Source organism: Prinia subflava, chromosome 10, assembly GCF_021018805.1.
Source record: "Prinia subflava isolate CZ2003 ecotype Zambia chromosome 10, Cam_Psub_1.2, whole genome shotgun sequence".
NCBI lineage: Eukaryota > Metazoa > Chordata > Aves > Passeriformes > Cisticolidae > Prinia > Prinia subflava.
In genome coordinates this window covers 24645337-24789515 of record NC_086256.1, presented here as the reverse complement: position 1 = coordinate 24789515, position 144179 = coordinate 24645337, and the positions used below count along the sequence as shown (strand labels likewise).

Here is a 144179-nt window from a genome sequence, read left to right as displayed (position 1 = left end):
GGGAGGAGGTTTACATTTTTCTTTCAAAAAGAGGCTCCTGCCTTCCTTAGCAAACACCTGTCTTTCAAACCAAGACATAAAGCTTTCCTTGTAGTCCTGAATGTGCTTTCTTCTCATTTCCAGGAACGGATTGAAACCAATTTACTAAAGTCTCAGTGGACCAGAATTGCTGGCTAATCTGGTAAATAGTTTCCTGTAACGGACAGTTATTAGGAAATGGGGTGTTAAGGTCAACAAATCTCCTAAATTTGCATTTTTTTTTAAAGCGGCAACATACTGCACATTTCATTCTTATTAACTTTTTATTCTAGAAGTTTCACATAAATCTCTTTGCCGTAACTGTCCCTTCAAGGCAGTAGTGAGTGTTAAAAACAATGGCCTAGAAATAATCTGCTGGAAATCAGGGTATGTCTTTATATCCAGGCAGATGTTCTAAGGTCCTGCTGTGTCACCTGCACTGCAGTTGAGGTGTCCTCTGTATTCCACAGAACACTATTAAAAACCACCAAGCAATTAATCATAGCAAACAAGATTTAATATGCATGGTGGCATTAAGTGTTGGAATAATGCTAACATCTGAGAACTTCCCTGAGTTTTAGTACTTTTCCTCTGAGAACTGTTTCCTTTCTATCTGTAACCTGGGATACTGCAGCCCTAAATTTCTGAGGAAAATGCATTTCACATACACATTTCTCAACCATGTTCCTGTCTTTGTTCACTAAAAATACATGTATGTAAGAATGATTCATGCTGAGTTTCTTCTCTCTACAAAGACAAATTCCTTTCTTAATTGTAACTCTTTGCTGATTTATTCAAACTGTTTCTTATCTATTCTTGTACCCCTGGATTAGATTTCAGCTTTACGGTCCATCAGTGTAGGCTCCCAAATATCATTTTATATTTTGACGTTTTGAAGGTATTAGAGAAGATACAGAATATATTCAAATTAATTCCATCTAATTGCTTTCTGATATGTGCTGGGATATTCATCTCGTTCACATCCTTAAGGTGTCTGTGAAGGATATTTGAACTGGGCTATCATTTGTGAATTACCAGACTTGGGAAGATTTTTTTTTCATGGCAGATGGTGGATATTGAAGAGGGGAAAAGTTTCCCAGCATTGTGGTTAAGCAGAATCCCAGAAAGGTTTGGAGTGAAAGGGACCTCAAAGCCCATCCAGTGACACCCCCTGCCATGGGCAGGGACACCTCCCACTGTCCAGGGTGTTCCAAGCCCCATCCAGCCTGGCCTTGGACACTGCCAGGATCATGATGTAGCCACTGCTTCTCTAAGCAACCTGTGCCACTGCCTAACCAACGTCACAGCCACGAATTCCTTCCCAGTATCTATTCAAAACCTCTCCTATTTTTAGTTTAAACTGTTCCCTCTTGTCCTCTATCTAGCCATGTCAAAAGTCACTTTCCCTCTTTTTTCGTAAGCTTCCCTGAGGTACTGGAAAGCCACAATGAGGTCTCCTTGGAGTTGTATCTTCTCCCAACTGAACAACCCAAATTCCATTAAGAATCTTTAATTCCAGAAGAAAATAAGCCAAGCTTCTCTGAGTTCTGCGCTGGAAAGGGTTTGTTGATCCTAGATGCTTTATTGAAGAAATTAAATGACATTTTAAGAAGAACTAAAAAATAAATACAATCCACTTCCCACTAGTGCAATATAAGCACTTTACTACCTAGAATTTTAGGCAGCTGAGCTCACTGTCTTGTAGAAATCATAGGACTAAAGTATGTGAAAAATGCATTTCCACACCTGTATGTGAATTTTAGGATAAATATAGGGAAGAAGGTAAATGCTAGCAGTCATAATGCCTTAAGTTTTAGCTTTCATATTTTTCAGATTCTGTACTGCCTCAGTGTATGATTTTGAACTTAATATAAAGTATTAGTAAAGTTCTCCTTGACAGTTTAACTAGTCAAAACCATCTTTTTCCAGCTTGAGAACCAAGGACAAGTGTTATAGCCACAGGCCCAAAAAGCATAAACAACAGTGAGAGAACAAACAAGCAGGATGGGGCTTCATAATCTGAAGCTGTAATTGGACAATTAACCCCAATATGTAAATGGACCAAAACTTATAAAAGTGTGAAGACTTGTGACCGGTCATCCATCTTGCATCCATCTTGGGACCATCTTGGGTGTAACCACGGCCAGGCTCTCATACTGCCCAAGGTGTATCCTTAAAGGCCTTTTAATAAATACCTACTTTATTTCTGTAATTCTGCCTAGCCTCGGTTCCAGATCAGACTCTCAAGGCATCAGTCATAGCATTAAAATGAACCATGGAGAAAAAAACCCTTTGCTATTTGTGTCTTCAGAGAACCCAGAGCTGTGTCCTCCTTTGTCTCACTGCCCAAATGAAGATGCCATCAGTCCTGAACTATGCCTGCAAATCTATTTTAGGGACAGAACTCTATTCACCATTTTTTGGGTGCAAATGGGAAAGTTAACCTGAGGGTTATATAAAGGCTAGATCCAAGCAAGCTCTTTACTTACCAAGCCCAATGCCAATTAGAATACATTTTAAAAAATCCAGATTATGCAGTAGGTAAACTGAAATTCAAATCTGAAAATGCAAATCTTATTATCTTCTAACGAATCACATTTCACTTGTTTTAACCTTATGGGTTCAAATTCAAAATTGGTGTGAGCTTTCTTCACTTTCTGGTATCTTTGCAGCCAGGTAAGTAAATGACCTCTGAGTCTGTCCCACACAAGTTTGCAAATGGATATTTTAACAGGTAAACACCGATTTTAACCTTGAGTTTGTAGAGAAAAAGGCAGTTCCCTTTATCAGCAGAATGGAGCCATCCCTCACCTCTGTATTTAGTGATGCTTGTACCCAAGTGTGTGACAAGAGCTGTTCAAGACTTTGTGCTGTAAATTGCCCACTTTGGGGGTGAGCTGCAAATATCTCTGATGATTTTAGCTGGGACATTAAGCTCATTAGCTCCTACAGCAGTTATGGGCTGACATCCTCTCTGTGGATGTCACTCTATGGAGTTAGCAAGCAGTTAGGAAAGAGGATTTTTATAATCCTTTGATTCTTGTCCCCCCATACCCCCCCTTTTAAGGAGATTCTGCTTTTAAATGGTTGATTTGAGAGCTATTTAGTCCCAAAATTTGATGAGCTGAATTATGGAGTTACTTTATCCTCCCTCAGCCCTGGTCCCCTCTAGTTTACAGAACCTTTCTCCTCCCTGTTTTAACCCCACAGAATTATACCTTCAGTTTCTAAACCTGGAAATAACTCCAGGCAGTGTAAAATTCCACCAGTCCTGGCTGTCTCTCCAGAGACGGATTGGAGCTTGGGAGAGCATCACCACTATAAAACCTGTTAAGCCACATCCTCAGGGACTGGTATGAACCAGGGCAGAAGTGAGGGGTCAGTGTTAGGCAGCACATTGATCCACCCTCGTTGGACTTAGACCTCTGAGGAAGAGAATATCCAGGGAGCTTTGGGCGCTGCATGGCATAGAGATTTTGGATCACTCCCTTCCTCCACCACAGTTCACTCCTTGCAAGCTCCAGACATTCATCCTTGATGTCCTAACTGACAGGGGTAATAATACAATGCTTTAGAGGTTTCCAAATCCTCTGCTGGCAAGAAATTTTGTTTGTTTGCTCATCTTTAATTAATATTTAATTGGGTGTGCAGACAAGGGGTTGTATCATCAATTGTGGTGAACTGGCTTAGCTATGTCAAAGCTAATGGTGCTGTATTGATTTATGCAGCACAAGAGGCTGACTTGGAGGTAAAGGAAAGGGCAGAAACTTTCTTCCTGGGAAGGAAATTAGAAGAGAAGGAGTCACGCTGTGATCTGTCGTATGGTAATCACGGTGTGCTGCCTGCAAGGGAAAGGTGACTCCTGCAAAAACCACTGGGAGCTTTTTTCCTTTCTTTTCTCCTTTTTTTTTTTTTTTTTTTAATAATCTTACTATCATCGTGCAAAGTTTATTGCCAATTAACTTTATGGGAAGGGATGATAGTGGTGGTAAGCAATTAAAGAATACAGTCTGTATTTATGGAGAGGTGAGCAGAAGTAATAGAACTTAACTTACTTTTTAAGCCGGGCCATAGCCTAATCCCTGGATATAAGACTGAGATAAACTGCTGGGGTAAGAACCTGCATTTTGTTAAAAATCAGAACATATTTTCTTTTATTTATTAGTGTTAGTCATAAAACTCCTATTGGAAATAGCACACAAATGAGCTCCTTATCCATAAAATCATTGAAACATAACATTACATTTATTACCTGTGGTACATAATTAGGATCTCATTCACTTGTATAACCTTTTCTTACAGCCATTGGTGATTTTGAGACAAGCTCGCTTTCTATTAAAACGTGAAAGCTTAAAATCTTTCTTATTCTCTCTGTGCCCCACTCCTCAGAAGATGCTATTTCAGACAAAGTAGGCAAATCTGCAAAAAAAAAAACCCACCCTAATTCTGTTTATCAACTGCATCACAATTATTGAACTTCTCCTCAGTTGTTTTCTCTTTGCATGGTGAAGTTATTTATGTAGTCTTTCACTATCACTCCCTAATAGTGATTGTAATTATAAATAAAATAATTACTCCATTAACCCATCTGCAGTTAATATACAACATTAAAGATGATCAAGATCAGGCACATAAAGTTATTCTTCACCACTTCCATTTGCAAAATGAAGTCCAGTTTCAAAGTGAGGTTGCAGTCTTGCTTTCAAGTTCACTTATTGAATATAAATCTTAATTTATTTAAATCCAATATTTAATTTTTTTTTCTTACAAAGTTTGAATTTCTCAAAGAGAAACTTGGTGTTGAGATTTAATCTTTCTCCAAGAAATCTCCAAGAAATTCTCCAAGATTCTCCAAGGCACATTATCCTATAATTTGTTTACTTTCTCAAGTGACTGCTGCCATCACCTTAAATCCCACTGGGCTCGATAAGGATACCATGTGAGGATGTTGTAACCATCCTGAAGCAGGCTGGGGAAAAGCTGATCCTTGCAGCAATCCAATTAATTTCTCCCTCTGAATACAGTGGTCAATCAGTTCTTACCTAGTGCAACTTCAGTTTCAGAAGCCTGAAGACTGGAGGAGAATCTGGATGTAGCTCATCCTCAGAAGGAAGAAGGTGGAATTCTCCATTGGCTTTTAATACAAAAAGGAAAACTGAGATTTGATGTCTTTGGGGTGGGTGAATTCATTGCATGAGCAACATTTAAGCCAATTGTAAATAATAGCACCACATGGAGGTGTTTTTAGCATTTATTAACCTGCAAAAACAGCTCTAAACACAGTTTTAGAAGCATGAGACACAAGCTGCTGGAGACTCAAGGCATAAGTCCGATGAGGAGCCACTGGGAAAGGGGCTCAGCCTGGAGAAAAGGAGGCTCAGGGGGGATCTTCTGGCTCTGCACAGCTCCTGACAGGAGGGGACAGCCAGGGGGGGTCGGGCTCTGCTCCCAGGAACAGGGACAGGAGGAGAGGGAATGGCCTCAGGCTGTGCCAGGGGAGGCTTAGATTGAATACTGGGGGGAAATTTCTTCATGGAAGGAGCTGTCCATCCCTGGCACAGCTGCCCAGGGCAGTGGTGGAATCCCCATCCAGGGATTTAGAAACCATGTGGATGTGGCACTTGGGGACGTGGGTTAGTCGTGGCCTTGGCAGTGCTGGTTGGACTTGATGTCCTTAGCGGTCTTTTCCAATTTAAACAATTCTGTGAAATTTTTAAAAACAAACCCAAACTAAGGTGCCCTTCAATTTATCAACAAGGTCTCTTTCTCCTTGTTGATAATGAAGAATTTGGTCTTTTGTAAGTCATGTTTTATTGCTGAAACTTGTTACCTTCTGTGGTGGAAGGACTGAATTCTGCCCTAATTCAGAAAAAAAAAATGTGGTTTTAGTCTTTCAGTTTCATCTGGGTTGTGCACATCTTAATAAAACTGTGCATAGGATGAATTTTGGTTCTCCTGTGTAATGGGATTTAATGCCCTGCACACAACTTCTTCCTTGCACTTTTTCTGCCACTTGCTTCAGAAAACCATTTGACTTTGGAGTGGATCCAGTCATTGGTGAGTTATTCCTGAGCTCTTTTAGATTTGAGAATTTCAGATGGAGTGGAGGGAAGGTTGTAGGCTGCAATGATTATAACACAGTCGTTAATTGGACCAAATTAATCACTGTGCTCAACACAACGACCAGGGACTCTCACTTGCTGTAGTGCTGAATAGGAAAATCTTAATAATCACCTTTCCTCTTACATGTGCAGGATTTGAGAGTATTTGTAAAATTTTCATGCCAAAAGGGATTTCAGATTAAATAACAATACCGGTGTGCTTGTTATAGCATTTATGCATTTTATTCTCTGCAAATACCTTTTAAACTGCTTTATGAGCCTTCCTCACAGCAGGTGCCTGGTTCAGAAAGCCTGAGCAAATGAGGAGTTGGAATTGCATTTCCAAACATGACAGAGGACAATATTCTACAAGTGCTTCCATGAATAACAATGCAAATTTAGAAAATCTTAACAGGTTCCTGCCCTCAAATCTCTCCATATCTTCACTTGGGTAAATGCCACTAAAAATGTGGTCTTTAGCTTTTGTCTTCTGAAGTGACTCTTTTCTAAAAACAAAATTTATTTTTAGAGGGTTTCCCAGGACTCAAAGCCTGAGTTTGAAATAGTTTATCTGAGATGTATATTCCAAATTTTGTATATGTATCTGTCATTAACTGTGAAGGACATCTCCTTAATGTAATCAAGAATAAATTACAACCCTAAATAGAAAATTAAAGCTAATTTTGCACACACAGAAATGCAGAGGAAATTGTCTGAGTAGGTTGTAACTAACATGCAAATATTCAATATATTGCTGACCTGCAAAAGTATTTTTATTTTCAATTTTCCCTTGAATCTTCCACTCACATTCCCAATGCTTTTTTTTTTTTTTTCCTTTTTGAGTTTGAGTTTCTTTTTGAAGGAATTTTTTTTTGCTTTTTTTTTTGAAGGGGGGGGTGGGGGGAGGGGGAGGAGGGGGGGTTGAGCTTATTTGAAAGGATTGTGGCACCTGTTGATATTGCTAGATCATATGCATGTGCTTAATATGGATTTTCTCCATGCTTGGAGCCAGAAGTGCATATACTGCTCACCATGCCCTACACTGTCCATCACCACATCCATCTGAACCCTTGTGGGAATGGCTACATAGAAATAACCCAAATCTGCAATTTTCAGGTTCTTTTCTAGGGAATTCAGCAAAGCCTGAGCTGGACATCCAACTTCCCTCACAATAAAATTGTGAAGAAAACAGTTCTGAAGATTTTAGTAACATTTAACTTGAGTTTATAGTCAAAATATGTCAATCCAAGCGTTGCAGAAACCTCTTAAATGGTTCACTTGTGAAATTGAGCTGTTCTGTCTTGTAGGTAAATAATTCAATATACACAGGGATGCAGGAGACCTGAGAACTGCTCACATGACTCCAAAACTCACTGAAGACTTCAGCAAACTTGGTAATGCTTCTTTAATTACTGAAACTCAAAATATTTTGGAGCAAACACATTCTGTGTGTTTTATGGTACCAGTTTGGTGGGTTTGCTACTCTTTGCCTTTCAGTGGGGTGGGCTCTGTTCAGAGGAATCGCTGGAGGTTTGGATGAGGTGCTTCATTCTGACTAAATATGAACCAGAGAGATTTGTGGGGAACTTTTGACTATAGTAAATGGACCAGATCTTTTGGTGCTACCAGGTAACATGGGAAAGGCAATAAAGGATGGAGACAGACAAAATATAAAGGTGGTGACACGGTATTTTAATTCCCTGTGTGAGATCTGTGTGGAGCCCTTAGGAACTGCAAGACTTTTCCAATGCACCAGTCCTCTCTAAAATGAAAAAAAAATTAAAAAATAATTTTTTAAAAAATTCTGTTTGAATGGGCTGTGATTTTTATATGTTTGTTTTAGGTGGCAAAACAGAAATGTCCCAGAGTTGTGTGGTACTTCGTGTCTGCACTGCAGCAGTGTTTTTCACTGACTGCTGCCTTGTTTACAGCTCCTTCCTGTAGTAAATCTCCACTATTGTTTTGTCTTTATTGGCTGTGCCAGAAGGCTATGGAGCTAAAGCACATCACAGCTCTCCTCCAATGCTTATGAACCCTTTCCCACTGCTCATCCATCATTTTAACTGGCAGTTATCTTGATGTAAAATATCTGGAAGTCTCCAATCACCTAGAATGCTCAGGATCAGGAAACAGTGGGGATTTTGGAAGCAACTGTTCATTAATAGAAATGATACAAAATTAGCATGAAAAAAAGAAAAAAGATTAACTGTCTTGCTTAATTTATTTCAGAAAACTTTTCCAGCCCAAAACAAAGTCAGCTTTCCAAATTCCTAACTCTGGCTGCCTGATTTTATGAAGCCTGCATCCTTTCTGCCAGTCATTTTTAACAGGGGAAGATCCTGAAAGGACACATATTTAAACATCCCTTGTTTTCAGGTTATGTCGCAATGAGGTGATTCTATAGAGCTGCAGGTTTTCCTGTCTGTTTATTTAGGGCATAAACCACATTTCCAAGCACTGTGCTCACAGGGTAAGGCACACATCGACCTTTCTCTCCGAGTTAACAGCTGGTTTAAGCAGGACATCTAAGCAATGCTTGGAATTAGATGATTTTTGAGTTCCCTTCCACCCCAGGCTGTTCTGTGATTCTGTGAGGAATGGTTTCCTTCTGAGTGAAGAGGAACAGGACAGTTCTGGATGTGTCCATTCAAGTGTCCACATAACTCAGCAGGGTGTGGTAAGACACTGGTTTGGAAAAGTACCACAAGCACTGCCACGCTCAGCAGCCAAGCCAAGAAAGTGTTGGAAAAGTGTTTTATCCTCAGAAGATTCAGCTGTTGCACAGGATTCAGAACAAGTGAAGGGCCAGTGAAGGTGTGCCTGCGTATAGGGGGGGTCAGAATGAGATGGATTTTAAGGTCCTTTCCCACCCAGATCATTCTGTGATTCTATATTTGCACACCCTAAGCTTCCAGAAGAGAAACTGAATTCCTCATTGCGCATTCACAGGGAACTCTGCCCTGAAGGAATATCAAAAACCCCCAGGGACTGGTCTGTCTTGGTGTGGTAGAGCCCAGCTGGGTGCCCAGTGCCTCACCAAAGCCCTTCCATCAGCCCCTTCTTCAGCTGGACAGGGGGAAGAAAATGTAATCGAAGGCTTGTGGATTGGAATAGGGACAGGGAGACATCACTCAGCAATTCCTGTCATGGGCAAAAAAGATCTGACTCAGTGAATTTATATCAAATCTGAGTAGGTGTAATCTTAACACCCTTTCCTCCCATCCCTCCTTTTTTCCTGGGCTCAGCTTTACTTCTGAATTCTCACCCTTGTGAGAATGGCCTTTGTTTTCTCAAGTGTCCCTGTACACTTATAGGAATTCTTCACTATTTTTATAGCCAGACTGTGCTAGCTGTCAATACCGTTTGAAGAATTGGCTGATTGCTCCTAATTAACAAGCTCTGTTCCATTTGGGAACTCGTTGATGACGCCTTTGGTTGTCTTAATTGTTCCTGGTAGAGGGGAGTCATAGAAGTCAAACATCCCACAGTATTGTCCATCATTAATGGAGAATAGGATGGAAAATGGGAACCCCAGGTTTGCCAGTGCTTTATACTTCTCAGGCTTTAGATAATGCTCTGCAGCAATTTATTTGATTTTAATGACAGAGAGGAGGAAACATGTCATTTTTCAGTCATTTCACACATGCCATTAGCAACATAATTTGAAAAGATAATGATTTACAAACCACCTGCTGTCTGGCAGATGCTTAAATATTGGCACGTGCTTGGAATGTGGTGTGGAAGATATCTGAGGGCTTTAATTGCCCACTAATGCAATAGCTTCTGTTCTGTGCAGGTTAATGAGGGAGAGTTGCTTTGCTTTCAAAGTGCATCTGCCAGGGATCCTGTTTATTAGAGAACCAGCAAGGATGATCTTCACAGGTTTAGTCACTTGTTTGCAACTGTTATTGTATTAGTTGCTTTCAAATGGCATGAAATGGGGAAGAACATCAGATTTGTAATAAAATGAGATTTTTGGAAAGCATTTTGAGAATGAAGCTCATGTCATGACCTAGTATGTAAAAAACAGTGATTGATACGTTATCTAAGATGCACTGAGGGTGTCTGATCTGCTCAAGAGTGAGTAGATAAAGTCATGTCCATCAGAAGCCACTTTTTATGGAAGGCCCATGGCATCCCAAATGCTGTGCTAAGCTCGAGGTTCCTCCTGGGTGACAATTCCAGCAGCTCAGGCTCACATCTTGCAGTGGCTGTTGTTTATTTATGGGTGCACACATTGCTTTAGTGCACTTAACAGCAAGGAGCTAAAGTAAATTGGCACCATTTTCCACTTAAATTCAAACCCTGATCAAAAGGAGACATTTGAGTGGGAAAGAGTACCCCAGGGAAATTTATATCTTGGTCCAAATTCAGTCCTGAAACTGCATTTGCTTACTCCTATTCTCTTTCAGTGAAAAGTAAGAAAATCCCCCCTCCCAAACCCAGAAAATCTCACACATCAATAAGACAAAAATCGCAGTCACTGTGACAGCACTGGAATTGCTTTGGGGTTCTTGGATAAGTGCCTGATGCAGAAGCAGCACCAAGAGCATTGATTCCACACGTGGACCCAAGCTGGGTGGAGATTGGGAGCCCAAGGTCAGTTTTTTATGGATATTGGTGGTGACTGTAAAATGTTGTAACAGCCTTGCAGACAACAGAGTAAAAAAAGTCACCACCAATGTATTTTTGAGGTTTGTTCAGGAAATATCAGAGAGTAGGAATTTGTTTTAGCCACTCCAAGGGATGTGATCTCAGGCACTAATCTGAGACAGATGGAAAAAGCTGGATGGTAGTTAAATGAGAAAATTATAACCCACTAGACCTGAGTGGTCAGAGAGGAGGAAGGAGTAGAGCTGGCACTTAAACCTAGTTGGGGATCTTTGCACGGACAAATCTGGCCAGGCTAGAGATGCCCAAGCTGGCTGGAGCCACAGCTTTGGCACAGAATTATCTTCTCCTGTCTCTCAATGACCTGTGCCAGATGAATCAGGTAACTATTATTTTTTATTCCAATTTTTTATTCCGACTTGCAGTGATACACTGGAAGGAATGACCACCCTGCTAGGTTTGTCAAGGTCTCTGAAAATGTAGCATCATTTGAAAAACTGGATTTTAAACATTCTTGTATTTATCCAGCTTACATAAGGATTAGAAGCCCTGCTAAATCCATCCACATATAAATTTTGAACAATGGCTTGGAGAAACATCTATGAAAATGGAAGCACTAACAGCCCCCAATGTTCCCCTTGATGCATGAGTGTTTTACTGAATTCTGGAGCTGCTTCAGCGACAGCCTGATTCCTTCTCCTGTGACTCTCAACTCTCTTAGCCATAATTTTGAGTGATTAATGATTAAAATGTTATTTAAATCATCGAGCCTTCCTCTGTCAGAATTCAGAACTAACTCGCTGATGGGGAGAAAACTCAAAAATCTGCTCATTGTTTCTTTCTCCTTCTTTTGAGAAGTGCTAAAATCTTTGCTATTTCTGTTCTCTACTACAAGGACACCATAAAGGGATGTCTCAGAAGGAATGATAATGTAAACATTTGCCCCTGACACATAAAGCAGTGAGGAATAAACTGGCTTTGACAGCATTAACAAATTCACAGTGCTGGGTTTGAAGGCATTAGCTGTGGAAAGGTTTGATAATGTTGTGGCTTTCAAACGATGGTCTCAGCAAAGTGCTTAACAGATTTGTCTACTGTTTCCCATCTGTAAATGACTACATAATTTACACTTTTAATGGGTTTTAGATTACCTGTCTGCCATTAGACACTCAGGCTGCAGTGAATGAAAAACAGAAAACACCACTTTCCCAGGACATAAATGATTAGTTACCATCACTGGCACTCATGTATCAACCTCCGTGTCACAGCAACATGGCTTTGGAAAATCCAGATAAAATGGATGGTTCTGCCCAGCCATTAATTATATTTAAGAATTTCTGTCTATTAGCCACAGAAAGATAGCTGGGGAAAGGTTGTTTTATAGTAGTGGCAGGTTAGAATGATGTTTAATCAAAACAGTGATGTTGAACATTGATAACCTGGGGAGATAATATCTGCCATATTAAAGGTGACCTTTAAAAAAATGTTACTTCATTGAAGTCTCTTTATTTTTTCCCTCTTGTCTTGCAATAAAGCAAGTAACAGAAAATAGTGGAGTATTTATTATGCCAGCATTTAAATTAGCAGCATTTAAAATCCTAAAATAAATATTGGAGTAGGTTGAGAACATACAGATAAAACATTTGAAAATATTTCAAGGTTTTGTAGACAGGTGGGAGTAAACAGGATTGGTGACCTAACTTGTTATTATCTTTTTCATAAGATTACTTGAAAAAATCCTACAAAGTGAATGGCTGCACAACTAATAAACTCTGTGAAAGATAAGCTATAACCTTTGAATAGTTTCCATGTCTAGCAGGGTATGATAGAATTTGGATAGAGATTTTTTTCATATTGTTTCAAAGTAACATGGAAATTAAAAGGAATATCATTCCTAGTATGCGAATTTTTTAGCAGCCCTTCTTTCCTTATTGGCATGCAGTGAGCTCTCCTCCATCTGTGTGCCATGCTGATCAATCCTCTAAATTATTTGCATTGATGCGTTTCTGGTACATCCTCACTCAGCTCCAAACCTTCAAGGCACTTGGGGAAATTGAATCCAGCCCTGCCCTAAGCTGTTCCTAAACCTTTCCATTTTGTGGGCTTAGACTTGTGCCAGACTTCCTCTCTCAGTCTGGCCAATTTCTATGACTTTAACACGCACATCCCCCACCCCAAATCTCTGTTTCAGTCTCAAATTGGGGTGCTTTGGTTCTCCCTGGGGATGTGTGGCCACCAGCACCAGGAGAGAGGGGTGAGCTGTTTTAAAGGAGAGTTTTGGTAGCTAAAACTGGCCTTGGCTTTTGATGGAAAATATTTGCTTTTGTACTGATGGCGCCAGCATTTCTGTCACAGAATTTGCTGGTTCATTTGTTTAAACAAGGCTGGTAAAGAGGGGATCTTTCCTTAAGTACACCCTGCCAGCTGAATTTTTTTGTCTTTTGTCCATTTCCCCAATATAGAAAATGATAATTTCCCTGATTCCAAGCCATTGCCTGGGCCTCTATTATCTAAAGGCTTTTTAGCACTAATGAGATTTTCAGTTTCTAATCTTATTTTAAATGATGATTTACCCCTGCATCAAACAGGCCTGCAGTTTGTGTCTAATTTACACCAGTATTTGAGGGTCTGATATAGTGCTTATTACATCTATTGCCAGTGTGATATGAACAGACCCTGCTGTAAATAAGAATTAAACCCTGTAACTCAGCCTACTAAAATAATCTTATTTAATGAAGCTTCATTTCTATCAGGAATCCTATTTCCCATTGTGTATAATTAAACTCAAAAAATAAACTAAACCAGCAACTAAATTGTGTAAGAACAAAGACAAGCTGCAGTCTTGAATTTATTAACAATCCACTATTTATTTGCAATGGTAATCTCCTATTTATATGTGAACAATAAAATTAAATTTAATTGTTCATCAAGGCATATTTTGTTATAGTGGCTACAGCTACAGCTTTTAGGACATTATGACATAAATCCAAATAATCCTAACTAGTTACATCCAAGATATGATCTGTAAAATTAATAAGAATGTGGAAAAATAATTAATATTAAGAAATTGATTGGCAGTCTCGGTGAAAATCTCATCTTTTTTCATTACAAGGTTGGTATAGATTGCTAGTACTCCATTTTTCCCTTGAATTATATTTCTCTGTCATAATTCTAGATAATCTCTCAATCCAGGCTTTTATTGGTGTCATTATTTCACAGAGGGAGGAAAGAAATACAAGAGGGTTGTGAAAATTTTAGCACTGCATAGAAGTGCCTGTCTGCCACACTGCCACCCAAGAGGGAGGGAGCCCCAAACTTCCTTTATTCCCTTAGAGCCATCCCAAGGCTGAGAGAGGCACCAATTCCTCCCAAAGAGTGAGGGAGAGCCTGTTCTGAGCTGAAATCCTCACTTTTAGGGTGTGAAGCAAAACACCCTAAAAGTTTTAACTTTTTAGAAGGTTTAACTTAGAACACAGCCTGTGCTTGTCATTGGAGAGAGAGGCTCATTTCAGGCAGCACTTCTGGTATGAATTCCAGAATTTCCAGGTGAATCAGAGGCATTTCATCTGGATTTGCAGTCTTTTTGTAAACTTTTTTTTCTTTGAAACAAGTACAAGATTTTAGCTAGTGTAACTCAGTCTCTCCCTCTTTCTCAGCCATTTTAAGGATCACTTAGCTGGCACAGTCAGTAATTATCCTGTTTCACCTCCAAGGGAGTGAACCCCCGTCCACAAGGACTGATATCCATCTCCTTCAGGGTATTTATTGATCCAACTGGAGCAAACTTTTGAGCATCACTGCCTTTGCTCTCTGGTTTGCCAAAGAAGCAGCAGCCCATAAGTGCTGAGGTGCTTTAACTCTCAGAAATTACATTGCTCAGGGAGAATAAATGCTCCCTTTTCTGCTGTTACAGACTATTGTTCTGAAAAACAGGTCAGGTTGCTGCTTGTTCATATAAATTTCTGTCTAAAAAGTAACCCAGTCCTGCTGCAGTCATTGCACAGGTATCTCCTCTGGTGCCTCTCTGTTGCTGTTACCCTCTCACTCCTCCTCTGGCTTGCTCGAGGTACATATGTCAAGTTTGACAGAGTCAAACTTCTGTGAAATTTTGTGATGTGACCAATTGATTTAGCTTGATAAAATAATTCCTCACGTAAACCTTTCTTGCTGTCCTTTATTCCCCTCCTGTACTGACTATTAACACAGTGTTAAAATCGATTGTGGATGCTCAGGTTTGTCTCCAGATGTGGAAGGTTTGTGGATCTTGGCAGTGTGTGCTCTGCTGCACACACAGAGCTGGTGACAAGAATTGATGATTCTTTACATGGCTCTTGATGAAACACAGGGAAAATGCAGGAAATTGCTGAGTTTCAAGAGCTGCAGGCTGCCAGAAGAGATCTCCCCAGACAGAGCTGCTCTTTGGCCAAATAATGGTGCATTTTGCTCTCAGCAGCACCCTGTAATTGTGTGTGAGCTCGTCATTCCTGCTGTCCAGCTTCTGTCCTTTACAAAACTGTCTCACTTTCCACACCGGTGTGTGGATTACTCACCTTCCCTACTACTGGTGTTCCCTATTGGTGCTGCTCAGCCCTGCCACTCCCTCTGCTGCCAGGGCTCTCCTCCTTCCTGCAGTGCTGCATTCCTCACTATTCCCTCAGCCTGGCAAAGCTAGCAGTCATTCCTGGGCATGCCCCAGTTGAGGATAAGCTGCCATGGAAATGAAATCTCTACAGCATCTTTACTGAGGTACCCACTCTCCCTACACCAGGTGCTGGCAAAGCATCCCTGAGCATCTGACTACCTTTGAAATCCAACAGCTGCTTTTCCTTTAAACCTCACACTTGTCCTTACTCAGGGAGAAAAAGCGAACTCCAAAACAGCCTGGATTTTGGGTTGTTCGTGATGTATTTTCAAAAGGTTATGAGTGAATTCAAAAATCTATTGAACCAAGGTAAAAATAACCAAGCCTGACTGAAGGGAAAAGGCCAGCAGAAATTTCAGGGACGTGTGAGAGCTCTCATACATCAAACTCCTTTCCAAATGTTCTTAGACACCTTGTCCTTTCCACGCAGGGCTGGAGAGCAGGCTCACTGCTGGAATGCTGTGGACACTGAGGGAAGAGTGGCCTGTGCTGATGTCAGGAGGAGCAGATGGCCCTCGCTGGAGGCCCAGGGAACATGGATTTGAACTGCCTGGGAAGGAAATGTAGAGATGAAGTGGCTGGGCTCAGAGTCTCCAGAGTCTTGTGCCACATCTGAGAGTCCCAGGAGTGCAGGGAAGCAGCTAAGGCAGCATCAAATGCTCAAGGCATCCTGTCCCACACATGGAGGCAAACATATTGCTCATCCCTGAATAAAGTAAAATTGCTCATCACCTTTACAAATAAGGGTAAAAATCCTGAGCAGAAAGCAGCACTGACCTGCCTGTCCCAAATACAACTGTGTGGATGGCTCTGCTCTCCTGGGGTTCCTGCTGGGAGGCTTTCACTGGTTGGTAAATCCCGTGGGAATGCCAGTGCTGTCCACTTAGCCAGAGTGATGGAAGGGACCTGGATGAGGAATGGAGTAGGAAAGCACCTGGAGAAGATCCTGTGTGAGGCACTGAAGCTGTACCTCCAACCCTTTAAAATATGAGCAGAAACTCAAACAGCACCAAGAAATTGTGAAGATTATTACTGGGAAGGAATTCTTGGCTGTGAGGGTGGGGAAGCCCTGGCACAGAGTGCCCAGAGGAGCTGTGGCTGCCCCTGGATCCCTGGCAGTGTCCAAGGCCAGGCTGGACAGGTCTTGGAGCACCCTGGGACAGCGGAAATGTCCCTGGCAGGGGGTGGGATGGGATGGGTTTCAAGGTCCCTTCCACCAAAACAATTCAAGGTCCCTTCCACCAAAACAATTCTGTGGTTCAATGACTGCTGAAAAATTTGAGAGTTGGAACCTGAAAGTGGCGAGGTTTTTTATACTAAATGTTCCTTGTAACCCCTTTGTCTGCAAAAATCAGATACTTGGTATGTGCTTATCAGCTCCAAAGGGTTGATGAAATTTCTATGTGATTCAAAAAGAAATAAGAATGTAATTTTGCATTCTGAATAGTGCTGCTAGTGACAGCAGTCAAATGGCAGATTTTCAAGGGCAGGAGCAGGGATAATCATCTTGGACAAATTACAGTTTTAATTTAAGAAAAACTTCTTTCCTTACTGAGAATATTACCATGCATATTTTCATTTTATTAGTTTATGTACACAACCACTAAGTTATTTGCATGTTATAGCATTTTATTTTGTACTTAGCAAATGAATGACATCCAAGCAATTTTAGATTTAATTTGATCAATATTTAATGAATTATAATTATCATTACAACTCAGAGTTTTGCACTGCTGTATATTGCTGCATAATGTTTAATCAAGGGGAGAGAGAGACTAAAATATAACGGGAAAACAGCTATAAAGTCTATGTTAAAGAAATGTAGTGGGATTATTAACTAAATTACAGTGGTCTGATTTAATAATTTTCCTAGTTACAGCTTTAAGATTGAATTTCAAGAGCATTTCCCTAATTTATATTTTTAAATGCCTGCAATATATACTTTTAAAAATACATACACACAGACCAAAATTATTCCATGGTATCAGAGTTTGAAATCTCTGCAGGACTGGAAAAAATTCCCAGGTGCTGTACCTAGGAAAATGGGAATACCAGATAAAAAGGATATCAGCTTATATGGATAGAATACTCAAAAGATTTGGTTTCTACATTGGTAAGGGCCAGGTATGTAAATATTGCAGAAATCAGCAAAACCATTTAAAGTTCATGTATTGGAAAACAGTGAAACACGTCAGGAAAATCCACGAAAAAATGTATTTTAAAAAAGTTTAAAAATTAAAACTTTTTTCACAAGTTAAAGATTTCTATTCCTCAGAAATGCAGGTCAGTGTTTAAATTTAGTCATATCAACATGATTCCTCAATTTTGATAATTAAGTAAAACTTGTGGACTCTGAGGCACCTTGTCTGATACTGCCAGTGAGATAGAAATGCATGTGTGGGCAAAACTCATTGTGAAGCCTGGAAAAAATCTAAAGCTTTCTGTTTTATAGAACCCCAGAATGGTTTGGATTGGAAAGAACCTTAAAGCTCCTTCAGTGCCACCCCTGTCACGGGCAGGGACACCTTCCACTGTCCCAGGTTGCTCCAAGACCCCTCCAGCCTGGCCTTGGACATTTCCAGGGACCCAGGGACAGCCACAGCTTCTCTAGGCACCCTGTGCCAGGGCCACTGTGAACAGGAGCTTCCTGAAGGTGAAAAACAATCAGAAAATGTTATTGCCCTTTGCATCACTCTCCCAGCTGAGCCATATCTATTAAACCTGCTGTTGGGGACTTCATTTACTCATAGGGAGTTCTCTCTTTCTTTTTGTCAGAGAACTCTCCAGTCTTGCTTCCACTGGATTACAAACCTCCCATCAGCTTCCCTGGGACCTGGAATTCTTTCTGCTTTTATGGGAACTGAAAGCAGTCATTTCCAAGCAGAACAGGATGGTGTTCTGAAGGAATTACAGTGGACACATTTGTTTTGATGGATGAAAAGGAAGTCTCACTTGAGGAGGGAAACAGTAATATATGCATAGCTTTAATGTAAAAACCAAGAGTTTTGGAGATAAATTTTGCAGGAAACAAATCTGGTCAGAAAGAGGAGCTAATTTTAATATTACCACAGGACCAAGCTGCAGAAATGTACCTGGAGAGACAAGAAGCAGGGCAGGCTGAGAAGACTGAATTCCTTAGGAAATGTTCTGTAATGTGCTGGAATTGGATATGAGACAGCAGCTGAAAGAAAGAATAAAAAATAACAGGTTTTAGCTTTGAAATAACTCTGGGGTTTGTGGCTGCAATAAAGAGTAAATACTTTTCAATTTCTTTTTTAATTACAGTCTAGGTAAGCTCATCTGAAGCAGTTGAGGCTGGTCAAGCTGTAGATTTTCACTTGGCTTCAATTCCAAACTCCAAACTCAAGGCAAGTCCCAAATTCAGGTTGAGTTTCACCCATTACAAAGTTAAAGAGTGTGCAAAAAATCCCCACATTTCATAATGAGCCGTGTGAAAACCACACGGCCTTTGATCAAAAACTGGTGAGGCTCAGAGGTGAAATCTCTATAGAGACAACTGAGAGAGAGAGAGATCTGTACAGTTCTATTCAGGATTTCTCTATGAAACTAAATCAAAGGAAATATAGAACAATAAATATGCCTGACACATCTATGTATGTGAAAATTATCCTGCCCCTGGGGTGGTTGGTTTTGGTTCAATAATTCAGGTTTATTCTTTAGCAGCATGTCCTCAGAAGAAAATCTGTGGTTTAATTTGTGTCTATGTCTGTGCAATTTGCAGAGGATTGTTGTTACATGGAGAGTTTAATTTTTAGGATTTTTTTCCTTTATTTTTCCCCTCATTATTCTCACTATCTACTCCCAGGCCCATAAGCCAAAATAACCCAAAACAAACAACACAATTAAGGAAAGAGCAGAAATACTCTTTAACATTTGTTCTTGCCCAAACAGGAGAAAGGTAAAATAAATTATAACATGTTTCTCTTTTTACTGAGAAAGTTTCTGCACTCCCAGTTTCTGCACTTGTTTGAAACTCTCCATATTTGCAAGAAATCCTTTGCTCTGCATCTCCTTGGAAGTGATTCTTCTCTCTCTTATTCTTTAGAAACACGTCCCCTTACACACTCTTTTATTTATTTTTAACTGTTATGTTAAAGGCTTTCATGAAATAGCATTTTTCAACTCCATGGAATTAATAATTTAATTTAAAGTACTGGTTGTTATTGAGCTACAACATAACTTGTACATTGATTTTCCTTTCAATACTACTCCAAAATTAAATCCTTGGGATTAGAGACACAAATGTTATTATCAAAGTTCTCAAGCAGAATAATAAGGTGATACCAATAACCATCTTGTCTACAATGTGGAAAGAATTTTGTGGAATTTCACATCTACATAAAACCACTTTGGATTAAATGTTGACTGCTTTACAAGTAAAATTTGCTCACTGGGATTGTGGAAAACAAGGCTCTTCATGGAAATTCTTAAGCATGCACACAGAGCAAAGCACACAAAAAAATCAGCTATGGCACTGCTATAGGAGTCCCCAGTGAAAAATTGTCCAGCCCACGTTGTCCAGACTGGAAAAAGTATTTAGGCATTTACTCTGTGCTTACACATCTTGAAGCCCCAGAAGGATTCTTAAATGCTTCAAGATCTCTTGCCCTCCCTGTCTGAAACAGATTATTTTCAGTAAATGGATCACATTAGAACCGGTGCCTTAGAAGTCAGAGGGTTTATGGTGCTCTATGAGCTGGCTCCCTGACTCCAAAATTGTTCTTCATTATCCCTCAACTCCAGCTGTACTGTGCTTCCCATAAAACTGACTGCATGCCCACACTCTGAGAAGTGCCCTGGAAATAGCACTGGAGACACTCTGAAATGCCTCCCATAAATGATCTGGAGTCACTGCAGAAGAGCTTGGGAAGGTTGCTGTCTTGGGTTGAAAATGTAACCAAAAATGTGTATTCTATTTTCATCTGTTGAGGTCAGTTGGGAGATATTGTTCTTTATCTCGTGTAAATCTAGGGGTGCAAAGAGGGTGGATGCCCTCTGTTAATGGGACTCCTGATAACACCAGATAAGGCAGGGCCTCCTTATCTCTTCCTCCACCCATCCTCCTCCGAGGGACATCCCCTGTGAATGGGCCATTGAAGGCTCTCCCAGGACTGACAACATCACCTCATCCCATTGGGAGATGCTCCACCCAGCGGGAGGAGCCAAAGCCTTTCCACGGGATAAAACAGCAACCCCAAATACCAAGGGAGCCTGTTTCCAGTGGATTCCCAGAGGATGCCTGGGCCCTTTCTTGAGGATCATCTCTACTCCAGTGGAGCCACACCTGTCACTCTGGGAGGACTCACTGCGGGCTGCTTCCAACACCCTGACCAACAGGGTGTCAGGTTTGCATTCTGACTCTGTCAGCGGTCCTTTGTAATGTTGCTTTTATTTTATTTTTTTTTCTTGTTGTTTGTTCTCCCTCTATTAAATGGTATTTCTGACTTGGAGTCTCCCTGGTTTTGCTTTCAAACCAGCACAGTTGCTCTCACCTCAGCTCCTCATGTCATCACCTTAATGGCAAACACAGCATAAGAATTAAGTGAGGAGAGGTTTTGCTCCCAGCATTGATGTGGGCAAGCTGGCTCCAGGCACAGCAGGATTTCCATTGCTTCTCCAGGAGGGATGTGAAACACAGCACTGAGGAAGGAATAAACAGTGGCCAGGAAAGGGCACTGTAATGCATGTGGGGAAATAATACCAGTGCTAAAAACAAGTGTGAATAACGGGGTTTTTTGTGATTCTGTAATTCTGAAGTTAAAAATATTCTGCTTGTGCTTGGAGCAATGATATACAAGATGCCAAACACAACTGAGCACTGGGGTGATTGTGGGGCCTTGGCTGATCCTCACTGTGACTGTGAAACACTACTGAAAATTCTGAGGGGATTAAACTCCCACCCCACCGAATAAAACCTCTAAACTTCTTTTATTGATTTAAAAAGTACTAAATTATTTTTCTCATTCCAGCTTTCCAAAGAAAACTCTTTCAAAGCCCAGAACAAAACAGGTGGATGGCTTAAGTTTGGAAATCATAGAACAACAGAGTGGTTTGGCCTGGAAGAGACCCCAAAGCCCATCCAGTGCTTCCGCCTGCCATGGGTGGGGACACCTTCCACTGTCCCAGGCTGCTCCAAGCCCTGTCCAACCTGGCCTTGGACACTGCCAGGGATCCAGGGGCAGCCACAGCTTCTCTGGGCACCCTGTGCCAGGGCCTGCCCACCCTCACAGGGAAAAAGTCCTTCCTAATATCTAACCTAAATTTCCCTTCTTTCAATCTGAACCCATTGCTCCTTGTCCTGTCACTAGAGTTCCTGATGACATTTTGTGGTCAACTAAAAGCTCAGTTCAGGTTTACAACACCTGCAAAAAGCCTTATTGAGCTACCAAAATTCCCTGTTCAGGAACCCCAAGAACCATTTTTTATTCTTTACCCAACTGATGACAACACCATGGTGAGTAGGTGGTTATTTGGTAGTTATTTGGGTGTTCACTGGAATCATTAAGGTGGAAAAAGACCTTTAAGATCAACAAATCCAAATCCTCATTCTAGAACCATCCTCATGTGCACCATTAAGCCAATTCCCCAAGTGCCAAGGACATCGAATCTGTCCCCATCCCCTGCAGAATGAGTTCAGTTTAATTTTGGAGGCTGTATAAGGAGTCAGGTCAAGTCATGATCATCCCATGCAGGTTTCCCCTTTGCCACCACCATTCCACTTGGAGTATTCCCACACCCAAGGATCACAAAAGAAATTAATTTCTTGATGGGTCCACCGTATAAAACAGCAGGAGTTTGACTTTGCATCATCCTTTTGTTTAAAAGGAAATCCAGCCCAGGGAGCAATGCAGCACAAAGGACACACTGTCTCACTTCCCCTAGAATTTACATGGAATATTAACCAGTGAAGAATTTTGATAATTTATGTTCTTGACAAAGGTTGTAACGAGAACAAGAAATGGGGGAAACTAATTCTTCATATGGAAAACAGTAAAATTATAATTCACTGTAATCGCTGCCTTAGATTTTAATTTTCTGGTTCCCTTGGGCTCCACAGTAGGAGAAACTGAAGGACCTCACAGAAGAATTAAAAAGGGATTTATATCAGTGAAAAAATTGACTCATAAATAGTTATAGATTATATTGCAAGTTCTCATCAGACCGGTTAAAACCAAAGCAGAGAGCCTAATTTAGCTTGTCAGGGGGTTTTAATAATGATCCTTTCAATTAAAAATCCAATAAATACATAATGGAAAACTTATATTGTCTTCAGTAAACACAACTGTGGAGAGAGCTGATGGAAAAACAATATGCCAGCCAAATCTCTTCTTCCCTCCCATGTGTTTTCTCTCCAATTTTACTCAGATTTGAGCTAAAAGGCCCGAACAAAAAGCATCACCGCCCCACCATTATCCTGGAGAGTCAGGGAAATCTGGCTCCTGCCTCCAGATAACAGGGACATGGGAATGTGTCCCTGCCAGTGCCCAGCAGCCACAGCACACAGGGCTCAGATACTCTGGGTTTTGTTTATAAATGGGTGAGGAATCTCTTGGAAACGAGACACCTCCTGGCAGGGCAGCATTTCTGTGCTCACACTGCACAGAAATCACTCTCAGTATCCATGGGTGTGGAAGAAGGGGAGGGAATGAAAAGAAATCAGTGAGATAACACTCAAAGTGAGACAACAGCTTGGAAATCCTGTGTCAGAAAGGCTCAGCTTTGTCACTCTTCCCCACAGCAAAAAAACCCCACAACTATTATCCAAAAGTTATTAGGGCTGCTCAAACCCCTTTCCCAAACACAGTCTGCAGTTTCCCAGTGGAATGAAGCACCACTGACCTCGAGGAGCACTCCTGTCACTTGTTTCCTCTTGAAGAGCATCTTGTCAGTACCCCAAAGAAATTCAAAGTAGACACATCTCGCTGTGGGGCATTTTCACAAGGGCTCTGCCATGAAATGCTGCTTTTCCCACATCTTAGGGAGCTTGGTTTCATCACACAGCAAAAGTAAAAAATAAAAATATAATAAGGAAGCGATAACTGAGAAAGGACACATTTCTATTTTAGTCTTATAAGGAACCAGATTCCTTGGCATTTTAAGCAAGAAAAAACTTTATTTTAGTGGAAGTTCATTCCATTTATCTGTTCTTCATCAAAAGGTGATCAGAGGGATGGAACACCTCTCCTGTGAGGAAAGGCTGAGACAACAGGAATTGTTCATTCTGGAGAAGAGAAGGGTCTGATATGAGACCTTATGAGAACTTTCAGTGCCTGAAGAGCTGGAGAGGGACTTGGGGAAGGGATGAAGGGACAGGACACAGGGAATGGATTCCCACTGACAAAGGGCAGGGTTAGATGGGATATTGGGAAGGAATTGTTCCCTGTAAGGGTGGGGGAGCCCTGGCACAGGGTGCACAGAGAAGCTGTGGCTGCCCCTGGATCCCTGGCAGTGTCCAAGGCCAGGCTGGATGGGGCTTGGAACAACCAAGTGCAAGGTGTCCCTGCCCATGGCAGGGGGTAGAACAAGAGATTTAAGGTTCCTTCCAACCCAGATCCCATTTTGGAATTCTGAAGATTACTTGGCTCTTTCCCTCCACTCAGTTTTGAACACTCATGGAAACAAAAAACAAAACAAAACAAACAAACAAACAAAAAACCCAACCCTTGGGAACAGCAAGGGCTTCACAACACAGGCTGGAAAACACCTCTGCCATCTCAGAGCTGGGCATTCTCAATGCCTTTAGGAACAGAGCAGCAGGAGAAGCTGACAGGAAAAATGCATCCTTAAAGGACGGAGGAGGCTTTCCTCTCCTGCCTGTCCTTTTCCTGACAGCCCATCAGAGTTTGTCCCTGGCTGGGGACAGACACCTCCTGCACCCGTGGTTCTGCCTGGTGGAAACAAACCCAGTCAGGAGCACTGGAGAAAATACAGAAAACTCTTATTTCTTGTACAAAAAGAATGAGGATTTTTTTGTGGGAAGGCAGATTTCTGGATAAAAACATGTTTTTCTCTCTCATGCTTGAGCTACCTGGGAAAACAGAAAAAAGAGAATCATTAAGTTCTGTCTTTACTAAACTTTCTTTTGTTTTTGCCTGAGGTTCCTGATGGTGCCTCTGCTTTTCCCATGTCTTTCTAATAAACCAGCAGAGTTTGAAATGTATTTTTTGTGTGGTGGATAAACCCACACTTTTTGAGGTTTCACATGGCCTCACACAGCTGAACCCATATTTCTGTACCTTATTACACAGCACATTATTTGCATAAAAAGCATGTTTCCCCACTTTTTTTCCCAGGCGTGGCCAGGCTAACCCAGAAGGGGTTTGGGCACAGCAGTTCCTTGCAGCTTTCTCTGTCTCCAGGAAAACACAGAGCTCATCTCCCTCTTCCTACCAAAATCTGCAGCAAATCTTAATTTTCAGCCCGACAGCCCAGCTGAAAAATGTGCTTTCTGCAACACTGTTGTGCTTAAATGATACCAAAAATCAACTGTAATTAAAATAGAAAAAAAGAAAGGCACCAATACAAAGCTAAAAAAGCAAATCTACACATTTTTCCAGAATACTGAGGTGTGTTTACCTCAATCTGAGCAGTGTCCCCAAATAGCCAGTTCCTCACTCAAAAAGTTGTCTACCCCCAGTGTAGTGTCAGTGGGTGTTATCTGAGGAGTTGTAGGCAATAATATTTAGTATTTATTTTTTATTGTAGACAGGATGGTTTGCCTTCAGCTGTGAACTTCTATACCCTTCATCCTCAAGGCTAAATATTACCAAAAAAAAGAATGAAACTGATGCACAAGACTTATAAGAATGAGCCTGATTAAGCCATTGTTTCTACAGCACCCAGGTAGATTGGAATTATTTTCTGTAATATTTAAAAAAAACCAGATCTTTTTTCATGTTTCAATTTGCACTGATATAAAAATACATTCTTTTTAAGAAAGAAAACCCACCTTATAACTATTTTCCTATTTCAAACAAATCCTTTTATCTAAGGGTGAGCCCAGGTTGTTACTTGAGATTGTTTGCATAAAATCTCATTAGCCTATTGATTCTCCTTCTAACACCTTAGGTAGTACTTCATTACCATGCAAATAAAGACAGGCTTTTTACATGTACCTTAATGCAGCACTGATTATTCTCCTTTCACAGCACCAGCAACAAAGCAATGTAATGAAAGTCATCAATAATTGTTCAACAGGTGAAAGAGATTAAAATCAAAGAGACAGTTTTTTATCAGCAAGAGCTTCCTTTTCCCCTCCAAAACACAAATTTGGCTGATTACCATTCGCAGGGATCTGCAAGGCTCCCAATTCCATCTTTTCCTCCCACAGGCAGGCACAATGCACTGCAGGGTGAAATATTTTTGGAATTCACTGTGAAATCCCAGACCCAAAGGAAGCAGTAGCACTTCTAGTGCTGCCTTCTTCGCCCAAATCCCAGCCCTGTCCTTCCAGCCAGTTCCAGTAATGGCTCTGAAGCACCACCTAACCTTTAGTTTGAGCACTTTTGATGTGGAAGGTCCCTGCTTTAATGTGGCAGGGCTTGTGAGAAAGAACAACAGAATCAGAAAGTCATGGAATGGTTTGTGTTGAAAAGGACCTTGAAGTGCCACCCCCTGCCCTGGGCAGGGTCACCTTCCACTGTCCCAGGTTGCTCCAAGCCCTGTCCAACCTGGCCTTGGACAATTGCAGGGATCCAGGGGCAGCCACAGCTGCTCTGGTCTGGAAGATCTTTGAGGACCCATCCAGCCCAAAGCATTCTGTGATTCTGGGAAGTCATACTGGCAATCCAGTGGCTACAAATCTACCTTAATTTTAACCCTGGTGCCCTCCAGGATGTCAGCAGAGCATCTCTGGGACTGCCCTTGGGACAGAGTTGCAAGTGCAGAAACTCCAGCAAGGAGTGTTTGTTGGCATACAGCCTCTGCTGGGATAGAATCACAGAACCCCAGAACACCCTGAGTGGGAAAGGACCCTGAGGATCATCCAGTCCAACCCCTGGCCCTTCACAGACACCCCAACAATCCCACCCTGTGCATCCCTGGGAGCGCTGTCCAAACGCTCCTGGAGCTCTGGCAGCCTTGGGGCTGTGCCCGTTCCCTGGGGAGCCTGGGCAGTGCCCACCACCCTCTGGGGAAGAACCTTTCCCTGATCTCCAGCCTGACCCTGCCCTGGCACAGCTCCAGCCATTCCCTGGGTGCTGTCCCTCTCACAGGGAGCAGAGACTGGAGCTGTCCCTGTGCTGCCCTAAAGGTGAGGATGCCAAAGGTGTCCCTGCAGAAAGCATAACCCAAAGGAGCCCATGCTCTTCACAAAGAGATCAGCAGAGACTTTGGGAAGAGGCAGGACAGAGAACAGAGGAGAGGGAAAATAATATCCAACAAAGCAGATTGGAAAGGCAGCAGAATGCAACTGGCTTCACAGGTGCAGAAATGTCTTGCCCAGCATGAAGCAGGTAACCCACTCAATCTGACTGAACAGTGATTTTATTGCTTCTTCTTTCGTGTGATCACACCCAGGAGCTGCCGTTTCAGACACCACAAATGATAGAGGCAAGAACTACCCATGGGGTAAAATCTGTGCAGAGCCAAAAATGAAAATCTCATCTCCTTCAGCTCAGTCTGCATGAGGAAGGGAGGGTAGCCATTTACAAACCTGCTGGGGTGATACCGCAAAACCTACGTGTGACCAAGGGACAGGCTGATCTTTGTTCCCTGGGACAGGGACAGCACCCAGGGAATGGCTGGGGCTGTGCCAGGGCAGGCTCAGGCTGGAGCTCAGGGAAAGGTTCTTCCCCAGAGGGTGCTGGGCACTGCCCAGGGAATGGGCACAGCCCCAAGGCTGCCAGAGCTCCAGGAGGGTTTGGACAGCGCTCTCAGGGATGCACAGGGTGGGATTGTTGGGGTGTCCTGAGCCAGGGGTTGGACTCAGTGGTGCTTGAGGGTCCCTTCCAGGTCTGGAGATCCTGTGATTCCAAGAACAGTAGCAGAGGTGTGCACAGAAGAAATATAAGGTTGCCATAGGAATGTTGAAAGCAGCCTCCAGCACTTTTCCTTAAGAAGCACAAATGCAGGCACAGAGCAGCAGAGCACCAGAAATGTGGCTGTGAGAGGCTGCAAAAGATACAGCTTTTGGAGCAGAGTGCTAAGTGAGAAAAAAAAAAAGTAAAATAAAAAACACCTGAGATTTTAAGTAAAGGAAACTCTTCCTACATCTTTCTCCCAAAGTTAAGGGCAACGGGGTCTCCCATGTAGGCAGACAGGACTTGGCTGGTAGATATTCCTTAAAAAAAAGAACCTGTAAGAAATAAAACATCAAGTAACCAGCCAAATAAAGGAAAGAAAATTTCACTTTTATGTGCCTGTAGTTTATAATGAATTGGGCCCAATTTCTGTAGCAATTTTGAGCTGAAAGCCAGAGCTTTGCTATAATTCAGTTTGATTACTATTGTTGACTTCCTTTTCAATAGTTTTCCCAAGAATCAATAAAAAGAAACAAGAATCTATTATCAAAAAGTCCAGCAAGGAGGGGAGGAGGAGGAGGAGGGAACACATGAAATAACAAAACTTTAGATGTTTTGGGCAGAACCTCCTATTAGAAGGAAAGGTTTTACTTCACAGGCAAATTTAACTCTATTGCCAAGAAATAACAAGCAAAGGAGCAAAAAAATAAATATGTAAGAAATTCTGTTCTGTCTTGTCAAAAGCAAAACAAATTAATTGTGTAAATATATATGTAATACTAATGATATTTTACAGCTCAAGCAAAACCAGCTAATGAATCCCACTGCCTACAAGAGGCTGCTTCTGTTCCCAGTATTCCAGTCACAACTGCCACAATTTCCACTTGTGCTGTCAGAACATAGAAGTGGCTTAAAAGAAAAGGCAAAAGCCCTAGAAATGCATGTATAATATTTCCTAATCACTACTAATTCAGAAAGATTTAAGCATTTGTATGCTTTCAGCTGCCAAATAACATCTGAAATGTTTTAATACTCTCCAAGACCCTTATTGCCCTTTCATTTGCAAATTTTAGACAGGATTACATTTTCTTGGTTGGTTTCTTTGCACAGAAATTGTGCTCTATGCAAGGAACCAGCATTATGTGATTATCACAGACGAGAAACAATACAAATAAACAGTTTAAAATGTGTTGGAGTGACAGGACAAGGGGGAATGGATTCCCACTGCCAGAGGGCAGGGTTAGAGGAGATGCTGGGGAGAAATCCTTCCCTGTGAGGGTGGGGAGGCCCTGGCACAGGGTGCCCAGAGAAGCTGTGGCTGCCCCTGCATCCCTGGAAGTGTCCAAGGCCAGGCTGGATGGGGCTTGGAGCAGCCTGGGACAGTGGAAGGTGTCCCTGCCCATGGCAGGGGGTGGCATTGGATGGGCTTTAGTGTCCCTCCCATCCCAAACCTTCCTGTGGTTCTGTGGATGGTGTTGGTGGCACCCAAACCAGTGTAGGATAGGAAAGAAATGCCATATTCCTGCCACTGTTAAGGAAACAATTCCAATACAATGATACTTATCATCCAAAATGTATCAGTCAGAAAATGTAACATCTTTAATGGAAAATATAACAATGCTTCCATCATGAACAGGTCCTGGCACAGGATCAACCCAATTTGCTATGCTGTTAATTCAGAGAGCTGCTGTTAATTAATCCCAGGCAATCTTCTCCATGTTCTCTTTCTTGATGCACTTCAGAAAACAGGAAAAATTAAGTAAGTTGATGAAAAACACAAACCCAGGGCTTACCCCATAAATCTGTGGGTCTTTGGGGTTTTGTTTGTTTGTTTTCCATTTTTTAAGCACTGCAACCCATATGTCAAAGCTTGTGTGTGATGGGCCAACCCCAAAGCAGTATTTTGTGAATACCACTAGCAAAGGGCTTTTCTGATGGGAAGAGAGGAAGAGGGAGCTGAAATGGTGCATTTCAGCACTTCTGAAATGGTCTTTACAGGACAGGGCCAGTGTTAATAAACAGAAATGCTACCTGGTACACACTGGATACCAAGGAAATAGATGAAAATACGCAGCTGGGCTGAGGGAGTTGTTCCTATTAGAATTCACTTTGAAAGCTATTAGATTAAACTGGACCGTGGCAAATTGTGAGACAATTTGCATTCCTGCTTAAAAAATCTATAGTCTGTGTAAATCGCCCTCAAAGCTTCTCTGTCAAACTAAAACATAACACTCAGTATTCAAGAGCAAAATTTACCTGTTGACAGCAGTGATGGACTGACTTTGGTCAAGAGACACTGCTTAATTAAAACCAAATGGGGTTAATGTGAATTAAAGCTACAAGCTCAAGTGCAATCAACAGTCAAGTCAATCTGAGAGTGGGGTGACCTTTACGGGAGAATGTTTTCACTCTTTAAACACATTGCTGACTTTTGGGAAAGAAATATAAAGTTTTAAAAGAAAAAAAGATAAGGGGTTGTTAATAGGCTGTGAGAAAAGGATCTAAAGAAAAACAACCTTACATCTTGCTCTTCTGTGGCAAGTGAGACAAGGACCTATATTTTTAATGAATATTTTCTGTGCACTTTCATTTATCTCCTCCATATTGTTCTCCCTAAGTGTCTACAGTTAAATCAAAAGAGACACTCACTAGGGAAAAATAACCCAATAGAGCCTAACAACAACAAAAGTGCTGTTATCCACAGGAATACCACAGCTTCTAAGGAAAAGAGAAAATCAGGGAACCATTAATTAGGAAATTAGTTCCAACCAAGCTGGCAAGGTTTATTTTCATGTGGAAAATGGGAATGTTGCTGTTTACATCTCTCAGAGGCCTTTAGAGATACCAACTGTGAAGAAAGTTAGAAATGCTCAAAAATAAAGGAATTTTTTCTACACTTCAAGGCACAGTGGCAGAAGAATCAACTAATTGCATCCCATCTTCTGCACCAGCACATGAATAATGGGATGTGTTGAGGAGTGGGGTGTGAGAGAGCGGCCAGCCAGGGCCACCCCAACCCACTTTTTATCCATAAAGGTTCTTGAAATATTAGGAGAAGATTTTTATGAAATTTCAGTGAAATAACAGTCTTTAGAGGATGCCATTCTGCCAGCAGAACCCCAGTCCTGCCCACTGGGGAATTTCCACTGGGACAGAAACAGTCCCGTGAGGAAGTTCCCAGGGAATGAATGAGATTATAATTTTATAGCACAGTTACCTGCACAAAACTTATTTCATCTTCACAACTCGCTTGATTGCTTTTCCCATTATTATTGGAAAGTCATTCCAGCAGCTCATTTCCTCTATCTGTGAGCAAACTTCTGAAGTCCAGCCGGAATTTATGAGCAGACTATTTGAAACCACTCATTCTTATGCTAACATTTCCCTGGAACTTTCTCCATTGATTACTTTTCTCTCTAAAGTGCCTCTCCAGACAAAGTCTATAGCCTGTCAACTTTAATTTCACAAGGTATCATCATATAAAATAGGTCTCTATTTCTTTAGTCAATCTAATAATTTTAGAAAAATATGGGACGCTTTGCAAGATAAATATTGGAGAGCTCGGATTTAACATGAGTAATAGGACTCGGAGCAAGGGAGTGCCTGGAGGCAGGAGGGCTTTCTGTTCTCCATCCCTCCTGCTCCCTTCTCAGAAGTGACACCTCCAAAAGGCGCTTTAATGAGCCTGAACCGGGCAATAAAACTTTACAGACACGTATCACCTACACACAAAATAAACCAGGAGCTGTCCTCTGTAATAAGCAATTTCCAAGGATTGAAGCACTCAATCCTTTCCTTTCTTTCCAAAGCAAGGGTATATTCACATCTTTTTCTCACTTAAAATACAATTTAAGACTCTCTACCAAGGAATAGAAAAGGTTACACAGACTAATTGTGTCACAATTCATTTTCTCAGGAAAGTTCCTAAAATCCCAGACTGAGGATTAAAGGATCTAGCTCAGGTTGGCCATGCACAGTTCCCAAAGCCAGGAGGAGAACTAGCAGAAGGAATGCTCTGTCTGCACACTGCAGGAAGATAATGAGTCCTCAACTTACTACAGGAAAATAATATGCAAAAAGAGTTTCCTGCTTTACAAAATATTCTGGGAACACCTGCAGGCTCCAGAATACCAGGTGGTTTGGGGCAAGGCACAGATTTTTATGCCTTCTGTGTTTTTTTTGTGTGTGGTTTCCATGGTCCGTGTTTGGAAAAAAAACCAAAAGGAACCAATTCCTCAGGTGTTTGCACTACCCTGGCTGTGCTGACCCTGCAGAGGGGATGAGACTCTGAGTGAGTGGGAATAGTAAGAAGGGCAATGCCACCCAATCTGATCTGCTCTAGAAAATCACAAACACTTCAGTTAAAGCTAAACCAGGAAAAAACCACACATTTAGTGAGTGGTTTGGGGCTGCTGTAAAAGAGGGGAAGACAAAAGATGGGCTCATTTAGTGTTTCATGAAATGTCCCATGAGAATTGTGACAAACCAGGAAATCCATTTCTTCCCCATCACCAACACAAGGCCATGCACTCCTTCTCCAGACCAAGGTTATTTGTCTATCCATGTCCTAATTTGCTGATAGACATCACACACTTCCATTCCTTTTCACTCAAAATTAGATAAAAGATAGGAAATGCGGCGGTACACCTTGTCCCCGCAGAGAGACACTCGGATATTCAATGTCATCTCAAGTCTCCCTGATGTGAGGAGCCCAGACTAATTTACTGCCTCTCCTAGTCTAGACAAAGTATAAACAACATCATTTACTGTGACCTGCGGTGTGCTGCTTTCCCTTCTGCTTTTCAGACATGTTGAATAAGTTTCAGAGAAGCACAAATGCAGAAGTCAGAGACCAAGTGACGGGAATAATTTACTGAAACCTGGAGATTCACATCCCTCTTGATTTTAACACAAATGGCAGCTTTCACTGCCTTTAAAAGGGAGACTGAGGAGCTGGGCATTCTGCACTAGCCAGGTTTAAAACTCTCTCCAGGCACTTTCATTTCCTCTGAAGTAGCAATGTAAGACTAAAACTCGAGTCAGGAGCTCCGCAGTCAGCACCAGGACAGGAGGATTTAGCACCATTGACCAAAAAGGATAAATGAGCCCCCAAAAACCCCTGTCTGCAGCCAGAGGTGGAAGAAGGAATTTAACAGAAGCACTCACAGTCAATGGGAGCCACAAACCTGCCAGGGCAGCTGCTCTGTGCCTGGAGCTCAGGGATAATTTAGGGAGCCAAGAAAAGCTCAAGCTTTTAAAGCCAAGGCGTCCATCTCCACCCAGAACCCTTCCTCCCTCAGGTGTTGTGAGAGCATCTCCTTGGAGCAGCCCTTCCCACAGCTCTGGGAGGTTTGGAGAGTGTTTCTGTGCTTAGCACAGGAGCTCAGTAACCTTCTCCCCGCCGGGAGAGGAGGAGGAGGGCGAGTCACCTGCCAGAGGATCTTAGTTCAGCTCCTCGTTAAACTCGTGTCTGGCAAGGCTGGAGAGGATGTCCCCCCCCTCACACAGGGAGGGTGGAAGGAGATCAGCCTTTGAATACACAGCAGAGATGTTGTGCAGAAATCTTGGTTTGGGAAGACAGGTGTCTGCTAAGGAAGGCAGGAGCCTCCCTTGGAATGGAGTATGTAAAACCCCTGCCTCCGAATTATTAGAATTTTGAAATGAAGGGGCTCTCAGGCAAAGATATGTGGAGGGCAATAACAGTTCTGTACTAGGAAAATTAAAATGAAAATGCAGTAGTACAAAAAAGCAAACAAAAAGAAAACACTGATAGAGTCAGAACATGACCTCACACCCTGTTGGTCAGGGTGTTGGGAACAGTCCAGTCCAGCCCTCCTGCAGTGACAGGTGTGGTTCTGTTGGAGCAGAGATGATCCTGTACAAGGGTGTAGTTTTCTCTGAAGGTCCAGTGGTGGTGAGGTGGGTCTGGTGTTCCTCTGGGAATGCAGTGCACACAGGCTGTGCTGTGTTCTGAATGCCAGGGTTTATCCAGGTGGGAATGCAGTGCACACAGGCTGTGCTGGGCTCTGAATGCCAGGGTTTATCCAGGTGGGAATGCAGTGCACACAGGCTGTGCTGGGCTCTGAATGCCAGGGTTTATCCAGGTGGGAATGCAGTGCACACAGGCTGTGCTGGGCTCTGAATGCCAGGGTTTATCCAGGTGGGAATGCAGTGCACACAGGCTGTGCTGGGCTCTGAATGCCAGGGTTTATCCAGGTGGGAATGCAGTGCACACAGGCTGTGCTGGGCTCTGAATGCCAGGGTTTATCCAGGTGGGAATGCAGTGCACACAGGCTGTGCTGGGCTCTGAATGCCAGGGTTTATCCAGGTGGGAATGCCGGGCTCCTCCCCTGGGTGCAGCATCTCCCATGGATGATGGAATTGTATCAGCCCTGCAGTGAGCCTCGATGGCTCCTGGACAGCAGAGATCCCCTGGAGGGAGGATGGGTCCTGGAAGGGATAAAGAACCCTGCCCCAGCTGGTTTTAACGGATGGTAATAGAGTACACACTGCTGGTTACATCCTGCACTGCAGCCTAAGACAGCAGGGCATAGCACTTCCAGCCTCCCTGGAACACCCCAGAGCAGAGGAAATGTTCTGTGATTTACTGGCATCATTGCTTTCACCCAGAGCACTGATAAAAATTTACCTTGGACAAAGTAGCAATACAATAGACACAAAAGAAAAAAAATTGGGTGGGTTATTATCATTGCTGCCCTCATTTGAGAAGAAAGCCAGAAGGGGGACTCCCCAAGAAACTCTGGTTGTCTTAAAGACTTCCTAATATCAGATTGAAACTACACCCAGCCATCCCCACTGTGGGACTACAAGGAAAGCAAAGGCTATGAGGAAATTGCAGCAGTTTAAAACTCTTTGGTTTTATCCCGGGACAGGAGGGAAATGCCTGATTTCCTGTAGCTGCTCTCTCTGATCCCAGTGCAGGAGAGACTCGCCCCACCCTGCTCAGCATCCCTTCTCATCCACTCCTTCCAGCAGATCCTCAGGGATTATTGATTGCTGGCTAATGCCAGGCTGGCTGCCCTGGCAACACTCAGATGCAAAGAAAAATCTGGAGCACTGATATCCAAGGTACTGGAACAAAAAAAAAGATGCGTTGGTGCATGTGCCTTGTGTGTCCTGGGGCATTACTTTCTCCTTTAGCAACTTTAAGTCCAGTAATTTGTTCTGATCCTGGAATACGAATCTGGAACCTCAAATCTGCCAATCTCTATGTATTTTGCTGGCTTAATTTATCAATAATACCAATAATATTGAATAAAATTTATTCAATAATACCAGTGAATCGGAGGAAAAAATGCACAAATGCTCCTTCCCTCCTGCTACTCAGTAACAAAGTGAATAAAATCCAATAAAGGGAGAAAGTGGACAGCTAAACACTCAAATCATTATCTCGTACACCAAGACATCCTGAAGCCTTGCCTAATATAAACCTCTTCCAAAATAGAGAAAAATACTGTAGAACATGAAATAAGAGAGGAATACAGAGTTGAAAGCACACTCATGCATTGGTATCAGGATACTGTGGGGTAGCCACAGCAAAATAATGCACTGGGGACTATAAAAAACCATGAAATCCCACACAGGTCTGGATAAAATCTGGCACTCTTTTACAAGAGTGGGCTGCCAAGGGGCTCTGAATTCACCCACTGAGGATTTCCCACCTGGAAAGCCCAAATACACAGATAGGTGTCCGCTCAAATACATGTTTTATTTCCAAGTTTAAATTCTCCAAGAATATTTTGATCTGATGGTTGCAACCATGCAGATATTAATTTAATCCCTGTAAATTAAAATTGATCTTGGCAGCCTGTGCATAGAGCAAGCATTACCTGTCCCACGTATGAGGCAAACTGTTGACCAGCTGCTTCCTATCTGTTTATCAGGGACAAAATGTTTATCAGGGTGGTCCCCAAATCAATACCGGGAAGCTGTAGCCAATCTAGAGGCCTCTGACACAAATTTACCACTCAGTATTTAACTAGAGTCCAGCTATAATTAATGTTAGCTTGCCTGGAATGCAGGAACAGGCAAACTAAACTGCCTGTGGGGTACGTAATTTTTGGAACAGCACGATGGCACAGCCAGGCACTGTGGAAGTGTGGAAGTATAGAAGGAATGTGACTCCCACAAGGTCAGAGACTGATGTGTGTAGCTGCTCATAGGAGGCACCCAATGAAACTATTAATTAAGATATTATACTGAGGAAACTTGAGTTCACTGTTGAAGCTGAACTCTCCAGAGTTTTCCTTGTCTCTCCATCCAGCCCTTCCTCCTTCCTCTACAACACAGGGAATGAAGAAGCCCCATTTTCCCTCTTCCTGCACACCTCAACCATGTGATTTAAACCATCCTTTACAAGCTGCTCAGGTCACCCTTTGTATCTCAAAACATGCAATGAACCAGGGGGTCCCACATGAACAGGACAGAAAACATTTTTCCAAGGGATGTGATGGAGTCACGGAGCTCTGCTCCTGTCTCCCAGCACATTGCTCCTGTGCACCCACAGTGCTCCCCAAACTGAACACTGAAAAGCCTCAGACCAGAAGGGCAGCCCAGGCTAATTTTGGATAGAGTTTGATAATTAGAGTTATCAGACAGTCGCATCGTTCCTCGGGCATCTTTGAAACCCTCAAAGGAAAGACAATGTGATATTGTGAATATATTTTCTCTTTGCAAATATAAAAGCTGGAGTCATGCTGTGGCCATCATAAAACCTCTCTCTCTCTTTTGGTTTCTGATGTTTTTCTGCACTTTCTGTAGATCCTGGTCTTCTGCTTCTTCCAGATGGATCTGCTTTAGACAAAATAATCTGAAAATCTGTAATAGCGTGATACTAGCTTACTACAGCAAGCTAGATCTAAAATCACTCACAGCTCACAAGTCCATCAATTAAATGCATGGTAATTTGCATAAAACAATATATAAATTCTAAAACCTGCAGAAAATAGCTATGATATTTGGAGGTCATGATGTCTTGCACCAAAACTGTGAAATTCTATCAGCTTTGGGAGTAAATTTATTTTGGCTGTAATGCCCCAGCGTCCAAATTCTCCCTGCATTGCCTGGTGGGAAACATCCTTCCTGTGCAAGCCATGGAAAACTCAAACTAACTCCTGTGTAGAAAGTTGTGCTTATAATCACCTTTTTCTAAGGAGCTGGAAGATTGGGGAGCAGATTGTGGTCAACAATGAACCTGCTTGACAAGGTCAGGTGGATTGTGAAGAGAAAATTGTTGCCTGTGTAAAAGTAATTAGGTTGCACTGAAGAGAAGCTGCCATAGTCCCAGCAGCCTCCGTTGGGGTAAAGCAGAGCAATTAAAGCAGTTTTAATGCCAATTCACACCAGCAAAGTCTGGCTCCAACACTGGCTGTCAAAAAAAAAAAAAAAAAAAAGGAAAGCAGAGGTGATGAAATTGCATCATTTCATTAAAAGCTACCGCTGAATAGTGAGGTGCTGGTGCTGAAATAGCCAATTATCCACTGGAATAACAAACACCTCTGTGCCCACAGGTGTCCAAGTGGGAAGCAGGGAATTTGGTGCAGGCACACGTTCCCTGAGCCTTTGCCAACACCTAAAGCCTTGAGCTGCTGCCAGCAGAGGAGCCCAATTTAATCTGCTCTGCAGCTCCAGCTCCTGTTCTGCTCTGCAAAACCCCCCAAAAGGGTCAGCCAAAGCTTTCTGCAGAAAAACAAACAGCATTGACAGAAAGCCTTTGGAGCAAGAGAAAAGCAGGAAGAGTTTTGAGAGCTTGAGCACAAATTGGATAACCCAAAATTCGAATGTTCCAGGCTGTGGAGGTGAGGATGCCCAGTCTCAGCTCAGCTCTCCAATACCCAGAATATAACAGTCTTGGATTTAAGCACTGTTTTTTTCCCCATATTTCCTTGTAAAGAATTTGCCATTAAGGTCTAAATTCCATCCACAGGAATCAAAGATTACCTTAACTGGTGAAGAGATAAGATCTAATCATTTCTTAACCACTACCAATGTTTCTGTAATTTCCATATGTTTTTGACATTTGAGGGGCAGGTGTGGCTTTGCATTTTTGTTTTGGTTTGATTTTAATTAAGCAAAGCAGACAGTTTCTACTAACTCTGTAATTTTCTCCTCGTCCACAGAAGAGCTTTGAACAACAACTTCTTCCAGTTCTTTCCATTTTACCTGCGAGCTCAAAGCCAACTTTCCTCTGCTGCTGACAAAGTGAACCTGAGCAGTGGGAAGCCAGTAAATCTCAAGCAGCAGTGATGCTTTATGTACCTTAAGTACTGCAAGATTAAAAATGTGGTTTTATCACAGTGTGATACCGACGTTAATAACTTGTCTGGAGCAGGAATTCAAAGCTTTCACTATTCTATAATTGAAAGTAGCCCAGTTGCACACGGATTCATGTAGCAACAGAGGAGTTCAGATCATCTTAGTCAGTGTTTCACTCCAACAGGAGCCTGAGAAGGGCAGTGAAGCATCACTCAGTCAGGCATTAGCCAACACTGGGGTTTGCATTAGCAAATGAAGCTACATGCAAGTCACAATCACACGCCAGCCGACTACAAAGCAGGTCAGGCATGCAGAAAAATTCATTCGTGGCACTTGCTGAAAGCAGAGAGAACATTTAAATTTCAGATTTTCAGCCCATCAGCAATAGCCTTACCTGCTGCTACATTTTCAGTTGTCCCAGCAACAAGCAATTCCTTTTCTTTCAGCATTTTCATTGTCGCTTCTCCTTTTCAGTAGGCTTTTGTGAGACAATCATTTCATAAATCTTAATTACTGTTTCATTTTGTTTTGACTGGGCTCAATACAACAACTGCAGGCTGTCACAGAAAGCAGCTGTCCCTCCCAGAGTGGCCGTGGCCACTGCAGCTCTGGCACTCACACATCCAAAGGAGGCAGAGCAGCAGGAGCAGGAGGGACTGGAGCGATTTCAGGGCAGGACAAAGGGACACACAGGTGGTCATAGCCTGGGGCAGGAGGTGTGGATGCTGACAGCCTGGTCAAAGAGAAATTTTTAGGCACAAGACAGCAGCAGAGCCTGTGGGAATGCAAGTCAGATAGACTTTCCCAGGCATTTCCTCTGGAGGAGCTGGGAGAAGAAATTCCAAACAATTTCTAATACGTGCACCTGCTGTTTCTCCAGCTTGTTTACTTACAAAGATGTTTATGAAAAGGTGTTGGTCTGAATGATCAATCGTGTTCAGTTGTGTCAGAACAGTGTATAAAATGGGTGTGCCTGTTAATAAACATTGCTATATGCCCTCCAAGAAGATTTGGAGTCATATTGTTATTTCTGCCATCCCAAACAGAATAAGGATAAGGAGGAACTGCAGCTGCACTGTGCTGAGCTGTGGCACCTCCACAGTCCCAGAGCCAGTGTGGGAGCCCAGCTGCAGGGAGGGGTGGCACAGGTCAGCAGGAAAGCAGGCAGGGACCACGGGGAGGGAGGCTGGACTGCCCTGCAGGGAGCACTCACAGTTCTGAGGAGGGTGGGGGGACCATGGGGTGAGGCAAAGGCACAAGAGAAGCCAGTCAGGGGCACTCTGGTGCACCAAGGAAAGGAAAGAAACCTTCCTCAATAATTTAAGGAAGCCTTTACCCTGCCTGGAAGCTCCTGAACATCCCTCTTTGCAGAGACCTCTCTTAGTGAAGTGGGGGAGGCAAGTCTTCTCAGCTTGCTAAGCAGAAGGAACATTTAAATTCCAATAATTCCTTTCAAATCTCTCCAACACACACAGTTCACTTCAGGAGGAGAAGCCAAACAACCACCAGCAAGAGCAATTGGAAACGTTCATCTGGATGGCAGTGCTATTTCACATCTCCTCTTTAGCCATTGCTGGCATCAAACTTAGCACAAAACCCAGAATCTGAAATGGTTTCCAGTAAAAGCAGCACTTCCATAGCTGCCCTGCAGCTCCTTAAACTGGGGCCACCTTCAGTGGTGGAGCTGCAAGTTAATTTTTTTATTTTCCTTACTTGATTGCAGCTAGCCTTGCTGTTCAGCACGCTGCTCCTAAACCTCACCTCAACACATGGTTCATGCACAGACTTTTCTGCTAAGGGAGCTGTTGCACATTTGGCACTCCCCTATTCTCTAGTCCTCAGACTGAATCAGGAGAAGTGGATCTTCTTTCAGTGCCAAGGATTAACTGCAGCACAAACCAGTCTGAGATGGGAACGCTGCCCTTGTGCAGCTGCACCCATCTGGAAGTGGTGGGTTCTGTCCATGGAGACAGCGTGTGAGGGGTGGTGGGGACACAGAGCAGCTCCCTGCCTCTCAGAGCAGCAGGGAGCTGGGGATACGATGGGGTTATAGACAAGGTGCTAATGCTCAGGGGATAGTGAATCCCAAATATGCTGAGCTGGAAGGCACCCACAGGAACCATCCACTCCAGCCCCAGGCCCTGCCCAGACACCCCAACAATCCCAGTCTGTGCATCCCTGAAAGCATTGTCCAAATGCTCCTGGAGCTCTGGCAGCCTTGACCACTGCCCTGACCTACTTGTGTCTAGTAGAAGTGTCAGAATGTCATTTTAACAGCTTTTGGTTACGATTTCACCCCCTTCTCTCCCAGGGCACACATTGCACCTGACTTTGAAAGATCATAACAATGTCAAGGATGCAGAAATGCTCTGTGTGTGTCCACAGCTCTGCAGTTACAGTCATCTCTGAAAACCAACAAAAGTCTCTGGGCACAAACTGTCACCGTTTGTTTATCCTAAATCAGCTTAACCACAGCCTAAAACACAGGGCTCAGTATTGCCTGTGAGCCTGTGCAAATGGCTCTCAGGGCAGATACATTGCTCATTTCCCACCTGGATTTCCTGCTATTCCATCTCATTTGTGCAAAGCAGGCCAGCTCATGTTTCTGTTCCAGATCAGGCTGCAGAGGAGCAGGAGGCAGCAAGGGGAGCTCCAGCACACGGGGAAAGAAAAACCAATTCACTCCTGCCTGATAAATCACAAAGAAACTAGGTAGGTAGAACACGAACTCAGGCAAATTTCTGCATTTCTGATGAAAGAAATCTAAAGGTAGCAACCAGAAACTTGCCAGACACCACAGGAAATAAACAAAAAAATCCACTTATGCAGACATTTACACATTTTTCAAAAGTAAGAATATTTAAATGAAGTGGGTGAATGTCCTAACGTGGAATTGAAGGAGCTTTAGTCAGCCATCATTTCATTTGAAAAGCCTCATAACACCCCTGGATTTAAATTCCATACATCATTCTGCTTTCGTTCTGCAGTTGTTGAAAATGCCATCACAAGAAAACAATGTACACCATTTCTAGTAGTGCATATTTATCGTTTTTGGCTCCTTTATTCCAAGAAATTGCCACGTACATAAAGAAAATCAATCTTTTCAATTTCCAAACTGTTTTAGAATTTATGTTCATTTTCTATTATAAGCATTTGACATGGTCTATGAGAAGTCAGATGGAAAAGTCTCTACCCTTTGCAGTCAGGAAAAATATGTTCATGAGTATTTTTAGACTCTGCAATGTACTAGTCTTAAAACCTGAGATATCCCTCCACATTTTATTTCCTGATGCTCAATATCTTTTCTGTTGCCCGTTTGTGATAACAATTCCTTTGGGGCATAATGAGGAAAAGCCAAAGTTTGTTCCACACAAATTCTTCCTTCCATTAATAACACTGACAGGGATAGAGATGCTGAGGTAGTTTCTGTGCATTCAACAAAAAAAATAATATGAAGCTGCAGAAGCATTTTTGGTCATATTTATCATCAGATGTTGCAATTAAAGACTGACAAGTTTGCAAAGCAAACAAAACAGAAATAACAATTGAGGCCACACCTCCAGGGGGAAGGTGAAAGTCAGGATGTAAAACTATCACCTCCTGAACCTGGTCAGCTTGGCTTAACACAGATCTGCAGGAAAACACAGGAGCATGAAGTAGATATATATGAATTTAGCTCGAATTTAGTGATTAGCCCTCTTGCCAAATACACAGAACTTCTGCTCTGAGGCCAGAAATCTCAAAAAGTTGTGATTCACTACCACAACTCGGTCTATGTGACCTCTTTTCATCTTTAAAGGCTCAGACAATTCAAGACAGTTTGTCTGCCCTTCTTCCCTGTCAAAAATGCAACTATTAACTAAAACGCAGAGTGGAAGCAATAACCGAGCAAAAACCAGACTGGTGCTGCCAAATTTTTGGAAAATGGCTCATCATTTTTTATTCCATGTAGCTGGTGACCAGCTCTGGGGGTTACATTCCTGCTGAGAGGAAGGCACCAGGAGATCTTGAAAGTGTTGGGTTTTCCCTCTTTTTGAATAAAAAAGTAGAGCAACCATGTCTGAGAAGATGCTGCCACTGCTTAGCAACCAAAGTGATGGGAAAAACAAGGTTGGGAAGTCACCTCCTTTGGCTTAAACCATTACCTTGAAAATTAAAGGTGAAACTCATCAATGCAAGGCACAACTTCTGAATGGTCTGCTGGGGACTGCCCACACAGGCAGGAAGGATTTCCCCCCAAAATGCCCCCAGAATGGATAAAAGGGTATGGAGGAATTGTTTTCCATAAAAGATTTCCCTGTTTTTCCTCTTAGCACTGAAACTCTGCATCAGTTCCTGGTCATCATAGGTAAGAACAAGGCAGAAAAATCTGGAACCTCAGTGCAGGGCATGAGAGGGGAGAATTTTCCCAGGATTATATTTTGCTTCAATTGTATTGTGCTCTGGTGAAACCAGAAGGTAAAATGTGCATGTGGAGGGGCATTGCGAGAGGCTGCAGGACCTTCTGTGTGACAGGAGGGGACACGGAGAAGTGGCACAGCAAACACCTTGTACCAGCATTCCTCCTCTAGGATCTGACAGCAGAATTCTTGGAGGACACAGCAAAAATTCAAACCCACAGTGAATCTGGAAGGCTGCAGCTCTCTGCCAACAAGTGACAGCGTTCTCCAGTATTATGGGGAAGTTTTGTCTTTTGGAAATGGGGAGATTCACGGGATTTCCAAAACTGTGTTGCATCTCAGGGATGAAGTGAGTCAAATCTAAACTAGTATAAATCAAGGTAAATGTGCAAATCTGGTTAGACAAAAAGTACAGTTTGCCTCTATCCTACTTACACATTTCTGGTACTTTCTGTGCAGTTCCAATCACTTTTATTTTTCTAATGAGAAGAGAGGCCAGTCTCAGGAATTGCAATATAATTGTGAAATTTAAAGGTTACGATCCAAGTATATTTTCATTTATCCTCTTTAGCCCTGAAATATCCCACCAAGCTGCTAATATCTAATAATCCATTTAAAGAAGCTGAATGTTATCTGTAAAAATTAAATTGTTTACATTCACCATGGCTTACCATAAATAAAAATGCTCATTCATAATTTAAAATGCAGCACAGCATGGTGAGTTTTGTGTTTTCCCTGCTCGGTTTTGGCTCTAACCAACTCCATAAATACATTAGCACCATCTTTTGGCTAAACTGGGTCCTGACCTATATCTGTTTCTTTTCCTTGCAAGAGAGGTTGTTGCATTTTCCTGGAATTTCCAACCTTTTGAACATGAGGAAGAGCCAAGCAGGGAAGTGAAGCTCAGGCTGTGGCTGACAACCCAACCAAGACAACATTTCCATGTCTACACTGAGGTGCCTTTATGTTGCTGCAGCCCTAAAACTGAATTTTCAAAATTATTTTCCTTCTCCTAGAATTGTACAAATGCAAATCACCTCCACTAATTATTAATCAGATGCTTGTTTGCATCATATCTTTTTCATAAAACACGGCATGTGGGCCTGCTTTAGGGATTTGCTGCTACTTTGCCATTCACTTGTTACCCAGTATAAAAGTCTCTAAATTCTGACTTAAGGTGGTTTGTAAAAATGAAAATGCAGCTTCAATTTAGGAAAAAATCTCCTCTCCCTTGTATATTCCCTTCAGCCTTCTGACATTCCATCAGGAAAATCATCTTACATCCTGGCTCTGCTAATTGTGGCTCAACAGGATCATATCAGAGCAAGGATGGAGGGAACATATGACAAATATGACAAATCCAGGACTTCAGGACATTGTACAAACTGGACTGCTGAAATTTCAGAAGTAATAGGTTGGAGTTTTGGGGTTTGGTGATTTTTTGTTTGGGGTGGTGGTTTTTTTTTGGTGTTTTGTTTCGGGGTTTTTTGTTTGGTTTTTTGTGGGGGGGAAGTTTTTATTTGGTTTGGTTTTTGTTGTTGTTTTCATCTTGGGGTGGTTTTTTTTGCCCTTTTTTTTTCTGGATTAGATTCTGGATAGCCGTTTCAAATATGAGCACCTGTGGAGCACAAAGGACCTTGGAAAAAGTGGAATTGTCTCGCTGTTTCAGATACAGAGCATCCTCTCAGCCCAGTTTCAGCCTCACCCCAGTGAGATGTCCCAATCTGCTTCCACAGAGCTCTCTGGAGTTTGGCCAAACTCCTGTGGGATTACCTGGACCTGCAAGGAAAGGGTGAGGAGGATCCTCAGCTCTTAGTCTGGCCTGGAGAGAACAAACACAACTCAGGGTCACTCAGGGGTTTCCCATCCCATTAAATCACCACACACACAAGGGCTGCAGAGGAAGGGGCATTTCAGAGCAGGACAAGAGCAAAGATAGTTGATTTGAGACAGAAAGGACAGAGTTTGGCACAACCTTCTGTCGAGTTTGCATCATCCACAGTCCTATTAATCCCATCAGAATCCTCTCTACCTCATTTGCAAAAAAAACATCTTCCCAGGGCAAACCAACATGAAGTATTGCGTATTTTTAGTGATATTATCTACATTATCTACTCCACTCCAGCTATGGAGAGGGATAATTTGGACACTGTGCTCTGCAAAGCTCTCACCATTCATCACCACCCTGATCCAGGAGTGCAGCTACATCAGGATTTGCCCCTGGCACTGAATGTTGCAGCTTTGTTAATCTAGAGCAGAAAAATAATTTACTGCATGAGAGCAGCAGATACCAGAGCAGAACCTCATGTGAGAGGCAGGCAATGAGAAATGTGTGCTGTGTATATTTATGTATTTAGTATGGGCATTTAGAAATACATCTGTGCCAGTTACAGCTACTGGAGTTCGGTCAGTGAGAGAAAGTCAAAGAAACTTGCCTAAAATTGGCTAAACCTGTCCAAACAGAAGGCACTTCTTTCTTCCTCTTCTTCCTTTGCACTTGTTTAGCTGCAATGAGAAAAAATGGTAATAATTGGCTACATTATGACTTATGGCTAAAGCCATGCAGTTCAAAAGTCTCCTGTCTAATATCATATTTATCTATATAATTTTAACCTATATAACACACAAACCCACACCAAAACATATGGGTTTTTTGTCCCTACTGATGTAATTTCCTCAGGACTGAGAAATCTGAAAAGGTTGCTTGGACTGGATGATCTGAGAGTTTTCCCACCTTAATAATTTTATTTTTCTGTGATTCTAAAAGAACATGTCTGTGAACAGGAATGTTTTAAGGTCACGTGGAACAACAGCTGGAAATAGGAGGCACATAATGATGTTTTAAAAGAATATTGACATATATCTGAAGAAAATGATGCTAAGATGGGGAGAAAAGCAAGGATATACAAGAGCTTGTCTCATGCCAGCTGTCAACAATCACATCAACCAGGAGATTTACAGGATGAAAAAAACATGACTTGGAATTTCAGGAAGGTAGGGGAGGGATTTTTCCATTATTTACCAAATGAGGGGGGAAAAGAAGTTCCAGGGCTCCATTGCCTGTATGATTGTCCTACACATATCTTCTCAGGCAGGGAAAATCTTCAAGGAGCTGGTGGGATTCTGTTCCCATCTGAAGAGGCAGATCATCATAACTTTGCATCGTTGACTGAAAGCACAGAGCTCAGGAAATGACTCTCGAGGGGCCCAGCCTGGCTCCAGCTCATTCCAGTTCCTTCCAACCACATCCAGTGGAGAACCTGCCCTGAAACACACACCAATGACAAAATCCATGCCAGCAAAATTTAATGTAGGAAAATGGAAGGGCAAAGAATGAAAGGAAAACTTTTATCATTATATTTGCAATGCAGAGGCAAAACCTGAAATCACCTGAAGCAAGGTAAAACTGCTTGAACTGAAAAATTAGAAATACAAGTTTCTCTTTTAATTCTGAAAGGCTAAAACGTCTCACCACATACCTATTTGCATGAGGAAGTTTGAGTTCAAGGTGTTTTGGATCATTAAAAAAAGAGTAAAACCTATGTGCTCCTTTAAAGGTACTACCCCAACTTGTTGCAATTAGTTTAAATCAATTCAGAAAGTGTTAGAAACACACTAAAATAGTTTCCAAATAGAAATATGCTGAATGTAGGGGAGGGAACGGTTTGAACTTGCAGGGAGGATTTTTTTCCTTTTTGCACTGGATTTACTGGTCCTTTCTTAGAACATCTTTAAGGCTTCTAAATCTATAGTTAACCCTTGTTAATTTTTTAAGAGTGAAAGCTTTGAAATTTCAACCAAGAAAACATACCGTTGGTTTTTTTCACCTTCTCAATTACTATTTGATAATGGGCTGTGAAACCTCTTATTTGAAGAGTGCCCAGCCAGTCTCAGTGACTTTGGGTACCTGCATTAAAGCAGTGCAGTTCTGCTCTTTACACATGGCAGTGTCCCCAAGCCAACCACGCATTGTTTGGAGTCCTCTGGCACAGGGTGTGTGTGCTGTACCATCATCGTGGGAAGTGTTTTGTTTATTGAAAAGCCACTCTCTGTGAGCCACTAAGCCAAGTAAAATTCAGTATTTAACAGCACTCTGCACGTTGGGCCCTGGGAAGGGACTGCTGCAGTCACGTACTTGAGCACTGTGTTGCAAACAGCAGAAAATCACCTCCTGCCAGGCACTTAAATACCCTCTTTTCAAACCACCTAAGAGCATCCTATGGAGACTGGCTTGGTTAGAGATTTGATGCCACTGTTAGAGGCACCTCTGGCTCTGCACAGCTCCTGACAGGAGGGGACAGCCGGGGGGGTCGGGCTCTGCTCCCAGGAACAGGGACAGGAGGAGAGGGAACAGCCTCAGGCTGGGCCAGGGGGGCTCAGGTTGGACATTAGCAGGAATTTCTTCCTGGAAAGGGTGCTCAGGAATCAAAAGAGGTTGCCCAGGGAGGTGTTGGAGTGCCCATCCGTGGAGGTGTCCCAGGAAGGGCTGGAGGTGGCACTCAGAGCTCTGGGCTGGGCAGAGCCATCTCTGGTGGGGATCAGGCACAGCTTGGATTCAGTGGCCTGGGAGGGCTTTTCCAACCCCAGGGACCCTGTGCTGAGGGGGCAGCAAGGAAGATAGAGAGCAAAGAGCCTGTCCTGGGGTGTCCCATCTTCCAAAGGACCCAGAGCTGAGATGGACTCAAACCCTGCCTCCTTCTGAGCCCCACCATCCTCCCCAGGAGCATCAGCAGGGCAGAAGGGTGGGAGAGGGAGCTGCCATGGATATGAGCTTTCTGAAGAAGGGGGAGAGACTAACCAGATTTTTCTGTGCATTGAGGGAGAGCTGGGAAAAACAGAACAACTGGTTTTATCTCTCCACTATATTGTCCCCCCTAAAAAGGAAGACACATAAAATAAAAAGTAAAAACTAAAGAAAAAGCCAAACAGGAATCATACCAGAGTACCTTAAAAAATCCCAGACAACAATCCATACATCATCTTGGATGATCCATTCCCTTCCATAAAGATAAACCTTAGCACTGATCCCTTTTCCAGGAAAGGACCCTTTTAAACAGCCCTAACAGACACTGCTCAACAGCTGGATTTTCTTACCATATAAAACCATCCTACCAAATACCAAGCAGGCCAAGTTTTCCCTGGCCCTGAAAAATCAGCATCAACATGGAAAAAAGATACCAGACTTCTCACCAACATTAATCAGCACTCCACAGGCTAAACCATAAATGTATTCAAGCAAGTCAGCCTTACAAACTTTTCATTTAGCTCTACAAAGACAACACTAGATCAGCATTTTCATTAAAAAGAAATGTCATGGCTCATTCCTTTCTGTGATTGAAGAGGAAGCAGAAACATCTTCCAAAACTCAGGAGAGAAGCATATGCTGCAATAAAAAATAAATAAAACTGTGGTTGTTGTTCCATTAAATATTTCAGTCTATGATTATAATTACTTCCTGATTGAGAAGAATTCTCATGTTAAAAGCCCCATGCAATGACAGCTCAAGTAGACCAAAAAGGGCCATGGCAGAACTCACAGGACAAGCCAGGTACAAGGTGCAGGGACAGAAACTCTACTGCTCTCCATTTGTCCTGGTTTTATTCTAATGGTGCAGTTGAAGAATATTTCACCCCCCACCACCTCTCTGTTACCTGTCCAACACCTGTAATTTAGCAAAGCCCTGGAACAAAACTACTGGAATACCTAAAGCTACAGCAGATTTTGGTGGTGGCAGAACAGCAAGCCCTTACCAGGCTTTTCTCTTTGATATCTGCAACAGCCAGAGTGGGATGGCCCAAAGACTGCATGGGAAGGAGTCCTTGTCCACAAAGGCAGGCACTGCCATGGAACAGGAGGCAGGGGCCCTGTGTGGGCAGGTACAGACCCCACAGGCTCTTGTGGTCTGTGCTGAAAGGCTCCTAAAACACAGACTGAGGAGTGAACGGAGAGCAGAGCAAATGGGGAGGGGTTTGCAAAACATCTGCCTTCCCTGCAGATCATTTGAGGTCTGAACTTTTCATGGGAGGAGGGATGAGTTTCAAGGAATGATTTGTCCAGAAGTCTTTCCTCAGGATGAAATACTGGTTGGAATGAAGGGCTGATGGAGAGAATGAGGGAGCAGGAAGGGGAGAGCCTCAAGAAGCAGGAGCTGAACTTCCCAACATTATGGGTGGCATATCTGGTTCAACCATGACCCAAAACTGTAAGAAATCTGTAATCTGAAAAGCAGGAGGTGCAGCAAAGGTGCCATACAGGCAGCACACAGCCATTCCCCAGGCCCATGGCAGGGGGACATTAATGGGATGGAGGCAAGCCCCAACACCTCCGTGCCATTCCCATTCCCATTCCCATTCCCATTCCCATTCCCATTCCCATTCCCATTCCCATTCCCATTGCTCCCTCCCAGCAAACCCCTCTGCCACAGCCTGATGCTGTCCAGGATGGGAGTTGTACTTGAATCCCAGAAGGGTTTGGGTTGGAAGGGACCTTAAATCTCTTGTTACACCCCCTGCCATGGGCAGGGGCACCTTCCACTAGCCCAGGGAGCTCCCAGCTCCAAACAACCTGGCCTTGGACACTTCCAGGGATCCAGGGGGAGCCACAGCTTCTCGGGGCACCCTGTGCCAGTGAGCTGCTGGCTATCCAGGTGGAAGCAAATCCTCCAAATTCCTCTGTTTGAGAGTCAGTAAAATAGACTCTGACAACTGGAGAGGAATTGATGAGCAGTCTCAAGCCAAAAGCAAGTTTCTAAAGCTCATTTTCCCATTTACTGAAGGCTTCGTGTTCAACCAGTGTGTAAACTCCACCAGAAAACAGCACTAATCTTTCTACGGGAATCCAAGCCCAAATTTGCAAACCAAAGTGAAGACCTGAAAGAGTCTTTTTGTTGTTTATACAGCACTGTCCTCCAGCTCTTTAGTACCACAATGTAGAGCACTAGTAATTCAACATAAATACATAACTGTACATAAGGAGCGTACACGGAGTCGCTCACAAACAGCATCCCCAAAACCCACAGACAAGGAGCTGGGAACCTTTGCTGTTGATCATGACTACTTTCTTTGTGTTAACTTTAAAATAGTAATGATTTGCTTTTATCTTAAATACACGAACAATGAAGTAAAACAATGTCAAGTCGGATGAGAGAACCCTAAGTCACTTCAAACAATTGAGATCTGACGCTTACTGTAAGTACAGTTCTGCTTTCAACAGATTAAAGTACTCTCAGATCTATTTTTTGTTCTAGTCAAAGGCAGATGCGTTGCATAAAACATCAGGGGGCCTTCTTTGATCAGATGCATAACTTTACATTTCTTGTTAAACAGTTATAAAAATAAAAAGGCCTTATAAGAGGTAAACTCAGAGGATATTTATACTTTCCCAATGACAGCTCAATCGGGGTCTTGAGTTTAGCACCACTTTCAAGATGTAAAAATAATTATTTGTAGAGTAAGTTTTCAAGTTACATCTCTAGAGGAGATAAAGGAATGATCCACAGCTCTGTGCAAAACAAGTCCCACTTGGAGAGGGTTGTTACCTTCATTGAAATAAACCTCTGCTTAATATCACTGGATTAGAATAGAGAGACTTTCTGAGCATTAATGGGGCCTTTTTGTGCCGCTCTGCAAGTTCACAGGAATGATAAAACTGTCTTAATTAAGTCTAAAGATTTTCTCAGCATAAGAGATTATCCCTGGGAGAGGCGGCCAGAGCAGTTCTTTGTCTTCAACAATTAGATCAGATCTGAGGCACAAATGGCAAAGCCCAGAACAGGAGCTTCTAAAAATAAAGCATGGCAAGGACAGGCTGGTGCTCAGCCTCAACCTACAGCCTCGTTTACTGAGGGTTTTAAGGCTTTTCCAAAAATAAAAATGAATTTGAGGTATCAAGTTTTTATATTGATTTTCCTCTCTCTCATAAAAAAAAAAAAAAAAAAAGGTTAATCAACTGCTGAGGAACTGGAAGGAGATTAACTATAGGAAAGAACTTGTAATACAAAGGAAAATGGGGCTGTTAAGACCCTCATACTTAGGGTGAGATAAAAACCATGCTGGACTGAAGGTTGATTTCTCCAAGTTTTTTTATCTTGCAGCTCTGCAGATTTTAACACCCAGCAAAATAAATCCAACCACACAGCGAACGACTGCTTTACCCGGGAGCACATTTTTTGCTGGATCACCAAGTGAGCCCCCTGCATGCACAGAACAGTTTTGGTTTCTGTGTTTCCCAGGCAACTTAGTTTTAACAGTCAGAGCAAAGGGAGAGAAGGAATTCTTCTTAAAACATCAAAAAAATCAAATAACCTGCCGGCAGATTAAAGGAGTTTTATCCTCGTTTATCTAAACCCCTCGTCAACATCCTTAAACTCAAAGGGATGTAGGTCAGCTCTGCTGTCCTTTCTGGAGTCACATCTGAAACAGTGACACGGTTCAACCCCTTTGAAGAGCATCAGCTCTGTGTGTGCTGCCAATCCCACCCCTCCCCTCAGGAATGTTAACTTTCATCCTTCGAGACACTGTGTTTGAAAAGTGCATTTTTTCCCTTGCCACAGTGATATGATAGCATTTCTGAAATCTTGGTCTCTCCACAAAAAAGTGCTTCCTGGTTATGCAAATAAAGGCCAGCTGAATGCTTTGGGTTGAGTTAATTGACACAGAGTTAGGAATTCATCCACACAGCTTTTCCAGACTGTAGAAAGCAATTTCACTCTGATTTGCAAGACAGCAGCTCAGAACCATCGAAGTTGGAAAAGACCTCCAGGATCACATAACTGCACTCCTTTAGTGGCCCACTGTCTGCACAATCCCTCACCTGTTTGACAGCTGCAGAGGTGTGGTGGAAAAACAGCCCTTAAATTCCAGCTCCACGCTCATTAAAATTACACACAGGTACCTGTGTTGTGTATCTGCCAATGTATTATTTATTCTCCTTCCCAAAACTGGGATAGACTGTGCAGTTTTCCTTGAGGATGCACAGGGAGCCAGGAGCACAGCCCAGGCAGCTGACCCACAGCTGGCCAGGGGATATTCCATACCAGGGAATGCCATGCCCAGTGCATGGACTGGGGAGCTGACTGGGAGGGAACAATCACTGCTGGGGGACTTAAATATTGGGCATCACTCGTCTTTCCTGTTGTTTTCCTCTGCCTCTTTCCCTCTCACTACAATTATTATTATTATATTTTATTTTGTTTCAATTACAAAACTGCTCTCTCCTCAGTACTTCTCCCCACCTTTGGAGGAGAGATTAAACCTCAACAGACACAAGGATATTTTTGTCTGCAGCTTTGTTATTCCCAGGCAAGTCCTTGGGCCAGTCTGTGTCATCCTTGGCAGGATTTTTTTCACGTCAACCAGGAGAGGAACCAAGAAATCCACTTTCAATTCATCTTTCAGCTGTGCATCAAGCATTTAAGGATAAGTATCCACCTGGTGAACAAGGAGCTTTGGTAACAGCTTGGGAAAAAGAGCTCCATTCCAACTTCCAATGTCAGACACTGTCTCCTGTCCACCTTTGTGCAAAATAATTTGCAAAGAGCAGATACCACGAGATGGGGCAAGTGGTGAGGACAACTCCTTCCTTCCCTCAAAGGTTTGAGGGTGTTCTTTTCCAGCAGTTCAGCTGGATCTGTGCTAAAATGCTGAGTTCATTTGCATAATCCCCTCTGAATAATAAATAATAAGAATAATATAAAACAAGCAAGAATCACAGAGTGAATTCTGTGTCCAACAGGAGCTGGTGCCAACCTTACGCTCTCCTTTGCTGCTTTTGGGGCATTCTTGATTCACTTTCCTGTGAGACCTAAAGCAATATTCTGCTTTTATTTCAAAGTTTACCTTCCTATGATTGAGCCTTCTTTGTACTGAGCTCCCCTGAGGGTGCTGCTCCACTCAGAGCTCAGAAAACATCTCTCCACCTCCCATAATTTGGTTTTCACAATGATTTAGACAGCTCCAGGCCAGGCTGGATAGGGCTTGGAGCAGCCTGGGACAGTGGAAGGTTCCCTGCTGAGGGACCTCTCACCTGCCCATGGCAGGGGTGGAACAAGATAATCTTGAAGGTCCTTCCAACCCAAGCCAGTGATATCTGCAATAAAATCCCAGTTTCCAAGTGGCAGTTATTGTCCAAAGAAAAAATTCCATCTGTGTGGCAAGTGACGGCTGGAAAGCAGAGGGGAGAAATTCCCCTGTGTCTCACAGGCCTGCATCCATGCAGAGGTGACAAATGGGGGGACAGGCAGTTTGGCAAGACAGAGAACAACCAGAATTCATGAGCATATTCCAGGTAAAGGTTAGAGGATTATCTCTCAAAGGGACACGGGTTGGGGTCTGGCCTGGAAGGACGTCCCAGCTGCAGCCAGGCAGCACAAGCCAGAATCAAATAAATTGAACTAATTTCAGCTAATGAAGCAGCTCAGATGGAAACCCCTCCAACAACTGTGACACACAAACACCCCCCTCCAGTGAGGTTTTGGGAAAAGGCTGAAACCTGGCAATAAAGCCAAAGCACACACATCACACATGTGGGATGCCAGGACCTTGTCCTGAATCCTGGAGTTCTGTATCAAAAGCACCAACATGAGGAATGTGGCACTGGGCTATTGAATTTTAGCCAATAAACCTGTAGGAGGGTTCCAAGATACAAGAACAGTTATCAAACAAACCAAAGCAGAAGATGAGATTCGTGTATTTTAACAGTTTTGGTGCTGGCCCTTTCAAATGATCCCTTATTTTATACCTAAATATGTTTATAAGAACGTTTTATACCTAAATAGCTTCCAAATCTCCTTTTTCCTTTTTTTTTAACAGATATGGTCTACCTTTTTTTTTTTTAAACTAAATGGTAAGAATATTTCCTCATGCACTTTTTAATTTTAAACGAAACATGTTATGTTATGTTATGTTATGTTATGTTATGTTATGTTATGTTATGTTATGTTATGTTATGTTATGTTATGTTATGTTATGTTATGCTATGCTATGCTATGCTATGCTATGCTATGCTATGCTATGCTATGCTATGTTATGTTATATGTTGTGTTGTGTTGTGTTGTGTTGTGTTGTGTTGTGTTGTGTTGTGTTATGTATCAGGTTAGGAAGAAACATTGGCATAGAGTGACTTTAAAAATAACCACAAAGTTCAGAAATTTTCCATTATTATCCCATTATTATTATCAGCTTTGAGTAAATATTTTCTGCCATGGGATGAACCTTGCTTTAAGAAATTACATTCTTCCATACCAAAAACGTGGCACAGCTAAAACTTGATGTTTGCAAATGTACAACCAGCACCATCTAAAATAAACTCCAGCAAGGCACCAAGGCTGATATTTCCTTTGCTTTGGAAATTTTACCATGGTAAAATTGTAAAAACTTTTTTTCCGTGGTAAAATGGTAAAAACTTGAAAAACACAAGACTAATCATTATCCTCAAACTTCCTCTTTAATTCTCAAGGAGGAAACACCAAGCTGACCAAGATCATCAAGATACTCCACGTTTCTAAACACCAGAGCCAAGGGCTGCTGAAGTTTACAGTCAGGGCTTTTAAATCAGGATTATCCTAGGCAGAGGCACAGGGAAAGCTCAGCGTGCTCATTTCAGGTGCAAATTGAGCTGCTCCCAAAGGATGGGCAAAAAAAAGTTAACAAAGCCTTGGCTGGCACTCAGCTTGAACCCTGGTTGAATCACATGTACAGACATTGTGTTTCAGGGAAAATAAAAGGTATTGCTGACATCAATGCATCAGAGCCAAAGCTGCACAAGTCCCAGAACTGAAGGGCTGCTTGATATCACCCAAATGGGGAAGCAGGAATTACAAATGGCCAACACCTGCTGCATTACTGATCTGGATTCTCTTCTTCCGAGCCTGTGGGCATCATTTGAAATTTCTGATCCATTTGTACTAGACCAAAGATTTCTGTCAAGGCACCATCTGTAGCAATGAAATCCCCATCCAATTCCAGTTCCTGACACAAACCAAACTGAACCAAATGGAAATTAAACCTGCAAAACACCTACATGAAAGCACATCCCTCCAAACTATCCCATCAGATTGTATTTACACCCTGTGTAAAATCCCTTCTGGGATCATTTGGAGCAGACACTGCCAGGAAAAGCCTCAGTAAAAGCAAAAAGCACAACAATCTGAAAAAGGCTGACAGCCTACATCCCCAAGGCACTCTCCAGAATTGTTCATTTTATTCCTCTGGGACCAATTGGGGTGTTTGGGGCGGTCCAGCAGCTGCAGGTGCTGGTCCCAGGGTGTGCAGGGACCACATGCATGGTGCAATCAGGGCTTTGGAGCAGAAAAGGGAATTGTTTCTGATATAAAAACTATCTCTGAACTGCTCTATTTTCTGTCATGATCTGCTGATGGAGGTAAATGACTGGGGATGGGACGAGATCCAACACTTCTGCACAGTTTGGTTTTTTTTTTTTTCCCCAGGAGCACTCTGAGGAGCATTGGATTCTCAGCCAGGTGGCAAAAATAGAAATTAGTATCTTACAAGGAGATAAAAAGGAAGAGTTTTCAACACTTTGCACATTTTAAGCTGGGACAGGGCATACAACCAAGTGTAAGAAGAGAAATTTGTCCACGTTCTTGTTTTGCTGAGTTGTGAGAGAGGACGGGAAGGTCTTGGAACACAGGGTGGGACCAGGAGCAGCTCTGTCCAGTAGGGTCACATCCAGCACCCCCCTCACCTCAGCAAGCATTCTTTATCTGGGGCTGGTGAGCCAGCAGAATTTCTCTGTGCTTTTGAAAGGAATTCTAAGAAATGGAATGCCTCTGACACCACTGGGGTAGGGATCATCAGCTGATATCCATATTGAGGTCACCCCCGAGGGAAGCTGAGCTTCCAGGCAGAGAGAAAGAACCAACCTGCTGGGGAACCTCCTATCCTTGGAGGAGTGACAGGAGAAGGGACACTATCCTATCCCTCCTATTCCCTCCTATCCAGGGAGAAGAGACAGCTATAACATGGGTCACCACACAATGCCAGAGCGCTTGGGGTTGGAAGGGACCTTAAAGCTCATCCAGTCCCACCATGGGCAAGGACACCTTCCACCAGACCAGGAAGATCCAGGCCTTGATATCCATGAGCCCTGGGTGACTTTCCTAGGAAGAGATCCCACATTTTAACACCAGTTCATCGTGATCCTGCTGTCCCCTTCTCTGCCAGCCCTGGGAACCTCAGGCAGATCCAGCACAACCTGAGCTGGGGCAGGACAAGGATTCCCAGGCTGCTGCCTTTGCTTGTCCACAGCCAACCATGAATCTGCCAAATCCCACCTGCCTGGGGCTCCCTACAGACATTAAACACTTTCTACAAGAGACACAGTTGGCTGGGTCAAGAAAATTTATTGAGCTGTTGCCACAGACAGTTAAAATTTACGAAGGGCTTCATATTAACTAGATTGTATATAAACATTTTAAAATGCTTCATGCAGAAGTGACTGGAGTAACTCAAAGCTGGGATTTGCTTTGAAAAAGTTGCATTTTTCCTCTGAAAACACTTACATGTGCCCACAGGTTTTACATCACACCTATGTAGTTGTGGCTACCAAGGGAGAATTTTGTGGCTTTTGTCCAAACATTCTCCCCTGTGAGAGGATGGATGGAGGATTTGCTGCTGCTCATGTCCTTTCTGACCTTTGAAAAGAACACCCAAAACTGCACACAGGCAGCTCTTCCACAGCATAAGTGGTCTGTTATTAATTAACACTGGTGCCACACTCAGCTGAGCCCATGAGCCCCTCTCCCTTCTCCCTGCAGGCATGAACAAGGAAGGGAAGTCAAGGAGGAGAGGCAAGGAGAGGCTGAGACCACCCAGCAGAGCCCTGGCACAGGAATAAAACCTGGGATTTAAACATCTGAACCCTGGGAAGGCCAGGATCCCTCTGTAAAGTCCCAGCAGCTGTTGCTGCTCCCTCACACTTCAGCTCCAGTTTGCCATTGATTTGTGATTTATGGGTAACCCATGCAACATCACCTTGCTGAACCTGCAGGCAGCCTGAGGCGATTTTGGGGCCATTCAGAAGGAATATATGGATGGTTTTACCTTCCCTAGACCCCTCAGTGTGATGGTGGATTGAAAACCTCCTCCTGACTTTCTGCACTGGGATGTTTAGCTGGAGGTCTCCCAGTGAAGTGGAAGGAAAAAGAGTAGAAGTCAAGCCTGTGAGATAAAACCCAGTTTTATAATTAATCTGAGCAGGGGAAGAGCTGGAGCTGTGTCAGAGGAGGGTTAGGCTGGATATCAGAAAAAGGTTCTTCCGCCAGGGAGTGGTCGGGCAAAAACACAACAGAAGAGACACAAAGACACACAAATTCTCTCTAAACAGACATTCTCCTCAGTGCTAATGTAACAGAACAACAACAGGTGAAAACACGAGAACCCAAAATTGAAATTAATGGCAAATTTCACCACGCATTCCTTTAATCTCTGAACTAATAACAGAGAGTGCAAAGCTCATTAGAAATTCCTCCCAGGACAGAGCTCGGACTGGGGGAAGAGTTAAAATGGGCAGCCTATTTTCCCGTTCTGCTCTCCAGAGTGCTGCCTTGCACTGGGTGCGTTTAATGTGCTGAGGAAAAGGGCGAGAGAGGTCCCTGCAACCAGGAGATTTCGAGGGAAATTGTCACTTTCTCCCTCTTAAGTGGCAATTTTGTAAATTCTCGGTGTGACAGGAACAATCGAGAAAGGGGATTAGGGGAGGGGAGGAAGGATGCTGGGCTGGGTTTGGCACAGAAGGAGCTCCTCACGCCCGGCTCGGGCTTTGCTCAGGAGCTGCGGCTCCTGCAGAGCACGAGTAGCATCTAGAGGATGTGGGGAGAACTTCCAGAGCAGGGAGAGCTCATCCTCGGGAATGCGAATGGATTTAGGGAAAAAATACGGGCGTGCCCTTACCCCCTCCCCACTGTTCTTAGAGCTGCTTAAACAGCCCCAGTCAAACCCCACTCTGACAGATTTAAATGGGATATTACGGCATCTCTACTGAAAAAAGAGGCAAATGAATAACACACACACACAAATATCCCACAAATCCCACAGCAGGTGGGGAAAGATGACAGACTGCAGGAAGGGATAGTCCAGTGGAAGGTGTCCCCACGATGGCAGGGGTGGAACAAGGTGAGTTTTAAGATCCCTCCCAACCCAAACCAGTCTGGAATTCTGTGTTTAGAGGGTGAATTTCATTTCTCCATTCTGTTGGAATTAACAGCCAGCAATGGCAGAGGACTGGACACCTGGCTCAGCCACCTGAAGCCTCATCTCTGATGAGAAGGGATGCAAAACATCAGCTCTTGTAACAACACATCTGAAAACTGCAATTCAAACTAGGGGACTAAATGAAGATCTAGATATTAGGAGATCTTTCAGAAAAATAAAATAAAATAAAATAAAATAAAATAAAATAAAATAAAATAAAATAAAATAAAATAAAATAAAATAAAATAAAAATTTTAAAAACCCACCTTTTTTATAACACAGGCAATTTTCACTCAAAGTCACCAATGAGCTTGGCTGTGCAGTCCAGCCTGTTCTTTTCTGAGCAGGAAGGATAATTTCCTACTGCCTCAAAGCAAACAGCCTTGGCTGGCTTTGCAACCTTGTCAGAATGTCCCTGAGCTAGAAGACATCCAGCACAAGCTTTGGAAGGGCACCTTCTCCTCCTATCCTATTTAATTACACATTACTAAAATCAGAGCTAATTTCACACACACAAGTTGTAAAAAAAAGGAGCAGCAAAAAAACCCCAGGTAGATTTCAACCAGTCTCTGTCTGTTTCTTTACTGGAAGTCCACCTAAAGCTGCAGCTGTTACCAGAACTGCCCAAGGATCCACTTCTTCTGTTCATTCTGGAAGGGCACAAAAAAAGGCCCTTTAGCCATCCCACATTATTGTGGCACCCAGACTTTAGAGGGCAGGTGACTTCACCAGCTCCCTGCCAACCCACCTGAGCCAAAGGAACATAATTTACACACAGGGCCAAGAGTTTATTGCAGGTTAATGAAGGTCTTGACAGTCCAATCCAGGAATTCTTATTAGTCCAAATGCAAGGATACAGATATTTGGGGTGCAAAGACTCCAAGCGTCTCAGCCCTTTTGTGATGATGGGGGAGTTACAACCTGGACATGCAGAACTTTCTCACATCTCCTCTTTTTTCTGGGAGCTCTCCCTTTCTACTTCATGACCCACCCATCCCTCAATGTCCCTTCATTGTCCCCAAGATCCCACCTCCCTCACCAGGAGGATTCTGACTCTGTTAATGGAATTGCTTCTTCTCCAGTCTGTGGTTTTCTGAATGGTTTGCTTTCTTGCTTTTTCCTCATTAGTGCATAAATCACATGCTATATCCACTGTTCCTCTTTTATGGCAGTCACTGTATGCTGGATCCTTGTTCTTTGTTCCCTTTGTTATTCCCCAAATCAGCTCTATCACTGTCCTTTGTTGCATCCCTGCAGGACCCTCAGTGTCCACCCCTTGTAGGTGTTTACAAGCCCCACGCCCTCTGTAGCTTCCCATGTAGCATTTTGGAGGCTCTCTGCTATGTTCTCCTATTTTTGAGGGCCAACAAGTCACCAGCACAAGTTATTTCCACAAAGATCCCTTCTCCAGGGTGCCTCTGAATGATCCACTCCAGCAGAGCAGGGAGCAGGAGGCAGAGTAATTCACATGGATTCATGTGCAAATAAGACAAAAGTACCAGCAGTTCTTGATTTTCCTTCAGGTATTTTTTTAAGAAACTCTTTCTCCTCACTCCCAATCACCCTCTGAAAGTCCCAACCAACTGGAATTAATGGTAAATTGAAATACAGTTTAAAGAGCTAAAGAACTAAATAACTCATCTTACACTCTCTGAGGCAAATTCGGCAGGGCTGCCAGATTTGGGCTCACTTATTCGTCATCCCAAATGTTTGTTATTGCCCCCTTCAAGGTTTACCCCAGCTCCTGCTAGGAAGTTTCCAGCTGTGACAAGGGAATATCAAGTCCAGGAGGGCTGGTGTCTTCTCCACATGTGTTTTTGTAAGATTAACAGCTTCCAGCAGCTTCTCCTGAAAACTGGATCCCACCTGTGGGGGTCTTAGCCTAACTCTTAAATACATCAGGAATTGGGAGCTGATTTTGCCAGGTGTCAAACTGATGGTGGCATTTGTTGCTTCTTAGCAACAAATTTCTAGTTTCTCGTTTTTGGAGTGGTCAAACCACCGTGGTTAGGTTTTCCCACCAGCTCAAAACACATTGGGTGCCTTTCCCTTCCCTCTGCTCTCCTCCTGCCATCCCTGAAAACACATTGGAGTCGCTGTGAATAAGTGATTGCTTTAAAAAAAAAAAAAAAAAAATTCCCAGAGGTAAAAAAAGAGCCCTTCATTAAGTTTTCCACTAAAATTTTACTGCAGGGAATGAGCTTGAAATGGCATTCAGAAATAGCAATCAGCAATGCCAGGGACACTGTGGGACAGAGAGCTGTCCCCTGGGTGTGATGTACAAACGTGGGGAGCTCCTGAGGAGCCCCAAAAAGGGGTCAATAACAGCACAGAGGTTAAAGGCTACCTGGAGAGAAAGAGGCTGCACGTGCTCCTGCTTCCCATGGAAAAATATAAATAATGTGCTACAGTGTGCTAAGCAAGCAAATTGCAAGTAAATCTATTCCTGCAGAGCTCCTGCACCACCCCATCCCCTGGGAAAGCAGGAAACCTTTAACTCATCAGCTCGGGCAGCTCATGCACACCGGGATAATGCAGCCTCAAAAGCAGAATTCCCCAGCACTTCATTCCAGGGCCCTCTGAGTTCATTCCCAGGGCTCCTCAGATGAGAGGCTTGCAGCCCTGAGGGACAGCAGTGTCACATTTTACACCTCTACCTTCAGGAACAGGTATGATCTCCAGAAGAGGCTAAATTCTCTTCAGCTAGCAGACCAATTTAGCAGCATAACTAGGCAAAGAAAAAAACCAAGGAGATTTGATGGGATGATTCCAGTTTTACTGCTTAGCACCCAGGAGCAAGAGGAGGATAAACTCAAATACTCAGAGATGTAGTGCAGTGTTAGAAGTCTTAGGAGTGTCTGGGTGGCCTGATCGATGTCCCTGAGCCTCCCAGCTTTTCCTGGAGCAGCCAGCCAAGGAGAGCAGCAGTCCCTGGGATGGAAAATGGGCCATGACACACATCCTAAGGGTGGCCTGTGGGGTAAACAAGGTGGGTAACGACCCCTGTGAGCTCCTTTCTGCTGCTGGAAACGAGCCTGCAATTCCCACCTCGGTATTCAACTCCAGGCAAACCCATTCATAACTATTTCAGATCCATGGAACAAAGCTGGGCCCTTGAATTATGGCTGGGACAGCAGAAAGTAATAGTAATTAAAAAAATTATGGAGCTGATAGTCATCATTATGCACTCATAATCATAGAATCATTAGGGTTAGAATGGAGCTGTAAAAGCATTGAGTCAAAATCCTGTGTGTGGCTGGAAGGAAATGGGTGGGGACACAGATCACCACATTTTATTTCAAGAAAAAAATTTTAAAATATTAAAATAAACCCTGGCACTTTGATCTCCAGTGTTTTGCTCCTGCCCTGCTGGGATTGCTGTCCTAGTTAATCCAATAAGGAGAGCAAACAATTGACCAGAGTTGTACCCATATCCTTTCCTTCCTAATGATCACTTTGACTCCAGGTGGAACTGAGCAGAGTTCTGCTAATTGTCTTCTGAAAGGGGGAAAAAAGCCACAAAAAGCAAGCTTCTCTGAGCAACCTGTGCCACAGCCACACCACCCTCACAGTAAAAAACTTCTTCCTTGTAAGGGAAGAGGAGGGGGGAAACATATACACCAGATTTTTTCATACACCAGATTTTTTCACTTGATTTTCTTACTTTCTGCTTTGCCTTCACCACCTGCACTTTCCAGCTTGCTCTTTAAATAACACTGGACCTTTCTCCATTCCTTTAAAACTTTTTATTGCTTCTTGTTAACAATTCCTTAATCCCTGCTTCAGATGGGCTAAAATGAAGGAGTATCCTTGTGCTTTTCCAAGCCATCCCGCAGACCCTGGCTGTAGCGCTGTTCTCTCTCCACCTCCTGGCAATTAATGTTGGCTCCCCCAGGCAGAGCCAAACCATAAATAAAGAGCAACATAAAAATGTCCAGGCCCCATCTATTGCAAAAGGCAGAGGTTGGCACCCCTTGTTGCTGGAATTTACGGACTGGTTTTTAGTTTTATCATTTTATCCCCCCTGATGGGTAAAATCAGTTAATGCTGGGTAGCAGCATAAAACTTGTGACCAGAGACAGACCATAAGTCACCTGAGGGTGTTGTGGCACAAATCCCTGCTGGAAAAGGCAGCAGTATTTAATTCCTTCCCCTCCTGTTCCTCTCAGGGCTCCAGGCAGGCTGCAAGGTGGATATTTATTCACTGGCACCTCTAAGGGTGCTGCAATGGCCACCCTTTAAAGGTGCAAAGGGTTCCATAATTAGTCCGTGAAGTCCATCAGGGCTGAGGAATCATCAGGGTATGAAAAACAGAATAAGGCTTCAAAAATTTTTTTAGAAGTTTAATAGGGAATAAAATAAGAGACAAAAGGCCCAGTGTTTAGTTAAGGCCTGTAATATCATATATTCACCACACCACAATTTCTATAATCTATGCAGTACATACTTAAAGTGGTAGACTACTAATCTAGCTAAATAAAGGTATGTATGATATATATCTAAATGTGGGAACTCTAGATCCTGAGAATTTTGGAGCGAAATGCATTGTCTTGATCAGATATTGAAACTTCAATCAGCTGTGCAAGAGCCTGGCGGGGTGAATGGGAAGGCAGTGGAGGAAGGCACCTGTGCTGGTGTGAGTTAATGGACAGGGTGCTGAACCTCATCCTGAGCTGTTTCCACTTCACACCACTGTCTCCCTATGGGGTATGCTGGGTTTGTCTGCAAGACCTGGCATGGGCTACTCATGGGGACTAAAAACCCCCACAGAAACAATAATTAGGAGTAAAACAGCATCAAAACCCAACCAGACAAACCCGATCTGACCCCGAGCATTAAAATCCCTTTCAGCTCACTCCTGTGTCGTTCACAAGGGCAGGTCTGGAATTGGTGTCAGAGATGCGGGAACTTCTCGTTCCCTCGGGTGGTGGCACTAAACTCGCAGCTGCTGCCGCAGGGGTGTCTGAGATGAGCTGCTGCCCTCTCTCCCGTGGCTTTCCCGGCTGCAGAGCAGGAATTCCATCCCTCCGCCCTCGGGAGAGCCGCGCCGGCACCGAGAGGTGGCGCCCGGAGCCCGGGAGATGCTCGGGGTGTGCTGGGGCAGCTCCAGCGCGGCTGCCGGGTGAGGAGGGAGGCTGGAAAACACACACAGGACAGACACAGGAACCGCAGGAGAGGAGGATCGACCCTTTGCAGCCTCCGCTTCCAGCCTTCAGGGCTCCAAGAACCACGCTCAGCTGTGCTCACGCCACATCAGCAATCGGGTCTCTCCCCACACGTTTGCTATCGATTTATTCCAGACAGACCTCGACTCCTTCTCCTGGCCTCAGCCTCAGCTTTAGACACCCTCCGAGGAACGACAGATTTGTCTTTCCAAACAAGTGGTGGGTCTGCTGGTAGATAAGCACTGAGATAAAAGAAATAATGGGAAGGATTCCACTGGTTGATGAACGGAAAATGAGATATTTGCCTTTAAAAACAAACTGTAGGTTTGCTGGTAAATGAAACTGGATCTTGAAAGATGAAAGAAACCACGGGGGAAACCCATAAATTCCATATGAATTAAAAATTAAAATGGGGATTATACATTAAAGTGGAATTTTGGGTAGTAGGCATTCTGGAAGTCTGTACCTCCCAAGTACCTCAGCAAATGGGGAAAGAGAGAGGGACATCAGGATAAATAGGAGGCTGCCTCCTCCAAAAATTTGGGAGACCCCAGGGGAAATGCCCTACGGCCTCTCCCTTTATTCAAATAAAGTAAAAGGACTCCTCTCTCTCCTTTTTTTGGACATACATCTCTGGCGTTTGTGGATTAATATTCCTAACACCCTTTCCAGGAACACTGTAACAGAGTAAATTGCAAAATTCCATAGTAAAATTCCCTATTGTGTTTTCCAGTTTTCTTAAGCTAAAATGTCTTGGGTTTAAAGTGAGAAGTGAATATTCAATATCCACGTTTTGAGCACAAACTACTGAATGAAGAAAACCACACCTTTTACTGTAGAAATTAATAGAATTAGGAAAAAAACCTCAAAGTACAAGTCTATCATATCTTGATCTTTCATGTTACAAACACAAGCTGATGATCAGCAACACACTGGAAGAGAAAAAAAAGAAGGAGGGGGGAATCTGGTTAAAGTTTGTTACTTAAATTCACTGCAAAGAGATTTCCCTGGGGCAAGATGTTATAAGCGTTTAAAAAAAGAAAAAAAAAAAAAAAAAAGGAAAATGTTCACACTTTGAGAAACTGATAAGCCAGTACTTCAGAGTACCCAGTCACTGACTGAGTGCGACAACCTATGGGCTGAGTTTTCTATGCCTGATGTATTCAAGCCTTTCTGAACACTGATGAAGGACACTGATGACAATTAGCAGCAAGGAAAACATCCTGTAAACCCACCCCATGTTTTCATCAAGGGAAAGAAGCCAAAGTTAAGCAACCTTCTAACCACTGCTTTGAGGTCCAATCCAAAGCAGCCTGGGATTCCATGACTCCTCACAGCTCTCTCCTCAAAAAAATTAAAAAGTTTAAAAATTGTGGAGAGCACTACTAAATTCTTAACATTTCTCATGTTACAAATTCCTGACTTTTGGAGATATTTCTTGTCATTTTTACACAATTCTGAAAGTTTTCTTGATTTCCAAAGAGGTATTATTAGTAGTTTTCACACAATTCTGAAAAGTTCCTTGAGTTCCTAAAAATAATTCTCAATGTGGAGTTATTTGCTGAATCCCAATACAAATTTAGACACCAATTGGAGGGAGGCTGCTCTGGACAAAAAAACCAAATCCTGCACAACTGTCCTTAATCAGAATCCCAATGGCTCTCAGCCACAGTATGACACAATATTTGAGAGCCTTCCAGCCTCAGGACTCTGTGGTTCGTTGTCAGGAAGACCAAATAAAGCAGGTAACGATTACAAACTAACGTGTGAAATAATCCAGCCTCATTTGTGCAGGTAAATATTAACTGAGAAGGAATGAAAAGTTTGTTTAGTTCAGGCTTAGAGACTTTAAACAATGCTGTGCATGCCTGGGAAAAACCTGATGGCTCATTAGTGCTCCTGTTTGGCTGAAGGGTCACGGAGCTTGGAAGTGCTGCCAGCCAGAGGCTACAGAAAAAAGCTGGATGACTTCCACTGGTGTTCTGGTGGATGCCAGGCTCTTAGGGATGTCCATGGCAATGCAGGGAAGAGAGGCTGAAATTTCTTCTCTTTCCTTGGTGCCTCCATTCCTCCTGTCCCAGGTTGCTCCAAGCTCTGTCCAGCCTGGCCTTGGACACCTCCAGGGATCCAGGGGCAGCCACAGCTTCTCTGTGCCAATGCTCTTCCCCAAACCCTGCCTCTGTGTGGGTCCCCTCACTATGGAATTCTGAAATGTTTAATCTGAGTATTCCCCTTGCTGCTTACAAAATGCAAAAAGCGCCAGAGGCCACTCTGTGGTGGGATGTGTGACCCCCCAGGACCTTCACAGGACCCAAAGCAGGGAAAATAAAGATGAGAGAGAAAACAAATTAAGGAAATAGTGGCAGGAATTTTTGCTCCTGGTTAAAAAAAAAAAAAGTTGAGATGAAACCTCCCATCTTTACTATCAGCCCAGGTAAATGATCTACACCACATCTGAATCCTCCTCTTAAAGCAGCAAACCCACAGATCTCATCCACTGCAAGGTGTCCCTGCCCATGGCAGAGGGTTGGAACAAGATGAGCCTGAATGTGCCTCCCACCCAAACCATTCTGGGGTTTTTATGGATGAATGTATGGAATGTCAACCGCAGCAGCTGAAGTGCTGCAGTAGAGCATACCCAGAAAACATTACCCAAGACACAACCAAAAGCTCATAAAAAGCCAGGGATTCTTCCAAAATTTGCTGTTAAATCTGTCACATCTTGAATGTTATGTTGGCTCTGTCATTTCTAAAGAACAATTGCTATAAATAAATGTATGTGTTTATCTAAAAGTCTTATAGTTTAAAATTATGCCCAAGTAAAGAGTCTCATTTTCTTTCTTGCCTTCTCAGAGTGATACACAATGATTTATGAGCTACTTATCTGTTAGGTCTTTACAGCTGAAAATACCTAAAGGCAAGAAAACCAAAAAGGCACGGAGCAAAATGTGAGAGACACGTGAGGATCCCACACTGCAAATCCCAGCCACAGTGCCAAAGTCTCCCTGACTCCTGCAATCCCTGCTGGATAAGAGAAAGAGCCAGCAGCTCTCCCTTGGTTTGTCAGCACCCCAAAATCATGGGAAATCTGGATTTTCCTGCTTTTGGATGCAGAGGTTTGTTTTCTTTTTATTTTCACACACCGTTGTCCTAGTTCATGATGTGAGCTATGGGCTGGCAAAGATTTTAATAGCCACAGCCCATACGAAGCGGATGGATTGATATGCAAATCATTTGGCAATTAACCGTGCATTAACTAACTAAATTTAGAGTCTTGAACAGCATTCACAGGTGGAGGGTGCTGGGTTAAACTCGGGGGCTCAGTGCACAGAGGCACTGAGAGTGCCTTCTCTGTGTTTTCCTTATACCTACCTAGAGAATCCCAAAAACATAAAGATGCTCAGCTACTCAGCCATGAATGTCTTGTGTCCATGTACAGAATTCTGAGACAAAAAGAAAACAGAAGACTTCCAATTATTTTTCCTGCATTACCACTGAGAAGCACAGAAAGTGAAAATCAAGTTTTGGGGTAGGACTGCTGAGGAAAATCTGATGACAAACGGGCTGCCAAGCCTTCCTGTAAGGAATGACTGAAACCTGTCCAGTTTTCCACTGAAATTATTTCTGTTCCAAGGTTAATCACTTTTTTTTTGCATCTTGAAGTAGTGACTGTGATGTCCCTGAGCCACTCATTGGCTTACAGAGGTTCCCAGAGAGGCCGCCGAGTTGCTCAGAGACACCTGGCGTTAATGTCCTGAAAAAAGCTGTTTGTGCATCCAGGAGGAATGTCAAGAATCATTAAATCCCCCTTGACTGGCCTGGTTCATCACAGCATCTCACACCTGCTGCTGGCCTGGCAAAGGGCTGAGGGAGGCTGGAAGTGCCCAGGATTTGGGGGAGGCTGGAAGTGCCCAGGATTTGTGGGGAGGCTGGAAGTGCCCAGGATTTGTGGGGAGGCTGGAAGTGCCCAGGATTTGAGGGGAGGCTGGAAGTGCCCAGGATTTGAGGGGAGGCTGGAAGTGCCCAGGATATGCGGGGAGGCTGGAAGTGCCCAGGATTTGCGGGGAGGCTGGAAGTGCCCAGGATTTGAGGGGAGGCTGGAAGTGCCCGGGATTTGCAGGGAGCAGCCCCTGGCCCCTGGGACTGCCCTTCCCTCTCTGGGTTACACCAAAGACCTTCAGCCACGGCAGCAAGGGGGGCTGGGGACACGGGGACACCCAGGAACCAAACCATCTGGGAACCACTCCAGCACAGTGTCCTCCTCCTGCTGGGAAGCAAAGGCTGGGTCTTCCCACGATTTTTATTTTTCCCAAACGCCCTGTGTTTATTTCCATGGCAAAGCGCCGTTGCTCAGCTGTTACCTGTGGATTTATAACACCGAGTTCTCTGTTTTGTAAGAGCTTTCCTCACCACACAGGGAACTGGGAAAATATGAGCAAGGGCTGTTTTCCACTGCAAGGATTTGCCATCAGAGAACAGTGATTCAGTGGCATCCTTGAAGCCAACAAATATTTGTTAAGTGCATCTTACAACACCACAGGCCATTATAAAAAACCATTTCAATTGAGTTGAATTTGTCAACCTGACATTTATTACATTACACAACAGAGCAGAAGAGTTGGCTTTGGTCACGCTGCAGAACACAAATGTTGGAATTTTACACCGGAGTGAAACACTCAAACTTCACCAGACTGAGCTGCTCAGAAGTGGTGCAGCTGCAGGGCTCCAGCTCCTCACTCTGGTTTGAAAGGAACCCAATTTTCAAACAGCAAATTCCCTTCAGATCCATGTGCCAGGCTCAGAGGAGCAACTTTCCTGTGCACAGCTCCCAGGGCATGTTTGTCCACCTTGGCCTCTGCTGCATTTTTACAGGGGTGGCTCTGGCCTCACCCTTCCACACACACAGAAGGGGCTGCTGGCTTTAGAAGCAAGCAAACCTTGCTCTTTTGGGCATCCCCTCCTTCCTGTTAACATTTGTTTAAGGAATCAAACAGAGTCTGGTGGGTTTATTTCATTTCAATCAGCTCCACCAACACTAGATGAGATATTGGGAAGGAATTGTTCCCTCTGAGGGAACAATTGTTCCTTCTCTGGCACAGGGTGCCCAGAGAAGCTGTGGCTACCCCTGGATCCATGGAAGTGTCCAAGGCCAGGCTGGACAGGACTTGGAGCAGCCTGGGACAGTGGAAGGTGTCCCTGCCAATGGCACAGGATGAAATTTAAGGTCTCCTCCAACCCAAACCCATCTGTGATTCTATGACATTTGCTGATCTGTTTTCTATTTGTGTATCAGCCATGCCATTGGTCCAGTCCAGGTGTCACCTGCTAAATCATTTTAAATCAGTGCACCAAAAAGAAGTTCTAAAACAAAACATTAAATAAACAGGGAAAACTATAAGACACTGATTAAACACCACTCATGTCCCAGATTAAAAGAGGTCAGGATTGCCTTGGTTGGGCAGAGGGAGAACTCATAGCAGAAGGATGATTTGGTTTAGTGCAACACTCAGTGTTAGACTAAATGCCTTGAAATTTTCACTGAGATTGATAGGAATTTGGCTGATATTGTGGGCAGTTATCGCTGCCTGGAAGAAAAACATCTGCAATAAAGTGTATGCTGTACAAAACACCTGAGGCTGCAGCCTGCAAGACAGAGAGAGGCTTTCTGACTCTGGGAGTGTGTAAAGCCCACATCAGGTAACCCAGTGTCCCTCAGTGTTCACCTGCTTTTCACATCCTCACCGTTTTTAGCCATTTTATTAAATTTAGGTCATTCTCATCACATTTTGCTACTTGTACAACTCACCCTCCTCACCACAGGTACTAAATCATTTTACAAGCACAAAGACCAAACCCCAAGCCCAACACTGATGCCCTTTCCTGACACAGGCACCAAACAGCAGGACAATGATCTTTGGGACTTTAAAGCTTCCTTTAGCTGGAAATACCCACTGGCCACTAGGGATGAGAAGAAAAGTGGGGTGGGTTTGGTCTTGAGCAATGACAGTTCCTAAGTTGAACACAAATTTTAAATACAGATATTTAACTGTATAAATACCCATGTTCTTCATCTAGAAGACTGTATTCCCTGTATTTCAAACAATTTACTCTGAAACACTGCTCCCTCACACCACCCCACTCCTGCTGCTAGCTCTTCCAGCTATCCCAGCTCACAGAGCATGGTGGAGTCCCCATCCCTGGACGTGTTCAGAAACCATGTGGATTTGGCACCTGGGGACCAGGTTTACTGCTGAACCTGATGGTAGTGCTGGACTGATGGCTGGACTTGATGATCTGTTAGTTCTTGCCCAACCTTAGCGATTCTGTGATCCCAGGACTCCAAAACAAAAGAAAAGGAAGTGAGCAATAAAGACACAGTGGATTTCAGATGTCAAATTATTCTCTCATTTATTTTGTGGCAGCTCTTGAAAAAAGAGACAGAAAAGACACAGGGGCAACACCAGAAAAAGGTCTGTGATCTGATGGGGTATTGAAATCTGCTCTGTATCACCTTAGAATAAATTTCTTTACCTAAAAATGGGTCTAAAATGTGATTTTATACAACATGCTAGAAGAGGCTTGAAGCTGAGGGAGGCACAGCAAATGAGAGTTAAACAGCATCACTAAGTTCTGCACTCCTGCAAGGTCAAAAAAGCGTCGGTTCAGAACAGCTTCCTCCCAGCCTTATAAAGGGACATCCTAAACAAACTCTGGGACTGCCCACGGCACACTGGATGCAAACCTCCCTCCTTTCAGCCTCTGCTCCCAGCCCACAGTCCTGGGCCAACATCAGAGCCCCACGGAGGAGCAGAGGGATCTTCCCATCACAGACCCGAGCCCAGCCCCCAGGCTGGCTCTGTCTGTGCCGGCAGCATCCCGGGACTGATCAGTGCCAGCAGCAGGGGCTGACCTCACACAGAAACAACCCCAGGCAGATCCCTGGGGCTGGGTAAAACCAGATCAGAAGGATTTGCATTGAATCCACAGCTGCAAAGCATCAGTGTCTCTGCTTCCCAAACACACTGGTGAAACACTTCTCTCAGTCTCTTTTAAAGCCGTGGCGTTAATTCTGGTTTGTGTTTTCCAGCACACGCCCTAAACGAGCTGTGAGAAAACGTCTGGAAGGAGTTCAGCACCAGCGGGATGTGGAGGGTGTCTCCTGTTCTCCTCATCCCAGAACTTACGGACTGCCTGGCACAAGCCCCGTGTCCTGTGCTGTCAGTGCTGGCCCAGCCATCCATCCCCACAATCCATACAAAAAGTTGGGTGAGGGGCAGAAATGCAGCTAAATTACAAAATGGTTCCAAACAAATGATAGAATCACAAATTCATGGAACGGTTTGTGTTGGGAGAAACCTTAAAGCCCATCCAGTGCCATCCCCAGCCATGGGCAGGGACACCTTCCACTCTCCCAGCTTGCTCCAAGCCCTGTCCAGCCTGGCCTTGGACACTTCCAGGATGGGAGGTGTAGCTTTGCCAGTGCAGTTTATTCTTCGATGACAGAAGTTACAGTTTCACACCCAAATAAGCCTAGAGCTGCCTATTTGTTCCTGCTCAATTTAGACTTGCCTAAAACAATGTACCTGTGTGAGAATTTGAGAGAGACACAAAGGCCAAAACCACCTCAAGGTTCCCAGGTTTCTGCAGCCAGCTTGGTCACAGTCTTTGAGGAGGACACACTGGAAGAGTGGATAAAAGATAAAATATTTAAATATAAAGTTGGTTTGATATTACATTCCCTGAGGTTCTTCTGACAGGTTTTGGGATGCCCTCACAATGGGCTGGCTGCAGGTGAATATGGAGTGGCAGGGAAGCCCCAGGTGCTGCAGAACAGTTCCCTCTGCAGACATCAGGCCCAGCACCAGGGACCCCGTCACAGCTGGGGCTCCCCTCTCAGTGCCCATTCACCCCCATGCCTTTCTCAGGCCTGTCTGTGCTTCTGGCAGCCCTGAGATCCAGCTCCATCCCACCACATGGGTCTCTCCAAGCCTTGGGAGTTCTCTTCCCAAACATCTCCTGACAAAACCTAATGAAACCAGGAGTCTTTTGGCTTGGCCTTTGTTCTCTGATTTCGGGTTTGTGGGGCTTGGTGCTCATGGGTTCACAGCCACCACAGAATTCCTGTTGGGCCCAGTCCTGTGGGGTTTGGTTTGTCTGAAGGTCAAGGAGCTGGGAGTCCTTGCTCTGCCCTGGTGCCTGCTGCTCGCGTGCGCTGCAGTGCTGTGTTTGTGTTGCCATGGGGAATTCCTGGGAACCCTCACGGCCCCTGCCTTCCACCTCTCGTGAGAAGGGCCCCATGTAACCTCCTGGGTGAGTCACCCCTACACAAACCTGTCCATCCCAGCTGCCAGCAGCCAGTGAGGGGTGAATTTACAGCTCCAGGAAACGTCTGCTCGGCTTTGCCTCCAGTGAGCACCAGAGCAAAACCTGTTATGTCAACACAAGTGGTTGCACAACCGGCTCCCAGCGTTTGATCCACATCCACTCCTGTGCACAAGCAGATCTCCTGGAAAACCAGCTCTGTGTGCTCTGTAGAAACAGCTCTGCAGGTGATCACTCACACTCCTTGCTCAGGTTTCATGCCACAGACAAAACATGCCCAGGGGAACTGGAAAAGGGCATTGGCTGCAGCCCCATTCCCTGCCAAAATGGATTTCCTTCTCACCAACACAAGCACAGAGAGGAGCTCCAAAGCCCCCAGGTCAGTGGGGTTCATTCTGAGCCTTCCCTTCTGCTGGTAAAGGAAAAGGCAAGCAGAGATTTCCAATGCCCATCCTGGCACTGCCCTCCAGAGCCCACCAGAGCTGCTCTCCAGGGCCCACCAGAGCTGCTCTCCAGGGCCCACCAGAGCTGCTCTCCAGAGCACACCAGAGCTGCTCTCCAGAGCTCTCCAGGGCCCACCAGAGCTGCTCTCCAGAGCCCACCAGAGCTGCCCTCCAGAGCACACCAGAGCTGCTCTCCAGGGCCCACCAGAGCTGCTCTCCAGAGCTCTCCAGGGCCCTCCAGAGCTGCTCTCCAGAGCCCACCAGAGCTGCCCTCCAGAGCACACCAGAGCTGCTCTCCAGAGCCCACCAGAGCTGCTCTCCAGGGCCCTCCAGAGCTGCTCTCCAGAGCTCACCAGAGCTGCTCTCCACAGCTGCTCTCCAGAGCTCACCAGAGCTGCTCTCCAGAGCTCTCCAGGGCCCACCAGAGCTGCTCTCCACAGCTGAACTCCAGGGCCCACCAGAGCTGCTCTCCAGAGCACACCAGAGCTGCTCTCCACAGCCCACCAGTGCTATTTTCCAGAGCCCACCAGAGCTGTTTCCCAGAGCCCACCACAGCTATTTTCCAGGACCCACCAGAGCTGTTTTCCAGACCGTATCAGAACTGTTTTCCAGGAACTGAGCTCACCCCTAAGGCTTCACCACCTTCCCCAGTGCAGGCTGGCGTTTCCATGTCCTTCAGGCGTGAAGGATCTTCCATGTGCTGCCCCTACAGTAATGTTTGAAGCCCAAAATAATTCATTCTCTAAATCCACCTTTTTCTGCCTCCTAGAGATCACACGCTGGGTTGGAAAACAATACTGGACACACAAAGCAGAAGAATCTGGGTTAAAGGGAGGGAAAATAAGAAACAAAGGATGATATTTCTAGGTACAGGAAAACTGTGTGGTTGCTGTCACAAGAGGGGTTTTCCTGCATTATTATACTCCTTCCACATTATTTTTAATAATGTCTAAGGAACTTCCCTGCTTTATAAGGAATCCAAGATTAAAGACAGCAAAGACTCATCCTGTGTACTGTCAGTCTTGTGAGCTGCTCCACACCATCGAGCTGCTCCACAACTCTTCACAAAAATCCTGAAAATAGACCATAAATTATCAAAATAAAACTGTCTGAAAACAGCAGGTGACAAATATAGTTTTATTTTTTATCATCTGGTAACACTGTGATAATATAAACTGTATAAAGCATGATAAAACTCTTCCATGAAACAGAGTAGGTACATATTATAAAATAAAAAATACACATATTACATTAACAAAAGAAAAGACAACATTTAAAAGAAAATATTACAATAATATAATGGTACCAGTTCCTTTCTGTATTCCAGAATTTAAGGAAAATGTTTAAATTATGCAGCACTAAGTTACTTTTATTTTCTCTCTTGATTTTAAACATGCACTAACTCAAACAGAAATAAAACCTATTGATCAATACAGGAAATGTTATTTAACCACAGAACTTTGCATGTATACTTGGACCAACCTAGGCTAGTGGGAGGCATCTCTACCCAAGGCAGGGGGTGGAATGAAATCAACTTTAAGGCACCTTCCACCTGCAACCATTCCATGATTCTTTGGTGCAGAGGCTGTTAAAAGAAATGCATTGTAATTATTTCCCTTCCCAGGGATTTACTGATTTTAGTAATTAAAGTTTTCAGAGGTGCAGTTGCATTTTCTGTGCATTTGCAAAGTTACAGCAATATTGGTTCAGATGGTACTAAAATAATCTCTATCTATGCACAGTCTTTCATTATTCAAAGCCCTAAGAATTTATTTTTAAAATAGCCAGTAAGGCTTCACATTCACACCTGGGCACGTTTTACCAATCCCCAGTAAACATTGCCACTATACCTTTGCAGAAATGTGTTGTTTTAATCATGCTCAAATGCAAAATCACTGTCAATTTATGAAGAAACATTCAGGTCAGAAGTACACAAATTGACAATAATTTAACACATGGTTGCCAGTAGCTCAAGAGTTCAAGCAATGTAATTTTGAGGATTAAATAAGAAAATCTCAGAGGTTTAGTTTTTTGGTGAGTTGTACAGCCATTCTCATATAGCAGTGAAGTGGATTTCAATTTTTTTTTCTAATTCCATCTTCCCTTTCAAGCTATGCCCAGTTTACATCAATTAAAAATCAATTACCCCCCCCAAAAGAAACCAGTGTTTACAATTTTATAAGAAAACAAAAAGACACTGAACCAAATGACCTCCAGCTAAGTCCACAGTTTTAAAAATTAGGATCTCAGCCTACTGAAATGTTTTTATTCTTAAAAAAGCAGTACAAAATGCTATTGGAACGTGAACATTCACAAGAAGTTGTGTTCACAGGAGTGTCGCACAGCCCTGTGCGGAGCAGGGATGCCCCACTCGAGTCCTTTTGGCCCCAGTTCCAAAGGCAGGAGCAGTTTCTGGGCTGGGCAGGGCCAGCCACAGCCTCTACGTGTGGTTGTTGTTGAGGTTGCTCTTGTTGAAGAACCTCCTGGCCTCCACACTGCTGAGGGACACGGAGCAGCGCGAGGGGTTCTGCTTCCTGTACTCGATGCTCTCCATCATCGCCTCCTTGATCACCTGCAGGGAACAGCACAGCCAGCAGGAAATCTCACATCTGAACCTCTCTGAAACGGACAGAAACAGCCCCTTCTCCCCTTGACAGCTGCTGCTCCCACTTTTAGCTGTGCTCCATCACTGAGCAAAGGGATCAATGAGTTTTAGTACAAATGGTATTTCTTGAGGGTAAAAAACTGATTTTAATGTGTTTAGTACAAACAAGAGTGAGACCACCAGCACCAAAGAAGTCACACAAAAATACACAGAATTTAAAAAGCCCCAGTGAAACTCAGAAGGGTAAATTCAAACACTGAGAAAATCCATATTTCAAGGATGTAAAAAGTAATTATTATGTTGAGAAAGACTAAATCTTCACTTTTATTTCTTTTGTGCTGATGTAACAAGTTTTCAACACTATATTGATTAAAACCCCTGTATCTTTATCTGGGATGATCATTACACTTGTCACTCCACTGATTTGGGATCATGATGTCATGTTTTGCCAACTATCAATTATAAAGAATTATTACTGAGTTAGCTAAAAAAGAGATTTCCTTCAGAGAAAGCTTCCAGTGCCCTTTTTGTCCAATTAGACAAAAAACCCTGAGAATAAAATCCTGCACATCATATTTACATCTTTAAGAGTCCCCTTTGCTCAGCTGAATGGCTTGGGATGGTAAAATGGCAAAACCAAGGCAAGAACCGAATAAGAAAATCACACAAACACTGAGGCAAAGCCCTGAACCTTCTGTAGGGCAGATTTAGGGCTTTACTCACATCACCCACTTCCCCCTGTAACAATCCAATCCCTTTAACCCCCCATACTTACATTCATGTTATTGAGGGTGTTGAACTCCATGAGGTCATGGAGCCTCTTGAAAGCCTCATTGGAATACTGGAAGTTGAAGGTAGAGAAAGGTGTATCTGGATCATCAAAAATATCAAAGTCTGCAAAATCCTTCTCTTCTTGTGTTTCTCTGGGAACACCTGCACAGGACAAACACAAAAATTCCATCCAAATGTCATGGCTGAGGATTTATTACCTTATTTTTAATGACTCCTTTGAATTAATTCCCTAAGGACTGCAGACAAAGCTTGAGTTGTTTCAGAGGCAAAACATTCCTAGTACAGAACCACCAAGTGATTCCAGTGGAATAGGTGGATTCAGCAGCAGGAATTGTGAGCTCACCTGGAGCTTTGTACTTCCTGAAGTCAATGTTGGCCAGCACGAAGTGGATGATGGTTGGACAGTCCTTCTCCGAGGAGGTGTCCTTTGGTTTGAACACATAGCACTCCTTCATGCCCTCCCGGTCAAACACGTTGGGGTCTATCTTGGGGAAAGGAAGCTTGTTCATTTTGGCCCATTTTTCAGCCAGCAGGATTTCCTGGAAAGAGGAGAAAGACTCACGTGCATAAAAGCTTCCACTGCAAAGTCAGGAGGTTTGCAGAGACAGAGATCATGTGGGGTACTGTAATGTAATGTTAAATAACATAATAAATTATTAAGTCCCTAACACAAGAAGGATATGGAGGGAGTCCAGGGGAGGCACCAGGATGAGCAGAGGGATGGAGCAGCTCTGTTGGGAGGAAAAGCTGGGAGAGTTGAGATTGTTCAGCCTTGAGATGAGAAGCTTTGTGATGACCTCACTGTGGCCTTCCAGCATCTGAAGGAGCTGACAGGAGACACAGAGAGAGACAAGTTCCAAGGGATGGAATGACAGGACAAGGGGGAATGGCTTCCCACTGCCAGAGAGTGGGTTTAGATGGAATACTGGGAAGAAATCCTTCCCTGTGAGGGTGGGGAGGCCCTGGCACAGGGTGCCCAGAGAAGCTGTGGCTGCCCCTGGATCCCTGGCAGTGTCCAAGGCCAGGTTGGACAGGGCTGGGAGCAGCCTGGGACAGTGGAAGGTGTCCCTGCCCATGGCAGGGGTGGGATGAGGTTAATGTCCCTTCCAGCCCAAACCACCCTGTGGTTCTCAGGACTAATCAAGTCCATCTCAGCACAGATGACCCAGCAGGACCAACTGAGCACCTCACTCACCCTGCCCAGGCCCCACCACCTGCCACGTGAGTCACAGGAAGGAATGTGGTCTGCCCCAGAAACCTGGGGGAGTGAATTTACAGAGCTGACAACGAGGGAAAAGCCATCCCTAATTTTACTTTGCAAAGCAGGAGCAGTGCTGTGGCAACCCCTGAAAGGTCCTAAACACGGGGCCACGCATTGTTGTACTCAAGAGTCAACCCCTGCACACAGCGGCCTCTCAAAGCACACCGAGTGAAGAGCTCTGCAAAACAGGCTTCTTTTTCCTCATGACAACCCAGTAAACAAGGTAATTTGTAAACAATGACTCAAAAGCATGTAATCAGGGCGTGTGAGAGGGAGGAGAGGGAAGGTCAAACATCTTTAATCGTGGTTTTCAATGAAATAGGACCCTTCTTTGGACGACTGTTTTGGATACGCAAGAGATTAGGAGATAGTGGGTGTAAAATGGTAAACCAAGGCTCGAGTCATTGAGTTCAGCTGGCTGATTTCCCCACTGCAGTAAAATATTAGAGTGCTACCATAGGTACAGCCCACTTCTGAAGTGGCATTTGCTCTTTGCAATGCACCAATGGGACAGAACTGGTTCCTGTTCCTGTCCCCTGCCTCAGCACACACCTACTTGTGCTTCAGAAACAATGGACCATTCCCTTCAGCAGAGGCTTCTGGAAAACCTGAGGCACCATCTAGTTTCCCCAGCATTTTTTACCATGTTAAGGAAACTTTTGCCTTTTGAAAATGACAGTTTAAGAGAAAATAATTAACCACTTGAGCGCTAATTAATCTCTCCATGTTCCCCAAAACAACCCAGAAAATTGCAGCTGGCAAAGACAGAATGCTAAGGATAGCGGGGGTGACCACATACAGCCCTTTTGCATGGACTCCATCAGTGGAATGTTTAAAAAAGGGAGAAAAAAATGTTTCAGAGGCAATGGCAGTGCTGTGTCAGCAAATTTAGCTGCTGGGGCAAATACTCTTGACAAAAAAAAGGAGATACATTCTAATGCAAATAGAATATTAAAGGCAAAAACAAACTCTGGGATTCAGTCAATTAAGGAAAAACAAAGGACCTCAAGCACTAGGAAGTCTTTTCAGTGCTCTGTTCTCCTCAGTAGCCCCAAGACCTAGAGAACACAGGAATTTCTCCTTTTTATTCTCCTGTAATTTCGCTTTGTAGTTGGCAGCACTGATCTCAAGCTCATTTTGCTACTGCTGTTATTTTCTAATGTTGTTTTGGGGGTTTTGTCACTCCATAGCAGCTGAAGGAAAATAATTCTCTGTCTGTTCTAGCTGAAATTCGTCTGTAAAGCAACAAGGAATGCCAGTTGTTTCTCAATCAGGAATGCTTTCTGAGTTCCCTTAAAGATTATTTTAAAAATCCATTTGGGTTTGAAATAAATAATGACTCTTATTTGAGATGGTTGAATCATTAACATTGGAAAAGACCTCTGGATCAAACAAATCCTGCCCTGCCCACTAAGCCACTGCACAAAGTGAGAAGCTCACAGCAGTCTCTGAAGTGCTGGCTTTTCTGTAGCAGTTCCCAAAATGATCCATGAAAAGGCTTTGGGATCAGCTGGAGCTGTGTGGACGTGCAGGCTGTACAGACTGACAGCTGTGCCTTCCACACCTGCTGCAGAAAACAGCCATGGCACTTAGTCCCCATTTTCCAGTTTGTTTTGCTCAGGTCTGGATGGATTTAGGAGTCCCACTTAAGCCAGTCCTGGGATTATCCTGGAGATGTAAATGAACAGTTAACCCTGATTCCAAAGGTTATTTAGCAATCCTGAGATGATGCATTTCTGCAAGATGATGACATGAAATCATCCATTTACATCACAGCACACACAGGAGAGCAGCTGGGCAGAGGGAGAGTATGGCAGGGAAAATGACTTAATTGTTTAATCCTGACAGAAAATAAAACTCTGAAATCAGTGCCAAAGCAAAATTTCCATAAAAACAACTGAGCTCCTGCTTCAAAGGAATTTCATTATCCCTCTTTGTGCCAGTTGCCTCATGGAAGGCATGTAAACAGGAACTGAGGCACAGGGCAATATTCTGCCTTGACGTGGAAAGAAATATTCCAAAGCTGTAGATACACCAGCACCAAGGCCTTTCTGGGACCATGTGGAACAGGACTGAAGTCACCTTAAACTCCTGAACCCAGGAAAGGAAGGGCCAGCGTCACTTACTTTGAAAGGAGGGCTGGAATCACTTGGCCTGGCTGAGAAATCAAAGGAGATGATGAGATCCACACCTCTTTGGGGCCTTAGGATGAGCGGGTAGGGCAGGTTGAAGGTCAGCCCACTGTCCACGATGTGGATCTTCTTGCTCTTCACATCCAGGGGCTCATAGATCCTCTCAAACTCGTCAGGATCTGCGTGGAACACGGGAAAACCAAACCAAGCAGGGACATCTGAGTTAAGAACTGAGGTTCTGATGAGCTTGCCAGTGTCTCCCTCTGTTCTGGAGAGAGTATGGAATTTGAACTGCACAGTGTATCCCAGGTAAATACACCATGAATTCAAGTGTAACTAAAACTCTTAAAAACTGGAGAATGAGGTGAAAAGCCAGAACTGGAAGGGCCCTCATGAGGCCAAGTGCAAGAGGCAGACCCAAAGGTGGCTTGAGGCAAACCAAAAGGGACAAACACCCAGCCCCAGGGACAAAACCCCAGGGTTTGATCCCACCCCTCCCACCTTCACTTTCATCCCAAACAATCCATAAACAAAGGGAAAAGTTTATGGGATGTTAAGAGATATCTGGGGGTGTCACAAGATGGTCCCACACTGTGTTCAGTGGTGCCAGTGACAGGATGAGGAGCAATGGCCATAAACTAAAACACAACAAGTTCCATCTCACCACGAGGAAGAACTTCCTTCCTTGGAGGGTGCAGAGCCCTGGAACAGCTGCCCAAGGAAGGAGAGATCTCCCTCTCTGGAGGCATCCCAAAGCCCCTGGACGTGCCCCTGTGTCACCTGCTCTGGGTGACCCTGCCTGGGCAGGGGCTGGGTGATCTCCAGAGATCTTCCAACCCTAACATTCTGTGATCCCCTCAGTGTCCTACAACCCCTGCCCAAACCTACTCCGCCAGGTTCCCTCCCAACCCCACGTCCCTCCCAGCTCTCCCAAATTTGCTCAGAAATCCTGTGGCTCTGCCCTCCTGTGACACTTGTCTGTGTCTGCTTCTGCTCATTAAATTGGGACTGTCAGGTCTTGTTTCCAAACCTGCACCAGACCTAATGACCTCACACTCACCCCTCCACCAGGAACAAAAAGAAGCAGTGACCCATGTCCATGTGTGTAATTTAGGCACTGGAGAGAATTCCCTGTCAGCCACCTGCTGCTGGTGCTGTCCCAGTGTGGTATCCACCACTCTTTTCTCTAAGCCCAGCCTGATGATGTTTCCCTCTAGCCCCAACATTCCCTCAGGTGCAGCTCAGGAAAAACCAAACCATTTTCCCTGGGTGTCTTCACACTTAATTCAGGTCTCTGGATACCAGAAAATGAAAGTCTCTGAACACTCTGGACACTACTAAACTATCCCTACTGTACTTAAAACTTTTCTCCTGACAGTCTTTTCTTGTTCCAGACCTTACAAATATTTGCAGTGCATGGTTTTGCTTTTTAAGAAAAATCTAATGCTCATATCTGTAGAGGGCAGTGCAATGTAAGGAATGTTGTATAGAAACACATAATTATTTTTCCTGGCACTTGGCAAATCACCTGGCATCAGCTGGCAAATGAATTTCCTGGCACCTACCTATTGACAATGACAGTAATCAGAAAAAAAGAAAAAAAAAAGAAAAGAAAGAAAAAGAAAGAAAAAAAAAAAGAAAAGAAAGAAAAAGAAAGAAAAAGAAAGAAAAAGAAAGGAAAAAAAGGGCTATTTTTGAAGCAAACAAAATAATTCTAACTCTTGTCCCTCTCATTTCAGGAGCAGCATGTTGTGAACACCAAACAAAATCTTAAAACAGATAATTTCTTTTTTATTTCTGTTGTTATTTGTAAGAGGACCCTTTTCTAAGTAATGAGGCACCATTTTTCCACTATTTGCCGTGATTTCTAAAGGAGAGAACACTTTTAAATCATTCCCTGTTGCTAAAGGGTGATGTGTGTTTATAAACCTATTTTAGAAACAGATTTATTTTATTATCATGAATGAACATGAATGAATGAAAATATCTCAGTATTTATCAAATTCATCACAATTTAAAAAAACCTGTAAAAACCCACACTGACTACAGTTCCCTTTAGCACAAGTAGTCCAATTTTGTTTTCCTCTTCTTGTTTAAAGACAACACATCAAATATAATTTAACTCTTGTTCTCACTAGAACTTCTAAGGAATTACAAAAATATTTTTGTTCAAGTTTTGTCTTTTCTTATGTTACAAAAACTGAATTTGAAAGATCCTTTAATCAAGAACTGAATCAAGCATCAGCTATAACAGTGTTCATGATGAGAGTGTTTTTATTGCCACACAAACTTCCTCCCAACACTGAAAAACAAGTTGCTTACAGCCCTCATGATCCTAAAATAAAATTTATCAAAATAATCTCAGTATATTTTAAAGGAGAAAACATCTTAATGTCATCAATAGATTTATAACAGCCATATAAATGGGTTTCAGTAATCACAGTTGTCATAGAATCCCAGAGCCTAGGTCATGAATTTTCAGCCTTTCAGGAAAGATGTATTCCTATTACCAGCATCTTCCAGTCCACCAAACAGCAAACTGGGAGAAAATGGGAGGACTGGCACTTGGGGACAGGGTTTAGTGGCGCTGCTGGGTTGATGGTTGGACTTGATGATTAAAGGTCTTTTCCAGCCTTAACAGCTCTGTGGGTCTGTGTTTACCAGCCCAGCTCCACGTTTAGCCAGCTCAGTCCTGGTAATTTCCCAGCAATGGGATACACATACAGATATTTGTTAGGAAATCACAAAGAGGGCACGTCCTAGAGAGCAAATCTGCCACAGATGGCAGCTCCAGTGGAGGGAGGGGAGATGAGAAGGGCATTTGCTACTGACGTCCATCTACTGCAGCCGTTTCCATAAATACTGAAATAAGGAAGCAGAGATTAGGGGCTATTTTTCCCCATTGTTATGCACTTGGCATTTTCTCAAATTGTTCTGGTGTGTTGTAACATCAAGAAAAGAAACACAACAACTCTGAGTTCACAATGAAATCATTCCTGATGAAATAAGAAAATGCTTAGCATTATCTCCACAAATAGAATCTGTGGAAAAGCAAAGCCAAGGGTTTTACTTCCAGACCAAGCAGCTGGGATCTCTGCTGCAGGCACTGCAGACCCTAAATTCAGTCCTCAGTAATGACTGTAAGATTGCCTTAGGTCAGCCACAGTTTATCCTCTGCAGAGGGTTTGGGACAACTGGAGATGGAAAGTATTATTGATATCCTTTTTTATTCACTTACTTCTCCTTTGGAGTGTCTGGCAATAAAGGAGAGTAAGTCTTAAAGCAATACAAACTCCTCTCTGCACTCAAGCTGACAGGTAAACTGCCAGTGCTAGGAATAAATATGCACAGCTTAAATGCATCCAGTGCCACAGTAATCTAAGGATTTAAATTTTACACCACAGTCTCCTTTCTATCTCCACCTCTGGGCTCCTCTGCTATTCCATATATTAGGAAAATTCACAGCATTAAAATGTGGATACACTCATCACACTGCTGAATGATTACATTTTATTTTAACTACTGACATTTCAAGGGGTTTTTAACTATTCTTGACTATAATATTGCAGCCACTCACAGCTGTCAGATCTGAGTTGTTACTGCAGGTTTATGAATGTGGCTTTGGCTAACAGCAAAAAAGTGCAGTCCTGTCAAACTTTTCCCATTTTAACCCACAGAAGTTTCAGGCACTCCGAAGTAATTGTGTCAGAGGTGCAGTTCTGTCAAACCAGCATTTTATTTCCATCAAAATCAAATCCCAGGAAGTTGATAGTTGATTCTGAAGACTATCCACGTGTCTTAATTATGCCAAAGTCTCATTAATTGTCATATTTTCCAACCATAAATTTCCTATCTGCTTTCCTGCCTCTTTTCCAAGTACTATAAATATTAAGACTACCCAGTTGTAAACACCTCTGAGATGACAGAAATATTTAGAAAGTGGAGTCCAGATGGAAATTACTCTTCAAGCCTTGCAAGGGATTTGTTACATCAACAAAGACACATTAGAGCCCGGCTGCTACTTAAGCTTTTAAATGACATCTGGTATTTACTGTTGCTTAATGAGAGGTTGGGACAATCTCCTTCCTCTGAATAGAAAATGAGGGCTGAGGAGAATGTTGCTGTCACCAGGGATGGTTGGTAGGGCTGTGGTGGGAGGAACAGCCTGGAAGGAACACCCCCTTCAGAGAGGTGCAGTTGTCCTTTGCTTGATGGATCACAGAATCATGGGATGGGTTGGGTTGGAAGGGACCTTGAATATTTCTCAATGCCACCCCCTGCCATGGGCAGGGACACCTTCCACTATCTCAGCTTGCTCCAAGCCCTATCCAGCCTGGCCTTGGACACTTCCAGTGCCAGAAGAACACCAAGAAATTAACTGCCTTTCACTGAGCAGACTGCAGTGAACACTAAGACAAAGGTACCAAAATTCTAACCAAACACAATTATTCTTCACAGCTACTGTCCCACACACCACATCCCTCATGGAGTGGGGGAAGACTTTGAACTTCTTTTGCAAATTCTTACTTTTCTGAAATTCTTATCCTCTATCTGCATTCTTGCTTAAGCCAATGTGAAATGTGGATGCACTTGCACATCAGGGACCCTGGAATGGCCTGTCAGGTGGATTTGCACAGGGAAGAACATGGTGTCAGCAATGTAAGACTCTATCAGCTGGGCCAGGGCAGGGTCAGGCTGGAGATCAGGGAAAGGTTCTTCCCCCAGAAGGTGGTCAGGCACTGCCCAGGCTCCCCAGGGAATGGGCACAGCCCCAAGGCTGCCAGAGCTCCAGGAGCATTTGGACAATGCTCCCAGGGATGCACAGGGTGGGATTGTTGGGGTGTCTGGGCAGGGGAAGGGCTTGGACTCCATGATCCTGGCGGGTCCCTTCCAAAATTCACTGATTCTGTGATCCTACAAGTGTGTTGCCTCCAAGGGTTTTTCAGAAGACAAAGACAGCAGATGAGCTACAAAGGTTTTGCAACAGGGAAGCCCTGCAGAACACGGAAAGGTTTAATTTCCACCAGCAGGCTTAGTATCAGTAAGAGCCAAGAATAACCTGGATACCCTTTGGAGAAGGCCAAGACAGTGAGAAAGTGGATGTAACAAAGGGCAGCATACACAAAAGCAGTTTGGACCCCTTCTGCTAAATGAAGAGCCACCGTCCCTCCAGTGGCTGTGCCACACGCTGTGCCAAAGGACGGGGCAGGGAGCAGACAAAAGTCACTGTGTGGTGCCCTTTGAGCCTCCCAGTCCCCTCACAAGCTCTACTGAGGGTCAATCCCCACGGTGCTGCAGTGACCCTCCTGGTGTGATGTTACCGCGTCGGGAACTCAATGCCTCTGGCTTCATTAGTCACCACCCACAGCACCAGTGTTCTGGGAACTGACCTGCCACTGCTGCTGGCTCGTCCTCCTCCAGGGACTCCTGGGTGTGCAGCTCAGCCAGAGGGGACAGGGGGTAGCAGCTGTTGAGGTTCAGCCCCAGCATGAAGTTGTGCACCTTTCCGGCGCGGCCCTCGCGCGTGTTGAACAGGGCGCTGTCCCCCACCAGGGCCATCAGCATGCGCTGCACCCAGCTCTCCTGGCTGCTCTCCTGCAGCCTCTCCCGGCTCTCCCGCTTGGCCTCGGCGCCCCCAGAGCCTGCACACAAAAATGAGAACACCCAGCAGTGGTATTTGAACATAGCAAGTGCACCCCGGCATTGCAGGGGCTATAAAATATAGAACCTACAAAAATAAAAACATCCTTTCAACAAGCCAGGGGCTGGGTGATGGAGCTTTGGCACAGTGGTTTCAGAGGAGTGCAGACAATTCATCCTTTCAGCTTCACAGCCCAGTGAAACCTTTCATCTGCACCACAGTAATGTGGGTGTGTCCATCAGGAAAATAGACTGGGAATGTGAGACGACCTGAGCAAGACTTAATTAGTCTGAGGGCTTTCTCTGTAAGCTCTGCTGCGCTCAGGGATAGACCTGAGCTGATAAGATCCATATTTGATGTAGACATAAATTCATCTGGATCTGCACTGACAACCTTCTTCATCTTTCTGCCTGTTAGAAATCCAGCTTTCCTCAGGAAAGCAGAGTTAGTCTGCATAAAGGATAATGCTATAGCATGGGAATTCTAAAATACCTGGAATTATCATTACAGTGAACTGTAAACTACAATTAATATCTGGCTTTAATTAACTAAAGAGCACCATGAAAGATCCAGACTTAGATGTCTGCAGTTGGAGCTCGCAATAAAAATGACCTGGACTGGCACCACTCTGCATTCATTCACCTGTCAAAACTTGACTTTTTGGGGTGTTTTGGATAAGAAAATAATTCAGGCTCAAGCTTGGTAGTTTAAATCCAGCTTTTAAACTTGCCTCTTCAACCCAGGCTTTAAAGGAACTGAGTTTTATATAAGTAGAGAGAAAACAAGCATCAAGAGAAGTCCAACATCTGTCCTATAACATTCTATGGAAGTGGGAAGGATTTCCAAGTGTTTACAATCCCAGATTTGTTGGTTTTTCACCATGGCTACAAACTAAGAGAGAAATGTGTTTGGTGCTGGCTGTAGGGTTTAAACAGGAAATCCACAAATAAACACAAAATCTGGTACCACCTACAGTTTTACACATAAGGGGAGTTGAGGAAGTAATCACTGAGCTGAGCTAATGACATAATTCCCTGTCTCACCATATAGGATTTTCTTTTTTTTTCTGTAGATCCTGAAACCACAAACAGCTGCATGCCCATCTTTGCTCCACTTGCAAAAATAAAACCAGATTGTTGCAGGTGAAAATCACCCCTAAAAATATCAAGTACAGAAAGCTGACTAAGACACCAGAAATCTCCAGGTGCTTTAGGTACTTAGAGATAACTGCCAATAGAATAGTTTCTTCCCACTGCCCAAATTCCCTTTGTGGCTGTGCCTCTTCTGGGCACCTGGATTTGGGCATTGTTACAAACACTGTGCCATGCACGAGGAATTTCCTGTATCAGATGTTATTTGTAAAGGTGCTAGAAGACACTTGTGAATGCTGGAAACATGCATTAAACTATTCTTTGGCAAATATTTGATTGGGAAACCCTTGAAAACAATGGATAGCGTTGGTTTACGGGGCTGGCAGCAATTCCAAGGTGCCTCTGAGCTCAGCAGCTTGCCGGAAACAGACTTCTGGAGAGCTCCAGCTCAGTTAACCACATTTTTGGGTGTATGTGGAATTCCAGACATGTGTGAGAGAATCACTTGATGATCAGCTTGAGCAGGAGACTTGAAGTGAAGCCCAGAACCTTCTGGAGTCTCTTGCTCTCTATTTTGCTGAGCCACACAAAAGCTGATGGAAAATGGAAACCATGAAATGGAATCTGAGCATTTCCTTACCTTTTGGATGCTGTGATTCATCTTCACTGTCTGAGCTGTCGTTGCCCACAAGGTGCTTTAGCCTAATATTTTCTGTTGAAAGAAATGTAAATTTCTTTTAACTGCTGGGTTTAACTGGCAGAAAAGTTAAGAATTTCAAAACAATCTGAGTCATAAAATTCTCATAGTCTTTGTAATAGAAAATACAGCTGAAGAGACTGGGTCTGCTGTGGACATTAGAACGTGAGCAGCAGGTACTGGATTTAGCGTGCAATTTTTGGGCTGGAAAAGAAAATACCCTCAAGCAATACCTCCCACTCCCCTCTGCACCACACACCTGACACACTTTATTCACCTTCATTAAAATGTAAATGATTCGCTTCTGTCCTCTCAGTAGCTCCTACTGAACTAGGAAAATGTTACTGTGGTGCCAAGGTGGAATTGGGACATCTCCAGCTCTGGTCCAGACTGTGGTTCAGGTCACATGAATATTTTCTGACCTCACATCTGATCTCACTTCAAAGAATATTTTTTAAATGATATGTGAAATGAGTCACAGATGACAGATAACATTCTGTGTCTCACCATCTTTCAAAAGCAGACTTTTCCATGATCACATTTATTGACAGGGATCCTCCATGAGGAGGTTTTAACACTCATGAGTTGTATCAGAAATAGGAACCTGGAGGTCTCATTCTCATCCATAAAGAAGAGATTATCAAACAGCTGAATTCCATCCATTAGGAGGTAGACAGAGGTTATTATTTAAAACCTATCTCAATCTACATTTACTCTTCTTGCTCTTCAGAAAGATCTGCCTGTCTAGGACAATTTATTTATTGGTCAGATCTTCCCCTGTAAGCCTTCTCAATAGGAAACAAAAGGGTAAAAAATCTTTTATCACTAACTACACTCTCAGATAAAACTTGATAAAGTCCATCCAAACCAAGCCACAACTCTTTCTTTACACTCACCTTGCCACTTGTGTGCCAGAAATGAAACCAAAACCACTCAATTTGCAAGCAAAGGACCAGATACCAACAGGCTGTGATTAGAATGGAGCAATTTAACAACCCAGAGATGAGAAAGCTTAGGTGCATTTTGCTAATCCCTTTAATAACACAGCCCAGTGTCAAGAGACTACACAAGTAACTATCAAATACTTCATAGCTTCTGCTCTCCATAAATCACACAACAACATAAAGAGAGGATTCTACTAACTACCAGAAGAGAGCTGGATAGCTGCATATGACTTTCAGCAGCTCTGACTGACCAGAAAGAAAGGAAAGAACATTCCCAACACTCCTTCCCCAAGCCAGCAGTGCCAGCAACTAAAGGTAATTAATTCTACATTCTTAAATGACTACCAGCAGTGCCATCCTTCCAGAGGGAGAATCTTGCTATTAATTGCTCTGCACAGTGGAATTATTTACTAGTAGTACCTAATTCTTCTTCCATGGTGGGCCCTTCATTCTGAGAATTGGAGACACCAAGGACTCTGTTAAATAATATTGAAAATGCACTGCCCCAGACACCTGAAAGAGAAAAAATAAACAATGAGTGGTGCTTGACAGATGGAAAATAAACTCCACGTATCTTAATAAGCACTGTTTAAGCAGTTGGTTGCTCTCTGAACACACCTCCGAGTTTGGAGCAGGCCAAGTCATAAGCTCAGATGTCCAAATCAGAACAAGATTGAAACAAGAAGCAAGAAACAAATAAATAAATGCCAATCCGTATCTGTGAAATCTTTCAAATGAATGTCTTCCAACAAACTGAGAGCTCCACTTCCTGTCTCACACTTTGTGTGACTGCATTTACAAGTCCATGAACTACTGAAATTGCTTTATTTTTAAATATCTTTCTGTCACATACTCACCCATCAGGAAATGCAAGGGATTTTCGGCATATTTCTTCACCACTGTCCCCATAAAAAACTTGCTTCCAAACAAATCAGGAGACATGAAAGTGCCATACTTGGCCATTCCAATTTCATATGGACTGAATTCCACCCAGTCTGCAAAGTCAGAAACAAAACTGTGCTCACTCACAAATCTCAGCCTGAATAGAAACAGAGGAGGAAAACACAGAAATGAACCAAGCAAAGAAATCTTAGTGAAATGGGAAGCCAGATAACCATTAGGAAAATCAAATCAAGGTCAGTGATTGTCTCAACAGGGGAAGAATCCTCATTCCCTCTTACCACAATAAACTTTGGTGAACAGAATGAGATTGGAAAACCAGAGGTGTAAGAGGAGAGATCACAAATGAGGAACACACAGTGGCATCTGGTTTTCATTCCCTGCTTCAGCATGATTCCCTGCCACATGTGGGTCTCAGGTCCAAGATCTTTTTCCTTCACTGCAATTCCACCAAAAATATGGAGAGCAGTGACAGAGGTGGCACAAACCCAATCATTGAATATCCCAAGGGTTGTGAAATATTCTAGCAGAGGCATTTGGATTCTACCCAAACCTAAAGTTTTGAGGGAAATCCAGTATCAAAAGGCAAAGCTGAGAGGCAGCTGATAAACTTATCAATTCAACCACTGCCAAAGATATCTTTAAAAGTCCATTTTATTGAACAGAGAGCTCAAGAAAAATATGGAATAAAATGTTCAAATGCACTTTCTGATCTTAGCAGAAAATATCAGAAGTGATTTGCATTCTATTGATCTAGGCCTTTGAAAATGCATCTTAGCTGACTTGGAACCACTTTTTTTCATACCAGTGGAATTGCTTCCATCAGAGAATTCAGTTCAAAAAGGGAGTAAACAACAAACATAACATTATCTTCTCTTTTTAGCATTTCACCCATTCATCTATTTCACCTTCCCTATTTTTAGCAGGGATTGATTTGATTCAAAATAAACCAGAAGTAATTCTGAAAAAGAAAGGCAAGAGAGACAGCTTTGAAATATCCCCATGTGTCATGGAATGCCATCCACCCTCAGGATATTCCTGCTGACACATGGAGCAGAAGGTGAACACCTGTCCTGAAAAGGAAAGATTTAATCATGACTTCTGGGAGTTTCATTTCACAGGGTAATGCTTATCTGAGCTAAGTTAAATACAACATCCTATTTTCCAAATAAATCACTCACAAATCTTCACATTCACCGGAGCAGAAGGAAATTCATTTGAAGACCCAGTCCAGGAATTTCATATTTCCTTTTAGCTATATAAACATGAATTGGCAGATATGTATTCAGAACCAGAGTGACAGCAAAGCTGAACTGAGAATTAGAATTAATTTGAGTTAGTCCACCTCCAGCTTGCATTTGCACTGAAGGAGAGTCCTCAAATCATAAAGCCTGCTCAGGGAAATAAAATTTCTGCCTTAAAATCAATGTAAATTAGGCAGTGTAAATATTTCTGTTCAAAATTTGCTATAGCTCTCACATCAGGAACAGCTAAAAGGGTGAATAGAGCTTAAAATAAGAAGCAATCAAAATCTAGCACCCTCTATAATGACAGAGATGTCAGCCTCAAAAGGCAAACCCAAGATCCACCGGCACAGGGAATTCCTTTTTTTAGAACAAAGTAAAGCCTCCAGGCGCTTCTGATCTTACTTAGAAAAAGACATTATCAACAGAAGATTATTTGGGGTTAAAAGAGTAACCCAAATAAAATTTATTGAAAAACAGAGGTCCATCTAAAACACAAAATACTCCTATTTTCCAGCAAAAAGGTATCAGTTTCCTAAGTAAGAAGACACATTTTTCCATGAAATATTTAACCTAATTTCCAATTTCTCATGTTCATTTCCAACCAAAGCTGTGACGTCAACTTCTCCAAGTAACTATTTTAGGAATTACAGTGCCATATAAACCTGAAGCAATCACCTGGCACTTCCCTTTCCAGTCTTTCATATAACTATATATATATATATATATAAATATATATATGTAGACATTCTTATCTTTGTGTAGAATCCTCCACAACTGGACCCACTCTCATCTGAAGCTACCAAACGGGATTAAAACCTATGGAATAAATACAAGTGAAAGGATTTTTTTGTGCTACCAACGGCACTTCACACTGGGCAAGAAGTGAAAAAGAGGCATTATATCTAATCTGTATGTCCAATTTTAATCATGGAATCATTAAAGTTGGTAAAGACCTCTGAGATCATCAAGTCTAACTGATGATTTCACCCTTCTCTGAAAGAGAAGGTGAGTGAGGACATTTTGCTTTCTCTGTTTGATACACTAATTTAGAAATCTTTTCCCTGTTTGATACACTAATTTAAACATCTTTTCCCTGTTGGAGTCACCAGGTTTCTCTTTGGTTTGGCACTCCTACCTGCATATGTGATCACCTATCCCTGAATAACTTCTTATCACTCTGTCACATTCCCAGAAGTCAGATCCAAGTAGTCTCAGGTGCATTAAAAAAAAAAAAAAAGGGTTTTTTAACCAGCCACACACCTCCCTCCTTGCCACAAGTGACTCAACACAGATTAGGAACACACCTGCAAACATCAGCTCTGAGACATCTGGCTTGACGTGCAGGCAGGTGAAGAGTGGCAGAGCACACTGGGCATTATTGACCTTCTCCTTCATGTTGCTCAGAGTGGTGTCCATCCTCTGCAGGGAAAGAAAGACATCAGTCCCAAACACATCCTGTAAAGGCCTGCTGATATATATACACACATACATACATATAAATATCACAACTTTTTATATATAAAAAGATCTGGGAGACTCCTCCGTCGATGAAATTTGAGAAGAAAAGTTTTTCACTGATGTGTCAGGTTCTCATTTAAATTAAACATCTGTGCATATTTTTGATCCCTTGGTAAACAGGGACTTCTAACCAACCTCACACAATCATTAACAGCCTTTCAGCATCAGAATTCCATATATCTGTCACTAAAAGCTGTGTTGCCTCTTCTTCAGTGTTTTAAATTGTTTAAAACCCACTATCAGTGTAAACTCATGAGGGATAGAAGTGTATAAAACACATCTGCAAATCTACTGACACATTTCAATCTTCCCACAAGATCAAATCCAGCTGCTGCTCACCTGACTCATCTGAACTGGAAGTCTTTGTGCCTGATTTAGCCAATCAGGAATTTTCAATTATAGAATACAACAGTATGAAGCTCTCCTGTTGCCTTTTTTTTTAAAAAAAAAAAACAAAAAAACAAGGGGAACTTTCAGGTTGCAATTAGTACTTTTTTAAGCAAATGCTATTTGCATAAATGTCACTAAGGTAATTTCAAAAAAATGGTAACAGTGGGAATTATATAAAGAGTTTGACAGCTTTAAGAGCATCAGCAGGCAGCACTCACATCATGGATGAGGGTTTCCCCTATGAGCATGCCAAAGATGTCTGTGAAGGTGACAGGCTGCCCTGAGCTCTTCTTGTTCCACAGAGCATCGATGTAGCGCTTGACCTTCTGAGGGGTGAGCAGCAGCAGGGGGTTGTGGCTCACGGAGTGCATCAGCTCCTCATTGATCTCCTTGGGGCCCTTGGCTGGGAAATCCGGGTGGGAATACAGAGTGGACATATACCTGCAAGGGCAAACAGGCTCTGTGAGCATCAAACCTGCTGCAGTGAAAGCTACAAACAGCTCATAAATGAGTTGATACACTTACTGATTAAATCAGCTTAATTAATTCTCCATTTATACAGGAAATTGTCATTTCCTTTTTATCAAAGCACAGAAAGCTGAGCAATTTGCTCTAAATGTAAGCATAGGATCAAGCACTCAACATGCATTTTCCATAATGTGTATGAAGTGAATGATTAGAGTCCTCATTTTTCTGTTTAGGGATAACAGATAGAACACCCTAAGCTGAAAGGAGCTCCTCCAGCTAGCACAGCTGTTGGGCAGACTGGAGGTCCTAGAAGGACACATGCAGTTCTCCCCCTGTAAGAGGCACCTCTCTGCCCTCATTATCACTACTGAAAAATTCCTAAAATATCTCAGTGTATCACGGAACCCCAGAATGGTTCGGGCTGGAAGGCACCTTAAAGCCTCTCTAGAAGCAACCCCTGCCATAGGCAGGGACACCTTCCACCAGCCCAGGTTGTTCCCAGCCCTGTCCAGCCTGGCCTTGGACACTTCCAGGGATCCAGGAGCAGCCACAGCTTCTCTGGGCACCCTGTGCCAGGGCCTGCCCACCCTCACAGGAAAGGATTTCTTCCCAATATCCCATCTAACTGTGCCCTCTGGCAGTGGGAAGCTACATCCCCTTGTCCTGTCCCCCCATCCCTTGGAAATTCTCTCTCCATGTTTCCTGTCAGCCCCTTCAGGTGCTGGAAGGCCACAGTGAGGTCACCCCAAAGCTTCTCCAGGTGAACAATCCCAGCTCTCCCAGCCTTTCCTCCCAGCAGAGCTGCTCCATCCCTCTGCTCATCCTGGTGCCTCCCCTGGGCTCTCTCAGCAGCTCCAGGTCCCCCCAGTGCTGGGGCCAGGGCTGGGCAGCTCTGCAGGTGGGCTCTCACCTGAGCACAGGGCAGGGGGGTGGAACCCCAATCCCTTTCCTACCGCCCATGCTGGGGCTCAGCTCTGGGCACGGGGGGGTTCTGGCCTGGATATGGCCCCACTTTCCAGGATATGATGCTTCCACAATAAACTGAAGCACAGTAACTACAACCTGTGCAGAGAGTTAGTTGACTGTGAGGATGTGGAAGAGGGAAATCATGAGTTTGCCACTGAGAAACAAGTTTAGTATTACTGCACACAAGGCTCAGACACACGTGCAGGCAGCCCTGGCTTCCACCTGGTTGGGTTTGGCTACACCAAGACTCAAGACAGGCCCTTCTAATCTACGAGAGGCTCATTTACTCTTATTTACCCAGTGACCTGGCTCAGGTACACATCCCTTACTCCAGGCACAGCTCTGGGACACACACAGGGTCAGCCTGGCCCAGAGGTCATGCCCAGCCACTTCTGTGACAGCACAACCAACCCTGTCCCACGTGGGCTGCCAGGACTCCATCCACGGGCTCCACATCAGCTCCTGGGTGCAGGGAAAGGGGAGTGCAGCTGGAGAAGTCAGCACTAGGTTGAAGCAAGGTGGCAGAAGAGCATTGCTCCGAGGTTAGGCATGCAGCTGAGGGGACAAGCAAAAACCTGCCTCTCCTGCCAGGAAAGGTATTATGCACCCTTCAGGAAAAAAAGAAAAGAGAATTATTCCCAAGTGACACACTTCATGGAAAAGGAAGAAAAGAAAGGGAGTGCCAAAGTGTCAATTTATTTATTAATCAAGCAAGGAAAGACTGAAGGGTGACATCAGAGAGCAAAAGTAAATTTGTTCAAACACAACTGTCTCCAATCTGTTTCTGACTCGAGCATTTAGATAATCTTGCTATTTTAACTCAGATTTTATAGGTTTACATTAGATCAACTACATATTCACCCTTGGGTTTTCCCCAAAGTAGACCTCACAGCCAGCAGAGTGACGTTTGTTCTGAGCAGGGATTGCAAACCCTTCCCTAGAAACACAGGGAATGTTTTAACATCACGTTGCACTATTCCACTGCTCTTCATCCACCTTCTGCCTTTGACAGCTGTGACAGAAGTGCATCCATCTCTCTCAATGGACAGTGATGAATCTGCCCCCACCACCAGCAACAGGAAACACATGTTCCAACCTTTTATAGTCCAATCTAAAGGAGAAATTTACTCTAGTTTACAGACACTTCTGGCATTTCAAAACCTCCTGGCATTCTGAAAACTTCCCCCTAGTCTGGGAGGAGGGAAGCAAGCATCACACAATGAAAAATAATTGACAAAAAACCCATATAAGGAACAGAACCAATCATTATGTCCTTCAAGAGTCAACTTTGGGTTGGAGTGTGGAATTAAAATTCATGTGCTTCCTTAGAGCTAAACCAGGTGATAAAACTAATCGCAGGCAGATTCCCTTCTTGTTTATATTGCAAGTCTTTTTCTCTCAAAGAATTGAGACATCTGTATAATCTCATCCCTGAGACCCTCGAGGTCTCCTGCTCAATGCAGAGCCAGCCTAAGTCAGATGAGTCTGCTCAGGGCTGTGCTCAGTCCAGTCCAGCCTTCACATGAGCACTGCCTGAGTCAGACTGAGAGGATGACACCGTCCCCAGCCTGCTCAGGTGAGGATGGCTCAACACATTCCAGTGCCTGGGCACTCTCACTGCAACATAGTTTCCCTAAGAATTAATCCAATTACTCCTTGTCCTTTCTCTGGGTATCTCCAAAAAGAATCCGTTTTCTTCACAGCTGCTTATGAGGAACTGAGGTTAACAATAAGATCTCCCCCATCAATACCAGTGCCTGCTCCTCAAGGCTAAATGAACTATTTAAAAACCTGATGTATTGTCTAAATTAAACAGTGCCAGTGGGACTGAGGCAGTGGGTAATCCACAGTGGGATGCCCTGCAGGGTGGCAGCCAGGCCCGAGACTTTCCCAGTGAATCCACCAGGATTTTACACTGGGTGTAAAATTAGCAAAAGATCATTCTGTGATTTTGAGGAGCTCTAACAGTCCTCCCAAAGCATACAACACAATTTGGGTTGACTGAGTCATCAGCTTCAAATCACAAGGGATTTTTTTTGGTTTTTCACATTTCATTGGGAAAATAAAACAACACACATTAAGTGTTGATATAGAAATATGGGTGCATATGTTGGCACCTCTTTCCATCCATTCCTGCTCTCAAAGCTCCTGGAAAAACACCTGGAGCCTGAGCTGTCCTTGCCCTTCGGGGCAGCCAAAACACCTCCCCAAGCTGACCTGGATGTGTAAAATGTTCTGTGAATTACAACCACAGAAATAAGTCAGCTCTCTGACAATTCCTTCAGAACTTGCTGCAGGGAAGCTGAGAATAACCAAGAGGAAGGCCTTACCAGGTGGATCCCGAGAGCCCAGCGATGTACGTGGCACAGTCCAGGACTCCTGACTCATAAAGTGCTTTCATGACTCCAGCAAAGCCCACCATGGCCCGGAAACCTCCTCCAGAGCCCAGTACGGCGATCACTGGCACCTGCAGGGATGAGGGCAACACAACCACCATGTCAGAGACAAGGGAGCACCCTGGGAGCACCCCAAGAACAATTAGAACTTATTTGAAGAAGTCACCACTTGTAGCAAAATTTCTAAACAAAAATATATTCAGAATTTCTTTAGAATTTCTGACCCTCTTATCCACAATCTGAAATAGAGGAGATATTAAATTTAGTTATTAAACGAACTATTCGCTTACAAGACCACAGATATTTTTCAAGCAACGTAAACACCAGCTTTAATCCAATTCATATCATTGTGACAGAGCCAAAGGCAGTAAAATGTACTAATGAGAAACAGAACAGAGACAAACAATATTTTGACTGGGAGTTTAAAAACAAGTTTTATAACAAAAACATCCTGTATTACTACATAGCATGAATGAATTACTACACAGCACAGTCTCAATTTTACCACTTTGCAAAAAATACCAGAGAGGTAATGGGAATTCATGGGGATCTGGACAACTACTCAGCCACCAAGAGAGGAGTGAGCAGAACCAGACATGTTTATCGTGGCACCAGGTTAAAATTGTGTCCACAGCGGTTTATTCTACACTTTTCTCCTTCTTACTGCCCAGCCCTGACATCCAGGCTGTTCCCCCCAACTCCACGGCTTCCCCAGGTATCTAAAAAGAAGACAAAATAAAATAAAAACTCATTTGCTCCCACCATCATATGTTTTGGCCTAAGTAGAGGGCTCATCTGGTTCCCAGTTTCCAAAACCCAAGAGGATTTTCCACTGTTCAGTGGTGACAAAGGAACCACCTCTTGATTGTTACTGAGCATAAGAAGAATCACACAGCTGTGCAGAAAGCCCCTATCTGATCAAACTGCTAATCTGTCAAAAATCTCCCTGAAAGGCAATTTCAGGTGCCAATAGATGGGATTAGTGACAAGAAGTGGATCCATGTGACGACAGAGTCCTGCTCTTTCTGCAGACTCCATGCTCCAAGCCATGAAACTCCCCTGAGGACTCACTGTCACAAGGAAATGCCCGTGATCAATGACCAAGGCACTCAAGACGTTTCTCGAGGCTTCCACTCCCCAAAACTGCTTACTCTTGATGCAGTGAAATTATTTTGTTACCTCTCAGCTTTAGTAACAGAAACCACAGGTATTCCCTGGCCCCGCATTCATTGTGCAGCTCCAGAGATAGGGATCTATCCCAAAAATGACACAGCCCAGGGAAGGGTTTGGGATATGTTTTGTTAAGCCAACACCCCAATAACGGAGCAGCTGCTTTGAAGGAAGAGCCATGTCAGTAATCCTTTAATAATGTGGGGAGGCTTTGAAAGCTCCTCGGGAGCACTGCCCACTCAGCCTGAGCAGACACATCCCAGCAGGACGGAGATGTCACCTGCAGGTGCAAGCCTGGACAAGGAATGTGAGAACACGTCCAGAGCACCCCTGCTCCACTCATCAGGGCACTGGCACCAGGGAAAATGGGAGTGTCCCTCAGGAGGCACAGGAACCTGCTATGGAGACAGGCTGGGAATGTCCAGGAGAGTCACCAACATCCTGACTGCAAATGCTTCCTGGATCCACAGGCACTCTGGGCATGCCAGATTCCTGCACAGGGAAGGGTGGATACAGCGAGGGGAAGGTGGGTTCTGGAATCACAAAATCGTTCCAGTTGGAAAAGACCTCCAAGATCATCAAGTCCAACCATCAGCACAGCACCACCACCATGTTCACCACTAAACCTTGTCCCCAAGTGCCACATCCACACATTTCTTGAACATTTCCAGGGATGATAATTCCACCACTGCCCTGGGCAGCCCCTGACAATGCTTTACAGCCTGGTTCCATGAAGAAACTTTCCCTAATATCCAACCTGACCCTCCCCTGGCACAGCCTGAGGCTGTTCCCTCTCCTCCTGTCCCTGTTCCTGGGAGCAGAGCCCGAACCCCCCTGGCTGTCCCCTCCTGTCAGGAGTTGTGCAGAGCCACAAGGTCCCCCCTGAGCCTCCTTTTCTCCAGGCTGAGCCTCCCCAGCACCTGTCAGCATTGCACAGTAAATAAATAAAACTTTAAAATGATGACAAAAAATAAACCGAAGAGAAGCACCTACTGTGTATTTCTGCTCATTTATTTCAGTAGAAGTTGAGCTGCAGCATAAATCAAGTGAGGCACGTTCAGAGTCCTCTCCTGCTCTACAGAGGAAGCAGGCAGGTTGGTTACACCAGCTTTTTAGCTCCCATTCCATTTCTGACGTGTTTAGGGGCACACAACAGTAAACTTTGAAATAAATACACCCATCCTGCAAGTTGCCTTATCTGATAAATAGGGCAGAGGTAGGGAGGGGGGGAAGGAGCTGCAGCCAGAGCATCCAGAGCCAAGAACCAAGAAACCATGCCCTGATGAAAAACAGAGAAAAGAGGATACCAAGGGCTGCACACTCTTCTACTGAACCCCAAATCCTCTGTACAGAACCACCAGCACATGAGTTCACTCAAGCCAAAAGGTTCCTAATCATATCTTCCAGTAATCAGGCAAGAAAAAGCTAAACCATACTAAATCTTGTTTCGGGAATGAATAGTGCAGATGTCTTTATCCTAATGCCCTGGAAAAACAGTGCACAAAATCTGCATACCTGTGGTGGAAAGAGAATGCCAAAGGGCACACAAATTATTATTAAAAAATTGTTCTGCAAATCCAGTCATAGAGAACTGTATGCATTCTTTAGAAGATTATGGTATTTTTAGAAAATTGCTTGAAGCAGCAAAAATTTTAAAAATAAATTGAGCAAGAACGGAAGCATGAGAAACCTCTACCTCTGTGTTTCCAGAATGTGCCTCAGGATTAAGTTAGGAAATTTGGAACTACTGACTTCCCATCCAGACATGTATAATGAATTCAGGTATTAAAATCTCTTAGCATCCCTGCAAAGCACAAGCTACTCACAGATGAAGCAACTTGGGTGAACTTTGAGTATGTGACTTGTCTAAGATTAAACAAGGCCCACAGGCAGCTAAGACTACTCAATGTCTCCCAGTTTCATGTTAAGACTTCAAACATCCCATAAATCCTCCTGCTCTCTTCCTTCTTGCTATCTTGCTTCTGTAGTACTAAAACTACAGTTTGATTTGAACAAAAAGGGTTTTTTCATTGCTAGAAAAAGACAAAAATTCTGACGAGTCTGCTTAGAAATACACATTTGGCGTATGAAAAATGGGAGGATACCTACCTACAGTTACTGTCTGGGAAGATACAATTTTACTGATAAAACTTCAGTATTGGAGTCAGTGAGGGATGGCAAGGGAAGATGATGACAAAGAATAAGAGATCTTAGCTATGCTTTGTAATAATTCATGCCACCTGCATGGAACTCAAACCTGAGGCACTGAATATCACTCCAGTTCCAACTGGAGCTTGGCAGAATATCCACATCCTTTCTGAGGAAGGTCCTGTTCTGCTCTAGGTCACACCAATGTCACACTGACAGACTCCTACTCTGATAAAATCTGCATATGTTGATTAAAATAACTGAACTGAAAATTAAAAAACCTTGAAAACGTTCCTTCGAAATACACACAATTTATCTCAGTCCAATTAATATATGTACAATACTTATTAAATTCATTGATGTTCCTCAGAAAGTTCACAGAAGAACATTCACAAAGTAAGACAGAGTTCCAAAGTACACAACAATGTAACATTTACCACCTGCTCCAAACTTCATGGAAATGTAAAAGATATTCTTCAGTGCTGGTTGCAAAAGACTGTCACATTCTCCTTACATTAAAAGTGTACAAAAGGAACCAATGCCAATGAAGGAATCAACCCAGATTAATTCATAGACTATGTTCATGCTTGACACCCCCACAGGCACGAAGTTTCCTGTCACAGTTCTGGAAGCAGCACAGGAGAGGGAATGGGCAAGGAAGGAAGAGGATGGAAAAGCTACAGCAAAATAAGTAGATCTGTACCGAGTGGATTCTTAATCAACTCTAAATAATGCAGCGTTTTATGAAATCACTGAAGAGCTCAGTAGGATCTGGGCCCCTTCCTCACTGTGGTGTGAGGCCCTGGCACAGGGTGCCCAGAGAAGCTGTGGCTGCCCCTGGCAGTGTCCAAGGCCAGGCTGGATGGGGTGTGGAGCAACCTGGGACAGTGGAAGGAGTCCCTGCCCACGGCAGAGGGTGGCACTGGATGATCCTTACAGCCCCTTCCCACCTAAACCATTCCCTGATTCTCCCACTGAGATCTGCTGGCTTCCATTCCTCTTGGCTTGGTTCAAAGCACCAGCAAGTCAAGGAAAGCTGCAGTTCCTCATGTTTCAAAGAAATAAAACTTCATAATCCTAATCCAGTAAAACTGACTCAAGGAAAAGAAGGAAGGAAAGAAATAAACTAATTTCCAAGCTGACTCTAAATTTAAACCGGCTCATTTCCTGCCTAGTCTTTCAGAGATGAAGGTCACAGAGCATGAGATGGGTACCGGGCATGCAGGGGCACATTCTGTGCTGGGTGAGTGCCCAGAGCCACTGCAGGATTCAGCAGGTATTTCACACACCCTGAGGCACTTTTCAGATGGCAATCTCCCCTCAGAGCCAACACCTTAACAAAGCCTGGGATTAAAACAGGGAAAAATTGGAGCAGTTTGTTTAAGGGGCCAATGAATCACAGAACCCCAGAATGATTTGGTGGGAAGGGGCATTAAGACTCATCCATTGCCACCTCAGGGACACCTTCCACTAGCCCAGGCTGCTCCAAGCCCCGTTCAAACTGGTCTTGGACACTTCCAAGGGTGGGGCAGCCACAGCTTCTCTGGGCAACCTGTGCCAGGGCCTCACCGCCCTCACAGGGAAGAATTTCTTCCTAATATCTAATCTAAATCTCTCATTTTATAGCTTCCCCCAGTCATAAACTTTTATTTATAAATTTAGAGCCAAGAAAAATTACTCTCCAGGCTAAATATTGTACGTTCAGAGGAGAAAAGAATTTTTATATTCCATAATCTTTCTACATCAAACCCTTCCACCTTGCAAGCCTCATTCTTTCTTCTCCCAGGCAAATGAAGGATTCAAAGGGGGTGCTAATCCCGCTGGGAACTCTCCAAACTCACATCTCGGGAAGAGGTGAGGTTGTGGCTGCCCTCTCCCAGGAATGATCGGATGCTGTGCATGATGTTGTCCCTGCGCTGCTGCCGGAACCTCTTCTCCTCGTCGCACAGGGCCATGCTGAACCGCAGGTCCGTCGAGGAGCTGTTTGGGAAAGGGACAGGCTGTCACAGGAGGCTCAGCTCCGAACAGCACCACAAACATCGCCGTGGGGAGCGAGCAGACATGAGCAGAAAATCCTCACCCACTCACACGAGATGTAATGAAATTGTGTTTTTCACATGACACCATCTGTCAGCTCTGGAGTGATGGAGGCAAAGTACAACACGCCTTTAAGACATGCATTTTATACAGAACTCATTAAAAGCAAATAAGTAAATACAGCAAGCAGGTTCTCCACTCACATATAATTGCAAATCTGCAGCACAGATGATACTGGCACACCACAGGAAAAACTAAGCCCTTTTCTCTGTATTTTCTCCACATTGTGGGATAAAAAGCGTACACAAGGCTGCGTAAGGATCTCAGTGCTGTACTTTAATAAAGGTACAACTTCAGCTGCCACTTCTCATGGACAGCAGAGAGGAGGAGTGGACAAATCCACCCTGGCACCCACTGAAAAGCACACAATGGTGAAATGGATCCATTTAGGCTCAGATAATAATTCCCCAGATTCTTAAAACAACCTGTTATGTAATAAAATAACAGGATTAGGAAAAGAGGGGAAAAGACTCCCTAGAAGCAATGTTCCATGAAGATATCCACAACCTGCATGGATATCAGGGAACAGCAGCAGAATTTGATAAGATCTTTTACATTTCAAAGCCTAAGAAGAAGACACAGCCAAGCGTCTTCTGTTTGTTTAATGTCAGAGATACAAAATGCTTTGTAATGTACAAAGCCTGGCTGGTTCAGGGTGGTCTCAAGGACCACCCACAAATGTATTTTCCTAGTACAACATGTTGAGCAGAAATGATCCCTGGGGGAGGTTTGTCAGTCTCCAGAGTAATCAGGAAATAATTTGACTTTTACAGTGCTTCTATTTATAGTTACAGACAAAAAATGGCTCCTTAAATGCCTCGCTCTCAGAAAATCATTTTTAGATGTGAAATGCATTGTTCTGATTATGCCTCAATGTGATTTTTGGTCTTTCGCCAGGACAGGTGAAGAATGAGGGAGAAAGCTAGAGAGGCAGAAAAAAGGGACAAAAAAAGGTAGGCATCTGCTTAGCTTTTACATGGAGGACTCCTGGCCCTAAATCTTCACCTAAATCTTCACTGTGTGGTATTTACATTTAAATACATTTTAGGGGCAGCTCTGTGACAGCAGCTGAAAGTTCTCTGGGGCCAAGTTCCCAGAGAAGGTAAAACAGTGAGGATTAAAGCTGCACCTAAGTGAGGTTCATGGGTTTTTCAGAAACAAAGCCCTTGAGAAGGAAAGGTCTTCACATTAACCAGGCTGAGAGATCTACAGGCAATGGCCTCGTTCCTGCAGGCATTTGGAAGGGTCACAACTCTTAGTCCCAGTAAGGGTGCTTAGTCAATAACAGAATTACAACATGAAAATAAACCAAAATTGTAAAGTTTCCTCACTTCTACAGTACCTGGTATTTCTATGCTACAACAAGGAATTTTTGCACTCTTGCTCACACGTTTCTAAGAAAATCCCACCAAGGTGGGACTCATGGGATGTCCTGTGCAGGGCCAGGAGCTGGATTTTGATGATCCTTGTGGGTCCCTTCCAATTCAGCATATTCTGATTCCATGAATATTTTAATGAACAGTTTAAAAAAATCCTTTGCTGCTGGTATATTTTCACCTTTCAAAAAAAAAATATGAGATACTCACCATACTTCCAGAAACAATTCCAAAGTCATTTCTGTGACCTAAACAAGAAATATTTAAATATGGTTACAGCACTTAGAGAGGGAAAACTCACAAACACACCTGGAACATTGACTACTGGCAGAAGTAGTCCAATAGTTCCAATCTTTCTTTCCTCTTCATTTTTTTTTTAAAGGAGGATATTTTTGGCACATATGAATGAGATTCTTTTCTATGGATTTTTTTTTAAAGCACACAGTGTGATTCCAAAATACACCACTAGCACTGAATGCAGTGGAAAATGTTGGTAAGTGCTGACTTTCATCCCTCAGATCCCACTGTCTTGTACTGCTAATCCCTTCTGACAGTGCAACTCATTTCTGTCCTGAGGGGATCTGATTGTCTTCACCCACTCATGGCTGGCAGGAGAACCAGGGGATCACATCTAAGTGCCACCTGTGTGGGAGAATGACTGCTCTGTGCTCCACAGGAGCTACCATGTGTCTCTCCACAGCTAAACATGCCTTAACTAGCAATCAGGAAGGGTGATTGCTTACAGCTTGCTGGAAAATGCAATAAATGTCACTGCACAACGGCTTCATTTGCCAGCCACACTGAACTCCCTGGCCAAGAGCAATGGGTTGGCGCCTCCTCTGCCTTTCACAGAGCACTGAAAGGGTTGCTGCAGGCAAGAAGTTAAAAAATCATGATTAAAGCACCAATTCCCTGTCAGGCACAATGCAGGAGTACTGGCTGTGGAACTAAGAACGAAGAGGTATTTTCACCCTCTCTGTGCAATGGCCTTGTTGGAGCAACCCTGGAGGAGTGACAGACTCAGACTGTCCTCTACAAGAAACCAGACTCTCCTCCTCACTTGGGGCATGTGAACACCAGGGATGGAGCCACAACACCCCAGACTGACCGTCTGCTTGACCCTCAGACAGCACCGAAGGATCTGGGAGGCAAAGCTGCCTCTGCCTCCCACATGCAGACCCAATTCCTGAAATGGGAATTGATGGGAATTGCAAATGAGGCAGGGCATGAGCAAGGTGGGGGTGGGGGGGGGAAAGAACAGGCAGAGAAACAACAAAGGGAGGACATGAACAAACACAGTGAAGAGTCACTGAGGAAGCACTTCAAAGGCAGGGAAGCAATTACATTATTCCCCACCTGGTATTACTAATTTAGAAAGAGATCCTGAAACCATGCAGTGATCCAATGCTTATAAAAATGTATGCACATGAAATAAACCCTTGGAGGGAAGCATTCCAATGGGGAGATATCATGGCATTTTCTATACCTTATACAGACTGCCACTGACATTTCAGGAATACATGTTATGTCTACACTGTGCTCAATCTGACTTCATCTCCCCTTAACTAATTGCTTATGAACTTCAGAGTGTATTTGCCTTTTTTGCACTGTTTTTTTCTCCTATGACTCCCTACCAAGCTTTGCTGAACACTGATGAGAAGTTCAAGCAAGGCAAGGCCTTGTATTAATGGAATGACCTTTGTGAACTATGTTTGCAAAATGTATTCATCAGCTCTTTCTCACTGCCCCACCTCATGCCTGGAAGAACCAGCACCTGCTCTCAGCCCATGCTCTGGAAACCCAAGAGTTACTGAAACACTTAGTGAAATAAATATGCAGAAACTTCAAAAAATGCTGCTATTTTAAAAAGGAAAAATAACGGAATGTACCAAAATTCCAAATTGCCCTAAGGCTATGCCAAATTAAATGCTAAAGCTCACATCTGAAACTCTCTGGTTTCCAATAAATAGGCCTTTAACCAGTTACTTGCTGTAACTAGGCTTTTGAAGTTGTATCACATGGAAAACAGCAGAATGGTCACACATCAAGATCTCTGATTATACAATAGACTACAGCCCAAACCAGAAATGCAGATGATATTTACAGATTTTAGTATGTGCAGAACAAGCTCAATTCCACCCAGATTTAACAACAGTTTCCAGGGGTTACAGTGCAGGCAGACAAGTCCTGTTCAAGTGACTCCATCTGATTTGCAGACGTGTTTAAAAGGAATAATTCAATTACTGCATCATTGCACGTTAACCAGGGCTGTGTTACAACAAGCCTCTTACAGAAAGTGAAACATGTAATAATAAAAGAATTCCTTCAGCTTTCTGGAAGTCACAGGCAGCAGCAGGAGGGGCAATGCACTGACCAGCAAACTCTGAGTAAGCTCACACTAACTCAGGCTATGAAACTAAACCACATCAAGTGCAGAAGGAACTGCTTTAGGCAGAGAAAGTTCCAAACTAGACTAGATGTCCCTGCTTCCAGCAGGGACATCAAGGCATTCAGTGGCACTGTTTTGCTTAATTCTCCTCTCATCACAGCTGTAAGAAAATAAATAATTAAAGCTTAAAAGTGTCTATAGGATCTGTGTTTATCCATGGGCAACAGTGAATGCTCAGGAAACTTCTGACCAGGGCAAAGTCATGAATGGCCAACTTACATCATTGAAAGTTAACTGGACCTCCTTCTTCTCTCCCAGTTTCAAAGAAGAGATGGGAAACGTGGATGTGCCAAGAGTCTCGTCCATAACATAGTTGGCGTCCATGAGAGTAACCTGGAAGAGATATCTGGATATTCAGTTCTACTGCAAGAAATCCCTTTTTAATTCCATCAAGCCTACACCTGAAGTAAAAAAAAAAAAAAACTATATGGAAAAAGAATGGGCCTAACCCATCGCAGTCAATGCCCATTGCAAACTGACATTTCTTTTAAACCAGGATAAGTACATGGACAGTGGAGGTGGCACTTCAAGGAACGGAACTGCAGGAGTACACCAGGATTATTCACAACAGGATTTTCATCCCAGCACCTGTCTGGCAGCAAATCTCAAAATCTTTCTATTACCTTCAAATTCTACATATAAAGCACAGTACTTTCAAATTTCCAGTCAGTGAAACTTCCCTATGGAGAAACTTGTATAAATCTATCTGTGATAGGTCCAAAAAAATCCAGCAACTTTTCAGAGAAGATGGAATCCACATACCCCAGCCTTGACTCTACAGATCAAGATTGTTACAGCAGCGTTTTGGCAAAGTGTGCAGCATTCCAATTTACACAAAGCTGCTCTCTCTATCCAGCCAGAACTTCATGTCTCTTCTCATACCCTCCATGTTGGAGCAGAGACCTTTCCAAAATGGGATAATATCCAAAGATGGATGTGGATATGGCAGAACACCATTCCACGCTTTTGTTCTAATCCATGTGCATCTACGTTTAGCAAACCTTTTTCCCCAGTGGCTGCTTTCCAAGTCCTCAAGTAAGATATTCAGAAAGAATTTCAAATTATCACTTACACGCATTTTATTAAATGAGATCTCCAAACTCATTTGACTTATAGGTTTTGTTTCCATTTTGTGGCATTATATCTTCTAAAATATCACATGTTCATGGCTTGGACTGCATTTTTTGCAGAAAACAAAAAGAATCAAGATACGATCACTTGAATAATTAGTTGCTACATCTGGGATCAGCCTCTTCTCAGCTATAAAGAATCTTCTTCATCCTGTGCCACAAGCAACCCTTTGAAACTATGAATTCTCTTTATTTTAGGACAGAGCTCATTATTTTAATGATATTTACACTTCTGTTTCCTTGCAGGACTTTATGTCCATTCCTGCAATTTCTGAGCACTGTCTCAAACCAAAAGCAAAAACTTCTTAGTGGGATTTTGAAGAGCTGCTTACACTTCAAAGGGAAAATTGCACTTGGGATAGAGTTAAAGATGCAGATTAAAACAATCCAAGGAGTCACAAGGATCGTGGAGTCTGAGCTTCAGAATTCACAGACGGTTTGGGTGGGATCGTGACTTTACATATTTCTGACACTGCACTCCATTGCAGAATCCAAAGGCTATTGCCCACACTACCAGATCCACAATTAACCATTATTAAATGTTATCATCTACTCTTTGCAGGCAATTTTCAGGGAATTTTATTGCACTATCTCAGAACCAGCAACAGCCTTTAGTTATTGTAAAAACACATTTCTACCTATAATCCATCCTGCTGTGTTTGTGACTGTAGTCACAAACTGTGGCACAGACTGTTGTAGTTTTATTCTTTTCGAAACCCTTGAACCAAATTTTGTCCTCAACAAATTCAAACATTCCTAGGGAAGCTGCCTAAGTGTAAGGGAGCTCAGGCAGGGCCCAGGCTCTGCTCCAGGAGCCCCAGCAATGGCACCAGAGGAACAGGCAGGAACTGATGCCCAGGAAATCCTTGGGAAATCCCTAGTATCCTTTGTCAATAGCGCAGGATGCATGGGATAGTTCTTCATGATCCAACAAGCTGACCATTGGTTAATGCTCAAACTGTAGAGCCTTCCCCAGGAACAAAGGGAACTTGTAGGAAGCACAGTTTCCTTTCAGACCAAAGGTCTGATGGTCACAAGCTCAAGGAAAACCTTCACAGGCTGCAGCCTCTGTCCCAGTTGGCCAATTTAAACTGAGCTCTGTATGCTTGGGTCAGAAGAGGGCAGATAGCAGGGCCATCCTCTATGAAGAACAGAGCCCACGAAGGACCAGAGCTAGCCTTAAATCCTTGCCCACTCAGAAAACACTTACACCTAACATTCAGCTCTTGTGCGCAGCCTGGAGAGGTTTAACGCACTGAGAGCAAACAGTGGCTTGGCCAGCAAGGCTGCACATGGAATGGCCCCAGAAGAGCCCTGGGTGGGCTCCAGGCAAGGAGGACACAGCAGAATCAGCCTTTTACTTTGTCTCCACGGGCAGACACCTGACCTAAGCCCCACTTATTCCCTGTCTGTAAGAGCTGAATCAGGGTAGGAAGCAGAGAGTACTCTACAGCTGATGTGAGAAATAACAAGCCACTGTCCCTCAGGAGCTGTCCAAGAGATGACTCACAGGCATATCCTGTAAAGACTCTTCAGACTACTCCTTGAATAATTCAGTTTATCCAACACCTCTTGCTTAGCAGCACAGCTGAACCCAGGTTTAACATTTTAAACAAAGCGATTGTGATCTTGAGACATCATACACCGTACATGTGTTAGCCACTGTTATTTTACCCTCCATCTCCCCAGCCCAGCCAGGGGATTTACCTCCAGAACATTCTCCAGGTTGGGGTCCAGAATGAACTCAAAGGTCTCGTTCCACACGGGGTTGATGTTGTTGTTGAAATGCTTGGTTCTCTTCCTGCAGTCGGGGGCAGTGGGGATGAACAGCTCCACGTAGGGATCTGGAGTGTCAACTGTGGAGCAGAACACAGGTCAGGCAAGGGAAAACTCCAGCATGAAATAGTTGATACAATTGTGTGAAACCACAAATTCCCTGATGGTCAAGGACAGAAAGATATGCAACTCTGTAAGTTACATAAATGTAAAGAGAGGAATGATGCAATGATACCAACAATCTCCCCAAAAGAAACATTAGGGTTTTAGGAGGGATGGGGAAAAGCCTTGAGCAAACAGAATGGCACAGGGACTGAGTCAAGTTTATTGGGAATATACAAACACCTGCCAGCCATTGGTGTTTTCAAAAGCTTTTACTTCTTCCTCTCTTTCTAGCCTTTAATGGCTTTGGCTCGTGTCGCAGCAGCAAGCATCCCACAAAACAATGAAAACAAGCAGTTTGCTGTGGGTTTTGGATCCTCTTTCACCTTTGCTGGTTTGGGAGTGATGGAGGAAATCAGTCACAGCACTGCAGTGCTGCACACAGCATAAGAGGCACTCAGCTCTGAAACACTACCACCACCACAGCTCTGGGGAGTCACCACAGGATCAGGACCTTATTTACACAGCAGAACCCTGAATGGAAACACAGATATGGCAACTGCAGCTGACAGGAATTACCAGGGGGAGAAAAGGAAACACTGGTAACACTGTGTCTAAAAATAGCCATTCCTGAGAGCACAGAATGCAGCCCTAAAAATGCACTTTCTAACAAATTAAAGCACCAGGGGTTTTCTGTGCAATGAGGAGTGGTGCCAAATGGGACCAGGGCTCAGATGCTTCCCAGGAGAGCAAGGGAAGTTATGTCTGTGATTGTGGTGGATCATGAAAAGCCTCCTGCTCTGCTGTGGTAAAACACCCACGTCTTTCCAACACTGAAACATGAAATCACAGAATATCCTGAACTGAAGGGACTCACAAGGATCATCAGTCCTGCCCCTGTCCCTGCCCACACACCCCAACAATCCCACCCTGTGCATTCCTGGGAGCATTGTCCAAACGCTCCTGGAGCTCTGGCAGCCTTGGGGCTGTGCCCATTCCCTGGGCAGTGCCCAGCACCCTCTGGGGAAGAACCTTTCCCTGAGCTCCAGCCTGAGCCTGCCCTGGCACAGCTCCAGCCATTCCCTGGGTCCTGGCCCTGGCCAGAGGGAGCAGAGACTGGAGCTGTCCCTCAGGAGGAAACTGAATCCTCTCCTCCAAGTTTGTCCTCTGCTTTAGTGGAACGTTATCAAGCAAACCAATACCCACTACAAACAATTCCTGAAAGGCCTCTTTCGGAAAGAGATTAAATCCTATCACAAGGAAAACCAAGTGCAAACATTCCTCCTTGGCCACATTTTAAGTCTAAAAATACTTTTTTTTCAGTAAAGGCAAATTTTAGAAAGTCTGGCAGTTCAATAAGACCTTATCTGTGAGATTCCTGAGGCCCAGAACCACTTCTCCCTCTCCTGCAGGGAGAAGAAGAAAAAGAGGAAGACAAAGTAGTTGGATAATTTCAAATCAAATCAAATGTCTTTTGGGGAAAAAACACTGACCAAACAACCAAAAAAAAAACCTGCTCTTGGAAACCACTCAGGAGGTTCTGAATGTGTCCCCAGGCAAATCCTATTCAGTATTACCCTAATCCAACTTCTGAAGGAGTTTTCCACTGTGCTCCATACCTGTGGGGCTCAGCTAATTGCTATATTGAGGTGGTCTCAGTGCTCCTTGAGTAATGAACAAGCAGCTATTTAAAGCTGGGGATCAGTGTGGAAAGCCTTTAAATAGCAACCTTTATTAGCTCCTGATGAATTATGTCTGATCTTGTCTCTTCGTTGTGGGCAGGGGAACTGGGGGATCAAGCCCCAAGTCTTTCCTCACCAGCAGATGCTCCAACTTGCCAACTTTTCCATTAGTTCCTTTCAACTAATACACAAAGCTCTGCCACAAAGAAAAGAATCAAGAGAAACAAGGCTCTTTGAAAGTAAAAATCCATGAAGTAACAAGGTCTCATTTGCCAAGTGTTGATATCCCACACGACTTTGGCAATAAACACCCAGGCTTGCTCTGCCAAGAGACTGAAGTTGCCCACAAAAACCTGGATTTTAGACAAAATCCTGATGGCTGAACAGAGTTCTGGGCAAAACATCACTGCCTCCCTCTCCATTCAGATCATGTTGCGATCAGCCCCAACTCTGTCAGAAAAATCTAATTTTTCTTATCAACACAAACAGCAAATGGTTTCCTACCCAAAGCATGTAAAAACCCCAGACTTCTGACATGCAGATCCATTACCAAGTTCCTATCAGGCAAACCCTGGTAAGTGTTGAAACAGAAACTAAAACCAAGACATGGATCAACTAAACTTGGAAAAATCAGTCTTGGTAGTTGAGTATTGCCAAGTCACCTCACTCCATCTCTTTATTAGCTTTTTAACCCAAGGCAAAGATTTAATCACTTGCCCTTTCATGTTTGAAAGTTTATTTGGAGCTATTTTCAGCTAAGAAAATGAAAATCTATTATTTTTTAACTTCCTTCTGTAGATGAAGAGAAAATATACAGGAAGACTGCTTGCTCTGATTAAGATATTGCTATAAGCAATGCTAAATACTTCTTTAAGATACATTATATGAATCAAAATCTCACTCCTTGGATAGGGACCAAAAACTACCAGCAACCTGGCAAATAACACAGAAGTATTCACTTAATGTATTTCAAAACACTGGAGTTATCAAATGTACAATAAACAGTCAGCGTGCACTCTCAGCATGGGTGTTTTTATTCCTGCCTGGGCTTCTGCTAATTGATTTGCCAGGTAATGTTAAAAAAAAACTAAGCTGAAAACATAACTAAAAATAGCTTGATCACCACTGTTATCACAGAACTCCAGAATGGTTTGGGTTGAAGGGACCTCAAAATTCATGCAGTCCCACCTCTGCCATGGCAGGGACACCTTCCATTGTCCCAGGGTGCTCCCAGCCCTGTCCAGCCTGGCCTTGGACACTTCCAGGGATCCAGGGGCAGCCACAGCTTCTCTGGGCACCCTGTGCCAGGGCCTCCCCACCCTCACAGGGAAGGATTTCTCCCCAATATCCCATCTAACTGTGCCCTCTGGCAGGGGGAAGCCACTGTCCTGTCCCTCCAGGCCCTTGTCCCAAGTTCCTCTCCAGCTCTCCTGGAGCCCCTTTAGGCACTGGAAGGCTGCCATCTACATTTTGACTTTAAAAGGAAGAATTGTTATGGTGTATGGGTCAAAAGCTGATGTTCAATCATGACAAGAGAATTTCTATGTCTGAGAATTACCTCTGTGGACCTGATGACCCTAAAGGTCTTTCCCAGCCTTAAGGATTTTGTGTAGGGGCAGCACTATGTGGGGAACTGGTCAGAGCAGCTCCCTGAGATACCAAGCGCAGCGTCCTCAGCAGCAGCCACCTGGGGGAGTTTGCACTTGTTCCCAGGACACTTCTGAGGAAAGCAGAGTTTCTGTGCAGCTCAGCCCTCCTCGGGCTGTTCCTGACGCAATGCTCCCACTCCATCACCATTTCTCAGAAACAAGGCAGGCTGAACCAACAATCAAGCACAAGTATCTCTAACCCCACCTTCACACTCAAAAACACAATCAAGGCTTTCAGCACCAACGAGGGTCCTGCAATTAGCAGCTTGGAGGCAGATAAAGTCTCACGTAATTACCAAAATGTTGGTGATAATTCAGATTTACAGCCCCCCACCCAAAGCTCCAGGGGTTGAAGACACACATCCAAAAACAAGAGCAGAGTCAGCATCCCCACTGCCGTTTTTAAACTGCTGCCTTAGGAATGGCTGAGAGGTAGAAAGTAAGGATTCGCTGACTTTTCCTCGTTTGATTTATCTCCTGCTTAAGTTTTGGCTACAGGATTCGCCCTTTAAATTACATTATGAATCACCAAGTGAAACACACAGTGGACAGTAATTAGGGTCAAGCATTTTCACAGTGAAAAATGAGTAATGCTTTAAGCAACCTGGCTGTTAGGAAAACCTGTAAAGTTTTCTGTAATGACTGAAAACCATTTGATCTTATGTTAGTAGTCTGGTGAGATGGCTGTCATCAGGCCTCCATATTAATATGATAAATATTTCAGATATATGGTTTATATTTCAGTCATTCCAATTTCAATTACTTCAACAGCATAATTACCATAAAGAAACTATAGAAAGCCTGTTCCAGTATAATACTGAGATAGATGCCTATCTATCTCAAAATAAGAAGTGGTAATAACCCCTAATTTATCCACCATTAAGTGCAATCCCATTAAAACTTACTAGGTCCCAAATGACCATTTTTGTGTATTTCCCACCATTTTTTTTGGCTTGCTGCAACACAGTACAACTTGTTTAGCACATGCAGCTGAGCAGCCTGGCTGAGGTCAAGGCAATAATGGGAATTGCTGGATGACTTCTCTTTCCCTGAAGGGGAAGGAAGCCAAATAACAACAGAATATCTTTTCTAAAATTGTGACTTTCTATTCTAAAATTGTGAATTTTATGGGACCTCACAGTGTCATGGAAATGAGAGCTGGTGTCTGCCATGGTCAGGAGAAAAAGTAATGAATTTTAAATCCATGGGGTTTCCCACTTTCATAAAAATTATTAAAAACTGTACTTATCAATAACTGTCCCTCCAACCCTGGAATAGATACTGGAGATGCTGCAGACAAATCCATAGTCTAGCAGTAATGCAGATACCAGGAGATCTGCCAGAAGGTCACAGCAACCTAAAAACCCCAGGAGTACTCACGGCTGCTTGTGTTTAAGGCACCACAGGGAATGCCAGGGCTGCAGGCTCTGGGGATTTTGCAAAGGGTGATGCAGAGCCAGATTTCGTGAGCGGAAGGTGACTCCAAGGGAAGTACGGCAGCTCTGAAGCAGCAGCTATGCTTTGAGAAATCCTGGGATTAGGTAACACCTTCATTAAAAATTATTTGTGCCTTTTATGACAGTGCTTTTCATCTCTGGCATTACTTCAGTGGAAGGAAGAACCTCCCAGCACAGGCACTGCACTATCACCCAGTTCACTGGTACAGGACACCACTGCTTCCACTGATCCAGCTTTGAAAGGGCAAAAAAACCTCAAACAAGTCAGCTTTTGGTCAAACCACATTTGTAGACATGCCAACAGCAAAGAAACACTGCCTTCTCCAGGTTATCTGTACAGGCCCCTGTACAGAGGTGCTGCTGTGAGAAGCTGCTGGAAGCCTCCACCACGTCTGGCAGAGCCCGTCCCTGATGGCTCTGAAATGGACCTGCTGCTGGCCAGGGCTGGGATAATGAGAGAGGATGGTAACACCTCTGGGATAACAGATTTAGGAAGAAAATCAAAACAATGTGGACACCGTTTTCCTTCTAGTCAGGGAAGAGGAGGAGGTGAGAACATGAGAGGGAAACAATGTGGAGACATCAAGGTCAGTGAAGGAGGGGAGGAGGGACTCCAGGTGCTGGAGCTGAGATTCCTCTGCAGGCTGTGGTGAGACCATGGTGGAGCAGCTGTGCCCCTGCAGCCCCTGGGGATCCCCAGGGATGCAGCAATCCCCCCACAGCCCCTGGGGATCCACAGGGATGCAGAGATCCCCCCACAGCCCCTGGGGATCCCCGGGGATGCAGAGATCCCCCCACAGCCCCTGGGGATCCACAGGGATGCAGAGATCCCCCCACAGCCCCTGGGGATCCACAGGGATGCAGAGATCCCCCCACAGCCCCTGGGGAGGTGCCCACGCTGGAGCAGGTGATGCCTGGAGCAGGCTGTGATCCAGGGGACACCCAGTGGGCAGAGGGGCCCTGCTCCCAGGCTGGAGCAGCCTGTCCTTGGAGGGCTGCACCCCTGGGAAGAGAGACCCAAACTGCAGCAGTTTTGGGAGGGCTGTGTGCCCCTGGGAGGGACTCAGGCTGTGGCAGGTGTGGTGGGGCTGCTGCTTGTGAGAGTGGACCCAGGGCAGAGAGGTTCACAGAGAGCTGTCTCCTGTGGAGGGACCCCAGGGTCTCCCAGGGGAAGGACTCCTCTCCCTGAGCAGCACAAGACAACCTCAGGTGCTGAACTGGCCCAAACCCCCATGCTCTGTCTCCCTGCCCTGTCAGTGGGAAGGAGGGAGGGGCTGGGGGAAAGAGGTGTTTTAAGGGCTTCCTTTACTTCTCATTATCTTCCTCGGATTCGTTAGTAATAAATTCACTTTGTACTTCTAAGCTGAGTCTTTTTTGACCTTGGAATGTTTTCTTCCAGTCCTTATCTCAGCTCATGGACCCTGCATTAAATTTTTCTTTCCTCTGCCCACCTGTGGCAGCTGAGGATGAGTGAGTGACTTTGGTGGGTGCCTGGTGTTTGGCACTTGACACTCCACCACCAAAGACATGAGCAGGACAGGAGTCAGGACTGGCTCAGCTCTGACTGTGGGTCCATGGAAATGCCAGACCTGGACAGGGTAATTTTGTCTTCAGTAAGTACAGGTAAATCATCACATTCCTGCTGAATTACTCCAAACCCACAGTATGATTTTTAGTCCACATTTATGCTATCTGATGGAGTACAGATTACTCCCAGTCTGGCATGAACTCTGCTAATACAGATTTACACTGGCAGCGTTTCCTGAATCACCAGGACAAGTTTACACTGGGTCTGTGTTTGGTATCAGGAGGCCTTAGAGGTTTTGGGACTCTCCCAGCAGCCCTAGAGCTTCATTTCCCATATTGCAGCCTCAGGGCCTGTGAGGGAGAAGAGTCTCTTCCCCTGACTTTTTAATTCAGACAACTATCACAAATGTTTCAAAAACCCAGCACTGAGCACACATTCCCTGGATTTCAACTGCCCTGTAACACTCTTGGCTGGACACTTTGATAAAGCCTGTCACTAAAAACCATCCTTTACAAAAGTGTTCCTTCATGTGGTGGCAAACGTGAGGAAGGCTGATCATTTTCTCCCTCCCTTTCAGAACACATGCTGTCAGAAATAGATAAATGAACATTCTTGAGTTGTAAGAGCTTTTCTTTGGTACAGATGGATATCTGGGACTGCTGGAATCCTACAGAATACAAGGCAGTACCCAGATGATGAATCACAAAATGGGTGAGATTGGAAAAGATCTCCCAAGACCACTCAGCTCAACCATCAGCCCAGCATCACCACAGTGTTCATCACTAAACCTTGTCTCCAGGTGCCACACACGTGGTTTTCGAACACCTCCAGGGATGTGGACTCCACCACTGCCCTGGGAAGCCCCTGCCAAAAATTTCTTCACCCTTTCCAGGAAGAAATTCCTCCTGATATCCAACCTGAACCTCCTCCTCCTTTACAGCCTGAGGCCATTCCCTCTCCTCCTGTCCCTGTTCCTGGGAGCAGAGTCCAACCCCTCGACAGCCCTCTCCTGTCAGGAGCTGTGCAGAGCCAGAAGGTCCCCCCTGAGCCTCCTCTTCTCCAGGCTGAGCCCCTTTCCCAGCTCCCTCAGCCACTCCTGGGGCTCCAGACCCTTCCCTAGCTCCAGTCCCTTCCTTTGGATTATTTGCAAGGTCATGATTTGAAACTTGTTTCTAGTTCTATTTCTCTCTTAACAATGTCCGTCCTATTCCATGGCATTTCTAAGTCAGCATTTCTTATCTCCAAGTTTCCATAAAGATGCATACTATGTGAGCCTTCTTTCAGGCTTTGAGAATTCTCTACAAATCCATTTCCCACAACTTCCACCTCCCCGCCCTGGATATCCCTACAAAAGGGAAAGGATACTGGGTGTGCCAAGGAATTGATCCTAGCACTTGGTTGCTTCAGCGTTAGACTGAGCTCTGCAGTAGATATCTTGAGCAGTTGTTAGCAGCACAATTAATTTAAGATATTTTTTTTTATCCATCTTTTATGGATCCATATTTCAGCCACAAGAAGACCTGCACATACAGCTTGTAGGATGTGGAGGATTGGCCAACTCTGACCTACTTTTCCCAGGCTGTTAGGCTGGAAAAGGGGAGCAGTTTAGCTTGTTTTCCCCTTGCAAAAATCAGGATCTGCCCCAGGGCCCTGCAGGAAGAGCCTTATCTGATGGCACTCGAACAGGTAAGTGCACTGTAGCTAATTCAGGGTGCAGGACTGGCCAGCTGTAGTCCAGAGAACACCTGGATGAGTCCTGAATGAGCTGCTGTAACACAAACCATAATACAAGCAGGCAAATCTCTAGTTCTTTCCTTTCAGCTAGGCCAGGTTTAAAACCCTGCTCATACCTGCCTGGACTGCCACGACTTGGGTTTAACCAAACCAGCTTCAACCCCAGGAGCTCTGGCTCACAGGGAACAGCCCCAGGGCACAGGAGTGTGAGGGACAGACAGTGCATGCTGGACATCCCTTCCTCATTCCCAGGTCCCAGAGCCAGGGCCAGACAGGTAAAGGTGTGCTCCTGTCCCAGTTTCCTTTGGAGATGCAGGAGGCGATGAGGAAGGGCACCTCCTGAACTGGGGGGATTTCCACAGCTGGCTGCAGGGACATGGGCTGACCATGCCAAGAGTCACCCAGGAGCTGCTTCCCAGCTCTATTTGGGCAAGTTTTGCAACCAGAGTTGAGCTCTGGTGACTGCACTGCTCCCAGCACTTGTTTATCTGAGCAGCTTAACTGCAGTGGAAATGCATCCTTGATTCCAACAGGGTGGACAGCAACTGGGAGAGGAGCTGAGTACCAGTGCTGCAAGCTATCAAACATTTTTAAGAAGGGAATTTTTTCCTAAAATACCCAGAATGACACTGTTCACTACCACAGCATCAAAAGAAGATGAAGCAAGGAAAAGCTGCAAATCCCAAACAGGATTAAGCAAGATGAGTGATCGTTAAGAGCAGAGTCACACAACTGGTTTCCTCTGTAGATGCCACAATTCGTTGTGAAAGCCAGCACGCTTAAATACATGTTTAAAGATAGAAGACAGATTTTACAATGCTTCCTCTGACACAGTTTTCCGCCAAGATCTCTGAAAGTCCAGAAGCAGAGAGATGCTATGGAAAGGAGACCCAGCCTGCAAACATTTCTCTTCCACAATGCTGCACTTTGGGACTCTGGTCTTTTTTCCTACAAGTTCTTGTACTGTCACGGAAGTTTGGGTGCCATCTGAGTAGACTCAAAACTACACATCTACTATATAAGAACTCACTGGGACAAAGGCAAGGTCTTTTTCAAGAGGTTCAGTCAGAGAAGTGATTTTACAAGGTCTCCAATTAGCAGTAAGCTAATCAATTAAGATAATGAAATCCTCACCAAAGCCATGCAGGTTTTCTGATTTTTCACCTTATAATAGCTTTATGTAGCAGGTTTTGGGCAGCAGGAGCATAGAATGCTAGAATGGTTTGGGTTGAAAGGGACAGTAAATCTTTCCCTGCCATGGGCAGGAACATCTTCCACTATCCCAGGTTGCTCCAAGGCCCATCCAACCTGGCTTTGGATGCTTCGAAGGGATACCCACAGCTCCTCTCACAGGGCCTTCCCATCCTCACAACGAACAATTTCTTCCTAATAAATTTTCTTCTTTTTCATTGAACTGTGTTTCTGCCAATTCAGCAGGGTCCATTGGCTGACTCCAATCCCATTGATAGCTAGTAGAGGGATGCAGCAGGAAAGAAGGAAATGTGTACAGCAGAAGGTGGGTTTAGCTTTATTTATGACTATCCTACTGTGCTACAATTGACTGGCAATAAATTACAGTCACTTCCTCAAACTGAGCCCGTTTGCCTGTGTGGCTAAGAGGTGAGAGTTGTGCCTGTCCTCATGCTGACCCTTTTGGTCATGTTCTCTCCCTGTCCTGTTGACAGAGGGAGTGACAGAGCGGCCAGCCAAGGTCACCCAGCACCCATCTGCTGCACTTACTCAGCTCAGAAACCTTCCAGCCTGCAAAGGAGCTGAGCACACCTACCAGAGCAGCAGCCTCCAAACCAGGATTTAAACCTTTGTAAAGCTACACCTGCATCACCTGGATGGTGACAGGATGGTATCCAGGGTGTGGGAGTCACCTAGACAGAGCACTAAAACAAGTGACACCAGTAAAGGAAGGACTTCCACAGAGGCAAACACCTGAAATAAGGGACTTGAAAGTCCCTTCAGGGGGACTTCTGGGAAAGAAAGGGTCTGTCCTCAACTTCTTTTGCCCCTCCCCACCATCCTGGGTAGTGAGTTCTTACAGGAAATCTCATTTATCACCTCTACATATGGATTCACAGAATGACAAAATGGCCTAAGGATGACACAAGTGTTTACACTGCCCATTCATGAAGAGCTCAAGAAATCTTGGAAAACTTCCTGGGCTTGAGGTGACAGAGATGTGGATGGCCATGCCAGAGGAGTCAGTGTCTCCATGCCACCCACTGTGTGGGGCACCACACACACCAGTCCTGCCAGCTAAAACTCCTTGAGCACAGGTAGAGTTCAGAGCCTCCGGATGAAAAATACCACACAAAGCACTTCAGCATATTTCATAAACTTAGATTTACTCAGATGTCTCAGAGGTGTTCCAGAAAGTCTTGGAAAGGCTGATATGGAAGAAGAACAGCAAAACAAACAAAATCCCTCATGGAGGTCCCCAGGCCTCCATCACCCCACAAAATTAACTCTCTTGTTCCCAGAGCACCTCTGGTTAACCCAGAGCAACATCAACAGAAAAAATTAAGGGCAATCTCCCAGAAGAGTCAACAGCTTGGGAGTGTCCATGAGGGAAGTGACATTCAGGCACCCACCCCAAACACGGCTTACACATGGTTTGTCACAGCCATATTCCTGTCCTTAAGACAAAAAACTTGACGGGAAAGTTCAGCAATTCTCTCAACAACTTTCATTTTTGGTAAATCAAATAAAACAAATATATATATATATATCTTGGCACAATCAACTGTAAAGGCCCTTCCCCACTCACAGCTTCAAGCACCTCCCCAGAGAAATGTCACAGACAGGTAACACGATGGTTGGCTCTCACAATTAAGGGATGAATATTATGTGAAGTTCTATTGATGTACAGTTATGTTACTGTGATTTGGACATCCTCTGCTCTCCCCACAGTCCCCTTTCCCCCGGAAGGCTGCCCAGGGACGGCCTTGGAGTTGGGACATGTGGAGGGAGGGCTGTGCCTGTGCCCTGGCACAGGCTACCAGGGGGCGGGGCATGGCTGCACCTGGCCTCCAATCAGATTGCAAAGAAAGCAGCCTCCACCAATGGACGGTGGAGAAGAGTTGACTGACAGACATTGGGAGGGGCCAGGGTTGGCTGAGGCAACCCCCAGGGGTATAAAAGGCAGAGCAGCCATTTTGTAGGTGAGCACATGGTGGTTCAGTTCCGTGCTTGCAGTGCTGCAATTTTTCGTCATCCAGTCCTTTGTTGTATTTTGTTAAGGTTTAATAAACCTCTGAAATTTTTAAAAGTGAGCATTGTTTCTCACAGTAATTAACATAATGATTTATCTGATCAAGTAGCTGCCAGATTCCCATGACAGGGAATAAAACACTTTTAATTTTCCCAATATTAAAAAAAAAAAAAGAAGCAATGATCTGTTTTTTTCACTTTGGGGGATTTGCCAGGACCCCAAGGACCAGCCCTGGGTTCTTGGAAGCTCACCCAGAGATGCCCCAGACTGCAGGTGCCTCAGGCTGCTGAGCTCTGGCAGGCACCTCAGACAAGAAGCCAAGCAGGTTTCAGTGGCCCCACAGCATCACTCTGGCAGGTTTTATCAAAATAAAATGTTCTTCCTGAGCAGCTTTTTGATTTTGATGACTTGCTAAGATAAGAGGACTTTGTTTTACAAAAAAATTACAATTATATTGATGTATACTACAGGGCCATAATTGCTCTGGTGCACAAAGTTGCCAAAGTTGTTCTGGCTTTTGTCACCCTTTCCATACTCCCTTTAATATCATATCATGATGTCCCCACTTCAACCTCCCTTTTTCCCCTGCACATGTTGCCCACACTCTCTCAAAACAGACACCTGTATCCAAGAACCTGTATCTTGCCATTTAATTCATCTCCTTACACACACAAACTCATGGGTTCCTTGTTCCACTTTTCTAGCACTTTTCCTGAGGTCTTCTTATCTAAAGACCACCATATATATGAAATTATATATATCTGTATAACCGCACACACCCACCGCTGCATCCTCTCTGTGAGCTCCTTCCCCTTACCCCACAGGAGATGACAGACTCCCAATTCCCTCTTTTCCCCTTTGCCAGGACTCCCCTTTCTTCCCTTGTACTTGTGGCTGTTGAATATTCCCATCTCAAGTAACCTTCCTGCAATTTTAGCATCAACAGTGGACTTCAGTTATGAAAATCCCCTGAAGCAAAGCTGTGGGTCAGAGCAGCTGCTGTAGCTTGATCCAAAAGGAGTGTCTAGGAGTTGGGAGGCACTTGTATGACCAATCAGCTTGATGGGAGAGCAGGAGCCAAGGATCATGCTCACCCTCCCTGCCCCAGCCTGCAGACCTTGGGGAGAACTGGGAAAAGGGGGACATGGCCTGGCAGCAAAGCAGACAGACCCAAGGAAGCAGGAATATTCTTTTTGCAGATTCAGCCAATATTTTCTCCCTCTTCCCTCCTTAAGAGCAGAGCAGAGTTGTTCTTCCTAGTGGTTTCCTATTCAGCTGTGAAGTCCAGAGGCTCAGCAGCCTCCCAGAAAGAGGAAGAAGTGCTGGTGTCATCCATCTCCCCACCACAAGATCTGCCGACCCATTTGGGTGGTTTTTTTTTTTAATGGCCTTACATTTTTTCTGCTTTCTGCACTGACTCAGCAGAGCTCTGGGCTCTTTCTTCTCCCCACCAAACCACAGCCCTGTGAGGTGGCAGCAATTTCTAGTTTCACTGCACTCACACAGCACTTCTGACTGAGCCAAAAAGCTAATTGTAGGTGTTGCTGGCTTGTAGGCAAATCGTTTACAACTCACTCAGCCGCTCTGGATCAATGGAAAGAAGGAGCGGCAGATCTGCTCTCTGAGTGAGAGTGAGCAGTGACACAGGGACACTGCCCTGGCTTTAACAAGACAGACAGAAACCCACCACCAGCCCACTAACAGCCATTTAATGCACAATGAGCCACCATCTCCCCCTGCCCACAGCAAGAGGCTCAGAGAAGAAAGGCAAAATAGAGAGATACTCACGCATGTCACCAATGGCTCCTTTGGTGACATTTGTGGCTTTCCTTACTGTCACAGTAAATACGTGTGAGTACTGGTGTTCCACCTGAAAGTCAGAGAGTGAGAGGTGATTAAGCTCCAGAACCAAAAAAAAAAAAAAATCCCATCTATCAAAATAAGGTTTCATTTTGCCCAAAAACAGAGAGAGAGAAATCACCCAGTCAAAACGTAAGGGAAACTCATACTGGGTAGAGCATCCTAAAGCTGAACTGCACCCTGGAGCTTTACCAAGAGGTACCTGCACTGGGGCTGCTGGATTTTCCTGCAGCCACACCTACTAATCTCAACCAACAACACTCCCCCTCACCACAGAACCTGCTCTGAGGCATTTAGTCAGGCAGGAACCACTGACTACAGCAAGGGAAAAATAAAAACGGGCTATTTTACAGCTTGTCTTGGTAATTTGCCTTCCCCTGCTAAAAAGAATGGCAGGAATTACTTCAAAGTCTGTGTTCTGGAGCAGATAAATGCACACTGTACACACAAGGGGTAGAGTTAGTGCTGTACCTTCTAGTACACATCAATATTCAGTGTGAAAGCAGCCTCAAGACAATGTAAGGAAGGTGCAAAGCAAGCTGTTAAAACAGTCACCAGCACATTTCATGCACTTTCTAGAGTTTCCCGTTTCCTGCAAATCCCAAATACACAGCAGGAGCTGCCTGCCTAGGAACAAGTGTGTCCTCAACAAACCAGGGAAGTAGGAAAAGATGTGAAATTAAGAAACAAAAAGTAAAAGCCTTAAATAAAAAGAGGTCACCAACTCAGCTTTATCTACATAGCCCTGAGCTTGACCAACCTGCTGGATACCACTGAGAATCACTAGTGCAGACTGCAGGGCAGCCAATTCTGGCTTTACAGGGACACAAAGATTGGGAGGAAATGTGAGGTACTAAAGCCAGGATCAGGTCTCAGAACTGTATATTTTCTGTCGTTTCCTAACCACCCACCAACCTTGTGAAGTACATTAAAATAAACACAACCTGTCAGTCACTGGGACCAAAACAACCAGAAGGCCAGAGTTGGGAAATTCACTGGAACTCATTTAAAATCATAGACAATACCTTTGCTATGGGATATGCTTATTCAGGCTCTGCCTGGTGCTTTCCTGCTATAGCTCACACCTGGAGAACTCAGCCAAACTGTATCCCTCTCATAGAACTAAACAAAAAAGCTATTATCTTACAGGTTACGTACCATTTTCTCAAAAAAAAAAAAAAGGAAAGCCAAAACTAATCTTTTAAAGACAGCGAAAGTGACCTGTGAGTGCTTAAGTGACATTTGAGTCAGGACTCACTAAAAAGCACCTCCAGTGATACCAACACAACTCGTGCAGAAGCCTGAGGTGTGTGCAACATTCCAGGAGAAAATGCCCACAGGAATACAGGAGTGACTCCACTTCAGCCACTGCCTGACCCAGACACTGAGTTTATCAGCTTTATCTGGCTGTAATGACCCCCACACTGTGTCAGCTGCTGGAGATTCCGGCCAGGACTGTCTGCCTGGCTCTGGAGTTTTCCTCTGGCAGCCACAGGAGTTATCTGGATCCAAGGTAAGTGAGCAGGCAGGAGGAAACTGTGGCAATGCCAACTGTGCTGCACTGAAACAGTCATGGCACAAAAAGTGGTTCAGCAACCACAGGAAAAGGGGAATTCAGACTCTTCCCAATACTCCCAGTGGGATGTTGCTCACCTCAAAACCCAGCAGAGAGGGTTCAGCTGGGGGAACCCAGAGTTCCTAAGAAGCAACACCTATTTAACAGCCTTCCACAGACTGACATGAAGACATCCCAATGACTGAGTGACATCCATCACCTGCACTGCAGCTTCCGAGATGGATGAACGGGAAGGAGGATGTGACTTCTCCCTGAGCAAACTTCTGCCTCTGCCCCAGGGCAGAAAGAAATCCAGAGTTTTCCTCCACAGTGGGGTAAATGGGATTTTCATGGGTATCTGGGAAGGGCTGGGAACACAACTGTGTGAAGTCACCCTAGCTCTGTCATTTACCCTGCCCCAAGAACTTTTACAAGCTGTGACTCTCCAAAAACCACTGGCTCTCGCTGCCCCCAGTTTTCAGTTTTCTGTCTGAAAATGCTCAAAGCTGCTTTATTATCTCCTTATTATATTATCTCCCAAGTCTGTCAGATTGATGAAGTTGGTTTCACAACTGGCCTGTTTCTTCATACAGACTGAAGCATTTCCTTTGTCATATCCAACCTTGTAATTAAAAGAAACAGCCCAAAGTACAAACACACCACCCTCCTCCTTTTTCTCAGCTGTCAAGAAAGAGCTTGTCCTCGCTGGAGGCCACAAATCAGAGATCACTGAGCATTTAACAGTGGAGTTATCATTAAATGACAAGGATGGGACATGGGCGTGCTGGGTTTAGTTCTCAGCTGATAGGTGAAATTCATGTGCAATTATGATGTCCCACAGCTCTGGCTGGAAAAGGGGAATACCACATGACACTTCCTGACAACAAGCACTCTGTAAAGTAATTTCCATCTCCCATACACCTAAACTCATATGCCTACCATCAAAGCAAGGCCAAGCCACCACTTTATCAGTTTGCTCTCTTCCCAGCAGCACAGAGATCACCACCATTTCTATTACAAGTTAATAACTGTTTTACTAATGCCATCACAATAATTGATTTTTATTGACTTAAGCAGCAACCCCCATCATTCCAGCTGTTGTACTGCCAAGAAAATTAAGTCTGGTTTAAGACTGGAATCCTCTGAAAGGCCTATGAGAACACAGAGGCCTGGAAAAACAGAAAAGCAGTATCTTCTTTCCCTGTGCCTCACCCAAAACAACACACTGAGGATTACAATTATACACAGTTATTAATATTTGGCCACAGCCATACACTTGGAGGAAATTTGCCACTACCGAAATAAACAATCTCCTTCTTAGTAAAAAAAAAATAAATACACAGCTACACACAGGAAGCTCGAAAGTCTAGATCTCTTCTTACACCAAAATAAATGTTCTTCATGCAAATTAAGTGCAAGCGGAAATTAGGGCAATTTTCCACTTATGGTCCAGCTTCTATGGAGATCAAAAGGCCTAAATGTCCATATTTTAGAAGCATTTTTTAAATTAGTTTTTCAAGAGTTCTGAAGAAGGCCCCTAGAAACACCATGAGCATTGACTCTGAATGTCTTTGAAAATCCAGCCCTTGCTAGTTTAGATGACTAAGCTGCATTTTCTCAAGTGACTTATGTTCACCTCAAGTCTTGATAAAAATCTGTACAAACCCCTCAAGTACTTCTGAAAAACAGATTATGGTAAATAAATCACTTAAACATTGCAACACTGAGAGGAGCAACATTTACATTCCTTTAAAAATCTAGGACAGGTTACAAGTTTCAAAAGCTCACAATTATACCCAGTGCAAAGTGTCCCTGCTCATGGCAGTGAGGTGGGATGGGCTTTCAGGGCACATCCAACTCAATCCACTCTGGGATTCTATGGATTTAAAAAACTAAAATACACTGTCCAAAGTGACCTCACTTTACACTTGTGTTTCCTTTCACTTCCTCTTTCTCCACAAATTTAGAGAGGGAAGGAGAAAAAACCAAAAAGTTTTCACCATGCCCTGTCTGAGTGTGGGTTTTCTGAGTTATGGAAACTCGGGTGGACAGTGTTCACTCTTCAATCCACAAGGTTTTCCATGACTGCACAGCCATGGTTCAGCATCTCCAGTTTGCACACCTCACCTCAGCTCTCCCTGCCTCCTTTGTTCCTCTCTCACCTTTGAGCACTTTCTTCCCCTCAGTACAATTTCCCTGATCGTTTGCTTTGCTCTCTTTTGGATGTCCCTGGATTGTGAGCACACAGACACCACCCTCTTCCCACCAGGGGCTGATCTCCCGTACGGCGGGCGGGTTTTGCCTGCCGCCCTTCCGGACGTGCCCAGAGAGGCAGGGATTTGCATCTGTTCAATATGACATTTGTCAGATTTCCCAATGCTGAGTCACCAGGACATTGGCATGCCGTATGCCAGGCAATCAGGAAGCTCTGGCACAGGCAAACTGCACAAGTATCAACTGGGTTTACTTCCTTCATGTTAAGGACACTTGAACTAACAATGGGGCTGGCCAAATGAAAATATTTGCCTGTTTACTTAAGTAATTGATTTTCATGGAGTCTATGCTCTTCTTTCACAGGGTATTACAATTAAGAGAAACCTTTGTGCCCACACACAAATTTTATCTTGAAGTGCTTTTTTTCCATTGTTGTAATATTTATCCTCCATATCAAAGTAAATGAAGATGTATTACACACTTTAATTCTTTGCATTTTTGGAATAGTCAGTTCTGTCTGCACCTGCAGCAGCTTTCCAAACATCTTAATTTATACCTCAGAGTCATTCATAAAATAAGAAAAAAAATCAGAAAACACACAACACTTAGCACAAGGAATTCTGGAAAATGCAGAATCCTTTTGAGTAATTTAATGCTAAATATAATTTAAATCCAAGATTATTGCATTGTTGTGACCCTGCTGGCCATGATTGTTCAAAATTTCAACAGGATTTCAGTTTCCAAATTAAAAAACTTCAAAGATTTCCAAGCAATTAAAGGATCAGCTCTGTTGATTCTGGAAGAAGCAACATTCCCATAGCAACAGTTCAGCATTCCCAGGGAGCTGTAACTACATTTACTATACACACTTTTTATTCATTATATGTGTAGGACAGCTCCATTTTGTTGACTATTGGTATCAAAAAGTCCTCTTATGTAGGTGGTTTAATAACAAATAACCGAGTGCCTCAGAGACCTCTCCCATAAAGGTACAGATCATTCCAAGCAATCCATCCAGGAGAGGGCACTGATGCTGAAAGGAATTAAGTCAGTATTGTTTGAACACAGACGTCACCCTGAGGTTTGTCCTCCCTGCCAGCAGTTCACTGGGGAGGGAGTAAAAGCCAGTTTGACATCTGCTGGCTGCACACTGGTGTGGAGGATGTGAGCGCATGGGGCACAAACCACAGGCTTGATAAGAGATCACTTCTAGGAAGCACAGGGAGTATTTTTAGCCATTCCAGAGTAAAACACTCTGACATCTGTGTGGCAGCTATCACTGGGGACACCTCACTGCTGCTGCTGTCAGCCTGGCACTGTTACGAGAACACCTGATAAGAACACGCCCAATGTGGCTCCAGATTCTGGCTTGGGCAGGAATTGCCATTCCACTGTTTGCTTTGGAAACTCACTTCCAGCACAGCTGCATTCAGAGGCTGCTGAGCCACGGGTTCACCCCACAAAGGGCAGTTCTGCTCCCATTTCCCTCCCCCTTCCCTTGTTCCTACTTCTGCACTTCCACAGGCTGAGCTGACCCTCCCCTTGGGCCAGCTCCAACAGCACAGAAGAGATTTTCTAATCCTTCCATGGAATCCCAGAATGGTTTGGGTTGGGAGGAACCCTAAAGCCCATCCGGTGCCACCCCCTGCCATGGGCAGGGACACCTCCCACTAGCCCAGGGTGCTCCAAGTCTCATCCACCCTGGCCTTGGACACTTCCAGGGATCCAGGGGCAGCCACAGCTTCTCTGGGCACCCTGGGCCAGGGCCTCCCTACCCTCACAGGAAGGATGTCTCCCTAGGAAATTTTTGTCTTTTTTTGTATTGAACTGGTTTTTTGCTCATTCAGCAGGATCCACTGGCTCACTGCCATCCCAAGAGAGTGACAGCTGGGACAAGGATGCACCAGGAATAAAGCAGGAGGAAGGGAGCAGAGACACAGTGTGCTGCTCAGTGGCGCAGATCATCTCACTCAGAGTTTGCACAATATATTTTGAGGATTCTCTTTGAACCAACATCAGTGATATACACCAGTTTAAGATCTAAATATCCCAAATTGTCAACTTATCCCTCCATTCATACTAATGAAAAGGAAGAGAGTGAACCCTCCCCACCCCAAACTGCACTCTAAGTAAGAAAGCTAGACACACCTACCATTTCTTGAAGGAAATAGTAACAACTCCAATATTATGTGCTTCTTTAGAGTAACTTCCAACAGTCACTATACTAGACAGTGTATATCAGAGAAGATGGTATATATAAGATTCAGTGCTACTTACCACAATGTGTTGATAAGGATCTATGATAGACATTTTTGCCTTCGTTTACTCAAGGCAACTGCCAAGTATCTACTTCAATCCCACACAGGAGAGACTTCCCCTTTTTTCAGAGCAGAGTTCAGTATGAAAGGTCCTTTAACTAATAAATAAAAAAGAAGATATAATTAAAATACATCTGTTCCTTTTAAACTATATTTTACAGAGCACATCAGTTCCTACTCTTAAGGAAGGTTTCCACAATTCATTTGTTTACCAATAACTTAATTTCACATAAGCTATGGAGATACAGGTATTTACCTGCCTGAGCTGGAGAAATTTCTCGTGCTTATTTCCTCTACCTCAGGGTAAGAGCAGGAGTCAAATATCTTAAATTCCAATCATCCCAGTGTTTCTAGCAGCTCTGCAGATAAACAAAAGAAGAGAGGAATTATATTTATCCCATAAATATATTGCAGTATTTACACTTCCACGCATTACACTCCTGGTTAAGATTGTGAGCTCCGCAGGAGCAGCAATACTGCCCTCTGTAAATCCAGGAAGGGAATTCCAGCTGGAGCTGTATGGAACTTCCCAGCCTACCCCAGCTATCTGGAGATGTTCCAACGGTTTGGAGGGGCAAATTGCAAACCAGGTCTTCATGGTTCTTCAACAGGCTCTCCATAAGCCATGGTTTTGTGAGCACTCTAGAAGATCAGGGGCCACCAGAGGCCTTCAAAGTCAGAACTGTTTTCAACCATCAAAGTAACAGAGGTTATTCCTTTCTGCACCTCTAAAAAACCCTGGGAACTGCTGGACAGGATCAGTTCTCACATCCATCTGGACCATGGTCAGACCTGAACCATCAGCAGAAATTTCAAAGTGAAAACAAGTGAAGCACCATGTGGGATTTGGTCTCAAGGGAATCATTCCTAATGCTCAATTCTGAAATGGCAGGATAAGCCCTAAATGATGAATTATGTCACTCCCAAACCTTTGCTCTTGAGCAACTACATGAAGGCATGACAATAAAAACTTACTTTAATTATGATCACTAGAATGTTACAATGTCCTTTCTTTAATCACTGAATCATTAAGGCTGGATAAGCCCTCCAAGATCATCAAGTCCAACCATTAATCCAGCACTGCCAGGTCTGTCAATAAACCACATCCCAAAGCACCATATCCCACATATTTTCGGAATGCTTCCAGAGACAGCAATTCCATCACTTCCCTGGTCACGCCTGACCACCCCTTCCTGTCAGCGCTAACAATAGTTTGAGGCTAGGAATCACCCTGGGTTTATTTATTGATTTTTATCTGAGGAAGTGTGAATAAGAAAGACTTCAGCATTGGAGAATGGTTTCTGGAGGAACTGCTGCCATCTTGGAAGGCAATCCAGGAAAGGGAACAGCAGGAGCTACCCAATCACCATAATGGAGAGGAAATTTGTTAAACCAGTAAATATTCATTTCCTCTAAGTGCACAGCCAACTACCATGCTCATTTTGAAAGGATATACAAAACCAAGCCAAGAATACTGCTCTGTCTGGGGAAATAAGAGAACAGGTTAGACACAGGACAAAAAGCCTGGTTCGAGTTAATGTGCTGCATCCTAAAGGCAGAGTTCCAGTTCCCCAGATGATCCCTTAACTGGTTGAGACATGAGATCATGCTCTCTCTCCCTACGACCCCCCGCCTCATCTGTTCCAACATCTGCAGGAAGCGCGTCCGTGGCGCTGCACACAACAGCCTCTTTGGCTGCAGGGCCAGGACAAGTCCCCAAGCGCCATCTGCCCTCCGCGCCGGATGAGGCAAGCATCGTGCAGATGGACAAAAATGCAACCACGTCATCAACAACTGCATCCAACACCCACGCAGCGCACAGGCGACGGGAGGGCTCTCAGCAAGGTCAGAGAGCAAGGAAACCTTTTACACTAATCCTGGGATCCTGGGTTCCCACATGGCCCCAACCACCAGCACTGCACACCGCAGCCCTGCCCACGCCATGCGACTCCAAATGGGAGCTCCTGGCTTGCTTGTTCATCAGAGTCCCTCAGGATGTGATAAACACAGGCAGGTGCCCAAGCACAGGCCCCAGGGCCATTTCAGGGGCCCAGGGTTGCCAGAGGAACAGCTATCCATGCTCTTCCCAGAGCCAGCAGGACATCCCAAGAGAAAGAAGACATTTAAGTGACTTGAATACTTAACACCTTACAGTGGATTTAATTCAAATCAGTTAATTACACCACACCCTCTGGAAGCTTGCGCTACATTATCGTGGAGTTTGGGTAAAGCACACAAAGAGATTTCTAGATCTAAAAATCGTAGTGTGGCAGAGAAGCCAAATATAGCACTAGCAGGAAATCTTGATTACACTCATCAAGAGCCATGAAGAAAGTCTTGAAGAATGTTTACTGCAAACATCTGCAGCAAATAGAGCTGTGATCCCAAAATTATCTTGCTTAACACTTGCTACACACTGTCCATTCCACAGGGCCTAATGGAAAAGTTTTAATGGAATCGCAGGATGTCCTGAGTGGGAAGGAATCCCCAAGGATCATCTAGTTTGACCCCTGTCCCTGCACAGACACCCCAACAATCCCACCCTGTGCATCCCTGAGAGCACTGTCCAAACACTCCTGGAGCTCTGGCAGCCTTGGGGCTGTGCCCATTCCCTGGGGAGCCTGGGCAGTGCCCACCACCCTCTAGGGAAGAACCTTTCCCTGAGATCCAACCTGACTCAGCCCTGGCACAGCTGCAGCCTTTCCATGGATCCTGTCCCTGGTCACAGGGAGCAGAGACTGGAGCTGTCCCTCAGGAGGAGCTGAAGCTCCCGGTGAGCTCTGCCCCCAGCCTCCTCTGCCCCAGGCTGATCATAACTAATTCAGGGCTGTATCGCAGGCGCACACAAAGTCCTGCACTTGAGCTGGAACTGGTGAGCCCTGCCCTTGGCAGGGGAAGCAGTGTCTCTAAACACATCTTCAAGGACACTCTGATAGTACCAAGACAGATTGTTTTGTTTCTCTGATATCTGCTGGTATCACACAATCTGTGACTGTGCTGTTGCCAGAGCTGACTGCATTCCTTCCTAAAGGAGAACCACCTCACAGGCAGCACCACCAACATTAACTAAGCTGGCCAGACTCTTTAGCTGTCTATTATAGGTAATCAAAGAAGAGATTAAGTAAACTGAAGAACAGAGGGTTGTGTGGAGACCTTCCAGCAGCCTTTCAGGATGTGAAGGGGCCTGCAAAGAAGCCAGAGGGAGACTCTGCATCAGGAATTGTAGTGACATGACAAGGAAGAACGACTTCAAACTGACTTGAGGGGAAATCTGGGTATGACATACAGGAGATATTCCTGATTTCCTCTGGGTGGGGGGGCCTGGCACAGGGTGCCCAGAGAAGCTGTGGCTGCCCCTGGATCCCTGGAAGTGTCCCAAGGGCCAGGTTGGAACCTGGGCTAGTGGGAGGTGTCCCTGCCCATGGCAGGGGGTGGCACTGGATGGGCATTAAGGTCCCCTCCAACCCAAATCATTCCATGACCCTCTGATTCTCATTGTTTTATTGGTCAATGTCCAAGTTTACAAATTACACAGCAAGCACACCACAGTTTAGCCTGGCCCTGTTATGGAGAGCCATCCTTTCCCTTTCCCCAAGTGCCATAAATCTCAGCCTTGCCATGGAGAGCCTATGTACCTAAATCTCTCTTTCACCTAAAAGTGAACTCTGCTTCTGTCAGGACAAGGGTGTTTCATGGCACGGTTTCAGACACCATCAGTACCAAGCTATCGGTGGATAACTCGATCACTCCTTGAGTCAAGAGTCCTCAGTGATCTCAGCTCATACTTGAGGTGACAGACTGAATGGAGAAGGGATTATTGTCTTGGAAGACCAACTATAACACAGTAACTCAAAAAAGAAGCTACACACAGACATACACGGACAGAGATTATTACTGACGTTTTCATTCTCAGTACATTTCTACAGATAATTCCATTGTACAGGATATGTCAAAAGATAAGAAGAATAATGAGATTTTTCTCATGCTGAGCACAAGCTTACTCTGGAGTTAGTCTTACCAAGTGGAAAAGCTCTGAAAATGACTAAACACAGCACAATATAAATATCATCACCAGAATACATCGTCACAAGTGTAAGAAAAATCATTAGAGAGAGGTTGTTTATATCAAGCTGTCCAATTCTTCTTAAATAATCAAAGACAAAAAAAATTTTAAAAATAATAAGTGTGACTCACCAGCACAGTCATTAACTTCCAATCTATCAGGAGAAATGTAAGGGGTAGAGAATAAGCTAAGTAATGACTCAGGCTTTTTGTATGAATGTCACCCTCCATTTCTATCAAATCAGATTACAGCATTTTATTTGGTTAGATTGATCCTGTGATTGTATAACAGAAATAACAAATACTCTGTTTCTACATGACTTTGCCTAGCATCCTGGAAAATCACTGTAATGTTATTTCTTAATTTAGGGCTTCCCACACAAGGAGGAAGGATTACCTCTGACTCCATTTACAGCACCCATCACCCCACTTCCACCACAAATGGAAAAGCAGATGCTCTGCTGATGTGCCAAGTAGACCCATGGCCAAGGCCAAAGGATCGGGGTCAACAAGAACAAGTGCTGAGTCCTGGCCTTGGGTCACCCCAACCCCCTGCAGGCTGAGGGGAAGAGTGGCTGGAAATCTGGAAAAAACCCTGGGGCTGTTGGGGACAGAACTTAAAAATGAGCCCAGGTGTTCCCAGGCCACTGGCCCCTGGGCTGTGCCAGCCCTGGTGTGGCCACAGGCCCAGGGCAGTGACTGTCCCCTGTGCTGGCACTGCTGAGGGACCTTGAGTGTCCAGTGTCCAATTCTGGGCCCTCATGGCCAGACAGACCTTGAGGGACTGGAGCAGGTCCAGGGAAGGGAACAGAGCTGGGGAAGGGTCTGGAGCACCAGGAATGGCTGAGGGAGCTGGGAAAGGGGCTCAGCCTGGAGAAAAGGAGGCTCAGTTTTGGCTCTGCACAACGCCCTGACAGGAGGGGGCAGCCAGGAGCCTTGGGCTCTGAACAGGGAAAGAATGGCCTCAAGCTGTGAGGTTGGACATCAGGAGGAACTTCTTCATGAAAAGGTTGTCAGGCATTGGAATGGACTGCCATAGTGGAGTCCCCATCCCTGGAGGAGTCCAAGGAAGTGACAAGGTGGGGATCAGTCACAGACCTTTTTCCAACCCAGTGATTCTGCAGTTCCCCATGCCTTGCTGAGGAAGCATGGGTGGGAGGAAGGATTCTGAGCAGAAGGGCAGAAAGTTCAACCTCTGTGCCACATTTTTGGAGGACACTGTGAAGTGAAGCTTGTCAAGGAAGTTGACACAGCATAGTTAGACGGGAGATTTTAAGATTTGACTTCCTGCTGTAGGGGAGGTAATAGATGAAAAGATAGTGAATCTTTTTTTGAAGATGACCTGTCAGCCTATAAGCAATTACTGAAAGTATAGTGACACAGCAACCCTTGGAAGGAGGGCTGAAACTCTGGAAAAGTCCCAACAATCACCACCAGTGTAGTTTCACCTTTTCTAGTGCTGAAGGCTACTTTAGAGGCCAAAAGTGAGGAAGACAAAAGTTGCAAAATTATCAGGCCACAGATACAGTGCATGTTAGAGGAGGCAAGGCTTGGTGAGTCAGAGGCATCAGACATGGTCCTTTAATAAACTTGAATTAGGCTGGATTCAAAACACCCTCCCTATCTTACATTCTGCAAGGAATGGCTTCCCCAACAGGAATATTCAGGAGGCTCACCCACACCTGTGTCACGCTGGCCATGGAAGTTCCCTGGACTGAAAACACAGCCACGTGCTGTAGTTTCCCCAGAGACAGCATCTGCAGGTCTGAGGAAGAGGCAACTGATTCAGGGCACACTGATTTATGTTAAAATTATCCTGCTTACGCAAAGGAGACTTAACAAGAACCACTTGCTGAACAGCCTGTGAGGTTATGAGAAAAACCCATGTCACCATATGTGAGCTCACTGTATGGCAAATTCACAGAAGGATTTCAAAGTGGAACCGAGTAAATTCGAAGTAAGGAGTTAATTCATTCAAGGAACAAAAGAGCTCCTTGAGTTAATACCTTTAAATAACTGCCCTTCAACATCGTATTTTACATCAGCTGAAATTGCACTGGAAATAAAAAACAGCCTTGAGAGAGAACACCAAACTCAGCTGAGAGATGCCAAGAATACTCTTTAAAAATGGCACAATCACTATCCTTTGCTACAGAAATCAAAGCCACAAGGCAGAGAGTTTAGATGGCTAAATCTCAAAATTGGTCAAAAAACCTCAGGCAGCTGACAAGTAATCCCCACAGTGTGGGTCAGGCTTATGTGGGAAGCAGCTCACTTGTTTCCAGCAAGAAAGCCAACAAAGAGGAATGTGAAAAATCTGATGGGATTTCCATGAAAAAGAATTAGGATGTAGACCTAAAACAATTAGAATGCACTACTCAAGTCCACCTATTATTTGTGTCATTTCAAGATCATCTCTGCAGGTAGTTTACTATGAGCACAGTAAAATTAGGGAAAGCAGATGGAAAAATGGCCAACATATCTAAATAGTAGGAATTTGGAACCTATTTATTCCACAAACTTTCCATCATATAATCCTGGAAAGATGTGGGTTGGAAGGGACCTTAAAGCTCATTCAGTGCCACCCCCTGCCATGGGCAGGGACACCTTCCACTAGCCCAGGTTGCTCCAAGCCTCAACTTGGCCTTGGACACTTCCAGGGATGTTTGACAGTTATTTGTTTAAGGGTATTTCCACTATTGGAAGCCCAGCTTAAGGCTCACTTTTGAATTTTGAGATGCTGGGTTCCCCAAGTACCCAGAGCCAGGCTCTCTGAAATGGAAAAACTCACTGCCAGTGGCAGCTTCCAAAGTCTTGCCAGGAATGCAAACACTTATGCAAGAACTCCTAAAATTAAATGATAGACATCTCAACTGCAACACCTGACTGAGCAGACCTTTTTGTTGACTATATTCCTTTAAAGCTCATGTGAAGGGGGGAAAGGAAGGAAAAAACCTCCCCTGCATTTCTTTCTTACCTAGAACGTTGGCAAAACTTTCCACTTGCTGCACTGTGGTCAAGAGCTGCTGCCTGCCAAAACCTCAGGATCCTCCTTCCAGAAGCCTCACTGGTACCGTGGAAAGAACTGTTGCTGGATGATTTAGAACTCTGGAATCAGCCTCCAAAAATCTCATTCCAAATCCATCCCTGTCCCCTGGGGACAAGCTCAGCCAGCTTCTAAGTATTTCTGGGCCAATGCCTTTTGAAGATTCTATTAAAATCAGGAGGGTTTGGTTCTTACCTATCTTTAACTAATATCCACACCTTCATTCCCCTTTCTTTTGCTTCCCTGCTGTAAAGAATAGTTTACAAACAAAAACTCTAGGGAAAACACTAGAATAAGCTTGTATTTAAGTATTGATGGGGTTTTGGGGGAAGAAGCCAACATGCAAAGGTGCCTGATGCACTCAGGCTTCAACTGCAGCTGGCAGTCCTTCTGCACTACACAGCGGTTTCACACAAAACCCAACAAAAACAGCTAAAAATGGAACAAGCTGGTAAAATTTAACAGCTAGCTCCTGGTCAGCTAATGCATGTAAAACATACTTAGCTGAACATAAGGTCAATATTTCCTTTCAATATATCCTTCATTCTTTTTCAGTTCAATTGGTATCAGTTTTGGGGATTTTCCAGCATTTTGGCACAGGCTGCAGCCAGGCTGCTGGCACTGCCAGGCTGGAGGAAGGGCTGCACATACAAGGTGTGTTTTGTCATCTGCCACTCGTCATGTCTGCACAATGTGACTCAACTCTGGTTTTGGGATCCTCACTCCAAACACGAGCTCTGGTCACCGTCTGCAGCCAAGGGGACAATTGTGCTGCACTTCCTTTGGTCTCTGGTCACAGCGCTTAAAGCATGACAAAGTTGGAGTGACTCAAGGAAATCTGTCTGGACTTTCTAGTAAAAGTAGTAATGAGCAAACTTCTGACGCTAACATTTTTCAGCCCATTCTTTATGCTGAGAGTAAAATTTATATGGAAATATTTCATGGCTATTGACAAGCTGGAGTCTGAGTAAGTAAAATAACTATATGTTTTACACACAGACACAAACACAGACATGCCCAACACATATATTATTTTTTGAGAGGAGAGATTAAGTACTTCCATAGCAGTGATCTTTGTCTTGTGTCCAACCCTTGGCTGCTGAACAAAGCCAGACCTGGAACAAACCCCACCTGGCTCCACACAGCCAAGCCTGGCCAAGCAGACCTTCAGCCCTGGGTCTGAGCTGTTACACAGAATCCCAGACTGGTCTGGGTTGGAATGGGCCTTAAAGACCATCTCGTGCCACCCACAGGGATGCCACTCGCTATCCCAGCTTGCTCCAAGCCCCATCCACGCTGGTCTTGGACACTTCCAGGGATGCAGCAGTCACAACCTCTCAGGAGCAAGCAGCTCCTGAGCTGCCAGCTTATGTTTGAAGGCAACTTCATCTTGGCAAAGCGTTTGCACAGGGGGTTTGATTTTCTCCACAAGACTTGGCTGGGGTATCCTCCACCCTCCTGTCCTATTGGAGAGGGTGAGCAGTGGCACCTTCCTGCTCAAAGACCACACTGGGACAGGCACCTCACTGCCCCTGCCTGAGCTCCTTCCTCTTCCTGTGCCGTGGCTTTCACAACTTCCCCAAGTTCTCTGCCCCCTGGGCACCTCTGCCAGCCCTGCCCTGCTGACAAGGCTCTGCTCCTGCTTTTTCCCAAGGGCTTCAGTTTCCTGCCCCACCATTTTGGGCAGATTCAGAGTGCCAACAGCAAAAACACCGAGCTGTGGCATGAGCTGCAGTGCCAACCCTGCTGATTTAGGAAGAAAGCTTTGAATCAGGTGCCACTTCATTTTTCAATAACTGTTATCCACACAGACACATAGTCAAGCCCTGAGAAGATGAAGGGGAGGACTGAAGCCACTACAAACGAATGCCCAACATTCCCAACTAAGGCTTTGGAGATGGACTAAAACTGAAAGTAACATCTTCATACAATTCTTGGAAAGTTTTCTCCTTCATAAGCGAAAAAACAACAACAACAACAACAAAAACAAAAACAACAACAAAAAATTCTCTTTACTGTAATGTGATTCTACCACTATCAGGAGGTTAATTCCATCAGTGGTTACACAAAGCAGAAAAAACCCAAAGAAGTAACAAAACCCACAAAAACACAGCAACTTAAACATGGCCTTCTGGAGTGGGATACAATAACTCTCAGTCACTACAGATTCACAAACAATGACTTCAAAAGTAAAAGGACAAAAGAGAGGGAGAAACCCCAGATTTACATACCGCCTTGTTAAAAGAGCTTTGCAAAATCTGGGACAAAAGGGGGACTTTCATGCTCCTCTCTGAGGCACAGAGGATTGGTTCAGGAAACTTAAATGAACTATGACTACTCTCTTACCAAACAACCTAAGCTTCTAATTCAACTATTTCTTAAGACACCGAGGGCTTACTACCTCCCTGCCAACTCAAACTCTCTCTCAGCACGGATGAGTTGGCTCTGTGGTGAAAGGGAAATGACTGACACGTTACAGCGCAGAGATTACATGAAGCAGGTGTTGGAGCACTTTTCAAGAAGCCTTTTTATAAAGAAAATGTCAATTTGTTAAAGCACAAAGTTGCCAGAAGAGAACTACATCAGTTTAAATAAAACTCTTTGGGGGAGAGTTTAACCCCACCTATACTCAAAACTTAAATGAAAATATCCAATTAAATGAAAACAGCCACTAAGTGGCCAGGAAAGGTCACTCTCAGCTGAGGGAGAACAACCTGGCCCTGCCCACAACACTCCTTTCAGATGGTGATTTTGACTCAGATTTGACTTAATGCCTCAGAAGAAGCTATTTAATTTCACAGAATCACTGAAGCAACCTTAAAGCCCATCCAGTGCCACCCTGTGCCATGGGCAGGGACATCTTCCACTATCCCAGGTGGCTCCAAGCCCTGTCCAGCCTGGCCTTGGACAATTCCAGGGATCCAGGGGCAGCCACAGCTTCTCTGGGCACCCTGTGCCAGGGCCTTCCCACCGCCACAGGGAAGGATTTCTTCCTAATATCCAATATAATTTTCTCTATATCAAAAACACCCTTATAAAAATGTAACCTGCATTTTACAGGCCACAGGGGAGTTGAAGAGCTCATTGAATAGCACACTGAGTTAATGAATTTGGGATTCTTGGAAAAAGGAATTTAAGTATAAAAAGCAAAATAACACTTGGAAGCATGTCCCAACTGAATGGAATCACTCAGCAAGAAAGCTTGTGTGGACATGTGCTATTCCAAGTGGAAAATGCCAGAGAAATGCAAGATGTTGGCAGGCCTTGCCATTAGCAAAGAGCTGTTTCTCATTGCCATCAGCACAGAATTCACAGCAGCTGCCTACGGGAACCTTACAGAGCTGGGAAAAGCAGGGAGAGTGAGAGTGTCATCTGTGAAACAAACACACACCCATAAAAATACTCTGGATTTAAGGAAAGCCAGGACCTGCTTCCCAGCACCCTCCTCTTAGATGCTGTACAAGCTCCAGTTCCCATTTGTGTCAGGTTTTTCAGCAGCACTGTCCTTAAATCACAACTGGAGGGCTTTGATTCCATGGGGAAAACAACTTTTTCTTCACAATACAACAGTCCAGAACTACCAGGTTTGTGAAAATTACAGAATCCTGCCTTTATGAGGAGATAAAGGGGTGTTACACTCAGTCTGTGGTTAGAAACTCATTATCCATTCTACTTGGATTAGGGAGCAAAAGGATTCAAACACAACAGCAGCACATGAATAGTTAGTTCTGTATTTCAGAGAAGTTGTCTAGGACAAGAGATGGCCACTATTGCAATGTTCACTTAAACACACACACCCATAAATTGAAGAACAGATGTGCCTCAAAAGTCTTTTCAAATTCTCCATTATAGGCTAGTTTTGAAAAGCAGAACACAAGAGCATCAACCAGGAAGTTTCTATTTAGTCACATTCCACAGGTCTACAACCACCCTCTCCCCAAAACATAGTTTCTATGTTGTTTCTTCCAGGACTGCCAGCAGCTGCTGGCTTTGCATAGAGCTCCAGTTTTGCATGTGAGTCCCAAAGGCACAGTTTTTGGGGTGGAGCATGCAAAGCGATGGTGCGTGCCAGAGCCAGGGCTGCTCCCTGGTCAGTGCAATCATCCACCGGTGCTGTTTGCTTTCCCTGAGATGGGACAGAATGAAACCTCTGCTCGGGGTTTGCAGCATCCACTTGACAAAGTAAGTTAAATGCATGAGAAACACAGTTTTAGTAATTAAACCCTACTTATAACCTCTGCCCTTGAGAAACAGACATGGTAATGCAGGGGGTGGGGGGAGTACCACCAAATCAAAAGTAACTTCACACCAAACCTGTAAGGCCAAATCTTTCTATTTAATGGTCTGGCCAAGGCCATGGAGCAGATCAGATGAGACAGCCTGGACATGTGCATCCAATTCTTACTCCATTAGCTCCATCTATCCCAACATTTCACTTTTCAGTCCTACCCTTTATGTATGTTTAATAAAATTCAATCCCTTGAGGGCTGGGACTGCCACTTACTGCAAGAAACACACACTTGTACAGATCTTACAATAAGTGTGCATAAATAAGGACCTTTATAATCCCAGTAAATATGAAAGGATAATTTATTACAGAAGTGCACATTCCTTGGCAAAGGATATGAGCAGTGATAATACTAGTAGGAAAAGAAATTAGAGTCTTACTGATTTATGCTGAAATCATTCTAAGGAAAATACCAGATGAATATCAAAGATGAAGTAACTTCAACATCTTTACTATCAGGTAACCACAAAAAAACCCACAGATGCGACTGATACATCTCAAATAGTTCAGAACTTGTGTATGTGGAAGCTCCTGACCCTGTATTTTGCATCTTCTTTCTAAACTTGCGTATTTAGGGAAGGTGGAAGGACGGAAATACAAAGATTTTTGTTTGCAGGCTTAGCTGTATTTTTAAAAATACACTTTCAGCATCCTAAGCTGAAGTAATGATGTTATCAGGAGAAAAAGCAGCTCTGTATCCTCTCCAAGTTAGCAGTGCTGCCATTCATCTGGAAGGAGATTAAACATCACAATTAAAGAGGGCTTGCTAGCAGGGCTGAGCAGCCTGGACAGCAGCCCAGTGCTCAGAGACACCACAGGCACCACTCACTCCAGCTCCAACACCAACGCCAGAGCAAAGGGCACTCCCAGCACATCATCTCAGTGCTCTGAGGGATATCTATTTGGAACCACATGGACTTTATCATGGAAGCACCTGGTTTTCCTCCAGGGACCACTTAAAGTGTCTAGGACACTCCCACACTGACTCCTACTCCGGCTGTTTGTCAGTCCAGATGTCAAATACGTCCTTCCCTACACGTGCTGAGAGTCTTGGAATTACCAGCAGGCAGCAGAAGCGTGAGCTGAGATGGAAGTGTCATCCCCACAACCCACTCTCTGGGAAAGGAAAACATTCTAGGAGAAAAGCTGCAGTGTCTGTGTCCCCTGGCACGGCTGCCAGCTGAGACAGGACCAGCACAGGCTGAGGAGGCACCACTGCTGACAGCCCATAATGAACCCATGAGAAAATGAATCAAATCTGTACATCTAGCAATCCATGGCTGATATTTTCCCCTCACTAACACTGTGGGCTTATTTCTTACAGGAACTGTGTCATTCTGTAAAATACCACAGAAGCCCAGAGTGATTTGGGTTGGAGGGACCTTAAAGCCCATCCAGTGGCACCCCTGCCATGGGCAGGGACACCTCCCACCAGCCCAGGTTGCTCCAAGCCCCATCTAGCCTGGCCTTGGACACCTCCACAATGTGTTCAAGCTGGAGAACTAATCAATATTTCTAAAATACCCATGAATTCTCACTTGCAGTATTCATAAAAATATTTTTCATTTAAAAAAATTAAAGTTTAAATATTCACTGGTTCCTTTTACTTTCCCCATAATCTGTTTTAAAAATAAAAGGAAATATTGGAAGCTTTTGGTGCTTAGTTTGGTTCTGCTTTGGGGACCACTTTCCCCTGTCCTAGAGCCCACCTCCCATCCCTGCCTCATGGGCTGAGTAACTCTGCTCCAGACACTGACACACAGGCTACTGGGAACTGGTACAGTCAGGAAATTTGGGTCATCTCTCTGAGGTAAATAGTAAATGAAAACCCTCAGGAAAGTCTGAATACCAAGGTAGTGAGGGGCTGCTTTTTTTCTTTCTTTTTAAAAAAGGAAGAATTCTTTTGAAAGTATTCTATTACTACATCACGTTATTATAACCTAGGGCAGTGATGAGGTAATTTCCATTACCAAGGCAGGTTCTGGGATTTGTTTTTCAGACTGCTGAGAAAGACACAGTTATATCACAGTGCCACAGCAAACCCAGACAAGAGTTCATCACCTCGCAGCAAGATCCTGCTGTCCCTGCCCATCAAATCAAAGACAAATTCTCCCACAAATTATGTGAAGCATCTGTTTAGAAAGGGACAAATGAAATAAAACCAGACCAGTTGAAACCTCAGTTTAAAAGTGTGTCTTGTGAGTGGCCCCCAGACTTTAACTGAAAGCTGAATTTCCAGCTGAACCAGAGCTGTAGGGAAGCACCTGCTTTTATTGCTTTAAATCATGTCCAGATTTTAAGGCACCAATATTTTTGTACTTGCCTATCAATGCCAACTAAACAATTAGTTAAGAATTCAGTTTTGCTCCCTTAAGACCACTCCCCTTCCTCAGATACAGAGGATACGTGCCCTGAAGGGTAGGGAGACTTTGCTCCACAGCAGTGTTATGTGTCAGGTAAAAAGTAAATTGGAATTTAATCTCAACTCCATATTCACCACAGGCCATACCATACTCTGAGCTTTTACCTCTTGAGCTAGAAATTTTCCATGGAAAACTAAGTATTTTCTCATATTTTGTAGTAAGTTTTCATATACTTGAACTTCTGGGTACAGGGGGGAGACACCTCCTTCTCTGGATGCTGCTTGCTGCTCTGATGTATTTTCCATCCCAAGCTATTCAATTAACTTCTTGTGATCTGAATTCACAATTCCCAAGTCTCCAGTTCCACTGCCAACACTGTCCTGTTCCAACCTACATGGAACTCACTGAGATTGCCACATCCCTGAGTACTGCACATCAATTCAAACACTCCAACAGGGCCATTCCCATTTTTTCCTGCAGCAACGTGCACTCATAAGGTCATTTCTGCATTGCACTGGGTCAGCCCTTGGCATTGTCAGGAAGAACTGAGGTTATCCAAAATGTCAGTCAAGTTTGCTCGGTGGCTTTGCAGGAATACCTCTGAGGGAAACACTCAGTGCTCATCCCATGCTCGAGATTTTTCCTGTTTGTATGATGAAAATTCACAAACTGGAGGGCAAAATTATGGCAAAACCTGAAATATTTCCCATTCTAGCTGGTATGCAACCCTAGTGCGCAGCAGTATTGGATAACTTTTCTTTTTTCCCCCTTTTTTTTTTTTTTTTTTTTTTTTTTTTTTTTTTCTGGCTTTTTTCCTAATTTTTTAACAAAAGTAAGTCATAAACAGTGCTTGGTGTCAAGAGTCAAACTGGTGTTTTTCCAGTGCAGACTGACTAGCCATGCAGGAAGAAATTAATTTATGTGATTCAAGCATAAATCAATATTTGCAATTCTCTTCTGTTATGGATCCCTGCCAAGAGTGTGCAGAAAGGTGGACAGGGCCAACATGAAGATTTGGAGAGACAACAGTGCTAGAAGAGCATTTATCTCTACACCGTATATTGAAAACCTCTCTCTAATAAAAAGAAAATAAAAGAAGCACGTCAGATTTATTCTTTCTGTCTGGAATCCTTAGCAGGCTGAACAACTCTTGGTAACCACAAAGCTGCTGATCCCATGCATCAACAGCTTCACGTGCATTGCACCTTACTGAGGTGCAGGACAGCATCTTCTGCCAGGAACATCCTCTGCAGTTACAGCTCCTACCCACACCACTGCTCCTCCCTTGGGGATGGAGCTTTAATTGGAGTCTGCATCCCATTATCCACATGGGAAACTCCACACTCAGCAGTTCAGGCGGCCCAAGGGATTTTCCCCTAAGGGAAAGCACAAGGTGGACAAGCTCTGGGCAGGGGTCACACAACTCCAGCAGCTGCAGCTCACACCAGCTCTGCAGGGACAAGGACAAAACCCAGTGCAAATCCCTGAGCTGCTGGGGGGAGCACGGCCACCAGCACAGGAACTGGTGCCACCACTGAGGCAGCAGCTTCTGCACTGGTGCAGCAGGACTGGCCAGAGGCAGGACAGAGAAAATCACCCTGAACCTGTAAGTGTGGGAGCCTGGTCCCAAAGAGCCTTGTCCCATCAAAGCCAGGGTGTTCCACACCAGATCTGGGGCTTGGAGCAACCTAGGATAGTGGAAGATGTCCCTACGCATGGCAGTGGGTGGGACTGGATGGGCTTTAGGGTCTTTTCCAACCCAAACCATTCCGTTGTTTTAGTCCATGATCACACCAACGCAAGTGAACAGAAACCTGCTAAAGGCCGTGATCAGGAACTCTTTACAGGTATTTCTCTCACATCACACCCAGAAGAGCTGCTCTCGTCGGCATTTTGCGAAATGTTCCCTCTGCAGCCGCCCTGCCGCACTTCCCCACAGCTCCCACGGCCTCACCGCCGGTGCCGGTGCCGGTGCCATGCCAGCTGCGGGGACAGGGGCCGGGCACGCACCCCTGCCCGGCTGGGGATGGAGCTGCGGGACCTGTGCAGGGACCCCGCGGTGCCGCTCCCACCCCGCGCCCCCGCGCTGCTTCCCGCGTACCTCTCGGAGCCCTCGCACCGGGGGTGTCCGCGCAGGGACCGCTCCCCCGGGGCTCCGCCAGCCCCGGGCCGGACCGGACCGTCCCGCCGCGGGGGCGGCTCCGCACCGGCCCCGGCGCCGCTCCTCGCCCGCCCTCCGGACGCTCCAGGCGAGCCCAGCCCCGGTGAGCCCCGCTCCCACCCCGCGCTTACGGCTGCCGGGCTCCGCTGGGCGCTCCCGCTCCCTCCGCGGGCGACTCCGCGCTCCGGGCGGGGAGGGGCCCGCGCCGCCGCCGCCTCTTAAGGAGGATCCAGGCGCCGGTCGGGGCTGTGAGGGACAGGGGATGTGCGGGGGACAGGGGCCATGAGGGAGACAGCGGCTGTGTGAGGGGACAGCGGCTGTGTGAGGGGACAGCGGCCGTGTGAGGGGACAGCGGCTGTGAGAGGGGACAGCGGCTGTGAGAGGGGACAGCGGCGGGGCCGCGGGGCTCCGTCCCTCTGGGCGCTGCGGTGGCCGGGCCGAGGAGACGGAGGAGCCCCGGGCGCTGCCGTGAGGAGAGGGGCGGCCGGGCAGCGCTTGGCCAGAGCCGGAGCGAGCGACTGATGCGGCGAAAACAGTAATCAAATAAACGGAATTTGCATTAAAATATCCCTTGGTTTAAAAACCCCTTGCCGTCGCGGCAGCGGTGGATGTTACAGTGGGAATATTCCTTCCTCAAGGTGTTTGATTCAGCAAGTGTGACCACAAAACACTTTCGTTCTCTGCAAATACCCCGTGAACATTTGCACGTGTAACACTTTTACTTACAGACTCTTGGGTTTGAAAGGATGGGTGTTGAAACAGTGGTGACTGTGCCCTGTGAACCTTGGCCAGGTCCACCAAGGTGTTGCTTGATCACTCAGTCCCCTCTGGTCCACTTTACACTTCCATTTAAAAAATGGAATTTTAAGTCAATATTAATTCTTTAATAAATAAAGAATTTTGCCCTTTGTGATTATTAAAGAATACTGTAGAATTCTCATCCATTCATTCACATTTTTTCTGTTCTGCTTTAATAGATTTAAAATTGAGGTGTCTTGAAATGTGCTGAAATTGGAAAATTTATTTCTAAATTGTATTGTATTATTTGCTGCATCATTTCCCACTAAACAGAGTGGCCTTAAGCTGAAGGAGGGCAGGTTTAGATTAAGAAAGAATTGTTCCCTGTGAGGGTGCTGAGGCCCTGGCACAGGGTGCCCAGAGAAGCTGTGGCTGCCCCTGGATCCCTGGAAGTGTCCCAGGCCAGGCTGGATGGGGCTTGGAGCAACCTGGGCTAGTGGAGGATGTCCCTGCCCACAGCAGGGGTGGCACTGGATGGGCTTAAGGGTCCCTTCCAACCCAAACTATTCCATGAGTCTATGATCTTTTGATTAACACCCAAAAAAGTATTTCTCACCAGGGCTTTTGGAGTCCACAGTGAGTCAGTGGGAGAGACTGACAGGCTCAAACCTCAGCTGCTGCTCACCCATAACCTGCACTCCTAACACGACACCTCTCAAAGATGTTAGTTCTTCCCCAGACACACCAAAAGACGAGACTGAGTTTCACTTCAACGTTGACGTCAAGCTCTTTCCAAAGACCCATTTTTACGCTGGGGCTTTGCACAAACTCAGTGCCTAAATTGGAACTCACTCCTTTGAAAAATGTGGTCATAAAAAAACAAAGATAAAGGGGGGAAGAAAAGGCTTAAATGACTCAACCGAGACCTCCTCAAAGTGCAGCAAACCAAAGGATACTGTTCTACAAGTGAGGGGCACGTAGGTGGCATTCACATTGTATTAACAAAGTTAAGCGTCTGGCAAAGCCGTAGCCACAATTAGAGGACAGCGAGCCACTCCTCGGCACAAAGCAAGACAGAAACCTCATTTTCTCCATTATCTTACTGGACCCCTGCTGTGATGCACTGAGGGGCTGAGCCACTCTGGCCACTACAGACTGACTTAGTGGTCTGTCTCATTTGTGAGGGAAAAAAGCAGGGTAGGGAAGAGCTGCCTGTAAGTGCTGTCACAAAGAAGGGCAAGTGTATGTTTAGAAAGCCAGCCTAGGACTGCCAGCTCAGAAAATGCCTGTTTGATGTGGCAGCCTCCTCCTCCACATCCTCAATGTGCCATTTGAGGGAACATTGACCAGAAAAATGCAGTGAATCCACGATGGTGCCATTATTTGGGTCCTTTTGTCTTCCACGTCAACCACTGTCTGAAGACCACCTTGTCTCTTAGTAGGAAAGGACTCTGAAATGTGTCAGAGGAGCTCAGTATTGGTCTGGAGACACATAGAGATAACAGAAGCATGAATAAAATTGTTCTCATCGAGTTAGTTACCCTCTCCCCTTTGAGTGGGGATTGACCAGGAAGCCTGAGGGTCTGACCCCCTTGTCTGTGCTCTAAATCCTCCAAATGTATTTATCTGAAGTGCCCAAGAGATGCCCTGCTGAGCACAAGAGAAGCAGAGTTCCCAGTACTCAGAGGTGACCGAGAGTGCCCCGGGCAGGTGTGAGCCACATTCCTGGGGGTCCTCCTGCTCCACCTTCTCCCTGGCACAGCCCTGCTCCAGCCACAGACCTGTGTGGAGCCACGTGCTGCTCACAGGCCTGATCAGCTGCCCCTGAACTCTGCCAA

The 144179-nt window shown here is 44.4% G+C and overlaps 1 protein-coding gene across 2 annotated transcripts; it reads right to left on the bottom strand.

The window, feature by feature from the left end:
* Positions 1-72285: 72285 nt before the first annotated feature.
* Positions 72286-141803, bottom strand: PLA2G4A (phospholipase A2 group IVA). Of its 2 annotated transcripts, none has more exons than XM_063407777.1 (19): positions 141735-141803; positions 125940-126042; positions 125643-125781; positions 119525-119606; positions 106293-106441; positions 103675-103788; positions 101217-101254; positions 99375-99513; positions 94150-94286; positions 90604-90826; positions 89782-89896; positions 87188-87325; positions 86751-86843; positions 85330-85401; positions 83348-83599; positions 77952-78136; positions 74908-75103; positions 74548-74705; positions 72286-73739 (listed from the first exon to the last, which is right to left on the bottom strand). In XM_063407777.1, the coding sequence occupies exons 3-19, from the start codon at positions 125673-125675 to the stop codon at positions 73608-73610; spliced, it is 2256 nt and encodes a 751-aa protein (XP_063263847.1). In that variant the 5' UTR covers positions 125676-125781; positions 125940-126042; positions 141735-141803; the 3' UTR covers positions 72286-73607. The 2 variants fall into 2 exon arrangements, with proteins under 2 accessions (XP_063263847.1, XP_063263846.1); XM_063407776.1 differs by having other exon boundaries at positions 141544-141759.
* Between the last annotated feature and the right edge of the window lie 2376 nt (positions 141804-144179).

What these genes read in the sequence shown, in the direction of transcription:
- PLA2G4A (XM_063407777.1), bottom strand. Translation starts at nt 125,675, where the DNA reads ATGTCTATCATAGATCCTTATCAACACATTGTG. An exon ending in ATCCTTATCAACACATTGTG is followed by an intron (nt 119,607 to 125,642) that starts GTAAGTAGCACT and finishes TCTGACTTTCAG; the next exon opens with GTGGAACACCAGTACTCACA. An exon ending in CGAGCCAGCAGCAGTGGCAG is followed by an intron (nt 78,137 to 83,347) that starts GTCAGTTCCCAG and finishes TGTTCCACGCAG; the next exon opens with ATCCTGACGAGTTTGAGAGG.